The sequence below is a fragment of the Enoplosus armatus genome, chromosome 15 (assembly GCF_043641665.1).
Source record: "Enoplosus armatus isolate fEnoArm2 chromosome 15, fEnoArm2.hap1, whole genome shotgun sequence".
NCBI classification, from domain to species: Eukaryota; Metazoa; Chordata; class Actinopteri; order Centrarchiformes; family Enoplosidae; genus Enoplosus; species Enoplosus armatus.
Window position 1 is genome coordinate 13804060 of NC_092194.1, and position 126238 is coordinate 13930297.

Consider the following 126238-nt stretch of genomic DNA (forward strand, 5'->3'; position numbering starts at 1 on the left):
AATTAGCACACTCCAACCTGACAACGGAGCAGCTTTAAGCCTGGCTGAGCAAAGCAGTCAAGCAAGAGGAAGTGACTGACTGAAGGACTGAAGGACCAAGGAGGCCCTGCCGCTCCTGCTCTGAACCCATCACACACCCAACTGTGAGACACACTTATACACACACAGACATGTGCAAACACACACACACACACACACACACACACACACGCTGCACTAGCATACGCACAAGTTCTCTCTTTTCTGGACACACCCATCTTCACAAACATACAAAAATGGTTCACACATCTACTGTATATCTGAAGGTTGCATGTTTTCATTTGTGGTGAATTCATGATCTAACTTTCTGATATTTGTGTATAACATGAGAGCAAACTTTTTTTTTGTAGTATATTTTTCTAACAGAACGGTGGCGCTCAAGCATGTCTTATATCTCTCAGCCTGCCAGCAGTGGTTGGGTCAGGCCTGTGACCCCTGACCCCTCACTGTTAAATTAACTCTGCCCCCAGTTGGGTGTTGTGCCAAATGTCAGGAGCGGCCTCTAATCCTGTCTTGCTGTCTGGTTGGCCACTCAGCACCAGACTACCTTTCCTGTCCAGACCAATCTACCTACATACCAACCTCAGCTCAACTCCGCTGCAGGCTCTCCTGCACGGAGAAAAGGACCACCTAGTTACTCCACCTGAATACTTGTTCGTCCAACTGAGAGTTTTTTTTTTGTAATCGCACCCACAAAATGATGCAGCAGAAGAGTTTTAGTTTTGAGCTGAAACTTTTCACCGTCAAAATGGGTGAAAAGTGGAATTACTAAATCATGCCGGAGGGATGGAAAAGTGCTGAGGGGAGGTGAAACTAGACACTGTCAAGACAGCCCTGTATGTTTGTGTGTGTGTGTGTGTGTGTGTGTGTGTGTTTCACCTCTGTCTTTCCTGAGCCCTAGGGTCTTTACTGAGGTCTGGTCAAAGAGAAGGAGAGCCCCATGGCTATATCTGTCACAAAGAACAACAGGTCGACTTTAACTTCCCCTGAAAACTTTGCACAGTGCAACTGAGTTTGATAGTTAGGTGTAACCTAGATGAAGTTAGAAACCCAATGTGAAATAATTTAGAATTACAAAGAATATATTTCACTAGGAATACCATTGGGAGAATGCCATATATGTTGCTGTTGTGATGTACCTTTTGCCATATTGATTGTAGGCTTGAGAAGGAGATAATTTCCTCTGGACAGATCAATCCAAACCTGTTCCAGAGACCTATGCAACCTCTCCATACCACCGTCATGGAGCAGCGACATTGTCTGAAGGCACAGCTAATTTGATTTGAGTCAAATGTGGGGCTCAATCACTGCCTATTAGCTTAGATTTAATTAACCCAAATTGTGTTATTGTGTTTGATGACAAAGAGGTTTCTGTGCGGGAACCTCATTGTCAGATCATTGTTCTGTTGTCTCATTCAGCTCAGTCAAAGGTTGACAAAGAAAGACCAGCTGCCAATATGGACTATAGAGGGAAACAAAGGTCTTACATTATTGTTAATGGAGGGCGGGTGCTGGATACCTTGACAGAGAAACTGTGCATTGACCATAGGCACAAAATGAAGAGCATGGTTTTATTTTAGAGTTATCTTTCAAAGAAAATGAATCTGACACATAAGGCACGACATCAATATGGGAAACAAAACAAAAAATGTATTACCCAACTTCACTCCTACTAATGATGCTGTACTAAGGAGTAGGACTATATAAATATATAAATAATATAGAATTCAGGCAGTTTTAACTGATCTTGCCGGCTTGTCACAGAAGCATCCTGTATTTCAAGTCAAGTTTCTGTTGCAAGTCAAATTAATAGGGAAGAAAATCCTGACACGTAAGGAATGAAAAGTGCAAATCAATCACCTTCAAAAAAAAAGACATAAATACCATTAAATTCCATAAGATCTTATTTTACCTCACTCCACCCTAAATGCCTTTCTCTCATCTGGAGTGACACGATATTTTTTCCCTGTGACACGCGCTGTAATTGACAAAGCCTGTCTGCACTTTGCCAAAGTGTATTGAGCTGCTATCTGGTTGAAGAATACAAATTCATCCTGAATCAGAGGTGCTCAACAAAACTGCTGCCAATTATCTGAAGCCCTGCAAATGATAACTCTGTGGCCACTCAAGCATAAAACAAGGAGATGAAGATGAATCTCACTCTTCCCCATCATTTCATCCCATTTAATTGACAAGCTCTCACTCGCTGTTAAATTTAGAAGATTACAAATATGAGCTGAATCTCGAGCACCCAATCCACCCGCTCTAATGACATGCAGAACCGGTCGCAAATTAATCTACATATTTTAATAAGGTGCCAGTAGCAGGGAAGGTGTGTGCAGACATTTAACGGATTATCATCCGCCGTCCCCCGAGTTCAGAAATTGAATAAATATCTTTCATATAAATACATGGGAACCTCGGCTGATAGTGAGGAGCTTTTCTCTTTCCAACTTGCTCATATTCTCATCCCTCTTCCCCTCTTTTTCTCTCTTGCAGACGAACATGTGGACGAGGCTTTCAGAGGCTTTCACTTCACTTGTGGTCCATAGTCTTATACTTGGGCCGATTAACAGTCCAAGCACTTATTGAACAAAGAAGATGTAATTTCCCAGCCCTGCTAATACCAACAGCTCCTGGGTTTCTTACTTCCAATGTAATCTTTATGAGCACAGGAGTGAAATATGATGGCTTTTTCAAGAATTAAACCTGCTTTGGAGATGAAGAAGCCTTTGAGTATAAAAATGGCCATGTGTAAAACACTACTATAACTTGCAGTTTTAAAAGTTAATAGGCAAACTAAAAGCTTATTGAGGGTTGACTCATGCTGGTGTTGAGCAGAAGCAACAGCCTGATTAAGCTGAATGATCTCTTTCCTTTTTTTTTTTTCAACCAAACTTCCTTTTCAGTAAAGACTACAGTGTTACCTACCCTGTATGTAGCTCTTAGCCTCAAGTCCATTGGTTCCTGCTGAAGATAATGGATCACAAATATATACTTTCAGTTTAAAAAAAGGCTAATTAATTTCCCAGCTGGGCACTGTACTACAGTGGTCGTTTTTATAGTCATGAAGGAACATGTCACCCAACAGGCTCATTGACAGTATTAATAGTTTTTTGATAATAATGAAGTTTTATGATCCAGAGGAAAACGCTGGTTGGTTCCAGTATTTTCGTGGCACTTGTTGACAATAATAAAAATGTAGAATATCACCCTTAACATTTGCAGTTGACAATGCAGCTATGTTGACCTTTGTAGGTCACATGTATCCATATTGTCATGACATGTTTTCCTTGTGCTCAACTTTAATCCCCTGCTCTAAACAAACACAAAAACATGTACTCAAGAGCTGTAAAAACACCCACCCTGAACCTGCCGCTTAACCTGCTATTCACCTTCTTAAACATACCTATTTTCCTTGAGAAACAGTGAAAATTACAAGCTTCCTCATTCACTGCAAATAAACTGGTGATGGGAGTCTTTAAGTGGCAGTACAAAGAGTTATAAATTGTTTTATTTTTTTCACCTTTTCACAATACCGGGAGGAATATAGCCCCATTACACTCTTGAGGGTCACTTTTAGTGTGTGAAGGTAGTGCTTACACAGACTTTACAACGTGTATCATTATAGCTCGCCATATAAGGAAGCGGCTGGGATGAGAAAGGGAAAGAAAGGGGAGGTCACCAACGCTGTCAGTTTCAGAGGGAAAGGAGGACCAAAGATCACCACTCAATTATCACCACTTAACTGAAGTGAATCTTCCTTCTTATTCATGCCACCTGTTTGTGAAATCAGCTCTTTGAACCTTTAGCACATTATACAGTAGCCTAATACGTTTTCTGTCAGCTAATTCTTGCTTTAAAGTTCCCTTTTGTGGAGAGATTTTAAACCCAACTATCACACACAAATATCACTCCTAACCAAACACATATTTATCCTCAATCAGTGATAGACATATCTCAGTACCAAGACAAAACGGTGATAAACCACCACCTCGACAGTGATTTGTCATTTAGAAGTGATTCGTCTGGTGCTGTCCCATCTCCTGGCTGAGTAAGACATCACATGTCAGCGGTGATTGACAGTTCCCAGTTCTGTCAGTTAGCTGCGGGGGTGCTGCAGGGAAAGATAAGGACATCTATCTGTGTAGTCCCTAATGGCAGGCTGGGGTCACGTGAAGGTCCCCTCCAACCATGATGATATCTGTATCTAGTAGGCCTGGGTTTACTCCTTCCATAACACCTGTCCTCGGCTGACCTTTCAACCCTACCTGACCCCTACCACTTCTCTGGATCAATCTCTATGATCAGTTATTGTTAAATAGAGTGTGTGGTTAGAGTAAACATCCCAAAGTGAGGCTGAAGTGAAATTGCAGAACATGAGTTTTTAATTTAGAATGAGCAGTTGCCTATATAGCGTGATTAACATGCTTAATATTAACACCTTTTACCTTTTGGTAATATTTATCAAGTTCTTTGAGTATATTTACATTGGTTGTTCCTATCCTTGAAAAAGTTATGAAAGGAGCACTCCAAAGCTTTCCAAAGTTTGAAACAATAACCTTGGTGATGTTGCTAGGGACTAAAAGTCAGACTTCCTCGGCCTCTGCTGCTTCAATTTTGACCGTTCTTTTCTCTTTTGTGTCACTTAACTGAATGGAAGTGCCATACTAAATTGCTGGAGTGCCCCTTTAAATAGTGAGATTATCCTACTTAAGACTAGGCGATGTCTGTTGGACCAAACAGCAGCTTCTCTCAAAAGATGGTTGTCTGGTCTAACAAAATTACATATTGTGACAATATCACAGTTGAAGAAATAAAGACTTCTTAAGTTAAATAATTCTCTTTTTTAATCTTTTAAAATAACAATATGTAGCTGAGCAGCATGGAGACCCTGATGCACTGGACTGTACCAGACTGTACAATACCATAAGTGTGTTAGCAGATTTACGTGCCCTTTACTTTTATCTCCTCAAATCTCCTTATTTAGGTTTATACGAAAACAAATGGAGAATAAGGCATTGCAGGGGGTTGTAGAGGGGGAGGGGCAAGCCCTTCACCACTTAACCCTAATGTACCTGCTAAATCCCTCAACATATGTAGTCTGGACCTAAGATCTGTGTCAGAGTTTGTTTAAATGTGTTTAACTGAATAGCTCTTTTGTAATGTCATTAGCGCAGCATTACCATGTTGACTGTTACAGTAAAGAGGTTTGCGTGCACTGGTGTGAGCGGGCGGTACAGTACATGCTATGCAGATCCACGTGGAGTCATTTGAGGTCAGATGACTTAACCAAGGCATTAGAAGATGTATGGGGCTTACAGGAAAAACAGGACAAACATTTAAACAGGAACACATTTTAATTACAGTATAGGTTTCACTGTGCATCTGTCACCACAATATCAAGAAAATCCTCTCTGATGTGCTAATGGCGGTGGCGTGTGCATGTGTGTGTGGACATGTGTTGGCATGTTTAACTGTTGTTTGTCTTAATAGGAAGGCCCTTTGAGGTCAACCAGGGTACTTTCGTGAACTGACTTACCCTGTCTCTGTTCTTACGTATCACAGGTAATAAGAGTCACTAGACCACAGCCTCAATATGGGGTTATAGGATATTGTGTCATTTAAAGATGATGAATTTATGAAATAGAATTTAAGATTAAAACTTGTCGACCTGATTCTCATATTGATCCATAGCAAAAAGTATTAAAAATGGACTGAGAAGGATTGATACAGAAAGCTAAAAACAGCAGCTTCAAATCTATAAATGACCTTGCTGGAGAAAGAAAAGAAAGAGAAATGCAAATAGCAACGGGAAATGACAGAGTGGAACAACAGGACATTTAAAGGAGAAACGAGACAGAAAGAGTCGGGGAGGGGGTGTAAAGGGTAAGAGAGAAAGCCTTGCTTATTATCTCAATCATCGAGCGGAATAATAGGACAACAAAAAGCCTAAGTGTGCCCAAACCTACCAGCCTGCCAACCTGCCAGTCGGGCCTGATGTGGTTAAAAAGAGTTTGGCTAATCGACTAAGCGCTCGCCGTCCCCACCCCAGTGACCCAGAACAGCCATCTTCCTCTCCCCCGTGAGACCCCTACAGAGCAAACACTGCAGGGACATTAAACACTCATACACATTTTTAACCATTAACCTAAATGGCAAGGACTGTTCTTTTCTCCTTCCATAAGGTTTGAGCCATTGAATAAACTCAAATGATAATCCATCAATTTATTTCTACTTAGGTTGGTGAATAATGGCGCAATATCAGTCCTGGAAGGAGCATTGGGGAGTACAGATAAGTTTGTGAAAAATTGACATCATTTGTTTCAGTAGGGATCTGGATTTTCTTTTTAAACCTTTGCAAAAATAAAGAATCCTAAATATAGTCTGCCGGCTACTTCTGCACCCTTTTTGTCTATTATTTTCTTGCTGCCCGGTTTCACCCCCCTACTAAACACTTACACATGGCTGTGTGGCAGTAACATGGGCAATATGCCAGACCCATTGTTACTGCAAATACTCAAGGGCTAGTGTTTCCCCAGTGGAATATCATTTGAATTGTAGCTATATCTTAACCACCTGTAACATGTGAACTAAGTTTGATCCCTTGAACGTTTCCTGTCCCAGAAGAGAACATAAGGCTCTGTGGTGAAAGGAGGGTAAAATCCCCGTGTGTGGATTTCCTTTAATTACAATAACATTTGCAGTTAATTATGTACAAAGTATTTTAACAGCGCAGGTTGCCTGACCTTCTGTGTCATAAACTATTTAAGGATAAGCAACCAGCTAGAATAGTAAATAAAGACAACAAGAACACAATAAATTACAAAGAAATTTAAATAAATGTAAATATATACCAAACCACTGTTACTGCACCAAGTTGTTTAAATAAAATAAATTCCTTTTTTTGGTGTTTTTTGGTTCTACTGTACAATTGGAGGTAGTTATACATTGCTTGAGTATTTCCATTTTATAATACTTTATACATTTCAAGGAGGGAAATGCTGTACTTTTTACTTGACTACACTTATTTGTCTGCTATAATATCTAGCTACTTTACCCAGTAATGTTTTACAAACACAGATTCAACTACACAACAACATATATATACACACATATATACATGAAATTAGCTTCACTTCCACCAGCTACAACATTAAAACAACAGTAATAATAAAACACTTAAAGATTTTTTCATTGTGGTATCCCTGCGTCTTCTTAAAGAGACCCCGTTGAGTTTTTGACCACTAGTGGTGCTGTGGAGCAATGTTTTTACGAGTGAATCGAGTGAGCAGCGCCAAACACACTCCTGTGCCGGTTTCACACTATTCCACTGTTTTGACAGGCAGTAATGCGAAAAGAAGCATAACAAGCTAGCCTGCAAGCTACCAAACATTAATGTAAACAAATCAGAATTTAAAAAACACTTAATGAAAACATAACTTTTGTTTGTTTAACCAAAAGATCTGAATCCACCACTGGCTGCACGTCAGATTAAACAGCTAGCTCTCTCCAAGTGGCGCTAACTTAAAAGGTCTACCAGCAGCTAAGAAACAATGGCCCACTTTTATCAGATGCTCCTCTAATTCCCTATTGGCTTGACGGAGGTAGCAAGATGGTGTGCTGACTTCCTGTGTGTGGGTGTGTGAGAAAGTGTGCGCATACAAGTTTGTAATAGCGAGGTGATTGTTAATTTACATCCGTTCATTGCTATCTCCTGGTTTTAATTCCGCCATTAGAGCACTTAAGGCGCTGCTGGCAGAGGCCCCATTACTCTGTTACTGGGGGATGTTGGAATGAAACAGTGTTATTATATAAATACCATTGCACTTTTGACTCCAGGAAGCTACTTCCTGAGGTGTAACCCTTAGTCATTCAGGGACCTGATTTACAGTAACTAGCCAGGGGTGGACGTGCTTCTCTAACACTTTATTTCACCCCTCTGCGCTCCTTCCCTCCTCTCTCTCCTTCCCTTCCCACCCTTCACAGACACCCAGGTTTCTCATCTAATTTTAGGACTGAAAATCTCACTCTTTGACATGTCCTGGGGTTGATTTTCACCTCGACCACCGGCACAGCTGTCCATCCATGTGACGTCCAGAGGCGAGATGTTCTGCTTTATTAAAAAGTGTGAATATAGAAAAAAGGAGAGAGGGAAAGGGAGTGAGACACGCACACAGAAAAAGAAGTACAATGGCCGAGGCTGTTAACATACATCTGTCCAATTTGTACATGCAGAGATGCAGCCTTGCGCTAGCTGGGGCCGAGGTGTGTTTGTTTGAATTATAACTGGCCATCATGCATGTTGTGTAGTGTACAAATCCATAGAAGAAAGGGTGCTGTTGTGGATCCATTCATCTGACAAACTTCTCAGGCAATTTGAGGTAAAAGACAATAACAATTTACATGACAGAGAGAGAGAGGGGGGAAGAAATAAAGATGCAAACTCGCTGCCAATCAAACTTGCTTTTGTGTACACCACAGCAGATAAAAAAGAACCTGACTTTGGAATCAAAAGATTAAAACAAAAGCTCCCTTGTCGAGTGTCTGTAATAGCACCAACTCTCGGGCTACTGATTATATAGAAAACAACTGCAATTACATTTCTGAGCTCACAAGAGAGAGACGAAGAGGCAAAACCAGGCCCAGGAGAGATGATTAATAATTAAATTTTTATTCAGACGCGGCCAATGTAGTGACAGCCACACCGTCTCACCGGTTTCCTCATCAGCAAAGCATGGCCACCAGGAGAAAAAAAACAAAAATAAACTGGCTGTGTTTTTCTAGCACAGAATCTCAAAAAACACATAGGCGTCCCGCTCCTTTTCTTCTAGTCTCACAATTGATGAGAGAGCAACAGTGGCGGTTTAATTTAAACGTGAAAATCCCAGTTCTCTGAAAGAGAATGATGCTATTTCCCCCCTAGTGAGTCTTTGGAGAAATCCTCAGCTCCCCTGTGCCTCCGTAACTCCTAATTTATTTCAAGAGTGTGTGTGATTAGAAAAACCCTCCTAAATTACTGTATCGCACAAAACGGTGTAATTAAATTAATATTGGATGTAATAATTACTTTGTGGATTCTCATTTTTCATACACACAGCTGCTTTGTTGCCTGAACCATTAGCATTTGTCTGCTGCAATTAACAAAGGCTCTAATGAGATTTCTGCGTACTTATGTGTGTGTATGTGAGCGTGACTTTATGGCGCCATGTGTGAGTGTGTGTGTGTGTGTGCGTGCGTGAGTGCTTATGCATGCAGATTTGACTGTATGGTGCGGGTTAGCAGGCGCACACCTCACACTTACAAATATATAACAGCTCTACATTTCATGACACGTTAAAAGGGTTTTGTCACAGTAAGGTTTTTTACGAGTATCTTTGGACAGAGTAATTTAGCTTCAATGAGAACATGAACTTTAAGGAAAAGGTGGAAAAGTTCCCACTTCTTAATGACTAAAGGTTGAAGAATCTCTGTGGTGCCAAGAAAGGTACATTACTCTCAATCTCAACTGTAATGTATTCCACTACTAGTGAAAAATAGCTACATTTGTCTAATGCATGTCATGGAACTGACTTAATTCTGAATGATGATCCTGTCCACCAATTTCATTCACATTCTCGCACTTACCAAGGACATGAGTCATTTTCTTTCAACTTTGATAGTTAGAATTTTATATTCATGGCTACTTGTACAAAGAGTTTAACACTGATGTTTAGGCTTCAATAGGGAAATCCAATTCAAATACCAGAGTTTCTCGTTGGCAACAAATAAATTCCATTACATTAATAACGTGGCTAAATATGTCAGTTAGTCAATAACTGTCACATGCTGTTGGCAGGTTTGGGACCTGCTCAACCTCCTCCAGTGGTCTTTGAGATAACCCTGTCCATTTGTAATGGCAGTGTGTGTCACAGTTGTCTCTGTGTATTCTGACTGGCAGGTGAACCTTCTCTTTTCTTCAAACAGGACAACAGTCTCCTTCTCTCTCCCTCTCTCTGTCTGTCTGTCTCTCTCTCTCTTCTTCTGTCTACAACAGACACACTTCTGTGCCAGTACTGTCACTGCGGATGAAAATGTCCCCTAGTTATCTGCCTGTGTAATTGCTGTCTTGTTTGGTTAGGAGATTAGAGGGCTGAAACTCTTTGTGTGGTCTTGCAGATTGAACAAACACCGCACCAGTAGGAACCCCTGTCCAAAAACCACAAGACAGACTCTTGTGTGTGTGACGATAGCGAGCCAGATGGACTGGTGCAGGTGATAATTGTGGTGGTTGGTGTGTTGATGGGCCATGTTAGGATTTGACGATGTAGCCTCATTTGAAAACCATTCCGCTCCGACGTGCTATTATGTTTCCAGATATGATAGCTGAAGTTTTCCTGCAGAGCGAAGAGGAGTATTTGGACAGCTTTGCTCATGAATGCATACACATTACATCTAATGATTTTTTTTTAGCAACATGGAAGAAGTGATTGTATAGTTAAATTTGTCAAAACTCTTTTGAGCTCTCGCAGTGCCACATACTGTCGCTATTAACTGGTCCGTTCTCTTTAGTGCACTGTATACAACTGCTGCACCTCTCCAAGTGGTGGAGCCTGGCTTGGTCCTCTGTGTGCTGTCGCTACTCAGAAGTGACAGCCTTTATTTCAGCAGCCTGCACTTTTCCTCCCCGTCTCTGAGGGTGGTATCCCATCAACAGCACGGCCTCAGCATCAGCCCCGTACAATACTACACTCAGGTCCTCACGATTAAGGCAAATTTCCATCCCAAGCCCTCCCATCTCCTTTGGCCTGCATGCTTTTATTTCGCTCTTCTTGCTCCTTTTTTCACTTTTTCTTTCTGCTGTCCTCCCTCCTGTGAAAAGCGTTGAGGACGTCAGGCCCGTCTTGTCACGGTGGTTCCAATCAGCGGGGCAAAGCTCAGGGATCATGTTTGATACTGTCAGATGGCCTGGAAAATTAAAAACCCAATTAAAGTGGCAGTCCAGAGGTCAGCTCTTCTGCATATCAAAAGCTCTCCTCTGGCTATTCTACACAAATTATATCCGTTAACAGCTCACTTTGCTTAGGCTGCACCAGCACAGCACTTAGGGAGTAATAAGTGCTTTCCCTCTCTCTGTTCCATTTCAAATGTAAACCTCTGTGCCTGCCCAGCCAGAGGAAATAGAGACGAACAAATCATTACCAAATAATTTCTTTGTTGTTTCTTTCTTTGAGCAAGACACAAAGGTCTGTCATGGATGTGTTATTAATGTAGCGAGAGAAAGAGAAATACAACCAGGAGTTTATTTTTAGATATGTTGCCACCTAACTCTTTTTCTCCTCTTTCTCCTTTTGTCCACACATGACATGCTGCATCTCTGCTCAAATTTATCTTTCGCTTTTGAGAAATAGCCACCAGCCAAGCCCCCCATTTCTCTCTCACTTTCTCTATCTCTCTCTCTCTCGCGCTTTCTTTTGTGTTCCCTGTTTTACCCACGATTCATTAATTCCTGTACAGTGGTAGGGAAAGGACAGAGAGAAATGGCCAACCAAGCTTAATGGCATGCGTCTCGGGCCAGGCCATTAATATTCAGCTTAATGTTTCTGATAACAGGGCTGGGGGCCATGAGGAGCCGCTGGCCCAGACAGCCTTATTAAGCAGCTGAAGTGGAATGATGCTCGCTCACGTCGGGGATCAAATGCAAGAGTAAACACATATGCAGGCACACACATACACACACCCACTCAAAGTCAAGACAATTGTCTTCGGGACTTCAGACAGCATCAGGATCTTCCCACTAAATCGCTCCCACCATCCGCCCTCTCTTTATCTGTGTGTCAGTAGCAGCCTCAAAGGTTTGGTAAGTTGCAGTAGCTGTTTGTAAATGTATCACACCGCCATGTGACGATGTTCTGGCTCTTTGTCACAGGTTGGTCAGCTTATTAAATGTTCATGTTCATCAAATGAACATAGCCTTGATAGCCTTGACATTTCTCTTTTTTTTTTATCTCACATTTTCTTTTTTTTCTCCCCCCTCCCCCTTTTTCTTTTTGCAGCAAGCCACAAGTCCTCTGCGTTGGGTCTTTTAGCTCCATCTCATTTACATTTAATGACATGATAATACACATTAGCAGACTATTTCAAATAATTACAGCCTTTCAATCGCTTTTTACCCTCACCTCTCTCCTCCAAATGTTCCTCTACATCCTACATCCTACATGCTCTGTTCTTTTTTTCTCTCTAAATTTTCATATTTCTAATGGCAATAATAGAAAATGCTTTTCCTCAGAAACAATGTATAATAATATGTCACAGGGACAAGGGAAAAGAAAAGATTGAGCAATTTTCAAAACGGCACAGGGATGAATGGGACATTAAATTCTTTTCTCTGGTAGTGGTGGAGGGTATTTTTTGTTTTTTTCCTGTCATGTTGATGGAGACGTACGTTTAAGCTAACAGCAGCCGGGAAGGTGAAAGCTCTCCTGTCAGGTCAGCCATGGCCAATGCTGAATACGAGCTGCTGTAATTCTCCCTTAAGTTCAAGGAATCCATTCAGAAAACAGGCTGAGAATCCATTGTATTACGTTCTCTCATACTTTCCCTTGTTATGCGCGGAAAGTCCGACATGGCCATTTGAAAGATGTACCTGATAAGATGTTGAGTGCAAATGTGTAAAATAGATTTTATGAATAAAGAAATGAATCATAAATAAAGGAATTGGTATTGGAAAAATCTACACAAGATAAAATAAAAAAGAATAATTGTGGTGTATTACAACTTTGATCTTATTTGATAGTTTTAACCATCATTTCCATCAGTTATGATAACATTGAACCCCTCACAATGATTGCTAAGATCTGAGAACATGGCAACATGGCTTCACAACAAAGTCTGACGGGTGTAGAAACGAGTGGTCAGATGATCAGAGAAGCTTTAAACTCTTTATTTGGATGTAAAACTGAGTGAGCACTCAGACCACAGTAAGTCCAGAAAAGTTGAGCCAGGAAGTTGGTGTGCAAACTGTCATGGACGTTCACAACAGAGGATTTGTGGAATAATTTTAACCGTTTTCCTTTGTTTTCTCTTGCAAATAAGTTTGGCTAATCTCAAGGTTTGTTTAAAGTCACAGTCAGACTGCAGTTAGAGTGTCTTTAGCTTCTGTAATGTGATGTATTTAATGAAATGAAATATGTTGGCAGGGTATGGTTACGAGAAGGACTGTAGTCTGATACGGAGCTGTAGAGTGCTCATACCTCCCTCACCCATGTTGAGGATGAGGATGAGAGAGACATTAATAAATCACACCTCAACTACATTCTTTGGAAATGCGAATCATGTTTTTGCCGACTGAGATCCAAACACACTCCTCTGACCTATGATGTCACTCTGCTAGCTACTACGACCCACGAGCTAACGGTCAAGCTGGGTTTTATATGATGGGTGAGGTTAGCTAGCCGACCCCAAATCCCATTTTATTGGATACATTTCAAAGTTCAGTGAGCGAGTCATCAGTATAGGCCTGCTTTGCCATATACCAAGAGATTAACACAAGGACACGGGATTAGAACCTGGATAATGTATTATAAATTTCACTGTTTCACTGATTGTCTGACTAGAAGTAGGAATGATAACCAAAACTACAAAAATTCAACCCAAATTGAGTTGAATCTCTCACATTTTATCTTCATCCCCATCTCTTCTTCCCAAAATGTCCCATGTTTTCCAGGATAAAGGCTAAAATATCTTTCCATTAATGTTGAATGATGTTTTTCATCCTGGTGCCCATGAAACCACAATTTAGCCATGAGTATGAGGGCCTTATCAATTTTGGAAACACAATGAGAGAACAGTGTTGGCACTCAGTGGTCCCTCTGGTCCTCTAAAATGGCTTCAGATTCCTTTGCAGTTATGGTGCCCTGCAGAGTGATCATTGGACCTAATGACTCTGAAAAGTTGGCTGACCATACCGTTCCAGTCCACACCTTGTTTAACAGACATTGTTGGCTGAGCCTACACCCATTTGAATTTAGGCAAAGGTGTGAAAGATGACTTGTCATCAAGCCATATTACTTTTTCTATTGCTCCAGGTGTTTATGTGCCAATGCATGTAATATACTGGCTGATGGCTTTATATGCAGGTGGTTTCCGGCCTTGCCATTTGTGTATTTTTAGCATATACTGTCAGTTATCAATTTCTGAGGCTGCTGCTCGTCTCAGTCGAGTCATGTAGCAGATTTAGTGACTGATGCATCAGCAATTTAGGCATTGAGTCTTGTGTTGCTTTGAAAACTTGCTTATCAAAGTGATGGTTGTCAGACGTTCTCTAGAGTTGATGCATCAATAACTGACATTCAACTTAATATGGGCCACCTGTGAAGCTGCTTTTTGCGATTGAGACTCACAGTAAGTAATGGATCTTCTACCCTGCTCAGCAGTGTTTTTTAATTGTCTGGAGTGATTTATTTTCCTTTTAAACAGCACTGTTTGCGTGCACCAGCTCTATAAATGTTCATACTCCAGCTCCATGACCCACATATTACTGTCACCAAGTCTTTTTAAGCTTCATGTCTGCACATGAGGCACATAAGCATCTGATTCTTTAGATTCGAATGCATATCTGAACTGTCCACTGGACAATGACAGAGGATTTTCACGTATTGCTATTGCCCTGCCAACATGCTGCCTGCATGGCAAGCCATTCATAGACTTTATTTGTCTCATGTGTAATGTTTCCATTATTTTGTCCACTCCCTCATTTCAGAAGAGCGTGAAGCTCCTGTTGCAGATGTGAAACTATTCAATCAATGAAGGATTTCTAAAACATGAAAGCCAAACAAAGGGAAAAGGAGAACCTGAAACACTGTAATTCTCTGCTGTGTGCTGAAGTAGCTTAATGTGTACATTGTTTTATTAGCATATGACAAACACACAGAATGTTATCTTTGTATTAGCATGTGCTCATGTATGAATACATTTGCATGTATGTGCACGTGCATCCTCGTCTTAATGTGTCTTGGTCGGGGGAACAGGACTTGTAAATGAAATCAAGGTTTCTATAGTGTCTCAATTTTTTGCCATAATATTGTGTGAAAGAATTAGCCATGTGGAAGAGTAAGCAGAGCTCCCTCGTGGGTGCCTGTATGAATCTATTCCTCGCAGTTGCACTGCACTGGTCAAACAAATTAAATTACTACACCAGTATGTAAGTAATTTTATGTAAATGATGCTGTTAATGTTCTGCGTCGTGCTGTTGATGATGGGCTGGTGTGTTCCTCCTCTGGTGGCCCGGCAGTCACTGGCTGGAAATGAGCACGTACATTTGCCAAGAACAGTCGACAGTCTGCCCTAATTTTTTTCTCTCTCTGTCTGTACATTCAAAAGGATTTAACATATCTCAGTTGGCTTGAGGCTAGAACAGTAGTGGGACTTTTTTTTAAGAATAGTGGAGAGTGTGTTTAAGATGAACAGGCCTATTCCTGTCAGTACAAATCTACATTTAGGATTTTTTTTTTTGGCCAAGAGGAACACTTGTGCAGAGGCTTACAGCAGGACAGCGTCCATAATATTGTTGATGTCATTGGACAATAAATATTACATGTGATGCATTATAATGTAAAGCATTATCTTAATTTCACATGTTTCCAAGGCATTGTTTAGTACGACTTTCATGCCAGGAATGTCGCAATTACAAAACACATTTATGGACTTACAGACTCAGGTACACCGAAGCAACTTATCAACATATCAACCTCCATCTCCAAAAGTCTCCGCTGGCATCCTCCCTCCCTCACCATTCCTCCTCTGGCTGCTACAATTTATACAGCCACAGAGGAGTGCAGGATTTACGCTGGATTTTTGTTTCAGCCATCTATGGAATTAAGAAGTCTATCCTTGCATTTCATTAAATCCTGCCTAATGAGATGACTGTCTCTCCCCAAAGAGCAGATGATAAAGTACCCTATGCCATGGTGCATAAATTAGTATGGTGAGGTTAAATGCTGGAACTGACTCATGTTTCACAAGAGGACCCTATCCAGCAGTTAAATCAACTTGCATAAACACTGTCAACTGTGGGCTGAATTCGCCTGCCTGCTTAGAGCTTGCATACAAACTAAAGGATCATTTGTTGGATCATAATGAAATAAAAAGGCAAAAGAGTGGAGGTAAGTAATAAGGGACAACTTTGTGCGCTGCGCACAGATTCATATTTAGTGTCGTGATTTTAAGTTGTTGTGTATCGTAAGGAGTAGTAAACTGTATCAGCAATAGCAGCAATACCACATTGAATCAGAATTTGTTACAAATCTATTAATTGCATTTTCCATTGTTGTATCCATTCTGCTATTTCTGTGGCTGTGGGGTTTGAGAATACTCAATGAGTGCTGATAATCAGTTTGATATATATTTTAGCCAAAACTGTATTACTATAATGACGTGCCCCACATGGCTCCTGCACTTTGAAGGAGGCATTTCCAATGTATTAGTATAATTACCAGTGATGAGAAAACGAACCAAATTTCCTTTCATGAGTTCATCTGAGCTGTGGTTTCAACACACACACACACACACACACACACACACACACACACACACACACACACACACACACACACACACACACACACACACACACACACACACACACACAGAGAGAGAGAGAGTGAGGAAAAGAGAGAGAGAGACAGAGAAATCATCAAGAACTCAAGAGTGGGGTTCATGCCTGATTTGATCATCACTTCTAATTGGAAGATAATTTTCATAAAGCCTTTCAAATAGCTGACAGCTTCTGTCCTTCATTGCTGTCTATCTCTGCAACTCTTTCACCATATTTTTCCATGTTTTAAAAGATGCCCTCGGCAGAAGGGGGAGTGATTGGAGGGGATGCTGGGAGTTTGCTGATATTCCAGGTATTTTAAGCTTTTGGGTCCACATGGGTTTAATGGACTTATTCTCAAGCAGTTCTTGTCTCTCTAATTAGTGATCCCCCCTCGAGCCGTAACAAGGGCACTGACGAGAGAGGCTTTTTCCCAATGATAATGTGAATGGATACCTGCAGGGGGAGATTTCTGCACTGTTCCTCATCCTGTCAGCCACTCTGGGTAACACTGGGGCTTAATGAACCTGAAAACAAGACACTGTGTGCGGTGAGGGGAGTGTGTGTGAGTGTGTGTGTGCATAAATCCAGATGGGTACTGTGTAATACCTTAGAGCTGGTTGTGGTATATTTAAAAAAAAGTACAGTGCATCTGTGGTGAGAAATAGGCACTCTGTGTTATGATGACGAAGTCAATTATTTGCCTATGTGTTCAGGATTTCATGCAGTATGTCAGCTGTTAAGGTGAAACAGAAGTCAACACCTCGCCACAGTCACAGAGGCACAGTTTACCTAGTGTGAAAGTGCAGGAATCCAAATCAAACGGCATGCGTCTTTGCTGCTGGAGCACATGAGCTGCTGAACATGTAATGTGATATGTATGTCCTGCCTGCGAGATGGTTTGACTGATAAGTTGACACCGAGGAGATGCATATCTAGGATGCATGCAATGTCACAAATGTCACGTATGATCGATCGAACGCCGCACTGTCTGAGTGAGAGGTCATTGCTCTCCATATACAGCCGGCGGGGGAACGGGACAGATCGCCTGGTCAGCACATGGTCACATTTTGGACGCATCATTTTTCCCTCCCTCCCCTCCTGAGTGGGTAATGAGCTGAGTTGTTGTTGTTGGAGCACACGTCACTCCATGTGACATTAGACTCACTCAGTGCTGCCAGAACCTACCCTGTGCTTTATCTTGGACACTGGGCCCTTCCAGTGAGGGGCTACAACTACCTTCTCAAGCTGGCTGACATTGAATGATGTGTTTGTTTATTATGGCTGATAGGTGTCATGTTAGACATGCATTAAGTCCTTGCAAAGTGAGCCATGCAATTTTTTGTCCCCAGTAATAGTGCTGTGGACCAAAGCAGGGAATTACTTGCTTGAGGACGAAGAGATGGGGAAAGTCTATGACAGACTAAACAAAGTGGAAAAAAAGTACATGGAATAAAGGATGGAGAAATATGGACAGGTTGTGTGTGAGGGATGTAGAAAGACAAAGAGACAGAAAAACAGAGACAGAAAGAGGGAAAGACTGAGAGACAGAGATGGAGGAAGGGAGCCACAGATGTGGCGGGGCCTCGGGCGATACAAGTCATTATGTTGTAAACTGCTCCAGTGGTGATGTTGTGGGGAGAGCAGAGAGGTCACCAGCTCAGGGTGTGTCAAGCAATACATGCACGCATACACATAAGTAGTGGCACACACACAGAGGAAATTGAGAGAACATCTGGATATGTGCCACCTGCCTAGAGGAAGTCATCTAGTTTACACGCAGTACAGGAGGGGGTTTGTCCCTTCCTGGATGTGCAACCTTCATGCTAGCCTGCACCACTGGGAGAGGATGGAGGACGAAGTGGAGAGTGAAGAGCGTGCAAACCAAATGACACACTTTACAGGGATTAGGTGTTAAAGTAAACACGGATATCGTGAGTTAGGACAGGAAATGGGGAGAAATACACACCGCCGTCTCCCCTGCAGACCCCTATCATGTCACCACAGTTGCTTGTTTTACTCAGCTGCAAGGCCCTGGTCCGAGGTGCCGGATGGATGCTTACTGACGAGGGCTGTATCCATTGCCAACCAATTCACAGGCTTTAAATTGAGAAAATAAAGAGTTTTTTTACAATGGGAATATGATTTTGCTTTTGGGCTTTTTACTTCTTTATGCCTTCTTGTGCATAAAAGCAAGAATGAAAGGAGGTAAAAAAAGAGACAGGAGCCTCAAACTCAGCGCTAAGTATTGACCATCTGGCTCCAGCCCAAGCTAGCGTGCCACAAAACAATTGCATTCATTAGGTTAATTTATCATGGTGGTAAGCTCAATTTACTTTTGCTTGTGCGAGCGTGGCTCATTAAGATTCAGTCTGCCGTTTCCTCAGGCCGTCTTGTGATCATTCACACAGGGTTAACGCATTTTGGACCAGATAGGAAGCACTCCGGGGTTATCTGCCAGACCTAAACTGTTTAAATAAAGGCAGCAAAAGAAGAGGTGGAGAGAGGGATTACGGTGGCAAATGAGAGAATGAGAAAGGGAGGGGGGGTGTCAGCGGAGGAGTGATCTGAAGAAGAATGCCGTTGAAGAGAAGTGGGGAGAAAGAAAGGCTCAGCTCTCAGTTGACAGAATGGATGTTGCGGGGCCGTGGTGGAAGAGGAATGGAGAAAGAGCGAGGGAAGGGAGGCACGTGACTAAATGTATTCTGATAACTGAACAGCAGATGTCTCGCATGGAGCTCCTTTGTTGCCTGAACAGCAGGACCCTGCACTTCAGTGGGCTCACTTCACACCGCATTCATTTGCCTGCCAGCTGCCAATTTAGGGTAGAGAGAGTGAAAAAGAAGGAGAAAGAGAGAGAGAGACAGAGAAGGGAGGGAGGCTCACACCAGTCCGTCCCTCCCCTCCCTCAGCATGTCTTGCAGAGAGGCTGCCATTCCGCTCTCTCTTCCCCCGGTGGCCTGTACAATTAGTGATCTGCATAACCACCCACACCTCCACGCACTGCTCTCACAGAGCAGAGGGGGAGCTGCCTTTGTCTTTTGGCTGCTGTACAATGAGTCGCTTTAGACTTGGCTGGAAGCCAGGAACTGTGGCACAAAACTGCATGTTCTTGATGGATGACGAATACTCCCGGAGTCTTGTTTCCTCATGCAGCTGACTTGGCAGGTCAGAGATGAACTGCAGCCGCGGCCATCAACAGCCCTTTTGTTAAAACACCTCCTAAACTCTGGAAAGGGAAAAGTTTCTGAATTGTGAACTCTTATTATCCTCCCAGATACCTTCGCTCAATAGAAGCACACTCTCATTAAGCCCACAAAGCCTACAGTTCATTAACGCCTGGGTGAAAACAAATTCACACCCCTGTGCTAAGTGATGCGGGCCGAGGCGTGATGGCATCGAGGCTTCGGCGAGGCTGGCTGTGTGAGGCGAGACTCAGGTGACTACAACCACAACTTCACAGCTCACCTGAAGCTTGTGACCTCGCTGAGAACCAAATCACATCTCACTTCATTATGAGCAAGAGGAAAGGAAGTGTTAAGTTCCCATTTAGTCAGTATAATTGGTTATGAGCACACTTCTTACGTAATATTAGAAGTAAACTTGAGGCAAGAAGCTTTATTTTTCCCTAAACTCCTTCGTCATTCTCAGTAGCACCATGAACTTCTGCTCTGTTTGACTTTCACCATGTTATTATCTTAATTGTGAAGGCCATTCAGTGGCGTGGGTGCTGTGGAGGTTTGTAGGGATTGCTAACCCCATTATTAAGGCTTGTGTGGTGCATCGCATGGGAGATAATACACATATTGATCGGCAACCACCAGCTCCTCTAAACTGTGCTCACTTGTTACAGTACAAAAGGCAGCAAGAGCAGATCCCTCTCATCACCCTCCCCAATGTCAATTCACAGGACGAGCAATGGAACGAGCATTATCCCCACTTCCTGAGTTGGAGGGGGGGGATGATAAAAACTTTTTGATTAAGGGAAGGGAATGTTCTATTTCATTCTGATTCGGGAAGCAGGAGAAAGAGCGGAGGATTAATCTTAAGGCCGTCGTTTTACTGCCTATCCCCACTCCTGTCTCAGAGCTGAAGAAGCGCGAGTGAATAATGGGGTGTCCATCAGCCGTGGGCTCAAGCCCAGATTGGGATTTTCTCTGGGGATAATACAAAGCAGGGCGACAATTGATGATTCATAATGTACAGTTTTAGCCTGGCGATAGCGCCAGCTATTGTGGCGGTGTTGGCATTAGTATTACAGTATCTCCCGATGAGGTGTTCCCGCCTGACAGCAATCTTTCGAAGTGTTCTTCTGCTGAGGATGGGAGAATCATGAGTTTATAAATATGGATACAGAGAATCATACATTCTGTAATTCAGATATGTGACAAATTGCACTTTTAAGTCATCTGAAGAAACATCCTCAGTCATACATGCACAATATTTAAGAATCCTTTGAAAGGAAGGGAGGATCCAGCTATGGCAGGAACCAGCGAGGAATAATGGCGCCTTGTTGCGTTCACTTACTCGACCCCCCTCATTTTGTGCACTGCAGCTTTACACTGAACCGAGAACAATCCTGCTAACAAAGTTGTCTGGCTCTCCAGTCATGTGAGCAGCACCTGTCGTGTCAGAGAGTGGAGGCAGAGGCGGCGCTGGGGATCCATGGAAGGGACGCTATCCATCAGTGGTTCCATTTGATATTTAATTTAGACTTTTATGAGCCTTAGAGGATGGGCCATGTCATTTTTCTCTCCCAGGCTCTCTCTATAGGGATTGAGGATAAATTCCTTCCATCCGTGCAGCAGCCTAACATGGGCTCCCTGAGATTTATAACTGTATGTGATAGTGGTGATGCTGGTGGTGGCCGATGACTGGCCCACATGCAGGACGTAGCACATGGCTCTCTGTCCGGGTCATACCGGCTCTATACTTGTTCAAACTTGGATAAAAGTAAAAGACGCACTGACTCATTGCAGAGTTTAATAGTTGCCATAAAAGCTGACCATGGACATTATTACATTGACATTATATTAGTAAGAAAGAACTGTTATGATGATGTCATATCTGGCGTCTTTAAAAGAACAATATTCTTATTTAAAAGTCGCTGAACAAAATCAATTAATTTAGCATTAATCAATAGAGTGTGATATTATGCATACATGTTTTTTATTTCCGTGAGTTATAGATGGGGTAAAATAGGCGATAGTCTGAGAGGGTAATTTTAGGGAGCAGCAACGAGTTTTATAAACTAATCCTCTCCTAATGGTCTGTTTTAACGTAATTTATAGCTTCATTCATTACCCCTTTTGTATCAGTAATTATTTCTAAAATACCAAAGAGCCATCTTTTCTTTCCTGGTTCTTCTCCGGCTCTGATTTATCGCCACGGCTCTGGCCTGATGCTGTCTTCCCAAGGTGTGACATTTCAAAATATTTATAGCTCTGGCACATTAAAGGCCTTCCTTTGAAGGTGACCGACCGCTCTTCCACACCAGTGTAATTAATGGAATCTCAGCTTGTTCGCCTGGTGTTATTTATCCAGTGCATTCTGTCGAAACACTATGGAAAACAGCAAGGTGTTGGCTTTGCTACCTCAGCTCATAAACAGGCGTTTTATACCCACCAGTCCCAGGATACATTGCACTCTGGGCGATAGGGAGACCATTCCACATCAAAGCCCCAAAAGTTTAATATTTTATTGATTAGATCTAAACCTTCTGTCCAAAGTGGCAATTAAAATTCAATTAAACTGATTGAAAGCATCATATTAAATTTCATCTCTTTATGAGCTCCAAGATAATGCTGGAGGACAAGACTTGAATATAATCACATCCTTTTTAGATTATATTATCCTGTTCATTCACTATAAAAATGACACTTTTAGGTATACTTTCAATATTTCTTCTAACTATAACCTTCTAATGAACACATTTTATAGCCATTAAATCAACTATTGTTGGACATTGTTATAAAGAGAGATGGCTACTTTTTGTTCTGCACTCCACATTACAAGAAAATAGTTAGTTGTACCCATTTTTTTCACATAGGGAAATTAATTGTCAACCAGCCTGAAAAATATAAACAAACTGATTTACCATATTTATTAAAACCTCCATAATGCTTACTAACATTACACACAATGGTGATACAATATTTTAGTCTCCTAGTGTTGGATAACTAATAAGGCAGCCTAAAACTTTTGTTTTATTGAAATGCGCACATCAATATTTTAAATAATGTACTTTGTTTTCAGTCCATCTTTAGGGTAATTCACCAGTAATGTTTTTTTCATGCAGATAACTGCACAGCGAGGACAAAAGTGTGAAAAGTGAACTAGAAACAAGACAAAAAGTCTACAGCCATGCTAGCAGCTCTGTGAGGCTGCAATTAGGTGCAACGGTGCTTTGAACATCAGCATGCTAACATGTGCTGCTAACATGCTGATGTTTAGCTGGTATAATGTTTACCATGTTGAGCATCTTAGTGTAGCGTGCTAACATTTGCTAATCAGCTTAAAACACAAAGTAGGCTACAGCTGAGGCTGAAGGGAATTAGTTTTGCAGAACCAAAGTGGCCTATTGGACAAAATGAGATGTTGATGGTGGCACTAGACGAAAAGTCATAGGAACACCAAAGGGATTACAATTCATCCTGAAGGGAACATGAATGTGTGTACCACATTTCATGGCAATCCATCCAATAGTTATTGAGATATTTCACTAAACTCTAAAGATGTCAACCATATAATGGCGCTATAGGAAAATGCAAAGGATCATTAAAAACAGCAGATTTTATCCTCTGCGTAACATGAGTGTGTGTACAAAATTTCATAGCAATCCATCCAAGAGTGATTGTGATATTTCTGTCTGGATCAAAGTGTAAGTGGTAGACCAACACTGCCATCCCTAGAGTCAATCAATTCTAACAAAAACATTTACACTTTGTTGAAAATAGTGCCAGGACTCATGTCGTAACTCCACCATATCCTTTTCATTTTTTTCCTACGGGCTCATCAAAGGTCAAAGGTCAGCGCTAAGCCACAGCAATGCCATTGATCCAGCAGCATCCACCGCAGTAAGCAGGCTATTTAGATGTACACAGAAAGCAGTGTGGGAGAGTGAGAGAGGCTGTTATTACTGAGTGCCTCTCTGTGTCCCCAAGACTGTTTGCTCTGTGTGATTATTCTCTCCAGCTCCCCAAGCATCCCGGCTCCTGCCTCTGTGATAAAGATATTCATTTACCTGATATGAAAATCTTGTTCATGCCGATCCCAAATGACTCTAGATAGAAGAGGAAGAAAGCAGAGGAGGTGAGAGGCGGCGAAGGAGGATAGAGGAGGTGATGGGATGGGAAGTGCATGAGGGAAGGGAGAGCTGGTGGCTGGAAAATAATGACATGAAATATTAACACGATCTGGGCCCGTGTGATACCTAAAGTTTGCATGATAACGAAATAAAGCATTGTATCAAATGTGGGTCCAGGATTTTTAAGGATATGTGGAGAAACCATCGCCAAGACATACAAGTCAGTTGAAGAGCAGAATATAAAATTCCCATAGGTTTGAATGTGTAGTGATTCTGGGGAATGAATCAATGAATAGATGCTATGAATGACCATCTGTGTGTGTGTGTATGTGTGTGTGTGCACATGCTTATATTGTAAGTGTGAAAGTGTGTTTCTCTTTTCTGTGTTCTGTTGTGTGTGTGTTCTCAAGGAGTATCCCACAGTACACATCCTCCCCTTTCTGCTAATAATGATATTCATATAGTTTTAACTGCTTTCTGAATGAGGAGGCTTTGCATGCAGTGCTGGCAACCATCCACTAACTCTTCCACAGATATGAAGCAGAGAGAGACAGATATAATGTGTCCTCTCGAATGCATCCTCATGGTTAAAAGGGTAAAAATGAGATGCAATGGGTGCGATAGTCACTCCCCTTCATCACGTAGCCAGCCCATCTCCCCTTCCTTTATTTTGTTTGAGTATATGGCTCACTCATCTCAGGTTTTATTGTCTCTATCTCGGGGAGCGCTGCTTTCCCCTATAACACGGTCACCATGCGCGGCACATCAGGCAAGTTCTTGATTCTGTACTCAGTAATTTAAAGCCTTTATGGAATTGCAATTTCAGGGCTCAGTGCTTGTTTTTCTAAAATGTACTCAAGGAATTAGCTACTCCAGCCACAAATCAGTTGAATTTATGCACAGTTGTAATACACTTTATGGGCTCATGGTACATTGCTTCAAAAACAGCAGATGTGAAATTATGATAAATATAATGAGGGTTTTTTTTCCCCACCTCACTTGCCTTTTTCTGTCCCTCACCCCCCTTCCCTCACTCTCTCTCTCTCTCGACTGTGAGAGAGAGGGATGTGAAGCGTGTTTACTTACCCCATACAATACATTTAATGTCTTAGTAAGGGCCGCCAACAAAACCTGATTAATGTCCTCATCTCTTTTATTAAAGATAAGAGTGGCACTGCAGTCAGGAGATAGAGAGGGTGCCATAAATCTCAGGCAAAATGAGCAGTCAAATAATCACTCATCAGAAATGAAATCTACATACATTAACACTCGCAGACATTCTGCTGAGAATATAAACACAGGGCTGTGGGCAATGAAGCCAGCTCCATTTATTCACATATTCGCGGTTAGGGGGAGGTAAAGGTGTCTGGAGAGGGTAAGCTCTCAGCTGGTGATGATGTTTAAAGGAGTCCTGTCCTGCTTAGCTACAGTCCACCAGACTAACCATGTGTCCAAGGAAGCAGACGCACAATCATTAGGGCAATGGATGAGTTGGATGGCGGAGGCAATTAAGCATCACCCTGAATAGGACATAATGTTGATCCATCCCTACGATTAATCAAGGCATGCATTAGACAGTGATGGGCGACCCTGTGCCTTTGTGACAAAATGATTCTTCATCCCGTGTTTGGGGATTGGGATCCTGAGGTCCCTAATGCGCCTTAGAGGCGCCCCAATGAAACCCTGTCATTTATTCTGTTTCTGTCCCTGACAGCTATCAACCTGTCTTCTGCCAGCCAAGGAACATTATCTGAACTCCCAAGGCGGTTAGCGACAGGGACTAAGCTTATGAGTGGTGGTAGCAGACAGGCAGATATGTAAAGCAATGATAATACTACCTTTCTTTTGTACTGCCACACTCAGTGTCAACCCAGGTACATGTACACTCATTTGCCAGTTTATTAGCTACACCTAGCTAAAACTAATGCAGCCTAATACAAAAGTCTTGCAATAAATCCCACCTTCACAGTTGAAACTGTTTTAGAGAGGTGGTGATTCAACTGTGTGGTTATTTTGGAGATTGTTGAATTGTACTGCATCATACTGAGAGGTGTTTCTGTTGTTTAGCCTACCCTCATTGATATAAATGGGGTGGACAAAATAATACAAACCAGTACAATTCAACCGCACCTCAAAGCATCCAAAATGACCATACAGTTGAATCAACACCTCTCTTCAACAGCAAAGCCTGAACATTAAATCCTTCATGAAGGTTGGATTTATTAAAGGTCTGTTGTATCTGTTGCAGTACTTTTAGCTAGGTGTACCTAATAAACTGGCAACTGAGTGTATGTATGTATGTTCCAATATATACCATAGACACAACAAAAGACACATATATAGATGCATACTAGCACTTACGTATACATACAATACACATATGCAAGCAGTCATGCGTGCACACATGCATGAAACCACATATAAACACACTGTTATGCATACACCACAAATAGAGCCACATGTGCTTTTTCCATCCCAGTCACATCAGAGGCCTCCCTGTGACAGATGTCACATGTTGTGAATAAAAACTTGTGAAAAATTAAAAACAAATGCACAATGCACTATGACTGCTCTTTGTTTTGATGTCAATCATGTCTTAATAATCAAAATGATTTTTTTTTTTTTCCCTTTCACTCATTCCCCACTTCTGTGGCATCTGGCAGGGACAGGCTGACGAGGTGTCTTTACAGCGGAAATTACACGAAATGGATTTTCCATGCTTGATAAGAGTGTCAATCCACTTCATATAGAGTTGTGCAAAGTACTGCAGCTCCACTCACAATATTGACAGGGATGCGTAGCAACGTCAGTGGTCTCACTGTGATAATGACTTGCTTGCAAGCTGATACTGTACATGTGCTTCATAGACACGATTCCAAAGCACATTTATGGTTGTTAATCTTTCAGAATTAGTCACTCATGATCTAGAGATTGTGTCTTATTTGTTTTTATGTTTAACTTTATAGTTATCATTTTTCTGTGCATTCACCTTGTGACCTTTTAAAAAGATTAAACAGGTAGAGAATATGATCTTTCATCATTTACTGTGATTTAGGATTATATTACCCCCATTATTTCTAATCACAAGAGGATTTTACTCATAATTTAAATGTATAAGATGTCCAGTTGTTCTGCTCCACAGTTTTCTGCCTCTCTGTAGTCTCCCTCTGTCCATATGGTTACCTATTCACCTGTATTGCTGGATCATGAGAATGTCATTACCTCCATCATTGAGCCCAGGCATCTGAGAGCCTGTTAACCTGGAACAGGCCTGGCTGTGCAGCCCTGTGCTGATGGTACAATATGCTCCTTGTTATTCCAGGATCATTGACGCTAAAGCCCTGGCAATCAAGCCAGTTTTGTTGAAGCTCATTGGCTCAGTGGGGTCTCGTCTCATCTGCTTGGAATGAGGAAACGAGTGTTCGGGTTAGTTGGGTCGTTAGGTAGAAATTCTTTGATAATGGTGCATGTTACATTAGAGCCTTACAAACCAAGGATAAGTGTTTCAGAGTCTGTGTAATGTAATTTACAGAATGGTTATGGTAGATAAGAAATTCTCTTGAGGTGTGAAGTATGGAGATGAATAGTTCCTTATTAATCTGGACTCAGCACATGCTATACAGCCAAGACACACTAGTTACAATGTGAAGGGATTCATACATATCCAAGACACTTTTATTGCAGATGATATATGGCTAAATGTATCTTTGCAAACTGCAGACCCAACGCAGTTAGTTGAGGGGTGGGATTGTTAGTGCTATCATCTTACTTGTTTAAAACAATTGTCCAAACAACAGCAAATTTCATGTAGCATTAATAAGACATTCATAAAGGCCCATTAGTTGTGAGCAATCTCTCAGCATTAACAGGAGCCTGGTGAAACGTACACCCGTGATGAAATGGAAACAGCTGAACAGCTGAGGCCAGAGGTGACCTGCAGCCACCAGATTTCCCTCATATGAAACATTGTGTGGTGGGAGACTTTTTCATTGGTCCCCTGTGAGAGCAACATCACACATGAAACTTTGTCATGCAGATTGGTGCAACCAGAGTCACACTGTATATAATGCTATCGCAGTCTTGAATAGGAGTGAGTGATATAGATGGAATCCTATATCGTGGACTGCCGTGGTAATTGTATGTCATGATGGATATTGCCGAGAAATGTTCAGTTGAGAAATTGTTTATGAATAAAACAACCAGACAGGGATATCTGTTTTTAGCGAATCCAGCATATAAAACATATAAAAATACAATATTATCACAAAACAGTCCTGATCCTTGATTTACAGCATTGGAAAGTTTCCATCGTATCATCTGATGGTATATATCTTTATATCGACCACTCCAACTCTCAGATTACCGGAAACGTTGCGTGAACCTTATTTGCTTTAAATTCAAACAATTTTTTTGCAACAGCCAATCAAAATACCACTTCATGTCACATGATCACTTCCAGTTGGGCACAGGTTTATCTTATGGCCACCATTTTTTATTATTTCAGTTTTGTTTCTAAGAAATCTTGTTTTTCTCCTCAGTTTGTCACGGTGAAGGGCTCTAAATACTGCAATACCCATATACCCATGAGAAGGAGCCAGTCAGAGGTATGAATCAGAGTGGCAGCAAATTCAAAACACTTTGTTGTCAACAAAACACGGCACCATATTTGCTGAATTCATCTAAAATGGACAAGGAATCCACAAGTGAATTGATTTAAGTGCAGGCTGTAAAATCAACACAGTAATTTTAAGCTCTGTGATTGGATGTTTCTTGCTTGCAACCTTGGAAGTTGTAGTTAACTTCTCACCTTATGTATTTATATACACACTAGTTCTTTGCTAAGTACTTATCAAAGAACCAGATATTTTCTAGTACAGCTGTTAATCATTTGTACTGGTGTTTCAACCAGGAGACTATTGCATACTCCAACAGTCACCTATAATATAATAGATAATTTTTAAATGAAATTTATTAAATAAATACATTTTTATTAAACTCTAAACTAAACATTAACTGACAAATCATCTATTTTTGAAAAAAAACAAAAAAAACACCTTAGCCTGGTGTGTAGTTATGATTGCATTTGAGTGTTATGTGTTACAGTAAAAACGCACAAATTTTATGAAACAGTAGTAAAACAGTAGTTTTATCTTGTAACATTCTACACAGCAGCTTTTACGTGGTTCTGGCGTATCACAACTTTAAGGCATGTAAAGTAAGGATAAAATTTTACCATTATGATGGTATTCAGTGTTGAGTTGTGGTGAAACCTTCCATAAGATCCTCAGCAGCATCTCCAGTTTATCCCTCTCCCTGTGGGATGTCAGCCTCTCAGAGGAAGAGGGGGCATCTTTGAGGAGGTGGCGTCACACAGCTGCCATAGCCCAGCAAAGCTCCTCGAGGAAAGACATGTTGTCAGTGCGCATTAATCATCGGGCCCACCATCGGAAACAGATTCCCCTCATAAGCAATTTCACTCATTAGAGTTACGGTGCTGATTTGCTGATTGGAGTTACGCTGAGGCTACTTCACTGCGAGGGAAAGAGAGGAGAGCAGGAGTGAGAGGAGGAGAGGAGGGGAGGAGGGAGGGGGGGTGGGGGGAGAAGGTCTGACACATTTACAGTGATGTGAAAGCTGAGATGTTGATTAATGTGCATTGTTGCTGTCACATAAACTGAATAAATAAATATCAAACAAAAGCAGAGGGAGAGACTCATTTACAAACCAGGAAATGAAAGTTCCATGTAGTTAGGGAGTAAGACGGACTGGGATGACAGTCTGTAGACATGACTGTAAACACGAAATCACCACAGTGTAAGTCAAGGTCGTGTGCCCACATGCATGAAGCACCTGGCGTGGCCGTTTCAAGCATTCCTCAAATTGACTCAGTTCAGTTCTTGTGGCATAGACAAAACATTAAGAGAGCCCCACTTCCCCGCCAGCTCCTCTGAAGTCCACCACTGTGATAAGTGGCCTTCCTGGTTAGCGTGACATCTTGCAATCAGATTTTGAAAGCCCCTCGGGCTGTGATTGGTTTCAAAACAATCTCGCAGCTCGCAATTCAAGCAGGGCACAAAATAAATACTTTTTTTTGCTTTACAGAATTTAAAACCCATCTTGCATGCTTCAAGTGATGCATGGTGATAACCGAGTATTCCACAACAACCCATCTCTGTTTTGGTCATATTTAACATAGGCTGTTTATATTGATCTTCATATCCCATTCACAAACACCCTTGTTTACATAAATAAACAATATTGTGTTTGCTGCCATGGAAACAGAGTTTACACAGGCCACAAAATCACCATTTAATGGCGTAAGATGTTTACATGCCTGAGAATGCTGGCTAATAATGGCATATCTCAGCTGTCATACTCTGGTTTCTCATAACTGGGATGTGTGTTTATGCAGGCTATTGGGAGTGGAAGATGGTGTTTACAAGCTACAACTGTTAAACGTAACACTCGGGTATGCCAAGTAATTTCAGAATATTAATGTGAACTGCACTCCTGTGATAATCCTCTGGTAGTAATAGATATAGATTTGAAAAAAAAAACAAAGTTTGTTGATCATTATTTTATATTATACTTCAATTTATTTTTACACTTTCTGACATGAAATCTAAGCAGTTATGTTCCTGTAGTAGCAGAACTTTGTGAACAGACTGAATCCATTGTTTAACAGTGCCAACTTGGCACGGCGTGTTTTGGTTTGATCCTATCCATTACATCCTCTCCGTCGGGTCCTTGCGTGGGCCTCCTTACCCCCCCCCCGCTGAGCACCAGTCATTAGATCATTACTCCGTTGTAGGGAGCAGCAAACATCCGAGGCCGTCTGAACTTTTCCTATGGAGTGGAGCCAACAACCACATGACTTAATAAATGGTGACAAACATAAGCCAGCACTCACATCAGCAACATTACATGGTAGCAGAGACGTGGAGCAAGTTAAACTAAATGAATGGTCACTGCAGGTTTTGTGTCTTTATATGTATGTGTGTGTGCACACTCTCCTCATCTGTCATGCGAGCATCATTTCTGTACTTTGATCATTTTCAAATGATCCTTGGCATGTGATTCTTCTCTGACTATGTACAGACACACAGCGTGCGCTAATTAGGCGTTATTTTGTCAGGTGAACGATGGCTACCGATACACCCTTCCGTCATTTTCTTCAAGAGAAAATGCACTCGTGCAGGAATTCCTCTGTCTGCTTCCCTCAGCTCCTTTTTTCTCCCTGGTTTTGCAGATTTCTCCGTCCGCCCGGGCAGCCCGGGAGAAGTCGTTTTACAGTTCAATCAGGAATTCTAATAAACTGACCTGTGCTTTAATGACTAATTCATTGTCTCCTTTACTACCTTCATGGGTATAAAGCGGATTAATGACTTGAGCAAGGTTAAAAACAGTACCACTGTGCTTTTCCTTCATCTATTATCAATCATCCTTTAGATTCTTAGGAGAGCAACGGAAATTGAAGGAAAATTAGCAATCCTTTTGATGGATGATAGCATAGGTAGGAGTGTATGCGTAAGATATAAGTGTGGCTATAGCATTAAATGGAAATCGCCTGATAAGTAGCATCGCATGAGGGGCTTGCATTTTAAGACGTGCCACATATATGAAACAAACTATAATGCTGTATGACAGGAGCATTATAATGCTGTGAAGACAAAGCCACCACAGTTTCTGACAAGCCGAGTGAGGAAAAGAAGTCATATTTTTGATTATCCTCTCAACAGTGGACTCATAGATACCTGTTATCAAAAAGGCCCAGAGACATAATCTCATATATTGCACCGCACAGTTCTTTACAGCGTGTTTACAACAAAGAGCTTTTAGCAAAAACTCCAAGGAAAAAGGAAAAACTCTGCAGCAGTTAAGAGAATAGAGGTTAAGAATTTCACGAGAGTTGTTAAACTTCTTTGACAGTTTCTTTACTTGTCCTCACACTGTACTTCTTTCTTGTTGTTCAGAAATCCCATGGAAGAGGAGAGAAATAAAAACCAAAGGGGAGGCAAAGGGGAACGGCGAGGAAAAGGGAAGAGCGGGTATAAGGCTGCGTCTCTTTGTTTACCATTCCATATTCCCATCATACGTACGGACGCCTCCGCTGCATCTCTGGGCTCTTCCCATTCTTGGCCCAGTCATTTCTGACAATGTTAATGATTTAGTGGAGAGCCCTCCACAACGGATGATTTGTGACATGTAGGAAGGCTCGAAACGGGGGAGGACTAGGCAGGTTTCTGTGGGGAGTGTTTGGGATCCAGGGATGCCTTGAAGATAGTGATTCATTATATTTAAGACAAGTGTGACATCCTACTTCAAGGAAGCAGCACACATATGTATGGAGGGGGAGATTTTTCGGGTGGCCAAAGTGGGGAGGGGTAGGTAAGTACAAAGGAATGCCTCAGTGTTTTTTGAGATGACATAGGAATAGGAGGCAGGCATATGGAGACGGCAGCCTGGAAAATAATGGATAATGGAGGAATTTAGCCTCAGGCTATATGCCTGCTTTGCCTACTTCTGTATAACTAGTATATTTATAATTCAAATACATACCTTTAATAATTAACAACCAGTGAATATTAAAGGAGAATGCATGATATCTTTTCTACAGAAGGAGTCAGGTGAAAAATTGTATTACATTTCAAATTTGACAACAACACAGAACAAAGGACCGAAGAGCGAAAACAAAAAAAGTTGGCTGCCATTTTGGGACAATTTTTTATCTTGGGCTCGTGCAATGAACAAAAAGCCGTCTTGTATGAGTATGCCATTTATTTTTAATACATGATAGTGTCTTTGCACTAGAAAAAGAATATCCTAACGTTACAGGATTTTAACAGCTGGTTAAATATTTGTGTTGGTAAATTAAAAGACATTCAATCACTGGCTGCTTGTACAGTTATTGTTTCTTGGTTTCTGTCGGTGAATCATACCGAATGTCAGTCGAGGGCAACTCCCTGGAAACTTAAGTGTGCAGTCACACAAGCAAACATCTCACTGATTTTTCTGGAGTTTCTCATTCAGCATCAGATTGTTGTCTGGCAGTCACTGTGAACTTTTGCTCTGCTCCAGTCATCAGCATAAACAGCACCAGTACTGGTCCAGTGTTGACATCCTTCTGTCTGCAGTGTGACATACACATCACATTCATGTATGACATTCATGTGACTGAGTGATAACGATCAACTCTCATTACACACATCCTACTCTGCATAAAATGATGTAATTTCAGACACATTTAGGCTGCGGCAATTTGGAAATAAGAACTGTGCTAGCAAATGCATTGAAATTTGGTGTATTTATGCAGAGCTCCGAGTGTTCCTTTTAAAATAAAATATCCCAAAGGACAGTGTGTTTTGTAGTCTGTACACAAGTGGCACAGAAAAGCTCTCATAGACTGTGTCAACCAAAGTTATGCAAACACCAGAGTTCAACAAAAACCAACATATTTGCATATTCTGGATCTGAAATGTGTTCCGCTTTTGTGCAGGCCTCATTTCTATCTCTGCGCTTTGATGTCGCTCATACATATTGACGACCCGCCAAAGAAACCAACCACGTTAACTAAAGCATCAGCTCAATTTGTGCATCCCCTTTAAAAAAAAAAAAAATGGTGCATTAGTTTGTCCCATTTATATTTCCAGGGTTAATTAGCAAGTGAGAGATTGGACAATTAGTTCATCCATGCTAATTGATTATAATATTACAACTTGGTGATGATAGGATGAACATAGACTCCTCGTTCCATATTCCTCTAAGGGATTTGATAATATATACAATGCTTCTGTGTAATGAGGGTTTTAAAAAGACCAAATCAGCTGGGGAAATTGTTAATTCAATTCCACTCAGATGATACTGAGTTTTTCAGGGCACAAATGAATTGCATTGCAGGGATCCTACAGAGTGGCAGAGTCCTTTTTTTTTTTACATTTTTACTCACGTCAACAGATCACCGGTTCATTTCTGTCAATGGCACAACCGGATGTGAACTCTCAAAGACCTGATCGTATCTAGGTCATTTTTTTCCTCCTTCTGCTCGTAATTGAAAAGCTCGTTCTGTTTCATATCTGCAACTGTCAGAAATGCATGCTGCTTCGGAGGGAGAGATACGGCGAATATAGATGAAAACGGACATATATGCAACCAAATTAATTTGTTTTCCTCCGAGGCGAACGTGGCGTCTTTAAACATGCACAACAGTGTCTGTTATACCACAAGTATATAATTACACTTTCCTTCGCTATCTGCTGTTCCTCCCCTTATCTAACTTTACCGTCATATAGGGCCACTTCTGTCTTCAGTTGTCAAATGTCTGCAGTGTGAAGCTCAGGTATGGACCTCCAGCCACCTCTCGCTGGTGGCCCCACATGAGCTCCATCACACTGTGACAGTCTGTCACGAGGCACAGGCCGAGGAATGAGGAATGAGTGCTGTTGTGGTTCACCTGCAAAGTTACACAGGAAGTGCTCAAACTTCCACTTCAGATATAGAAAAATCAAAGGAAAGTAGCATTTTAGATTTTACAGTGGTCATGCCACTACTTTTGATATAAGGTTAGCAGAAAAAGAGACAAACGTATTTGTGCTCTGCTGTGATCAGTTTAACTCTGCCTCTTAGCTCAGATGTTAATTATGCATATTCTTACCCATTGCTCACGTTCTATGTGAGAATTATTGCTCTTTATTTCTTGAAAGTCATCATTATTGAGCACATCCTTATTTTTTTTCAGCCCCACAACGAGAACCATTTTGTGAAAAATGTCTCGTTTCACCTCGAAATGTTCCTCCTCGGGTGCAGCAAATAAAAAATAAGATTCATGTGTTAAATGCAGAAGTATTACACTTCTTTACTGTGCTTAATAATTAATAGCCCATCCCATCACCCTATGAATATTTACATGCAAAGTGTCCCTGGGAGCCTTCCATATGCCAGAGGGAGGGAAGTCTGTGTGTTTATAGCATTAAACACTCAAACATCGTCACCAGCCCTATTTCGCCTGCAACCATGAAAAACAGTCACTAAAGCATTGTGAGCATTTTATTTGTTGTTGCACAATGTAACCTATTCAACTTCCATTTAGACGTGGCAAGTCAAATTACAGGTACTCACTCCGTGCTCAACTAAAATCCCAGGACGCCGCTTGTCTAGTTCGAATGTGAAGCGAGCAGAAATGAGGTTTCGTCGGGGTTGTTTCCAGAGCAATGACATTGTTCATTGAGATCACCTTCCACTTAATGCGTCAAAGTGTCAAAGGTCTTGTTGTCAGCTCGGCTCGAAATCAAGGCGTCATGATGCAGCTGAAGAAATTACATAGTGTATTAGATTATGTTGTAAAAGCAGAATCCTGCAGTGCAGTGGGGGGAAAGCTGTGCACGCTGATTTTAAAAAGTCCGTTTGAGCCCGTACAACTTTCAGCAAGAGGAAAATAAAATACAAACTCTGCAAATTACAAATGATTACTGCGGTTATCTGAGCTCATTAAGCTGAGGACTTTGGACTTTTGCAATGCCAGACATTAATGCGCCATTCAATTCTAATCTGAGCGGCTAGCTTCTCTTTTATTCCTCCCTTTTGTATCTGATCCAAAAGTATACAATAAATGCTGTGACAGAAGATCGGAAAACGTTGCACGACCGCTCCGCTTTGTGACAGCTTTCAGAGCACATTCATGAATTTTCAACCTTTGACCTTTGAGAGAGACTCAGCAGGACGCACATCAGGAAGGTCCGGGAATAAAGCAACATCCCTCTTGTTAAAGTTGCACTGCGACCACTATAAAGGATGCCACAAGCTAATAATGGACAAGTAGGATATGTAGTACAAATAAATACGCTGTTGCTAGTGAACCTGGGCATGTTTGGCTCTGTTGCTTCCATTGGTGATATTTATCTAGGAAGGGAAGGCTGAGTGTTGTTGTTGCCTCTCTGCAGGTCCCCGAGCTCTCAGATCTCCTCTCTGTCTCCTGTGTGGATAAGTAGTGGCTGCTAAGGCAATGCTGGTCTTTGATATTTCACTCCTCATTTGAATCAGTGGTCGCTTTATTTGACAATGCCAGGTAATTACCTGGGTACCTTGCTTGATCATGTGAACTCCTGCAGAACCAGAGTTGAGGGAGGGAGTGAAGCAGGGAGGGTGGAGAGATGGGCTGTGGGTATCGGGTGAGGAGATGGAAATGGGAACACATAAACAGGAAGGAAAAAAGCAAAAAAAAAAAAAAGCAGGGGGACAAAAACAGAACACACACAAACACAAACAAACCATCTACATTTGTTTACCTGCATTGTTTTCTGCAAGTATTTCAAAACAAGTGGAATCATGAGTAAGGCACGTACTGTGTTGTGTTAAGCAAGGTGTGTGTGTGTGTGTGTGTGTGTGTGTGTGTGTGTGTGTGTGTGTGTGTGTGTGTGTGTGTGTGTTTTTAGTCGTTCAGCTGTGGTTTATCTACCGGGGCTGTCCCATGCTGTGAAGGAGGTCAGACACTGAGGGTCACTTGAGAGAGAAGATACACTAAGTGCAAGTTTATTATAACTCAAATGAATAGTTTTTGTCTCTTGGGTTCAGTCATTTGATTAGCTTATAGTCTCTGTGGTGTGTGTGTGTGTGTGAGAGAGAGAGAGAGAGAAATTATTCAGTGAAACCTTTTACTTATGAGCTCATGTGTATTTCACGTGTGCCGAAGCAGAAACACATTTTGAACATAAAAGAGAAGAGACAAGCCGAAAGACAGTTTAAGCAACATTTTAATGGCTTTACATTAAAGCACCAGGAAATCACATGAAGCACAAAATGTACAATACATTTGTTACAATATGTACATGGTTACATGATACAGGCTGAAAGATAAGTTAAAAAGATATAACTGTAAACTTACACTTACAAATAAGAAAAATGCTGATACTCAATGGGGTTAAACTGAGTATTTCAGATAGCTGGATATGGAACCATGTCAATGATGTTTATTGAATAGGAGAGCAGTGTTTACTCTGTTGTGTGACTAGAATATCAAAACCCGTCACTCCATGTGACTGCAGCTGCGTTCAGGCTGACTGACTGAGCTCTCCTTGGAGGAAACCAGCAGACAACTTAGGCTTGGCCCTGAAGTTTAACTGAAACACTGTGCCGGCATTTCTTTCAAGAAATATCCCTCTCCTGTATCCAAATATTTACCCCAAAAAAAAGAGCACTGAAAACATTTATAGAAGCCTCTTTTTTTTAAATCACAAAAATAAATACTTTTAGGTTAAATTTGCACAGAGTTAAGACTAAGCAGCTGCTTTAAGTGTCTCCTATAAAGGACATGCAATTCATTAAGGCTATTAATAAAGGACAAAGACAAAAGTCACACAAGAGAGGCTAAATATATCCCAACTTTTCAATCAGAAGTTTTCTCTTTTTCTCACCTTTTAATTAATTGTGTGAATAAAGCAGCTTCCTTGTGTGCTGATATAGTTTTTGCCTGATATCTCCGGCGTGAGTTGGGATCAGATATGCAGATCTACTTTCTTTTACAGCCTCGCTGGATGCCTCTGACGCTCCCGAGTTTCAACGCGCCGTGTGTTATTTGGGATGTGGACAAGTTGAGCAGTTTGCAGGCTCTCGGAGGCAGCGTGCTTTAACTCTGGCGCTATTTTATTCCCGTTCTAATCATATTGGGAACCGTGAAAACATCCGCACTTACATTCCCCCCGCTGCCGCACTGGACAAACAACACAAGAGTGGAATTTGTATTCATTTCAAAGTGGAGAGGGGAATTAAGACAATTTAATAAAGGCTTAAACCGCTGGGGTTGTCTCTGCAGCGCCTAAAGCCATATTTCCTCTGATCAGCGGAGGAGGGCGACTTTATTGGACATGTTTCTATTTCCAAATCCGCATAACAGGCAACGATGCATGTATTTCCTATAATGTAGATAAGGGAGAGAGGGTTTGATATGTAATAAAAGGTGGGTCTGTGCTGCCTGTTTAAGCCCCTTAAGCCTGATAAATGATGAGCGACAGAGGCACAGCAAGAGGGTCACCGCTATTAACTCCTCGGTTTCCCGGCCTCCACTTAAACTTCTCTCAATTACATCTGGTAATGTGGCTGGATACGGGCCTTATAGGCTTCGACCTGTTCAATCTAACCGGAATAAAAAAAAGAAAGAAATAATACTCAAATCTGCACAAGCGCCTATGAGAGTATATAGGCTGTTCCTAAAGCCACGTGTTAAGGGGAGAAACACAGGGATTATAGTCTGTGGCGTTACTAACACATGCACACCAGGTATTCTGGGACAAACACCCAATGCAAGCTCATTAAATCAGCATTTGGTGTCTCCGCAAAGGCGTTAACGACGGGCTCTAATCTCGGCGGTGACCTGCTCCAACTGTGTCACAGCCGAGCAGAGCTGCAGAGAGGCTGCAGCCCTGGCAGAGAGCTGCTGCTTCGACAAGGAACTATTTCTTTTTTTATGGGTTTTTTTACATGTTAGAAATATGCACTGATAGCCTTGAAATTCGTTTTGGGGGGGGATCCAATATACTTTCACATCTGAAAGAATTTAATCGACATAAAGAAGAATTTTAAAGAAGTTATTTTCCAACAATATTTTGTTATAATTTCTGTTTTCCAATTCACAATATGAATCAATTTAATGTTGTTTTAGGCTTCGCTTGAGTGACTCTTGGGCATTTTTTTATTTTAACATGCAATAACGCGTAGGCTATAAAAGCAGATAATAAAGTCGTCTAATTATATTAATATTAAAATAATCATATAAGCATCAGTGTGTTTTAGGCTGCGTATTAAATACTTGTTTATCTAACTGATGGGGATTTATATGAACGCCGACTTACGTTGAAAATGAATTGAAAAATCACATAAATTCCCAAATTCAAAAATCATTCTTGCACACGTAATGAAAGACAAACTACGACTAATAAAAGCCACATTTCTCGAGTCTGTGCGACACAAGTCACAATCTTGTAACAGCATCAGCTGTGAAGGGTGTAAACAGTTCAACCGATTTATGGTCAAAGCATTGCCAGCAAATAAATTGAATATTATAAGAAACAAATGCATTGGACGGTCGATTTAGACAAATAATGATCTGTATTTTATAATATTAATAATTTTAGATTTACGTTTCTGTGTTGTGAGAAATTAATAATTTGATTGCAATACATTCCTTTTTAATTTTAAAACACAATTTTGTTGACATTTGTGGAGAGATTTCGTGTAAAGTGAGTCAATCATTTTGTGGTTTATTTTGTGGGCCTTCTCTCATTTGTTGCAGAGCTCTCGACAGCTCGGCCTCCGCAGCGGCCGCCAGGTGTCGCTACATGGCCGCATATTTTCGACCAGTGAGTCTATGAAGGGGAAAGCCACAGTTACATTTTGTGTTGGCCTCCTCTCTCTCTCTCTCTCCTTCTCTCCCCCTCCTCCCTTTACTAACCCTCTGACACCAGACTCTGAGAATCGGTGGAGGGGAAAATGAGGCTTTGGAGCTGAAGAATTTACAGTTAGTCGCGAAACTTTTACAAGTATTTGAGTTGCTCACTCCACTTTCTGAAACCCTATAGTCACATTTCACTCCGGGGTCAAAAAGAGTTCAGATTCAGATGACTGAGGTAATGCTTTCTGCACGAGGAAAACACCGAGGAGCCAAATTATTATAAAGAAATCATAAATAAAATCCTCTAAAAATGATGTCCACAAATGAGGAAAATCAAATGCAGTTTGTGGAGATGATTAATAGAATTGAATCTGTTGTCTTCTTCACAGGTGGGAACTAGGAGACAACGTAAAACTGCATTACTTTTATTTAGTGCAAAAATTCAACTTAAGTTGAATTATGCATCAACAGCTGCATTTCTTTTACATGTGTAAATAAAAAGAAATGGACATGCTGCAAGGTTTTTACTTCCCGGGCCTCTCCACTAGTCAGTCTATGATCCAGTCTTATCTTGGCGCCTCTATACATTAGCTTAGCTGATTTACATAATCTCAAATACTGAAGAGGGCCAAAGAAGAACAAAGTTACAAACAAGATTAGGGCGATTTTATTTGTTCCTGCGGTTGAGCGCCAATTGTTTCTCCAGGAGTGTTTAAGGTCACTAAGAGGATTTGAAGCTCGTTTCATATCAGTGATCTTTTTGAGGGAATTAAATCAACAATGCATTTCTCTCCATATTTAGCAACAGGCTTGTGTGTGTGTGTGTGTGTGTGTGTGTGTGTGTGTGTGTGTGTGTGTGTGTGTGAGAGAGAGAGAAAGAGAGAGAGAGAGAGAACAACCGAGCCCTGCAGGGCAAGCGAGGGGGAGAGGGATTGTAAGTCCTGCAAAGAGTAAACAGAGGAGTGGAAGTTCAGTGCTGGTGCTCGGTCGCACGCAGGCGGTCCTGGTGCACCTTTAGGATGTGACATGCAGTGGATCTTTAGCCTGGTGATTGTCCCTGTAGTGTTTTCCTTGAAATGGATCCTCTCCCCCCCTAATGAATCCAAACGCAGCTGGCCATGTCCCACACGGACACCGAGAGCTTTAACCCTAAACTGACCTCAATTTGACACCACCAGATGAAATTTTACCGCCTGTTAATGCCATCCACTGATTTTTTTTTTTTCTTCATACGCGCGAGAGTTGTGCGTGCGCTTGAAGAGGGTCGCAACGTTAAAAGCCACTTGTAAGAAATATAAAACTACTTAAAAAAGTGTAATTGTCTGTGATAGGTGTCCTCCTGGAATCATCTGGCTTGTAAACGCGGGCAGGTTATAAGCAGGGGAGTTTAGGTTGGCACAGGTCTTGTTTATGAGGAAAATTAATTTTAATTACCTATTGAATGAATGATGATTAAAATAGAATTAGAAAATTAAACACCGACTTGTGTAATGTCGCATCAAAAGCTGTTATTAAGCGAAATTAACCTAATTCACAGCCTAAATGTTGTTAATGGGGATGTTCCGTGTTTATAGCTTCCATTAATTACTCAAATAAATAGTTCGCCAAAAGAAGAGTTTAAAATTTCACGTCGTTAGGAGTCGTTGCTGGAAGTTTTATAGGGAAGGATGTGTTTCTGTGGAGCCGTGCATTGGACACGCATAATTAGCCTCTGCTATTTTCACACGCTCTTCGGGTGTTTACATCCCTCTCCTCGGGGGCAAATCACATATTTCCACAATAAATGTGAAGAAATGCGGGAAAATGTGCAAGATCTGAAAGTCCGTCTGTTTTAAAAAGAATCGCTCCTGCGGTAGGGTTTTTAGGATACAGTGTGCGCTTTAACGGCAGATTAAACATGTACATGAGGATATATTCTGCATTTTCTTTTTTTTTTTTTTTTTATAGTCCAGCCTCAAAACTTTCCCTTCACTGCGCCGCGGAAGGACGCGCGTTCCCAACAAAGCGGTAGATACAGTATAAGGTTTATGCTACTTACCGTGGTTGTCCAAAGGAGGAGGATGGAGGAAAAAAAAAAGTCAAGCGTTAGTGCACAAATCAATGTGAACGATAGTATTTAGCTTATGAAAATATCAGTCTTCAATAGCAGAGTCTGCCGGGCTGGTTGTGTTTACAGAGTGTAGGAGAGACTTGGAGACGGTGAATGCCTTGGCTCTCTGCGCACCGCTCTGCAGCTCCTTCCCGGGGTATTGCACGTTGAAATGTCCACACAGCCGTTTGTCAAACCCTGCAGTCCTACACTTCCCACCCCCCTTTATGCCAACAAACATAACTGTTGTCACGGTTTCATTTATTAAATCTTTTCCCGTGGTTTTCTTCTTTAAAAACAAAACAACAACTGCCATTTCTGTAATCGACCCTGAGCAACTCTGCTTGCTATTTTGTTTGTTGGGAGAGTTTATTGACCCTCCAACGGTAGCCACAGCCCATCTCCCTGAGCGTGTGTCTACCTTAATCCTAACCTGTGAATAATTAATTTCCACCATCAAAAATGCCACGGAGCCATAAATGGAGCCTTTATGTGAGAACCTGTCAATACAGCCATGATGCCATATTAGCATTGATGGAGCTAAATATTAAAGGGGATAGATGGCCTGCTTCTGTTTTGTGCGTAAAAGTGCTCAGGCTCCAAAAAGGGCTTCACTGCAATCGATGGCCGGAGCGTTGCTCCTCCTCTAAACTTCAATCTCCTCACATGATTGATGATCTTGGGGAGCTTTGATAATTGACTACTCTGAGGTAAGGCACGGATTTCTATCAAGAGAGGGGATTGGACGAAAGAAACATACAAAATTACTTTCTCCACAAAAGCTTTTTTTTTCCCCTCTTGGAAAAGTTCATTCTGGGCTGAGAGGGGTGCTGAGTGTCTTTAATTTGCAAAAAAAAAAGAGAGCAGAGCAATAATTAGCTGTAAGATTAGGAGGTATTACTGAGATATTAGGCACACCGGCTTATGACCACAAAACAGATGACAAGTAAGCGTCATGCTCATACATTAAACTCAGCATTCACAAGATGTCCTGATCATTTTATAATCTTTTGTTTAACTCCCATCACTGACTGTGGGGACGGACAGCAATTAAATATTTATTGTTTATCTGCTCGCAAAAGTTTGCGTCATGCGTAACTTTGTATTAAAATGAACTTTTTCTGTTGCTCTAAATCATGATTCACGTAGTTTAATGCAGCCAGTGTTGTGTTTCATTGAACTCAGATGAGCCGCAGCTGAAGTGTCCGCGCTGGTAAACCTTCCTCATTCAGCCTCTTCTGCTTTTTCTTTAGGAGTCTTCTCTGCGGAAAAAAAAGGAACTGGGTGGGAGTTGGAGCTGTGTTGGTTTGGCTTTTACCCCCAGTGTGGAGTTGAAGCCGTCCCTGTGCCTCGCATATACTCTGCATATCACAAGATTTGGTCTCTCCTCTCTCTTTTCTGGAGCTGCTGTAGGACTGGCTATGGCCACCACTACTTCCGGGATCCGTCATTTCATTCGCCCACCGCTCAGCGCTGCGAACTGACTCTGTTTCTATAAGCAAGCTAGCAGCCAACCTGCCAACACTCGCTGACACTCACTCATCTCAGTTTCGCCAGATAGACGAAATACCTACGGGGGAAAGAAAGGAAAGATCCGAATCGCAATCTCTTAATTTCTACTGCTTTTTCCCTTCTTTTTTTTTTTTTTTTTTTACAGTGATAATAAAACAAGATAGCGATCTGGAGGCATTAAAGGAGACGCGGACTTGCGGGATGAAAACGGACTAAAAAGATTCGTCCTTCTCTTGAACATCATCACCAACCGTCATTCATTCATTACCTTGACAACCTCTGGCTTTGATTGACAGCTGGAGTGGCAAAAAGCCATGAGACACGACAGTTTAGTTACATGCAGGTTGTTGATGGGCCGATTGTAACCTACACTTTGGCGCATTTTTTTCTTTTTTTTCCGAGGAAAGAGGGAAAACAAGAAAAATTGCAAAACTCCCCGATGCTACGATTTCAACTGAACCACACTGGCGAATAGGAGAAGTCGCAAAGTTGGTTGAAAAAGGGATCTTGCCACTAAATCACTTTCTAACCGGGACTGGGATATTAAATATACGACAGATTCAGGAGTTTATTGGAGCGCAGCCTGATGGCGCAAAGGGTAGGTTTTAAATCTCCTACACTTACCTGTTCAAATCCATTGTATGGAGGCCCTCGTATCAATAACCTCTTGTCGGGTGGTGGCAAATTTACAAAGTATTCATATCAAAGCCGCTGTATTTGACATTCTTGCAGCGCCCTTACTCTTCAAGCAAAGTGACAGCCTCTGCCTGCACCGACAGCCTCCGCCACAGTCGTGGAGCAGTTTCACAGGAGACTCCAAACTAATTCGCTCTTTTCAGCCACCAAACTCTCTTTCGCGGAGCACCTAAGTTAAAATGTTTTTGGTAATGACCAACCGTTTAGCAGATATATAATATATGACACTTTTCTGCCCTGACTGCAGCGTCTTTTCACAGCAACAGCTTATTAGTTTCTCCGTATATTCCACATGAGACGGCATGCCTTTTTTGTCCTTTTCACGTTTGTTTTCAAAAGTAACCGGGCAGCCCGCTGACTTTTGCTCTGATTTTATTCCCAGTACGATGAGCTGGCCCATTACGGTGGGATGGACGGAGTCACGGCGTCGATGTACGGGGACCCGCATGCTCCCCGGCCGCTTCCCCAGGTCCACCACCTGAACCACGGACCGCCGCTGCACGCCAGCCAGCACTACGGAGCCCACGCTCCTCATCCAAACGTTATGCCCACCAGCATGGGCTCTGCTGTCAACGACGTTTTAAAGAGGGATAAAGATCAAATTTATGGGTAAGGTTTGCATGAACCAGATACGCGTACAATTCTATATGTTTTTTCCGCGAGTTTTCAGCTTTTCTATAAGTTTGCTTTCTCGGAGTTTCTCTCTCACCACTAAATTTAAATAGTGTTTTGTGCAAGATTGACCGCAGTCTGGGAGCTCTATTGTTGCTCAGGGGAGTTTAGTTGATGTGTAATTTTATACGCATTGTAGAAGGCATCGTCAAGCCTGCAGTAAGTAAGAGTAAGCCTCGAGCTTGAAATACAAGCTATAAAATAATATGGAAGCTCTCTGTGTATAGTCCAAGCTGGAAAGTCACAGACTGCATAGAAATATTATTAAAAAAAACTATTTCCAACATCATAACAATTCTTCCACTTTATAAAGTTTGCTTTAATATTACTGCCCATTATTATTTGTCTAATTTTAAAAATAGGCTGACTCATTTAAACGTCCTCGTTGCTGCCTGCAAAAAACTTCTCAAATGTTTTCAAGTGTTGTTTGCTGCAACACACACACACACACACGGAGCGCGTTACAACGCAGCGTGTGTCTTTATAATTATACTTTAATCAGGTTATCCTCAAGTAATGAAATAAAACGTATTTAGAGGCTCTCACTGAGGATTGCAGAACTTGGGAAAAAAATGTTTTCAGACGTTGCTCACTAACACACGTACACAGAAAGTGCTATAATCCACAGTGTATCATTATAATCTGGGATGTGGTGCAGAGTAAATCCTCTTCATCTCTTTTACTCACGCTTCCATATGCGGGATAGAGTTTACCTTCAGTTTTATTCAGACACACGTCTAAATGACACAAATTAAGAAACTGATGCCAGTTTTATGAAGTTAACGTTTGTTCCAGAAATATCGTTTTTTTCCCCCTGAAATTATAGTTTACTTTTTAAATATGATTTTGCTGACTGTTTGTCTGATTGGAAGTTAGACTTTACTTCTTCTTTTTTTTATTCACCTCTGTCTCACTTTTAAAACTGTAGCTCTAATAAGGAAGAGACAGTAAAAGTCCTCGGTGCCTCAGTACGTCTGTAGCCACTCTGCAAAATTATTCTTTCATTTTGAGTTTTTTTGCAGAGTGTATAATTTCTGTAAAATCCCAGTGACTGCTGTAGTGTGTGTCAGTCTTGTTTTTTTTTTGTAGAGTTTTGTTGACTTCTCAGCCGTTTTTACTTTGCACTGCAAGAAATGTCAGTCTCAACAAGTCGATTAATATCATATTGAGTCTGAAAATCCTCACATTACCCAAAAACAAGGAGTAAAATATCCCAGATGCGTATTTACGCATGCGTCCAACTCAGAACAGCTTCTAAAAACAAGGATCTTGAATCCAGATATATTGTTTTAGTTGTTGTCTGTCTTATTTCAGAATGCGGTCACTTGTTTTAAGAGAAGTGTACAAGTGAACAAGTAAAATGATCTCATCCAACTGTGTGATATTTTTCAGTTGCTATAAGGAAAGTAAGAACTTTAGAGCCAGGGAGCCGACAGATATGCAGGTTGATTGGACATTTTTTGCAGTGGGCATTGTGGAGCCGGTGTGCTGCTTGTACTCAGGCTGTGTTTCCCCTCTTGCAGTCACCCTTTATTCCCACTGCTCGCACTGGTTTTTGAGAAGTGCGAGTTGGCGACGTGTACTCCGAGGGAGCCCGGCGTAGCAGGCGGCGATGTCTGCTCCTCAGACTCCTTCAATGAGGACATTGCAGTCTTTGCCAAACAGGTCAATTTCGAAATATTCAAAAACAGTATTTTGGATGTTGTGGCTGCGTCATGGCACATAGTTTTCTGCCTGCTTCATATTATTTTTTTTATTGCAATAAAACTCTTGATGTGATTAAAGAATAGTCTGCGTTATATGCAGAATTTCAACTCAACAAAAGTTGTCTAATTTCTGAAGAGTTGTGTGTTATGAGGTTACATTTCAGGACAGAAATAAGACACACATTGCGCACATTACATGCCAAACTAACTTTGACATTTGGTGTGTTATTTTAGGTCCGAGCAGAAAAACCTTTATTTTCATCAAATCCAGAGTTGGACAATTTGGTAAGCGCACACTTTGACCTCGCTGTCTCTCAATAATTGCCGCCTCGCTGCGGTCACCCTCCTCTGCCTTGTTTTGGGATACTCTGGACTGTCCGCAGCCATCACACAGTAAATATGTGAACATATGATTTAAACTTCCGCACAGATGTCAGATCAGTTTTGAAGTGAAGCTGTGTGACCACATTTGCCGCTGTCATTGTTCAGTCTTCCCATCAAACTGACCCAGCTGACCGGTGTGTGGCGACCAATTAGATAGAAATGCAGCTTCCTTTTTAATGTTAAAAAATATATTTGCTGCTGCTGGCTGTAGTGCACTCCACAGTGTTGGTGACATGATAGTGTAAAAAATATTCATCCTGTAAATTTTGCGATGTGAATTGTGTCTGTTTTACTCTTTATTTTCAGATGATACAAGCCATACAAGTATTACGGTTTCACCTCTTGGAATTAGAAAAGGTAAATATCATAAATCTGTCTATTTTAGACTTATCTTACCTGTGGCAAACGCATGACGCCACCTGCACAAACAGCCTGTATTTTAATGTAACTGATATTATTCAAAGTGCAGTGCAGTTCTGTGGCTTTTAGCAGATGTTTAAAAATAATCCGGCATGCACTGGGAGAAAGTTTCAGGTGTTTCATTTTCATCAAATACGCTATTTTATTTAGCCAACTATTTATGTGACTATTGATAAAATATGTTGGAGCCCCTTTTGCTCACGTTGCACATTGTTATCGATCCGCAGATTCAGTTTCAGCTGCTCATTATCCCCCCCCCCAGCTTTACTGCATGCTGTTTATTTTTTGTCGTTGGACTTGTTGCTCCAGTCTCAGGAGAATAATAAGCACTGCAACAATTTCACTATTGTTTCCTCGCCGCCGATAATGCCCCCTTAATTGGAGTTATTCTTGGACTGGCTGAAGCGTTTCCCCCCCATCCTGAAAAAAGGTGTTTTCTTCCCTTTTCTAGGTGCACGAGCTCTGCGACAATTTTTGCCACCGGTACATCAGTTGTTTGAAAGGAAAAATGCCAATAGATCTAGTTATTGACGAACGGGATGGCAGCTCAAAATCAGATCACGAAGAGCTCTCGGGATCGTCGACCAACCTTGCAGATCACGTAAGTGACAGAGCCTTTATTATATTCACAAGTGATGTGCTGTTTCCGCTGCTGGCTGAGGACGCCCGAGCTTTTATATATGTTTTAAAGACACTGCATATGAAAGATCGGCTGTTTTTAAATAATTAGATTTGTTTGATGTTTCTCATAATGCCAACTTTTGTGCTACTTAGCCTCTGCTCAGTGTGTGACCCTGCTGTGCCGTCAGTAAATAGAGCATGCTCTGTTCTGCAAGGAAAATCTGCCGATCGATGTTCTGAGGTCAAAAGCTAGATGTGATACAATAGACTGAGTTATTGTTTTAGTCTTTTGATTAGGGGCAGTCATGTGTGCATAATGCGTCCGTGCTTGCTTGTGTGCTCGAGATTTGAGTGTGTGTGTGTGTGCATTAGAGGGTGCGCGTGCGCGTGTGTAAATCGCTGCCGTGCATTATGGAGAGTTGCACGCTGTATAAAAAAAAAAACGTGAGGCAATTATCTGTTACGCAGGGTTAACGTTAAAGCAGGGTATCAGCGGTAAGCTTTAGCTTTAGGCCAATATTTAAAAAGAAAAGGGCTTTATATTTGGGGCTGTGGGAGCTGGATATGGCCTGTGCGTAAAGCTGTGGATTTTGCTGCAGAGGTGGAGAAAGTGGTAGCCTATTGAAATAGATCTCAGAGCTGAAGGCTTACCATCAATGTCAAGTTCACAAGGCAGATGATGGTTCGTCTGGAGGCCTTCCATTGCTGTTGATGTTAATGTGTTTAATTGTTTCGTATTGATTGCCGTGTGGTTTGCTCTGCAGTGACTTTCTCCTCTGCTCCCCATTTTATGGCTGGAGGCTCCATAATGCTGAATTCAATTATATGCACCTGAAGTACAGTAGCTTTAAATTTGAGAATCGATACTCTGGTTTAAATCGTGCATTTTCGGTGTAATAAACACAGCCCCCCCCCCCCCCCCCCCCCGCGATATGGATTGAGCTGACAGTGTATTATCGAGTTGATATCTGTGAATTATTGCTTCTTGCATGCCTGTGATGAAGCTAATGTTTTGGTGGAGAAGAAAAAAGAGCGGCTATTGCAACAAAGTGACTAGTTAATATCTGTGCAGCACAAGGCCAAGCCTATTAGGAATTAAAGCAGATTTAAGTGTTATGCAAAGTCACTGCGCTGCATCTGTTGGGTCTGGCTAAAGGCCTAATAGCGGTGGATTCCTTCTGAACGCCCGGCGCGTTCACAGGGCCACGCAGCGCGCCGCACAAGGTGAATTAAAACATAATTAGACCGAAAATGCCGATGTTGGTTTGAGAAACGGTCAAAACGGCAATATTGTGGTCCTCCAACACAAGTGTAGAAATGAGGCATGCTGTTGTTTATATTGTAGAGATTAGATAAACTAGCCTGTTTAGTTTCATGGCAGATGGTTGATACTCAAGCCAATTTCCAATGGTGCCTCCAGTGCTCAGACACCAGCTTTGTCGTCAGTCCACTTGTGAGAAATATTTTGATAATTAGAAAATTAGATATGCCAATAAAGCAAATCAGGAGCAGCAATAAACAAAGAAGGTTGCATGACAAGCCATTCATCTTGGAGTCATTTGGACTGACCACCTCATTAGGTATTTAAGTTTTGAGGGATTTATTTCACTTTTGTGGCACCAGTGAACTTTTTATTACAGCTTGGCTGAATTTGACAAAAAGGAGGAGAGAGTCCCCCCCCCCCCCCGTTTGCGTTTAGAGCTCTGAGCTGAGAAGTGATTTTAATAATGGCTACTGCATGTTATGGAAATATACACACTCCAGCTTGTAGTTATTTTTTTTCATAAATAAATCTAAATGCCTTATTTTTGTACAGTGTGTGAGAGCATGTGTGCACCTGTGATGCTTTTAGTGGGTGTGATATTTGCAGAAAGTGAAACTATTGAGGTGAAAATGTGCAAGGTGCAGTCATGATCTACAGTAAAAGCCTTGTAGTAAATAGTTAACTTCTGCTGCAGTCATTTCCATGTCTTATTGAAAGGAGTCCAGCTTTTCATGCCTGAAATGTGCTTTGAATATTGGAAACAATGCACAAAAAATGCATTTGGCTGCAAAACTGTGCCGCTGGATGGAAAGCAATTTCTGTCCTACTTGATTTATTTATTTTATTTATTCATTTGTATTTGGCTCTATTTTATTATTCATTTCTGTCCTCGCTTCCCATTGAGGAGGGGAAGGCGGTTTGATAGTTAGATATGCTAATTTATTTAGTTAGAATCTCTCACGTCCATTTTTCTTTGCTTTGATATGCATTTTTAATATATAGCCCTGGGCTACATCTCATTTGGCGAAAGTTGGTTTTTCTGGAGATGATGAGGCTCTTCACAGTGAAGGAGGCGGCCCGTTGAGCTTGTTTTCATATGTGTGTATATGCATGTGTGTGTTTCCCTCCTCACCCCTCTTCGTACCTGACAGTGGAGCATAATAAGCACAGTTTTATTTACACTTGAATGCAGCATTGTCTTGGAGATGATTGGATTATGGTATAGTGAGAGCGGGATGAGTCCTTGCTGACACTGTTGATTTCCCTTATTCGCTTGCGGTGACTATCTCTAACCATGTAGCCCACCCAAGGCTTCCTAACTCATCGCCCCTCCTCAGATCAACCCCATCCCAATTAAAAGAAAGGAGAAAAAAAGATGTTGTATTACACATGAAGGGTGATGGGGAAAAAGAAAAAAACACACAGAGCGGTGTAGATTTGTAAACGGTTGATACAGTGTGTGTGTGTGCTTGTCAATGGTTTGCTCTCTTGTCTTTTAATTAATGAATGAAATTTCTGTCTCTTCTATGCTACATCCAATTAGGGAGGCAAATAGAATTAACAGTGTCTGAATATTATCTGTTCTAATGAATTAGCCTTTGTGTCTTCTCGTGCTATTGTGCCGCTTCTTCAGTCAAGCTTACATATTAGCAGAAGGCTTTTCATTTCCTCCATGCATATGCATTACACTTTTGAAACCGTCTTTGAATTTCTGCATAGTTTCAGATTTGTTATACAGAAAGTCTGTAGGATTTGCAGGTCCCGGGTGCTTTGTTTTGGAGAGCTTTCCTCAGGGAGTGATAGTAGTTCCCATAGAGGTTATGGCGTAGCTTATCTTGACTCTGCATGGCTGGAAAGGGGGGGAAAAAAAAGCTTTCTCTGTTTACATTTGATTCTCTGGTGCAGGCTCTGAGCACTGTACACCATTGGTCAGACATGGTGATGTCACAGGTCCAGTCAAGTCATGCAATAGTTCATCTTGTGCCCATGCAGTGATTTACTGTGTGTATCAGGGGAGATGGGTGCTCAGTAATGTCCTCTTTCTGTATGTCACTATGCATGGGGCAGCGTGCACACACACACACACACACACAGCCCTCTGCCTCCACTCTCTGCCTGTGGACAGCGAGCCCTCAGGCCGAGCCGGCCTGCTGAACCGTGGAATTTCTCAGTTTTGGAGGTGTTCTAATTCAACTAGCTTTGTTCTCCTCGGGGACCGAGTACGTTTGGACCCCCCCCCCCCGCCCTCATGAAAACAGTGCATCGTTGACTTGGACCGGTCTGTCTGTTCCACACAATTGTTTTGTGATGGGGGGATGTCTGGCCTAACATTTCCTATTTGATTAGTGCTCAGAGGCAGGGCCCTGTTGGCAGGCATATCTGATCATTGCTACCATGGCTGGCTATCGAGGCTAGGCTCACTTGTTGCATCTCCCCTTCCTTTAACTGCATGTATGCTGCGCAGTCATCATGAAATACAACATACAGTTAATGCTAGCACAGACATACACTCAGTTGCCACTTTATTAGTTACACCCGTACAATCTATTGCATTTCAATACAGCAGCTCTGCCATAAATTCTACATTTATAACATTTATAATGTTCAGTTTTTGCTGATATTGTCGGAAATGTGTATTTACATACTCATTTGAAAGCCCATATTTTAGGGTTATTTGTTACAAGGAATAACTGAAAGAATTATCTATAATGACTTTTCATGTTTTGATGTGTGGGAAACCCATGAATTACAATAGCAATCCCATTTTTTATTTAATCTCTTCTTTCTGAAGACATATTTGTTCGTGTAATCTGCCATTTACTACAATGAAAAAGGTTGTTTTTGCCTCAGAGAAAGTTTTGAAAGAATAAGTACAGTCAGTCAATCCCTTGTGTCTGCTAAAACACGCTGCTGTGAATTATTAGCTGCTAAATTAAGGACTCTTTATATTCTGGATAATTGAAGGTGTTGTAAATACTCAGTTGTTCAATAGAGATACACCTACACTTTTCTAGTGGCTGTATATAATTACGTGCTCAACCTAACAAAAAATGTGTGAGGAGTCTTTTCTCTGTTTACACCATGTGGCAAGATATGTCTTGAAATGTCAGCTCGCTTTATGATTTACGGTCCTGTATGTTTCTGGTGCGTCAGCGATTCTGTACATGTTCAGCACAGGATCCCTGAAGCTGTGGCTGTACAGCACACAAACACACACACACACACACAGCACACACACACACACACACACACGCACACACAGACACGCGCACACACAAGGCTAGTCGTTCTCAGCCTACCTCACGCTGCTACTACACCAACAGATTTCTTCCCTTTTCTCCAGGTTCCAGGGGAATTTGAGGGAAATTCAATGATGCCGCTAAATCAATTTTATTTGAAATTCCTTGGGATGTAGGCAGAGTGCAGTGAGGGAAGTGAGATTGTGCCAGGCAGGTGTTTGTAAATGAGAAACAGGGGACAGGAGCGGAGGAGACGGCAGCATTCTCCCACTCTCCTGTGGCCTGGCTCCACTACGAGCCTTCCTCCCCATATTGTCTCCTGCTTTTATATTAATTACAACTTGTATTATCAGCTGCCAGTTGCTAACCCCAGCAAATAGAAAAGGCTGCCCCCAGAGACCACGCTTCTTTTGTATCTTATTCTCAATCTAGTCCTATTGTGTTTGTGTGTGCGTTCCCGCCTGCACATGTATGTGTGTTTGCTTGCTGGCTTTCTCCTCCTCCTCCTGGTAACACTGCTCTTTAACACAATTAGTGAAGAGCATGGAGTGAACCATGTTTGACTCCTAATTATGCCCAGCTTTAGGGAATAGTCACATGGGCTAGAGGCTTTTTTTCTCTTTTGTTTCTTCTTCTGTGTTTTTTTTTTCGAGGACTTTTTTGTGTAGGTTGAAGAAGACTGTTTGGGTGACATGATTTTTTTTTTTACAACTTGTTTGAACTTCATCAGACCCACGAGGGTTGTGACAAAATGGTTGTGTGTGTTTGTGTTGCACGGTGCGGTGTCTGTTGATGCACCCTCCATAGCTCAGAGAGGCCCTCTAAATTATTCATAGGGAGGAAAGGCTGTTGCTTTTGTCGCCTTGTTGAGCTTGGAAAGTTAACGCTTTTGTTGTGGTATTTGTTGTCTTGTTTTGCAGACAGGGTTATGAATGAGAGGTGACTTACAGGTACCGAAAGAGGAGACTGTGCTTCATCAAAAATATCTATTGCATATTGACAAGGCCTAGTATTAATATCATTAGGTCATATAAAGTGCTGTGGGTTGCTTTTTGCTGTATAAGAAACAAACTAACAAAGCTTTATCTATATCATTGCATACATGCCCATTAAACCCACAGGGTAGCAAATCACAGCAAAATATAATTCCCTTTAACACCATTAGCTGAGGTGTCTTTGAATTTAATTTAGTGCCAGCACCATTAAAAATGACACATTACTCCGCAATGATAGCTAAATTAAGTCCTATCGATTTAGCTGTTGCATTAAAACCATGCTGTGGCCATAGCTGGCAAGTGTTAGAGAGAGAGAGAACAAGAGAGCGAGCCTGTGTGAGAGCAGCGAGCATAGTTTTTCAGGTCTGTCTCGCATCTTGCCGGCAGTGGGTGTCTCATTGTGAGGAAGCAGAACCCAGTCATTTTCTTCTCTTGGAACAACAACAGCCCGTTCGGAGAGCTCGGAGCCCAGCTCTGCCTAAATACATTATGCACCCTGGGAGTCTGGGATTTTTTACCCCTCTTTCTTCCTTCCCTCCTTGTTCCATGTGACAAAGACAAAATTAGACTGTTTCCAGAGGGTTGATGAGGCTTTTCCCACATTAGTGATTTTACTCAGTGTACGCTGTGTTGAGAATAACAGAAAATTACTGTAACAACAGACCTCGTTCCCATGAAGAACACCATGTGTTGATCCCAGTGAGTGAACACATCACAATTATCCATCCCTCTCAAAGCAGGGACACTTTTCCCTCCGCTCACTCTGGAGGGCTAAAACCCATGCATGGGCTATTGTTCACCCTGTCTTCTTACCCCTCTTCTGAGTAATTCTCCGAGCTCTTTATCTGATTGCCATCCGGTGAACAGCTGACGCTGAGAGGGCCTTGAGTGGAGCCGAGTGTCTGAAGGGCCTTGTGTGTTTCTGTCTGCTGTTTTCAGCTCCGAGCTGTTTGAGAAAACAGCCCTCCTTCCCCAAAAAACTTAGCAGATAAAAGGGCCTCGCTCACAGGCATAGCCGCAGCCTCGCCTCCGCAGCAGAACAAGCAGCAGCACATCAGGACTGCTCACCCAGGGGAGCTCGGCAGCCGCTTGTCTTATAGCCTCTGTTTCCCTACAAACCTCCACTAGTCTCCAGGCTCTATCCTGTCTGTCCTCCACCAGTACAGCTCACTCTGACTGGGGCACCAAAGCGGGCAGGCAGGCAGGCAGGCAGGCAGGCAGGCAGGCTCCTCTCTGGCGGGGAGCTGAGGGAAAAGAAGTTCATCAGGAACTCTACTGAAGTTAGACAAAATGGTAAAAACGGTCTCTTTCTTGGAATATTCTGTGGCGTGTACATTTTCCTTCTGCTTTAGTATGTATGTATATGTGTTTATGTGTGTTTGGGGGAGCAAAAAAAAACCCCATAGCGGGAACTGAGAAGTGGGTTGAGGTTTGTGGGAAGCCTTGGTGCAGGCCTGTGTTTGTTTGGCTTGGGCTCGGCTCAAGGGGCTGCTTCTCTCGGGGCCCCAGACAACGTTGGGCTTACGTCCGCCAACATTTTGTCATCGTGCTCAGGTGACAGGTCAAATTGGGAAAGACTAGCTAGGGATTTGTGAGCTATGAAGCTGTATCAACTCTGTGTGAGAGAGGCTGTTTGGAGTGTGTATTTGATTGAGCCTGTCTGTACGTGGGCGCGATTGTAGTAAATGACGTGATCAGTCTGTCCCTCTATTGCCTGAATGGCAGAGGAAATTCCACCTCCAGCCTGCCTTCATGTGGCACTGATAAAGCCTTTCCTGTACAGTAGAAAATCCTGTTTCCCTGTGTGCACTGACGGGGCAGTAGGGAATGACCAGGAAAGACAGGAGGAGAAGGAGAGAAAATGAGCTGTAGAGGGAGGGGAGGAAAAAAAGAAAGACGCCTTAAATGCTATGAATTTGTTTATGGACATTTCTTTGAAGTGAGCCAGCAGAAATTTAACACTTTTTTTCAGCATGTGTTTGTATATATAAAAGTGAGTGTGTGTGCATGTGTGTTTATACTTCTTGCTCTATTATGTCATTAGCATGTGTGCGTAAGTGTATTTCTGCAAGCCTCTGTGGGCGTGTGTGTATGTCGGTGTGGGCGTGGACACATTTTTGGCAGATTAGCTGGAGAATCACTGTCATATCTTATTTTCATTTCTGACAGTGGTAATGATTAATGGCGGCTGTGGTGTGTTTGGACTTTTTACCTCTATATTTCTCACTTGACACGGAAGTCTCAATTGGTTATGGTATAAACGAACTCCACTGGGCTCTGCCATATGTGTTTAGACAATTACTCACAAGTGCTCCACTTGCAACGTTCAAAATCAAACGCCACATTAACAGTGCTGCGATATGCTCTCATGCATTAATGAAACACTTTGATTACAGTGTTTTGACTTATTGCCAGCTGCTTTAGTGCATTAGTTTCTTTTTTATTCGTCTATGATTTTAGTGGTATCGTTGATTGTCTGCTAGCTGGGAAATAGGCAGCGGGGCTCTTCGCCTTGCCAGGAGAATGTAAGCAGGCCAAAGACCCTCACAGTGCCTGTAGACTCTTACAGATGTCACTCTCACTTTTCCAGCATACTCATATGGTCTCTCTCTCTCTTTCTGTGTCTCTCCCTCTCTACCTTCCCCTCCTCCCCTTCTCCCTCTCCCTGCTCTCTCTGCTCCTGGTTTGCGGTTTGGACGGGGAATGTGGATGGATGCACGGATGGATGGATGGATCCCACGCTCGCTTTCTCTCTTTTCAAACCTCAGAACCCAGCTTCCTGGAGAGACCATGATGACGCCACCTCCACACACTCAGCCGGCACACCGGGGCCCTCCAGCGGGGGACACGCTTCACAGAGCGGTGACAACAGCAGTGAACAAGGTGAGCCAGCTCAGAAATGGGCATTTGCACACACACACACACACACACATACACACACACACACACATATATGTGTATATATATATATATATATATATATATATATATATATATATATATATATATATGCATGCACTTGTGCACTCAAGCACTAACACATAAACACACAAAGATACAGGCACAGATCCATGCGGGACATATTAATCATCATTTATGGGTAGAGTTGCCAACACTTCACTTTAACCCTGTCTAATGTGAGATCTACAGTGAATAGATGCCACATCTCCCTAAACACATACGTCCCAGTCCTTCCTTTTGCACACTGGATTATCCCGCTTTTTGACTGGCGTCCATGTAAACACATAGTCACACCTAAAAATGAACACGCTTATCCACTCGCGCAAATACAAGCAAAACAGCCACTGTAATACACCAACCTAGTAAAGGGCTTTCCAAAATGTTGCTATTTAGAGAGCTGAACAAAAGCTGGTGATTAATAGCACATTTCTGCCAGTTCTTGTTTGCATTTAAACCATATTAACTTTGCTCGCACAACAGCCCCTAATTATGTCTCAGTGAGCCTTGTGTTATCTAGTATGTGACCTGCCAAACAGTAATAATGCATTTCAAAACAAATGTATTTGAATTTATTACAGACAGCGGGTGCAAGTCACAGCTATCTGCCTTGTATTTTTGTCACGGTCTCTATCAATTTTGACATATAAATTATCAAAAGCACATGCTATTAGTTGAATTTAGGGGTGAGGCCAAGCGTCAATACACTGTGAGGTTAAAATTGTTTATTAAATGCAACTGCTGCCTGGACTAAGAGAACAGATGATGAGCTGTTGGCCTTTCCTTTCATGTCTAACCCTTGTTTTGAATGTACCAAGATCTCCTTTCACTGGCGGCAGAGTGTGTGTGTTTTGTGAGTTTCTTTCTGTATCCGTGTGTGTGTGCCCTCTAGCAGTGTCCATGGTTTTGCATGAAATTTCATCACACCGTCTACACTACTCTCAAACACTCAGATACACACTTACAACAGCTTGCTCACAGAGTGAAGCCGCGTGTTGTGTCCGTTCAAGGCTATCGTTTTGCCAATAAGCGATCAAATGTATCGATGGGATGTGTGTCTGTGGTGGGGCTGTTTAAATCATCATCTCCTCTTCAGACAGAAGCTGCAGTTGCAGCCTCTGAACCATTACTGACCACAGACTGAGGGCCGCAGCAGACCTCTGTGGTTGGCTGTGTCAGGACTAGTTGGATCACAGGCTGTTGTCAGGCTAGTTGATGATAGCTAGGCCTTGGCTGAGCAACAGGATATGTCTGGTTGACAGTACAAGCATAAAGAAGGAATGGGACAGACAAGTCTCTTGCTCAAGGACACTCCAGCAGGGCTAATGCTCACTGACACTGGGCTTACTCTCATATAATCTGCAGGACATTCTCATTAAAGGATGGGCTTTTAGAGTGAACAAATGTCTCATTTTTAACAAAGACAAGTAAGTGCAGTAAATTTAGGCGTTGGATTTTCTGGTGTGAAAGTAATATTATTGGTTAAAAACACTGTATTATTGCAGGTCAGAAGACAGAGCATAGGGTGCAGAGTTTTTGCACTCATCTTTGCAATTGCAAGTAGCTTGGGAAATGAAGACTGCAGGAACAACAGAGGGAGGAGGAGGGATGAGAGAAAGAAATGCACTGGCTATTGATTATCTTACACACATAAGTACAAGTGACCTGTAATCCACAGAGCACTTATCGACTCCTCTCCCCACCGTATCCAGTAACAGCGGATCAATACGGGCCAAAGACAGTTACGGTACGGCACCGTGCACTGGGCCAAGATAGACCTGGACTAGATCAGGGCCAGAGCCTGACCTACACTGAAGAGGGCTAAATGCTAGATCCACCGGCTCAAAGCCTTTCATGGTAAAAATATAGAAATATAGAATAGTATAAGCATAGAACAGAGGCAAAGATTTAAAAGAAGGCCAAGGAAGAGCCATTGAGGTACAGAGGTGAAAGAGTAAAGAAGGTGAAAAAGTAAGCAGAGTGAGGAAAAAAGAGAGGGAGAGAGAGGGAGAGGGCAGCTGATTTAATGGTCTAATGAGGCCGTCCTCCAGCCAGTTGTTTTGTGTGAGGCATGCTCTGACCTTTCGCTTCGCTCGGGAGCCCCGCCGCCTCATTTTTCACATTCTTGCAATTACGTTAACGCTTGAAGCGCTCGCTGACTCCCGACTCTGGCCCTTCCATTCTGACAGAGCCTTCCCTCCCCAACCTCTCCACCTTTCCCTCCTCTCCTCTCTTCTCCTCCACTCCACTCCACTCCACGCATGAACTCGCCTCCTATCTCAATACATTTCCACATAAAATTTGTAGTCCACACTCTCAAGTCCACAGAGAAAATGCGAAATGTGTGCTTCACTTCAGTAATGGGGTCTTTAACAGCTTGGCCCCTGTTAAAAGGGGTGACGATGTGGATCAGTTGAGGAAGACAGAATAGATGGGCGAGAGAGGGAGGAAGGGTGCGTGAGACCCACAGTGCTTTTTGGCTTCAGCTGCCAAGAAAAACATCAACTTTCTTCCGCCATCTTCCATCTTGAAAGGTGTGCCTTGTATGTGTCCCTGTGGCTTGAAAAACATTTACCTCAAGAATTGATCCAGAAGCATCCCTGTGTTGAAAATGTGACTCCACTCCGCTCCTCCCGAAAATGGTGAAGCATTTCTGACCAAGTCCAACTGTTTTGAAGGTTAAAAAGTTTTTCCCTTTGCCTTTGGCTGAGTTAGGGGATGTACAGTAGAATAAAGTTCAGTATCACTCACATACCTTTTCTTCAAAAAGCACTGTATGTACGGTTCATACAGCACTCAAGACGGCTGCTGTGAGCAGAATTCACTTCCTCAATCTCCGGCTTGTGTCTCAACATTGAGCGGTGCTCTGAACCTGTGCCAAAAAACAATTTAACAAGTGCGCAAATATGTATTGCCCCTCTTGTGGAATAATTTATTGTCAAGCAGTAAACCAAGGTGAAGCATGCTCATAGCTGTCAGTAAAGATTGCCAGTTAAGGTTCTGACACATTTGAAAAAGGTTTCAGTACAATACTCAGATCTGTAACCTCTCCCCATGCTCTCCCCGGTTCTTAACAGACCTTTTTTTTCTCTTTTTCTCAGAATCTTCCTCCCAAAAAAGAAAATATGAATTATCACCCTCAGGGCAAATTCTGCACTCTCACTTACTGACTCTTAGAGAGTGACTCCCTATGTTCTGGCTAGATAAACAAATATCAGCGGATAACGGGAGACGGTTCAGAAGGTAACGCACAATAACTTCATTGGCTCTGCTTGCACATAATTTTGATTAACAGTCCTTTGGAACTCCTCCAAGCTTATCTAGAGACATCAGAGACATCAGTTGCAGGGAGTTAAACTTGATGAATCTGCGTGCCTTAAGATAGCACTCGTTTCCAAGCCGGTGTTCATAATATGTTAAACACCTAAGGTGTGATGGAGCAGCGTGATGAAATACTCTGCACATTTGCCCACACCAAACACAGTAGAATCAAATGCACTCAGTCATGAACTGTAAATCCCAAACACTGTATCAGCACGGTAGGTACCATTTTTCCCCTCTTGCTGTATATGTGTGTGTCTGAGTGTGTGCATGCCTCGGCTCCAGTCCACACTTGTAATTATTAGCTATGCATGAAGACCAAATCCACGTTGACATCTTGAGTGGTGAGCAAAGGGGCTTTCTGTACAATTCCCCGATTCCACGGTAGATGGAAAAGGCTCAACAGAAGAGAGGAGAAAGCATTTTGTACATTTTCTCAGCAATTGAACAATCCCCACGCTCTGCGGATAGACAGACTCCCCAGAGAGAATGAGAGAGGCAGAGATGGAGAGAAAGGGAGGAAGAGAGGGAGAGCTTGAGTGTTCGGCTCCAAGGGAGCATGCTGCGCTTGATGGTATTGTGGTACATTTGTGTGTGTGTGTGTATGCGTGGGGAGTGTGGTGAGCTCCCTTGGCCCTGGCCAGGGGCCCCACTCAGCAAGGTCTTTGTGGTTGAGCTCACTAGAGGGGGGTCATTCCTGGTGGGGACACGACTCCCTGTGTCCGCCCAGACACTCCCAGCATGAACAAGGCCTGTTGAATCTGGCATTTTCCGGACCTTTGGCTTTGCTTTTTTTTTTTACAGCTACACTTAGGGCTCAAGAGGACCCAAAAAGGACGGAGGAGAGAGAAAGAAAACAAAATGTAACCACAACAAAAAGAACAGCAGAGTCTATGCTAAACGCAAGATGGAAGCCTTGTTGCGTTTTAGTAGCCTATACTCCAGCTCTGGAGTGATCAGTGAGGTGTGTCTGTGTATATAAAATATACTGTGTGCATGTGTGTGTGTGTGGGCATGCATGTGCGTGTGTTAGCTGGTTCCCTCTAAGTGCCTGTTAGAGTTTAATTTAGTGTAGTAATTAAAGCTGAACACTGGCCCATAAACAACAGATAAACAATAAAGCAGACCCAAGCCCTGCTGTTTCATGGCTCTCACTCCCAGCTGTTGGAGCACTGATAATTTTTACACAGTGCCCCCACCTCACCACAACACAATGCTGAAGCAACAAGGGTGCGTATGTGTTGTAAATGTGTGCCTGGGTGTATTTTAGTGTGTGATGGCAGAGGCTGAACAAAAAAAAAAAAAGGCCAAAGAAACATAAATACACAGGATGTGTCCACTTCCCTTCTCAAAAGAAAACATGGAGAACCACAGTGAAGCAATCAGAAAGTGTAAGAGGAGTTGCCTGCCTCGGTAGCCACTTATCAAAACCAGCTCAATGGCAACAGCGATCACATAAACATTAAACCAAGTGGAGCTGTGATGTGCATTCAACCTATAACTTGCAGCATCTCGCTATCAGTGGCAGCAAGTAGAAGTGAACAGCACAGAAAACAATCCTGCTTAATGAGAATAACAATCCTACAGTGTTCCTCAAGAAGCTACTGTGTGCAACGTTAGCCTTGTCGCTACATGTCAGCCCCATGTTAGTCAGGTGTCTGTTGTGAAAACAGTGCAGTATGTCTCTCTGATGGTTTTGTTGGGAAGGGGCAGGGCCATTGTTGAAAGCTGAGAAGTGTTGCTGTGGAGGGGGAGAAAACACGGTATGGAGGGGATACTTTCATGATCCCATTAGCATAAGAGAGGCTAAATTATTCATGTGGAGTGCTTAATCTATGGGGAAAAGTATAGTTAATGCACATAGTTTTAAAATGGATCTCTCCCTGCCTCTGCTCTAACACCAGATTCTTGCTGGATTCAGCATTCGCGGGCATTTACGGGAACGGCTGTCACTCTCCCTCGCGCACACACACACACACACACACACACACACACACACACATAGACATAGTATGTGTGGGCATATGTGCACTCTTGCTTAAGCGCTGCTGCACTTCAAGTTGTTTCAAGGGGCTCTGCTCTCAGGCTCATCCCCTCTCTCCCTCTCTCCATAAGTCCCTTTCTCATCCTCTCTCTCCCTCTCTTTCCATTTGTTCCTCCATCTACCTCTCTTTCTCCCACCCCCCTCCCTCTCTTACCGTCTGCCTCACACTCCTCTCCTCACTCACCCCTCTCTGTCTCGCTCTCAGTACCGCAGACTACCTGGCCCTCATCCAAAATGTGATTAAAGAGAATGATCAGCTCCCTCAGCTCCCTCCTTCCTTCCTCCCTTCCGCTCTCTCTCTTCCTTTTTTTTATGTCTCTCTGTCTTTCTTCTGACCCTGTGTTGCGTTCTTGGAGTCTATACATCATGAGAAAAAAAAACACATGAAAACAAAAGCGAAGGAACTGTAAAAGGATGAGGACTGCCAGTAGAGTCAGCTCCACTTCCAGTAACATAGTCCACTACCCACAACATCACCACCACCACCACCACCACTCTATGTCCTTCCATCCACACTGCAGCTCAAGCTTTCTCCTCTTTCCCTCTCTTCCTCTTATCGTCTCCTTCTCTCCACTCCTCCCTCTCCCCTCTGCCTCAGCTCTGGCTGGGGCCTGGTCCCTCTGGTCCATAATCATGAACAGGCCCCCGGCGCGACCCGGCCCAACCCAGCCTGGCCTAGCTTGGCCAGGAACTGGGTCCTACACAGCAGGAAAGGCACATTAACTGGGTCAGCCTAATGTGCAAACTAATGTTTGGAGAACATAGGGAAAAAATTACCCAGATTATTCTGACAGCAGCTGAGGAGAATGTCTGTTTTGCGCCATTAAGGGAAAGCTTGGGGGAGACGTTTTTTTTTCTTTCTTTCTTTTCTTCTCTTTCTGTCTTTCTCTGAGAAATAGACGAAGACCAGCTTATCTGGGAGTGAGTCGAGCATAATTAAAACGCAGAAAGGAGAAGGTGTTGCAGGGAAGTAATCATGATTGAACTACAGTGAAAGGAGGGTGACTTTTTCTCTCTTTTATCCAGCTTGGGCCTAAAACAAAGACAGAGTGCAGTGCTATTGTATCAGTTCATTATACAGTGGGTTTACACACCCATGTTCCATTGCTGATTACTCCAGTGCATGTGGTGATGATGAGGAGTGCACAGGGGTCTGATGTAATATGGCTAAAAGGGATTTGAGCGGGTGCCCCAAAGGGCATTTCCACGTCCATTAATGCTGCCGCTGTTGTATTTTCACAAGGATGACAGTGCTTTGGTTCTTTAAAGGGAGAGTGTTTTCCCAGGAAATTTTCTGTCTTGTTTCAGCAGGCTAGCCTGAAGGGGGTCAGCCAAGAAGTCACCCCTTAAGAGGTGATAATCCAATTGCTCTAGTCCTCACCAGATTTGTTTTCCCCTTGTCTGGCAGTGTGTTTGTGTGTGTGTGTGTGTGTGTGTGTGTGTGTGTGTGTGTGTGTGTGTGTGTGTGTGTGTGTGTGTTTACAGAGAGTGTAAGCATGCATGTGTGAATGTAATAGACATAGAATGGGAGGCAGAGGCAACAAGATGCCACCGGTTTCTTCTGTGTCCAACCCCGGGCCCCATTCTAGATCAGAGAGAGGTTATGGAGGCCAAGTCTGTCAAAGGCACACCTGCAGGGAAACTCCAAAAACCCTGACTGCCAGCTTACACAGGCCCGTTTAAGGTGTGCTTATTTGGAGTTTAACCCTGACTTCAAATGTCCTTTCCCTCTCTCCCCCTTTGTGTTTGACCAATGGGCCTTGTGCTCTTTTACTTTCTTTCCTTTCTTCTGCCTCCCTTGGCTCTTTAATCTCTTCCACCACCCCCACCCTCCCAATTCTCCTCCCCCTAATATCCGAACCCCACATCACAGCAAAGGTCCCTCCCAAAAGACAGCAAGCGGCTGTAGAGTGGCTTAGCAAGGCCAGCTATAGCTTGTTCACTTGCTGTGTGGTTTTCTCTTGTGTAAACCGGGGTTTACACACTGAAGCATATTTGGAACTGAGCACAGCAGCTATACCCTACAGGTAGTGCTTTAACCATGCTGCCACCGTCCAAGAGAGTGGGAGGATGATAAAGGAAGTGTGTTACAATCCGAGTTCTTCCTCTCTGCTGCTGATTTTCACGCGCACATCTTTCACGTTTATGCAAAGCTTTTGAGGGCATTATGCAAGATAAGCTCATTTTCTAGTCTGATTCCCACTCTAGTACATGCTTTAATGACTCTTAAAGCCAAGGGCTGCTTTTTTAGGCATAATAGCAGTCCCGCGGTCTCTCAGTTTCCATGTAGCCAGAGTGCTTTTTCCACACCTGATCACTTTTGTTCACCCATTTTATGGCTATTGGGGAGCAGGCGGAGGTGAGCGATTTGACAGTGGTTAGTGCCATGAGCCCTAATGTTTATTGGAAGCAAGCGTCTAATAATTTTTGATTACCCCAGAGGAGGTATTAGCCATGTTAGTCAGCAAGGATAATTTCTTATTTACATGCCCCAAGCAGTGAACACTCTGAAGGAACACTGGGGCTAAATGCGCAACAAAACGAATCAAACATGCCAAACGAGATGCTCCATCCTGGCTGGCTGCAGGGCTGAAGCTGAGAAAACCTTCATTATGCATTTACCATAATTCATTTAGAGGGTTATCAATTTGCAGAATACAGAGAAGATGTTTGGAGGGGGAAGCAAGAACACCATATCAAACGAAGGAAGAGAAAAAGGAACAAGGGAAAGCGAGATGAAAAGGAGTAAGATATTCAAGGATAGCTCAGTGCCTGGATTTTTAAAATGTTGTTCCAATTACACACTTTTCCATGTTCTGAGGCAGAACTTGCATGTTAAATGCTGCAATCTCTTCTCTTTTACCAGTGTCACGCTCCGCCCCCTAAAAAAAGCAGAAGCTGATTTCCCTTTAATGAAAGCCATTTGGCCCTGGAATTCTCTTCTACACATTTTTTTTGTTGAGATTGAGGCTGCACAGAGATGTTCTAGTTCAAATATTGTCTTTCTGTTCATTTAGGGTTGCTCTTTGTTTGGCTTCTGCCCTGCTTACTCAAGGGTTTCTTGTATCTGTCTCTCAGTGTGGATTTCAGGACAGTTACTACATGTTTTCATTTTTCTCTCCTGGCAACACATACTGAAAGAAAAAAAAAAAAAAGACCTTTTAAAAGCATCTTTCCCTCTGCCACCAGGCAAGGATGACTAAGGCCCCATTAGAACAATTGGAGGAAACTTAGGGAGACGGGGAGTGTTTAGAAGAATGAAAGCAGCCAGAAAACACCACTATCTTGTGATAACCAGTGCTTTCTTTCATTATCTAAACACAAAAACCTCCACCTTGGAAAAATTGCACTCACTCTATAGCTCCATTCAAAAATAAAACAATGAAAACAGAGAGGTAGGAAAAAAGGGAGACAAAAAAAAAAGAAAAAACATTTAACATTTTCCAAAGTGAGGGGGAAAAGCTGCATTGTTCAGTACGAATGCTTACTCCCAGGGATGCAGTCCTTAGACAACTGAGTGTCTGCAGGAGACATCTGTGAAGCCTGACCTTGTGACCCCGGAAAGAATGCTCTTAAGGTGGGGGGAAAACTGCCTTTACCACTGCATCATGGCCTACAGGATAGCCCAGCAGACGCACAACCACTACAGAAAATAACAACACAACAGACCAACAGTCGATGAAAAAAAATGAGGACTTAGAGTGAGACAAGCAAAACAGAGAGGAAGGGATACTGTAAATGGAGAGAGAGAGGCAGATAAATAAAAAAAACACAGACGGACTTGATCTGAATTGTGCCTCACCAACCTGGCTGTCCCCCCCCCCCCCCCCCCCCCCCCATGAGATCATTTTCATCCTTTATGAGTCAAAAGGAAGCCCGGTTGAAAATGAAAGGTTACACAAGCCAGTGCCCAAGCCCTCAGAGTGAGAGAGGAGAAGATCCCCGCTGCAAGGGCCCTGCTGCTATTCAAAGCACCTGCCATTGTGTGGGCGCCCATCCAGGCCTATTGTTGTGCAGAAATTAGTCGTGCTCCCTTTGGCTCCCTTCTGCTCCAGAGGCATGCGGCAGACCCCCTTGTTGTTTCGGGTTCAGATACGTGGTTGGATAGATGCGTGGCCCTGGCTACCATCACCACTGGCTGTGGCCCTTTGCCCTCTCTCCCAAAGCACAGTATCATTCTATTTTTTCTCCTCCACTCTCTGTTGTTCACTTCTCAAGACCACTTTCAGGCCAACATTCCTATAGTTTTCTCTCTCTTTCTTTTGTACTCCTACTCTCCTTTCTCCTTTGGTGTATATGCTTATTGTTCTTTGGAGCACCCTCATTATACCCATGGTTATATTTTAAGGGCCTCTCTCTTTGATTTTGGTCTCGTGGGGAGTGAGTGGTGGGCTGGTGGGAGCTGTAGGGCTGGCCCGGCTCTCAGGGCTCCCCAGCCAGCGTCTCGTAGAGTGGGCTTGGGGGTATTGTTGGGCTGGGCACCGCTGCAGAAGCGCTGGTGCTACTGCTAGTGCAGGGGGTGGATGTGAGGGGAAAATTGAAAAGTCAATAACGAAGGCCGCACAAAAAAAAGAAAAAGAAAAGAGAGGGTGAAACAAAAGGAGACGGAGAGCTTCAAAAAGCTGAGAGCTATAGAACACTGCTAATTAATAGCATCAGAGGAAAACCTTTTTTTCTTCCTTGTGGAACTTTAATGCTGCATATTAACTTGCAAGGCGAGGCGATTAAGAGCTCACAGAGTCAGGTCCATCTCACTGCCAGACCAACCCACGGTAACCATGTTACATGAGGGCGGATTGGTAATGTCTCATTTAGAAAATGAAAAACAAACAATAATTGTGGAGTGGCCGGGAAAAAGAAACCACTGTATATTGTAATGCAACCCTACCTATTGAGTCATCAATCACTGTGTTGATTCAAGTCTGTGGTCATTTTTGAGGCTGTAGTTTGAGGTGTTAATGGAGTTGCATTTTTATTGGAAGCTGTTTCTAATATTCTCGCTCTTTCATATCTAAATGAGATTGATAAAATATTAGAAACACATCCGAATATATAATGCAGTCCAATACAACACCAGCACATAGTACAACCTCAGTGCACCATAGAACTGAATTAACCCACAAATAAAGTAAACTAGTAGTCGAAAACAGAACTTTTTAAGTAAGGAAGTATTCATTGCAAGGCTATTGTATTGCATTTTATTAGATGGTAGAGATGTTCCTTCTTTTTGGATCACTCAGTGTTGAATTACTGTACATTGTCAGTCAGCATTTGTATATTCACATACATTTGCTTCTCTGCATTTGTCAAATTGTGCCCTTATTCCAAAATAGCTTGCCGTGTTCTTACTCCCCCCTTTTCATGCAGCTAATCAGGTAGGTCCGGGAACGTGACGAAATACGGATTTTTGTGGGTCAGCTAGGCAGAGTGGCAGTAATTTGAACCAAGGCTTTGCAATTTGTATTTTTCACAGCGGTAATAGGCTCCTCTCTCACTGTTCCTGCAATAGCAATTTCCACTGCCAACAGCTGTCAAGCCCCTAAAATCAAAATTAGTGCCACGGAATTGGGCCTTAATGAAATGACCTGCTGGATTTACCTTAAGGAGCAGGGCGGACAGTCAATACTAGCCTCGTCAAAACTCTTTTTCTGCATTCTGCAGTCCCATTAACGAAAGGAAATAGTCTCGAGTAAATGTATTAAGCACTACTTCCACCTTCTAATTATATTTTTCCCTTCTCCCTTCATAATTCATTCACTCTTTCATTAGTTCTTAATATTGAAAAAGGCTTTTAACTGGCTCTTCTGGCCTCGTGGGGTCACCAGTTATTTGTCAGTATGGATTACAGGAATGTCAGAGGAGTCCATGTTGTATGGTGGGAATACATGTAGTATCCCACCACAGCTAGGGCCGTGGAAATACAATTTCTTATGTGTTATGAGCATTTCCATAGCATAAATACAACATTATTTCCATAATATCATACAGAATAATGTAATGAATCCAGAGCTGTGAGCTCCCTCCGCCTCTGCGTCCTATAGAAAGAGGTGAATCTGTGCCAGGGCCCAGTGGAGGACACTGGGCCCTGGTTATTGACTTGTAAAGGAGTCGGTAGGTGAGGGGTCTTGACAAGACATGAGCGGCTGACTCTCTTGTAAAGCTGTATCTGATTTCTCTGCTAGTTGGCTCCCCGGAGAGACCCGCTTTACCCTCTGTTGATCAGACTCTCACTCACAGCTGTATGGAAAAATGCAGCGATAAAACGAATGAAAGAGTAGTTTTGTGAAAGCAGACGCGCTTGTACTGTATGCCATGATTCCCTGTTAGGGTGAGAATGAGAGCGAGGGAGAAGGAAGCAAAGGAATCAGCTGCTAGGTGAAAGAGCTGTAGCCAAGAGTACATGTAGTATCTCAGGATGCTAGAAAAAAAAACCCTCTTCAAATTAATGTTTTGGTGAGTTGTGTAACATGGACTCGTCAATAAGGGCATCTGCGTTTATGAAGGTGTGATAGTGTCAAAATAACAGAGAACTGTATCAGCAGAAGGGCAGACAAAGCTAGTATCAACTAAGCTAGAGCCTCACTCCTCACAGATCTGACTAATTTATGAGAGTAAACTGCGCTGACGGAGAGAGAGATGCAGGTGGAGGGAGGAAGTTTTCATTGACTCTCCAGAGCAGGCCAAGCCAAAGCCCTGGAGGGATCTCTCTCAGTTTGAACTTTATCAGGGGCTACGCTTAATCAATACACTATCGGAAAAAGAATTAATTACTAAAGCAGAATAAAACAGCTGCATTTTAAACCAAGGATTCATCAATTCTGTAATCTCTTGGTTACAGCTCAGGTGTCAGGAGGTTCATTTCAGCTCCATGTAATGAGGAACTGTGGGAGTTTACCCCAACCCTCTTCCGTTCTCCTCCTCCACTTCTAAGTTTCTGACCCCCCCTTCCAACCAACACGCAGTTCCTATCCTACATCTCCTCGTCAAGATATTTTGCTTCCCCTCTTTTCCTTTTTCATCCCCTACCCTCTCAGCTGTTTGTCATCTACCTACAATGTTCTCTCTTTTTTTTTTTACACATTCCCTTAATAGACCAACTGTATTTCACTCTCTCAGCCCCCCATCCCGCTACTTTCCCTTCCCACCAAATTCCTGTCTTTGCGGGGTTGGGACGAAGGGGTATTAAACTTGAAAATCTCTGGTGCGAATGCTGACTGGAATGGGACATTCCCGCTGCTGCAGCCATCAAGCCGGACATTCCTCCGCTCAGGCTGGGACACCGCTGGTGTTGCAAAAGAGGGGGGCATAAGGGATGTGGGAGGCTGGTGTAGGGCGTGAAAAACAACCGGCCATGCTCAAATAGTACAAATAAATATATTTTTTGTGTATAAAATCAATGGAGTGTGACAATCAAAGGAGAAGATTGGTTGGAAGGAAATGAATGGCGTATGGTGAACACATTTAAATACTGGGGGACTGACAAGCATACATAGGAAGTATCCCTTGTGTCAAAATAACCTTGGCCGCGCTGTTGCCCCGACCACTGCCATCCACCCCTCACAGCCCTTGACCCCAGCCCAAAGCCTGTAAACGGACTGTCCTTGACTAACCATAATGGGGGATTTCAAGGCAGGTTGAGAAGGGGTTATGGGTGATGAATTGGGTTTTTAGTGAGCTCATTAGGAAGCCAAACAGAGTTTAGACTGGCGGAGCGGGGCAGCAGCGCAGTAATCAGTTCTGCTCGCTTTGTTCCCTGCCTCCAGGACATTTGTGTGAAAAAAAGAGAGAGCGAGGAGAAAAAAAAAACTTCATGGCATTTGGCTGATGAGAGGGCTGCTGAGCAGAGGCTACAATCTGATGGTTGACTTGTTGATTTATAAACCTTTTAATCCATTTACTCTACTACCCCCCCTCCCCATCCCCCCAGCTCTATGTAGAAATCCCCATCTCTGTGAAACTCTACTTTGATGCCACTGTCCATCAGGTGTGGCAAAGATGTCTGCAATAGAGCCAAGTCGTCCTCCTCTCCCAGTAAAAAAACAATGTTTGTTTGTTTGGTTTTAAATTGTAATTGAGGGTAGAGAATCACTGCTGGTGCTGTTATCATACATTGCCTCAAACAGTGTAAGCTGTTCTGAATCACGAAACCACACTCTGTTAAAACTGGAGAACTGCATACAGCTGCTCTTGCTGGTGGTTGAGGTAGAAGACTTTGATATACAATAGTTCCTAGCGGGGATTGTAAAGCCATTTCTTCACTAGCAGATGGATCCATATGATGCATTTGTGTGCTCTCCATCTCTTTGTTTTCTTTTGCTCTGTCTCGTCTCTTTATTCCCTGCTTTCGCTCCTTATCATTCTGAAGTAGAGCAACTGTGGAAGCAGCTTGTTTTACTAATGATTGTGCTTGTTTCATTTCAACATAGCCCTTTTTGCTTTTGGGAAATACCTATTCTTTAATATTTAATGCAGCTTCAAAACTCAGGATTTAGGTATGCTTCTCTGTAGGCACCCAGGCCTGTTATTCTATGGTAACAATTATAAATTATAGAAGGGGTAGCGTCAATAAATGCAATTTTACCCGCTAAGATCAAGAATAGCTCTATTGTCCCATATTTGGTAAGGGAAGAAAGAGGGACAAAGTCTGGGCAGACAGAAGCAAGGTTTGGACAGGTGCATTGGCAGGTTTGTAAATTTGTTTATTAAGAAACAAGGGGTGAACCGAGATTACCTGTGAGACCAATTAGCCCCATTCAATTTGGAATCTAAGGAAAAGCATCGGCAGTGTCGGAGTGCAGGGAGAGCAGGGTGGAGTTGTCAGGGAGGCAGAGAGTGTGAAATGTCTGGTGGAGACCCAAAGCCCTTCATTAGCCACTGATCCCTGTCTGCTGAGTGAGGAGCAGTCATGGGCATCACAGCTCCCTTTTAGTTCCCCCAAAAAGAGCGGGGTGAGGGGGTGGAGGGTAGCTCCCCCATCCCCTGCAATTTAGCCCTTTGCCATTCATGCAAATTGGGTCCTGACATCTGCAACAGCCTGTCTCCTTTCTTTTATACATCTTTATTCCATCTCTTTTCTTTGGGTCTTTTTTCCTCCTTAAATAAAGCCCCCTTTAGATGGCAGAGTCTTGTCTCAGCTGACATGCACCCTTTTATACATACTCCACATCTGTGCAAAAGTAACACTTTTCTGTGTGTTCACATATATATGTACGGAAATGGAAAGGAAAATTTTAGAGATATCAAGATCCCAGGAGGCATAAGCAGTCATTGAGCAACCCCAAAAGTCCTCATTTATGATGTAATAATAAAATTGTTGTTGCACGTAGAAGGTTAATTGTACCAATAGTTAGTTCATTCAAAAGCCTTGGATAATGTGTATACTTTGTGAACCCAGTGTTAAATTTTAGTTTCTTGGCAGATGATAATCTTGTGAAAAGATCAAGAGAGTTCTAGGCAGTGACTCTGGAGAAAAGGCAGTAACCAGGCAGCCTACCCCCCTTCCTCCCTCTCCCTTCTGGACGAACTACTCTGGCTCCAGGGGAGAAGCTGAAAGGGGAGGGTGGCTTTGCTCCAGCCCTTATTTTGGGTTAAAAGGTAAAATAGCCTAACTGGCTGTTAAAAACAAGTTTTACCTCCAACCCTCCACCCTCACCCCTCCCCTCTCTTTCTCTCTGCTTCCTCACGTCAACCTCGCCCTCTGTGGTAGGGATGTGCACTGTGGGGTCAACACTGTGAGAGGAGAGAGGCCTTGTATCGGTGGAGAGGCGATAGTTATCTCCAGCATTCCAGGGATGACAGAGAGATATCTGCCTGATGGCAGGGTTAGGGGGCTTAGAGAAGGGGCGGAGAAGGGAGGGAGGAGAGGAGGTACAGGAGTTGTTGAGCAACTACCCCCCCACACCTCCCTCCTTCCTTCCCTCCCTGCCTTTCTTACTGCCTGACTGCCTCGCTTCCCCACACGTAGAAAAAACCCCATCTAATTAGAAGCTCTTATTCCACTTCATTTAAGGGAACACTTAATGATGTGTTTTTGGGGGGAGACAACTACACATTACTTCTCATGCAAAAGGAACCACTCAGTCGTAGCACTCAGGATGCAGATACAGCTGTGTTTGAGATGGAGGTTTGTCCTCATTTCTCTGGGGTGTCATGGCTATTGGAGGGGAGAGGGAAGCGTGGTAGTCTTCTCTCCTTCACCTTTAGCCAGTGTCCTGGTGGTAAAAGGGGGTGGTAAAGAGAAGGCGGGTAGTGACATCTGAGTTTGGCAGGGAGACTTGCTGAAGGAGAGAGTTTGTTGTAATTGCTCTGACAGGTTTTAGGGCTGTTAATGACTCCGGCCTGAGCGCTACCAATTTGTCAGCATGCTTGCTGTTTACTAAGCTGTTGTTTTATGGTCCAGTGCAAGGGGCTGCTGCTTGTTTAAGCACAGATCAGGAAATAATCAGCGTAAAACACTGGCTGCAGTGGTGCAGCCACACTAAAACAGTTCTGTTTAGAGCCCTCATCTACTGTATGGATCTGAATGAGCGCAGTAAACCATATGGTGTGGTCACACACAGGCACACAAACACACTGATGGGTTCCTTACTGTTAGAAATTGGATGCTCAAGTGTGTGTTTTATCATTAAAGGGATTATGTTCTACTCGTTTGCACTCATCTGTGTTGTATGTTACGTGAGTGCGGAGCATATTGCTAGCATGCAGTTATAGCCAGAAGACCTGTAATCCCCAGTCGGCACAGGGCAACAGAGGGCCGGCCATTCCACTAGTGTGAATAGAGCCTCTACGTGTTTGTGTATGTGTGTATGTGAGAGAGACTGTGTGTGCGTCAAGAGCATGTGGTCCCAGAGCCGGCAAAGACCCCTTCGTAAATCCAGAGTAAATAAAAGGGGTAACCAGACGGACAAAAGAGGAGCCCCCACTGCTTCTCTCATTCGCTGCCATTTGGGGGACTGAATGTGCTAAACGCCGCTTATGTTGGCTGAAAAGTTGAGGAGAAAAAGAGCGAAAAGGGAGGCTCTAAATCCCCCTCTTCTTTTCTCTTCATTCTCTGCGGCCAAGCCTGCAGGGCTAGAGGTGGTGTAATAGGAGGGTGTTGGTGGGAGGGTTGGTGGGTCTGGTCACTATGGTGTGCTAAGGTAGAGAAGGCCAAAGGAGCTCCGGGTACAACAAACCTCTTAGCTTCTGTTCTCCGTCTACTCCTCTTTCCTTCTAACTTTCCTTCATGAGTTTCTCTCTTCTCCTCATTTGGGTGAGCTTGGGTGAACATGCCTGACTAGTTGGGGCTGACAGGGGGCTTGGGGGGTCTGTTGTAATTAGTCACTTTAACCACAGCTTCCATAAGCCACTGCCTCTACACTCTTGCTTCATTACCCTGAAACAAATGCCGGGGCCTCCCAGTGCAAAATCACTGCACAGCCTTTAGAATAATACACACACAACATCTAAAGCTTGTCTAGAGGCTTTTCAGTAGGTGTATTAATAGTATAGGGACCAATAAGTCTGGAGTGTTATTTGATAACTAGCCATGACTGGGTTTGAATGTTTTCCAACTATTGACAAGTCATTATTCATTCATGCATGGGTATGTCGGAATGGTAGAGCAGCAAAGGGAGGGCTTTCTTGGTCTACTGATAGAGCTGCAATATGTGTTACTCGCGGTCATGTCCATAATGCTTCCAGGGGCTGACTAGACCTTATTGGCTCCCTGAGGGACAGGGTGTCTTCTAGACATGAAGCATGATCTCTAGAGTCATTAGGACTCCCCTTAATTCCCCTTACACTCAGCAGAGACTGTAGGACACTTTGTGCTAAACTAAGTCTTTGTGCAAGAAATCCTGAAGCGACCCTGAATGTGCCAACATTAGATAAGCAGAGTTGCAGTGTGTTTGCAGTGTGTTTACAGTCCTTTCCCAACCCGTTAATGAGCTCAGCCCTGAGACCAATTTACTCACAGGGAGATATATCTGAATGCATTTTTAATAACCACCCACTGGTGATGAGAGAGGGAATGTATGTGAGCGTAATGTGCTCCTGGACTCGTGCTTGTTTGTTTGCTAGTGTGTTCATTCACTCTCTCACCCTCATTGCGTCTGGTCATTGTCTTCCATCTTGCCTGATTACACCGTCTCGCTTTCTGTGCATATGAAAATATCCACAAACTTTCATTGCAAGCATTTTAAGTCAAGATATGGGGGGTTGGGGGAGAAGGAGAGAGGAGGAAAGAGTGAGGGAAGACAGAAAGAGAGTGGGGGGGGGCTGTCTTTTTTCCCTCTCCAAGGGCGCTGCTTTTCCAAAAGTGCCTGGGGCTACACTCCAGCACCTCGGCTCCCTTAGGCCTTTCGGCTGCCTCCTAATAGCCAACCCCCATCTGTGTCACATGGCCAGATGATGGGACGCTTCCCCCTGCTCTGCCCTGCACTTTTTTTTCTCCTTTCCCCATTTTTTTCAGAGCGCACATCCACACAGGTTAGAATGGCAGAGTTGCCAGGGAACAGTCAGAAGCCATTAGCGTTTGGGACAATTTGCCCTGCAGCGTTCCTTCTCTTGCTCATAAGAAAGGAGTGGGGGTGGATGCAAAGCACCAGCTCTCCTTTAGATGTAATGAGGTTGTGCAAGTTGGGTCGTCTTTATTCTTTTTCTGCTCCTTCTTTTCTTCCTCCTGCTTCTTCTTGTTCCTCTTCTTTCTGTCTTTCTTTCTTAGCTTTCTTTCTTTTCACCTTCTGTCCACACTTGATTTTCCTTCATTCTCTGTTTATAATACAGATATTTCTATATTTACATATAAAGTCAAAAACAACTATTAATACTGTACACAAAATTCATGCTTGAATGCCACATGTCTGATCAGTGCACACATGACAGTATCCATGTACATGCGAGAGAAAGACAGAGGGAGAGAGGAGCTGAAAGCCTTGGAGTCTGGTTTCACCCTTGCGGGCTAGGGCAGGAGGCAGCGAGCATGCTGGGTAATGAAGTGACAGGTCAGTCTGTAAATACGCATGGGTCGCTCTGGCCCTGGCCAGGGGGGAGGCTATCGCATTGCAGTGAAAATGGAAACGTCAATAAAATTAATCTGCCAGCCTTTTGGCCACTGTGTGGTTCCATTGGATGAGCCTGACTGCTCACAGCAGGAGAGGGATTTGGAGACTAGCTCGAAAATCAACACAAAACCTAGCGGCACACAAACAAACAACCAAAGTGTGTATCAACATTATTCAGGAACGCTCAAAAGCAGAGAAACAAGGAGAGGGTGGTTAAAATTCACAGCTCACTAGTTGTGTTGTTATTGAAGTTTGGAAGCAAACTGAGGGAGTTAGACTTGACTTCCGTCTGGGTCGCATTTCTCAGGAAGCCCCTCACAGTCAGGGTAGGGCTATGGCCAGACCAAAGTTTATTGTTTTAGGCTTTCCTGAACAAGGATTCGTACTTAGCCTGGGATTTACGGCATTTGCCACTAATGAATGCCCGTTCTACAATTACAACACCCCTAGTCTCTGTCCCCGTTCCCATATGTCCTTCAGAAGGGCTGTTGCTTCTCTAACTTCACACAGGGAGCGCAAAGTCGGCACTTCTCTGTTTTCCTCTTTCGTGTGGCTCTGCACTAATGATGTGGAAGGAAAACACTGTGCAAAGAAAAGAAAGACAGAGAAAGAAGAAAAAAGAGAGGGAAAAGCAAGGGGGAGAAAAAAGAAAGTGGGGAAAGTAGTCAGAAGTGAGGGCCCCTGCTGTCCTTGTATTCTTCATTTATTTTGCATTTGATTACGCCACCAGTCGGATCCTTTTTCTTTCCCCCTTTTTAATGTTATTAGTTCAAATATTTATGCGAGATTAAGGCTTGTATAGGTGGCTGTGATTGATGCCTCCCCAAAAACAGGAGGACATGTGAGTCTGAATTTTGAGAACGTCAGGGTCCTTCTCGGCCTTAGTGGAGGAGTTTTTCAGATACATAATTTAGATGCCCTCAAGGAAGGCTTTCAAGGCATTTGTGCCCGGGGGCAAGAAAAAATAACTATGACTGTTAAAAGTAAATCATTTTTGCTAATGCACAATTAATGACAAGGAAGAGCAACAAGGAAAAGGCAAGGGACAAAGATGGAAACTTCGATTTAAAAGAGAAATCGTGCCTGCGTATGTGCATGTTTTCCTCTTGAAATCAAACACTGACGGACATTAATGCAGGCGAAGCCGCCGCTGGCCTGTCATGCTAATCTTGTGGCGGAATGGGGAGGGGTTGCTGCAAGAGAAGGGAGTGGGAGAGGAGGACTAAGAGAGTCTGGGTTTGGGTTGGGGTGGGGGAGGCAGACGAGTCCATTATGTGCATCGAAGTGCAACAATGAACCACCCCAAATCACATCCCTACTTCAATGCTCATGCGTCTCAACTGGATGCTGTGAATTATCAACGCCTTTGAGTTTTGTTTGTATGTTAGTGTGTGTCTGTGCACGCAACATGAACGTACGAATGTCTATGTGTTACTGTATATGACTGCATAACTCCTTCCTGTCCCCTTTGGCTCAAAAATGAAAAAAAAAAAATGCTCTACATTATGTCAAGCATGCAAATTTAATTGAATTAATGACATGAGTCCAAGCCTCTACTGTACATGAAGGCTCCTTGTCCTTTTTTTTTGTCATCTCGCTCCATTTTTTTCTTTCCTCCTCCTCCTACTGTAGAACAGGAATGAGGAACGCAGTGTTTCAGCGTCCAACCATAACATTAGAGTCATTAACCCTTATTCCCCCCTTCTGTGCTCTGGGGTATAGAACAACTCTGCTAGGCCTCTGTGTAAACCCCTCACTCTCTGTACAGGCCTTCTTCTAAGGCCATCTAAATCCCCCTACCTCCACATCTTCACTAAACAGCACCCACTTTGCTGCGGCGATTCTCTAGGCCTCGGTGCAGTGCTTTTGAATTCCTTCGTTGGTATCCGTGGTATTTGCCCATTTATCTATCTTTCATAAGCCTTAAACTCAGCTTTGACTGTCTGTACTTCTGTTTCAGCTTTGAGATTTTATTGTATTCTGACTCAGTGGTGTGGTCTGGGATGTTATTTAACCCTGGGTTTGGTTTCCGTCCAGGAGATGGCTTAGACAACAGCGTTGCATCGCCTGGCACAGGGGACGACGATGATCCAGACAAGGACAAGAAGAGGCAGAAAAAGCGTGGCATTTTCCCCAAAGTGGCCACTAACATCATGAGGGCGTGGCTGTTCCAGCATCTCACGGTAAGCACAGCCATTACTTTTTTTGGAGATACACATGTATGAAAACAACCCAGGTACACACACTCAGAAAAGCATGCTAAAGCACACACACACACACACACACACGCACACACACACACACACACCTGTCACATAGTTGTTACTGAGGGAGTGAGTGACGGCAGCACTGTGATGCTCACCTGTCAGCCACCTGTCAGAGGGACACAGTGACCAGGTCAATCTAATCAGTTTGGACTGTTTACTCTGCTCAGCACACTCTGAGTAAGAGGGAGGTGGCCTGACAATCCACGACATTTACTCCAATATGAGATGCACTGTTTGTTTGGCCTGAAGAAGAATGTTTTTCTGGGGCAGACTAAGAGAAGTGGTGGTCACTGGAGAATGATTGAGTGTAAAGGTGTGTAAAGATTTAGGTTGACTACACAGATTTTTGAAACATCCATACCTGATCACTTGAAGTCAAACATACTTTTACTTTTACAATAACTAATGTGTCGGTGCATAGATGGCTATACAAATATGAACATAGGCCTACAGCTACGTCATGTCTGACATTGGAGATATTCTAGTTTATGTTTGAGGTTGAGATGGTACATGGCAATATACTGAATTTCTCCTCCATAGCTGAGAGGAAATTGTTTGTTTGCCCAACAGTTCAGTCAGACAACTCATTCCCTTCACTAAGCACAGTGATGCTACATGGCTTGAATTAAACATTCAAATGCCACAGTAATTCAAACACACTTGGTAAAGCAATGAAATACTCTTTTGATTAGCTGCTTTCTGTATCAGTCTGCTTCTGTCCGTTTGTGTCAAGTAAGGGGATGGACCACATGTCCCCCCACCCTCGCTAATGTCAGGACATTATCAGAACATCAGGCTGTATTGATTTTGCAAGCCAGGTCAGATTTCAGGAGGAGGTGGCCACGCCAGGACACATAAGCTGCTCTCTGAGCACGTGGCTCCCTGTCCCAGAGATGGAGGGACAATGAAGGGGGAAGGGAGGAGTAAAAGAAGAGAGAGAGAGAAAGTAGAAAAGACTTAGTTTAGAGCTTCAGCCTTATGGATCAACCACACATTTAAGAGGGTCGGGTGCCCCCTGTGCACTCTGCACCCCCCCCCCCCCCCCACACTTCCAGTGCCCACTCCCTGCCCAAAGCCCCTGCACCCTGATTACCTAACCAAAAGCCCAAGTAATGTGTGGCCAGCAAATACGGCCTAATTGAAAGGGCTGTAAATCCATTACATATTGGTCAGGGATAATCAGGAGTGCTTTAATCACTTTTATCTATTCAGGAGCAGTGAAGCTGCAACAGCAAAGCCCTGAGCCTCGCAGGCCTTAGCGGCTCCACCACGCCAGTCTGCATGCTTATTATTCTCATCATTATCAAAATGACTTCACAGCTGTTCACAGCTCCATCGCTCCCTGACTGGAGACCTCTCACCAAACCGCACAGACCAGGCTTCATTCAGAGGCTTAGGGCGGGAGGGAGGCAAAGCTTCTTTTTTATTATTTGAGAGAAATTCTTTTTCTATTTTTTTTGCCTATTCCTTAAGTTTGGAGAATAATCCCTTGTTTGTGCATGAAGGGGACAAACAGAGAAGGCTAAATTAATTTACTGTATGTTCATATACACATGCACAAAACACACATTTTGTGAGTTTAGACTAAAAAGTTCCTCATGATTTGGCTTCTTTCCTGGTGAAAGCCTCACACAGCTTCAGCACACAGCTTCAGCACTCCCTTCAGCGAAAGGTGCAGAGAGAAAGACAGAATGATGCACACGAAGCTTCTGGAGGAGTCGCCAACTATTTCCTTTAGAATTGTTTTAAAATTGAATTGAAGGAGTGGAAAAAGAAAGGAGAGTGGAAAAGCCCAATGTTGGGCACAGGCGCATATCTCAGAGAGCTGGTTAATTCAGACAGAGCAGAGCTTTCAAGGCCCTCTTTTTCCTCCTTTATCACATCCACTGCTTGTAGATGTTCTCTCCAATCTTTATTTGTTTCTTTTGTGTAAAGCCCTGGCCAGTCTTGTACAAATAATAATCCCTCCCTTTTAACCTGCCTTCATTTCTCTACTGAGGAAGAGGACTAATTGAATTATCCCCCTTCTCTTCTCACCATCCAAATCTCCCACCCATAAACTCTCTCACTCGCACTCTCTCACTCACACACACACACACACACACACACACACATTCACACCCATTAGCCATTCTCCTTTCTTTTAATTTGTTAAGCAAATGTATTTGCTATTGCTGGATGCATTTGTGCAAGGGTGAATTCTTGGGGACTTTGGCCCCTGAATGGCCTATAGCGGCATTCTGCCATTCATGCATTCATTAACTGAGGGGTGAGGAGTGAAAGGAGCGGCCTCGTATTTTCTCAAACTGCAGGGCCAGCATGGAGCTCCTCTTCCATGAGCCACAGGGGTCTCTCTACATATGTTCTCAACATCCAGCCATTGTCACATCTTCTGAAAAGCTCAAAAGGACTGGACCCCCCTTCACACGCAGAAAAACAACACAGGCCAATAGTAACAACTGTTGGCTTTTGGATTCAGTATAACAAAATTGCCCTCTACCTCCCCCCTCCCACCCTCCCTTGCTTTACTCTGACCTCACAGTCTCTTGGGAGAAATCGCAAACTGATTTTCTTCATGACAGTCGCTTATAGAAAGTAACCTCATTTCAACTCATCAACTCATATTTACCATCAATCCTACGATCCCGACATTCCAGCTGAGTGGAAAATACAATTTTGGCACCAGAAACATCTCACAAAATATGCAAAGATTCCACAATTACTCTATGGAGAAGCTGAGATAACCCTGACCTCTTTTATGTTGAGCCCCTATACACATGCAGCAACCTGAGCTGGCAACCTTAAATGCCCCATATGTAATTGGCAAACGGCTGGACAGATCAGCTGGTGTTAGCTGGCAGAAGAGGGTCAGACTGTCTCTCCACTCCCTCCTTCTATCCTCCCTCCCACTCTTTCTCTCGCTCTCTCTCTGTCTCTCTCTCTCTCTCTCTCTAATACCCCCCCCCCCCCCCCCCCATGAGTTCCTGGATGTCTTCCAGCCACATTAGGAGAAGGAAAATCCCAGACTGTTGGTATAAGCTTTTCAATACTACAGGGAGATTATGTTATCAGAAAGGTAAACTTCACTGTTAGGGGTAAAATGTTCTATTGCACTTCAAAAGCTACAACATCCAGGAGAGGAAGAGGGAGTGAGGATAGGTAGATAGAGGGAATGTAAGATAGAAGAAGAGAAGTGGAAAGAGAGGGTGGCAGATCAAGTGATGGGAGTTTTTTTCTTATTGTTGCACAAGGTGATGCCCCCTTGTTTGGCAAAAGCAAACTCTAAAATCTACAATTAGCCCCTTGGCGCTCCTGGTCTTCCTTCCCTCTCACCCCCTGCTAGCCCTCACTCACCCCTGTAAAGACAAGGGTCAGCCTCGCAATGAAAACAGGAAGCACTCAAATCCAAAGATACCACTCTGGTCTCTGGCCTTGTCTTTTGACTAGTGTAAACCTTCAAACACCTATGAAAATAAATAGGGGACCTCAGGAGCAAACCAGGCCAGTGGAGAGTTTGCACACGGGTGTATGTGTTAGCTCGAAGGACGTAGGGAGGGAGGGAGAGAGGGAGAGTGGTCAGTCAGATGAGTAAGTAGGTAGCCCTCTCAAGCATCAAGCGTCTCAGGTTTTGTGCCTGGGCCACCCTTTGGCCTGGGTGTTTGGGGAAATTCTGTTAAGCTGCTAAGCCAGGTGTATTGGTCCCCTGGGCTCCTTGAAAGGGAAGCGATATATCCCTTGGTCATTTGGAAAGACCTTGGACTGTGTGCAGTAGAACTGTGTGTTCAGATGAGAAGTGTTTAAGTATGATTAGATGGTATTTATATATAGTTATATATAGTTATTTGTACAATACATGATTGTTTTTTATCCTCCTAAGTTTAACACCAGTGTGAATAGTAGAAAAGATGCCCTGTTAATACAGGCGTTAACCAGAGTGAGGACACATCACACTTTGTGAGGAGATGAGTGCATTGTGCTGTAAACATCATTAGACACTAGTGACGGTGGCTACCACCACCACCACCACCACCACCCCCGCACTCCCAATCCAAGCCCAACATAGCATTAGTCTCCATGACAACAGGGTGTCATCGTCAGGTCGAGCCCTCCTGGCTGCTCTCTCGACCGCCCTTTATAGACGCACATAAAAGAGCCAGCTAGGGTCATTCACGAGACATGGGCGCAGGCAAATCCAAACCCTGGCAACGGATGTTTGTCCCATGCGATAAACAAGTGTACAAGTCCATCCCTGAAAAAGAGAGGGCATGTTGTTTGAGTAGACTAAACAGTCAGCCTTGTAGTATCCCCAGTTTTGTTTAAGCTCCTCTAGTCCTTCTAATCCTTGTGTTATTCCAGTACAAGCAGCATTTAACTAGTGGATACACACATCTGCAAACAGTTTGAAATACCTACGTTGTTTCTCCTTTTACATTAAACTGCTGAAAGCTGTTTATTCCATATTTACTGGCTCCCACTTTATCTTTCCAGTATACATTGTACAACGTGTTTGTTTTATTATAAAACTCATGCTTAGTTAGTTAGTTCACTTACTTGTCATCTAGTGCAATTACATTGTTGATGTTTTTTTATTATTGATTTTTCATGTTTGTAAACAGCATTGTATAATGAACTTTTTAAAGCCAGAAATATTATAAAGAAGCAGATTTAGGCAATATGTCAGTGATGTACATTGAAAATCTGTTTGCTTTTCACCTCCTTAGGTTGTGTGAGTTTGGATGAAGAGAGGGTGGAGACAAAGGCGAAGGAGGGGGGGGGGGGGGGCTTAGGGGTAAGAGCAAGGCTGAGGAGGGGGTAAAGAGGGGGCTCCTAAGGGTCACAGAGGTGGAAGCCTGGAGGAGGCCCACACACTAATCTGTCATGTGCTCGTTTGCCTCGGAGCCCAAAAGTCAGCTCTCCAGTCACCCGTAGCAACCCAGGCGACAGTTTGGTTCACTGCCACTGCCCAAATGTGGGACTATCAGTGGGAGACACAGGAAAAAAGAGTCATCACATTACTTTTGTGACAACACCCATTGCTTTGTGTGTTTACAAAACAGACGTTAGTGACAATATGACAGGATAGTTTGGCGGTGTTTAGCTCAGGAGTCATTGAAAGTCATTGATAATGACTGTGGAGGAGATCGTTGTTGGGGGGGGTGGGGGGATGGAGGTTTAGTGCGTAGCTATTGTCTAGTCACTGTGTTCTAACGTTGGCTGCTCAGCGACCCTGGAAAACAGAGACACAAGCCACCTCAGTCTGCCATCTGTTCTTCCCCAGCCGGGCCACCACAGAGGGGCTACCTCAGCCTGGACAGACACTCAAAACGCAGACACTCCGACACTACAGCGAAAAGATACTCAAGAAAATATTTATTTCACACTAGAATCTCACCTCTCTAGTCAGAACTCATCAACAAATTACCCCCACATGTCAACAAGATGCTTTTTTTTATAGAAGGGGAGAGCAGAAAACAGAAGGAAAGTTTAGAAGGGGGATCCGGTGACTTCCCATTTTCACAGGCTGTATAATTATATGACAGGCCGCATCAACTTTGCCATCTCACTGCAGAGCAGCTTTGCTGTAATTTCCCAGTGTTAGTGTGTCACAGCTTTGTTTACAGTGCGCTTTGGCATAGTTGGTAGCCGTTCCGGAGGTTTAGTGCTGCATTAGAATGTAATAAGCCCTAATTCGTTTCATGCTCCGACATCAGACCTTTACACTTTGCCCCCTAATCCAGATCTGTCATAGTTCCACTTCAAAGCCAACTAACCCCACGTGGAATCCACTGACATATAAAGCACAGCACATTAACCTTGCATACACTATGTGGCGTGTGAGCAGACATATTTGCTTTTTTTTAATTTACATTTCATTCCCATAGGCTTGCTTATCCTCAAGATGAGCATTTTGTTATTCTGCGTTATGCTTCCTGAATAATCCCAATACTTCTCCTCCCTCTACCCCATGTTTCCTCCCTTTTCCCTCCCTCCCTGTTAATTTTCATTCCTGCTGTTTGCATCTTAATGCAGGTTGTTTAATGAAGTAGCAGAAATGAGTGCTTTCGCTAAGGGACTGTTTACGACACGTTCCCACTGCATGGAGGTGATTAAGCTGTGTGAAACTCCAGTGTTTGCCAAAGGAAAAAAAAAGAGCCACCCGCAACATATCCTCCAGTAAGACAACAGCAAGGGGAAAAACAAAGGAGGAGAGTGTTTCCCTGAAATGTGATGCAACGTGCATTTCTTTAAATGGGGTTTTTACAACAGGGATGTCCTCATGGAAGACCAGGAGCACAGCAGGAGATTGACCGGCCCCTGCAGAGGTGACTGCACATGCCCTGACCGCAGCAGAATACAAACAGAGCTGTGCCTGTGCAGGGTAGTCAGATTTATAAGCTCACAGCTCTGAACAGTAAGAGACTCTTACAAGGCTCTATGCTCCGCTGAGAATAGGCCACAGCCCGGGAATGTTTCCCTGCATTCAGCACAGCAGCGCAATCCACTGCTGCTGTAGTCATAACACTGATCCGTTGACTGGGACCTGGCTGAGCTGACTCTATAAGAAATAGGGCTGAATGACGTCATGTGTAATAAGGGACCCTGCAAGGCAGTCTGTGATAGCATACATGCCCCCGGTGGAAAACCAGGGTTATTAAGATGGTGGTAGCTGATTTTGTGCCGTTTTCCCTTTTCTACACTTTTGGGGTTATCTTACTCATAACAAAATGTATAAGAGGATTTTGGTTTCACATCTTAGAGCTAGTTTCCTTAAATTACCCCTTACCCTTCCAGGGGTACCGCCCTGCAGGCTAGCCTCATCCCCCCACGGTTGATTGCGGGGTTGTGGCAAGAGCCGCTAGAACGGTGGCTGCTGCATGCTGGGGACCACGGAGGCCAATGAGATTCTGCTGCAGGCCTCCAAGCTGCCCCAGCAGTGCTTTGATATTCATCTCACACCAAGAGAAGAAAATGCAAAAGGGAAAAGGAGCAGCACAAGCGTGGAAATGGCAAATCAGGCTAAAGAAGGGAGGGAGGCAAGGAAAAGGTTGAGGGATGGAGGCACAGTAGAGTAGAAGAGTAGAAATCAAAAACAGACCTTGTGTTTCACTGTTTGGTTTGTCATGGGACCCTGGCTGCACCAAATCCCACTTCTGCCATTTTGTGTGATTTTTCTCCCCTCCTTGCCTACTCCTCTCAAATGCATGCTTTTGTTTTGCCCAGCGCTCAGTCCAGGGGCAGGCAGTGGGATTCCTGCACAGTGGGGTCCTTATAACTGGGAGCCATGTCTCTTGTTCTCACCCCCCCAACCCCCCCTTACTTCCTCACCTTTTCATTTTTTCCCCATTGATATCCTCTCTTTTTCCCTCTCTGAACATATGGACTGGTTTTTAAGATAGAGCCCAGTCCACATCAAAGACTGAGGCTGAACAGGTCAATTTGTTGCTCCTTTCCCCAACTTATCCCCCCTCCACCAGCCTCAGTGGACCATCCCTGCACTGCAGCCATTTACCCAGAATGCTCCATTGCTCAAGCAGCTCTGCCTAGCATATATATTGAGCCATGTGTTAGTGTCTGTTCTCCACATAGAGCAGACCTCGTTCACTTCAGACCTCTGAATTTCTCTGTAGCCACATCCTCCTAAGATCATGTAAGGCTATACTAATGCACATGTGTGATAGATAGCAACCCCTGTATCAAAAAATAGCTGTACCACACGCTGATAAGAAAAAGCAGATGGATAGAGGAGAAGGGAACAAAAGAAAAAATAGATATATATAAATCCAAATCTAAGAAGAGCAGGCCTTGGCTCCAGATGTGAATCTCTCTGAATATTGATCATGGGGAAAGATCCCCAGGGCTGCAGCGACTGACACACAAAGAACCTCTCTAAAGCCCATAAACCAGCTTGTACAATTATTTAGATAAAGGGGGCGACAACAGCAATGTATGCCTCCCAATCCAGAACCTCCTCCTTGGCTCTTATCCTCCTACTACTACTCCTGCTCCTCCTTTTCCTCTTTCTCATCCAGTATGAAGATGAAGAAATTAAAAAGGGGGGCAAATGTGTAATTAGCCACACATTTCTGAATCCTCCTTAATGTTCATTACTGAAACCAGGGGCAATTACAAGTTCAAAGGGGTTTAGGGCACCAGCAGCCCGCATAATCAGTCGCAAATTAAGCACAGCTCATTTGTCACAGCACAGCACGCACACTTGTATGTGCACACAGAAACACACATGCATGCATACTGTCAGAGTTGAGTCATAGACAAGCTGACAGGCATCAATTTTCATGCAGGCACAAATCTCAGCTACCCCAAGGCACTGGGTTAGGTCGCCCAATCCTCTTATGCTCTGATGCTTTGTTTTCACCAGACAACAGCAAACACCACTGACACCTTCACCGTAGCTTGCTCTACATTATACTGTATCCTACTTGCATTCATCCTCTTATAGGTGTCCTGTTTGCTCTTACAATCCCCCACCACCACCTGTCCTGTCCTGTCCTTTTTTTTTTTTTTTTTAACCTCTAGCTTCCTCTGTGTCTGTCTCCTCCCACCTGGCTGTGTCTCTGCAACACGTGACAGTGTGTGTTTCATGTCTGTCCCCGGAGGTGTATCTCGGTTACCTCTGGGGCCGGGTCACAATGGCTAATCCTGTCTTCAGGTGGCTGTTTAGCACACTGAGAAGAGAGCTCGCAGAACCGGAGGTGAGCTCCTGTTACAGGACTCCCTGACCAGGGGTCACCTCCGACGCTGTCAGAATACACACAGAAACATGCACACATGTCCTGGCAGATAGGCAAGAATCGCACATGCATGCACACACAGTTTTCACACACAAACGCTGTCATTCAAACACATTGAGCCTGCTTATCTATCCCAGGTGGCTCAGCCTTCATCTCTCTCCACCCTTGTTCTTCTTTATCTGTCTACTGTACTACTCCTCTTCTAGTCTTTCTCTGTCTTCTCTCGTTCCCAGATCAGTCAGACTCTTGTTCACATTAGGATTCCCTGATATGATCTCCATGAAGACTTGCTCTAGTGGCCATGCGTTGCCGGTCCTGCCCGGCACCCTCATTGTTTAAGCTGCTCTCACATGGGGAATACAGTCAGGTCTCCAGTGAATCGAATGGAGCCCTATCATGTGTGGCTCAGCGTAGTGGGAGAGAGAACTCATTTTTCACTGGGGGAACGACATCCATCTCAGCAGCCAAACGCTGGCTGTTTCATTAAGTAGCCCATCCAGGCAGACAGATGTGTTCACCACACAGCCATGTTTGCCTATGCAAGAGCGTGTATTAACCCACAATCCTTTGGGGGAGATTAATAGGCTACTAGCCCCTTTCCATTGATTATCTCCATGCCATTTTCCCCTCATTTCCTTGGCTAGATATTAAAAACTAATGAAGCCTATTGAAAACGGGAACCGCGAGGCTCTTCACGGATCATTTTAGGTTATTTGGACTCAAACAGAGAGGGATCTCTTTAAGGCACAGTTTGAGTCGAATTAAGAAAATAAATGTGGAGAGCAGTGTTGAAGAAACAGGAGGAAAAAAGAAGAGAGTAGAGAGTGTGACTGTAAAAAGATGTGTGCTTAAGAAAAGACAACTCTACTCTGACACATGGAGCGGAGACACGGCAGATGTTAGCAATTCCAGAGCATAGCAAAGCATTCCTAGTGTTGGAACCTCGTCCTAATTGCCATAATGGAGGTGGTAAGCGCTGACAGTAATGGAGTCGTGGGGATCCATCCCCAGCAACCTGAATTAGGGGCCACTTGGCAGATCCACTTCAAGATGGCCTTTGTTTTTTTCTCAAGATGCTCTTGTTTTCCCTGTTCTGCAAACTTTTTTAATCTTGCTTTTTTTTAATTCTGTAGCGTCAGCAACTTTCTCTCCCCTGCCATGCGGTCAGAAGTAAGGGGCTCAGGGGTGGTGGTTGGCATAGAAGGTGGTGCGTGAGATAGATGAGTCTGAGAGACCTGGGCGGAGAGCGAGCAAAGAGTTAAAAGCGTCCATGTGATGGGCTCACCTCTGCACCAGGCCTGGTGAAAGGCGGCAGGGTGCTGTCGGGGAAAATGACTTCCTGAGACATTACCATCAATCACCAGACAGGTCAGGCCCCCCAATCCCGCCATCAGGATGGAGGAGAGGAGAGGGGGATGGGGAAGGAGGATTAGACTAGAGGGGACGAAAACAGAGAGGAAAACTGAGTTAAGGCTTGTTGGGGAACAGACTATTAACAATCTCTTTTTCTCGCTGTCTGACTGTTTTATGTCTTTCTCTCCCTTTGCCTATCTGTCTCTCCTCGTCTTTCTCTCTTTCTATTTTCCGGTCTTCCATAAAACGGCTACCCAGGCATTCAGGAACGGCCCCTGCTGGTCAGAGTCCTCTCCTCGGCTCAATTGCATCATTAATTATTCCACAGGCAGTGGGCTAGAAGCAAATCTAAAGAGAGGAAGAGAAATAGAGAGGGAGCAAGAGTTAGATGGGGAGATGGGGGACAGCTGTCTAACACCCCCAGTTGGTCTTGCTTTCACTCTCTTTCTCTCTCTGTCTCTTTCTCTTTCTGTAAATGAAGGATGGGAGAGGGGAGGGGCTTGGGTTACCTCAGTGAGCGGTTGTGTTACATTCCTGAGAAGGGAAGGGGTGGGGGGGTGGTTCAACGAGTTGTTGAAAAGAACACAGGCGCTTGTCAACAGCCTCCGAGCTGGGGAGCCATCATGCCTTGCTTTAGGCCTGCAGGTCAATGACCCTCTGTTGCACCCAGATAGAGAGAGGTAGAGGGAAACGGAGAGAGAGAACCACCAAAAGCTACAACAACTAACCGTACGATACGTGTCACTGCTTGTCTGTGGCAGAGGTCAGTCAAAAGCCTCAAAAATCTCTAAATCCCTCTCTTTCTCTCTTCACCCATAAAACACTGTACGTGAGCAGTGGCTGAGGGACTGTGGATTAGTTTTCTCCAAAGCACTAGTAGAGTAGAAGGAAGAGGAGAGAGACAGAGAAAAGGCAAGCGCTGGCAGTCATGGCAAAATGGCCCATTAGATTTAAGGAGTAAAAGTTCATCAGCTTTATTAATGGGAAGGTATATAAATGAAGTATGAATTACCTGACTTTTATGGAGTGGCGAGAGTGAAACTGGAGTGTCTTATGATATAATGTTTTAGTGAGCTGTTCTGAGCGCTCTGATGAGCAGGCTGCAGCAGAGAGGATGAGAGAGAGAGAGAGAGAGAGAGAGAGAGAGACTGAAGTGTGCTGGGGTCCCCTGAGTCCAGTGGCTGGAAGGTTGCCTGATTGTTGCTAACATGCGTAGCTGATCGGGTTAGCTTGGAGACAGGGACGTTCGTAGCTTCCAGGCTTATTCTTTGCGTGTCATTAGCTAGCACAGTAAAAAATTGCCGGCACGAAAAAAAAAAGGTCAGCCACATTTCTGATTTTGTCACTCGTCTACACATGTGCATGCAATCACAAGTATGCAGCTACAGTCGAACATGCCTGCAGTTGCACATGCACAAGTTTATAAACAAGCATGCATGCATGCAGTCTTATAGTATATGCAAGTATACATGCAAGCACAGGGACACACACACCAGTGCACAGACAGACAGACGCACACACACACACAAACACACATGCTCCCCACCATCCTGTAATAAGCGGTAAGCTGAGCTAGCTGATGGTCATCCTCCCATGGGGCTGCTGGGTGGCTGCCAACTTCCTGCCTGCTTTGTCAGTGGATAAAGCCCCTAACAAACGAGAGGGCTGTAGCTAGGCAGGCCAGCCAGGTCAAAGGTCACCTCGGCCCCCGGGCAGGATTGAGCCTAAGAGCACTACAAGGAGAGAGAGGGAGAGGATGGAAGAATGCACTTAAAGATTGGCTGCCATTAACCAGGCCTAAAAGCTATATCCCTGCCTTACCACTCCTTCTTTTCTCTTCTCTTCTCTTCTCTTCTCTTCTCTTCTTTTTTGGCGGCACTTCACAAAGGCATTTTAACTCCCGTCACATGTCGACTCTGCTTTGAGGAACATTAAGAAAGTGAAAGATCCTGAGGGCATTTGTCAGTCCACACAGCCCCATGCAGCCAGCCGCCCCTGGGTGTTGAGCAATGACAGGAGATATCTCCTTGACTCATACACCCCTAGATGAAAGCAGAGCTCAGAAGCCGTGCATTTCTGAAAGGCAAAAACGGTATTCAGCAAAAGAGAACAGACACAACAGGTAGGGACGGGGTGGTGACTGATCAGGGCTTGGCTGGCTTTGTTCCATGGAAGTACTTGTGATCTCAGATGAATGCACCTATGGTTACCATCAGCTATGCTCCTCTGTCTCACTGACAGGGACATGATCTGAAGTGTCTGTCTGTCATGGGCCTAAGAGCTTCTCTCACTGGCAGGGGATAGAGGAAAAGGGAGACAGTGGAGGAGAGGAGAGAAAATCTTTCTTTCCACCCCAGCTGTCCATTCAGAGGGAGAGAAAATTTGACATGGTTGACTTGAACACATTTAGCATCATTAGCAAACAGGAAGTGTCCCCTGCAGCTGTTTTTTGGCGGGGGAGGGAGAGTTCCTGCCTGCACTGTAATGGACAAATGTTACCCACCATGTTTGCCTTTGATTTCTGACCTGAAAACAAAAATTGACATTACAAATGTCCTATGATATCTTCCAAATTGGCTTGACATTCCATAGCGGGCCCCGGGGGTTCCTTGTTTGTCCTCTGTAAGTGGTTGTGCTCTTGTTGTTGTGTCCTGGGGCTCGCTATTAAAATGTACTGGCCTTTCTCTCGAGAATGTGAAGTCTTAAAGAGGCAGAGGGAGAGACTAGAAAGAGAGAGGGAGAGAGAGAGAGATAAAAGAGGTCCTGCTTGTGTATTTGAATACTTATACTCATTAAGTTAATGCACAATGAAAGGGAGAACCGTCAAGTGGAAACTCTCAGAAGCTTCTATTTGAGGAGCGAACACACCCGCTTTTCTCTGCCCTAGTCGGTCCATCTCTCCACAAATTAATCTGTTTCTGTTTCAATTGAAGATCAGCCCCACTTTACTTTGACTTAGGAAGTTAAACAAAGTCTAAAGAACACAATAGAGAAAGAGGATAAACTTAAAGAGACCCTGTATGTTAATATTAAGTCCTTTTCCCAACAGACTCTATCAACAGGCTCTAGGTTGTAAGTGCTTTACTGTTTTGTCATTGGTCCCCTGTGCTTTCCCAGCATTTCTTTTGAGTGGCCTGTGAGCCTCAGTTTGCCTGAATAGTGTCTAATAACCTAGATCCATTAAATGCAGAGCATTTATAATGTTAACAAAGGACATTATACATATATTAATGAAGCCTTACTAAAAGAAGGCCAATTCATTTTGGAATCACAGACGCAGAAATCCTTTTTCCCCTCATTGGAAATAACAGGAACTGTAAAAGTTCTATGCTAGAGGTTTTCTTAGGACAGGTCTCTCAGTTAGTTAATTTAGAAAATCATTGCTTTTCTTTTTACAATGTGTACATATGTCATTAAACCAGTGCCAATGTTTATTCAGAGGCTTAGTTTGTTCACTATGCTTAAGCTATAGCATGTGCTCCCAGTGACTTTATGACTGGCATGAGGTTGTCCAATGTAGGCAAAGTGTCTGCTTATAGGCCCTAAAAGTCCCTCGCAAAGGCAAGAGACCAGCTACTTCACAGTCCCAACAAGCAACATCATAGGGGATAAAAGAACATTTTTAGAGAATTATTAAAGAACAAAAATCTTGACTTGAAAACTTAACCTTATTGAAATTTAATGGGAACAAAACCCTTTGTTGGAGGACGATCCTTTAGCTCAGCTGCAGTCATTGCAACAAGATGTTTTAAAGATTTCTTGAGAGCAAGTAGTGAGCGTGGCTGTGTGTTGACATCAGGCGAGCTGGAGAGCAGAGCAGAACAGAGCTGGGTGCCCCTGAGCAGGCAGTTACCACAACAAAGCCGACAGACTGGTCTGAAAACCCAGGCCAAATTCCTGCCCTCTAGGACCTGGCTTAAAGCTTGAGCGGAAACTTTGAAAGAGGGGGACGAGATGAGATGAGAGGAGAGGAGAAGAGAAGAGGTGGAGTGAAGAGGATACGAGACGAGGCCAGGCGGGTTAGTGTGTAGCAAGAAAGGGATAGCTGCTGGGGCCTAAGGAGTATGGCAGGAGAAGGAGAGATCGACGGAAATGAGAGAGAGAGGGAGAGACTGAGAGGAGACCAGGCCCCCACTGTAAGGATGGAGGGATCGTATTCCTCCTCTTGAAAGCGGAGGGGCAGCCGTGTGGTGGAAAAAGAAGCCATGAACTCGATCTGACGATTAAATAGGCACATCTCTATGGCTGCAGGCCACAAATGAGACCGGGTCCACAACACAGCACACACACACACACACACACACACACAGTTTGTGGATATAACTGTTGGCAAACTCCAATAGATCTATGGGTTGAGTTCAGTTGATCCTCGTTTGGGAGTGTTTAGCGGATTTCTGAGTACATAATGAACACTGTTTTCCAGTTTTATTTTCTTTATTGGATAAAAGTGATACCTTATTATCATTATGCATGATAGCATTTGGAAAAACATCTCTCTCTTTTCTTTGGTCGATCCGCTAAGTCTGGAGGTGCATTGGGATTGTGTGGGAGTGATTGCTATTTAGCCTCATGGAGCTTGGTACAATCAGATGCCTATATCTCGCATATCCTCCAGGGCTCGTTACCTCACCCTCTCCCTCCATTCATTCCTCGCTCCTTCCGACTCCCCTCACCCACTTTACTGTTACTGTAGCTTGGCAGGCAAGCGGGGCAGTTATGCCGTAGAGCTTCTCTACAACCTTGCACCATCTCCAGTGAACATAAATTAATGGTGTAGAGCAAACAGGCTGCTGGCTGGGGTCCAGAAGCTGGTTTCAGGAGCCCAGCCAGCGATTGTTGTGGCGGGCCATGGCAGCAACAGCAGTAGTAGTACTGATGCACTGCCAACCAACCAGCCAGCCAGCCAGTCAGAGAGGCAGACAGACAGACTGGGGGCCCTTTTGCTCTATAATAGATGCCGTGGGCCTCGCCAGTCCGTCTTGTATTTGCAATCATCACCGTTTTACTGTCAGAGAGCAGTCCGCTGAGAGCCCTTATACTTATTGTGGAAGCTCTGGAGTCTGGAGCGAGAGAGACAGAAGTGTAGTGGTATGTTCTGAATGCAGATCGTGTGAGGTGTAGATATGGATGTACTTTCATTTGCTGTTATCAGAGGCTGGCATGCAGTGCGTGCAGTTTGTAGGTTGGCATCATGTGAGTTCTGTTTATAAGTGGGCTTGTGTCTGTGTGTGTGTGTGTGTGTGTGTGTGTGTGTGTGTGTGTGTGTATGTGTGCAATCAAAAGAGAGAGAGAGAGAGAGGAGCAGGGTTGAATCATTGAGTCATGTGGCATTCTTGCCTGTTTTCAGACTGTTGTCAGGAAGCAGTGTAGTTCCCAGTAAAATAAAACAAACACCCAAAAAAACCTCTGCTCGCTCCCACCTACACCCGCCCAAAAACACACAAAGAGAGGGAGTGAGAAAGAGAGAGGGATGGAGAGAAAGAGAGAGTCAGATAAAAATTGAGCATAGAGATAAAAATGGAGATGATATGAGGATAGTGATGAAAAGAGAACACCATTTTATATATAATAGTTCATGATTGATCAAATTGATCTTTGAAATCACAAAACCGCTTCACTTGTAATTTTAACAAATCCTAACTGTAATTTGATATAAATAATTATTTGCAGTTTATACTGATAAATTAGAAAAATCGATTCTTTCTTCGTAGAAATATGATGTTCTTCTTTCTGTAATTGTCAATTGTCAATCTATTTGATGTTTACAGACAGAAGTAATTAACTGTATCCTTCAATTCAAACCACAAAGTCTGTCAGGAAACTGCAGCTAAACAGCCACATATTCCTCTGTGCATAGTAAACACTCGTGATGGATTCAAAAACTCCATCTAGATTTATTTGTCATATCTGTTTTGATCTCCCAGTAATGCCGATATGCATTCAATCTCATTGTCATTTGTCAAAGAAGCCAATTGTAACGTTATTAACAACGGCAACTTGATATTTAAAATGTGCCAATCTTACCCCAACTCAACACAGAATCCATATTAAAATGTCATTCCTATATTTGATTGCGTTTATTTCTGACAGTGAATATTATTATCGTTCTCCAGTCACTTTGATTAAAAACAAATAAGATTCCAATCAATGCGAGGGAGGCATATATGAAAGGAATACTGGGATACAATATTGCTGTAAAACTACACACAAACTCACAATAAAGCCCATCAAATGCTCCCAACACATAAAAGCAAAGTTATTATATAGAATTATGTCTGTTTAGCAATTTACACTTTTTATTAAATCCAAACACTTTTATAGAATGAAAAATATATATGCAGATTATCTAATAACCCTATCCAAGTGACAAATAGCTGGAACTAAATCACACCAATCATCATCAGCGAATCCTTTGTGTTGCCATGGCACTGGGGTAAACAGCCAATCGCCTGTGATTTCCTGGGAGTCATTAGCATGGAATAGGTTTGCAAGCCACTGCAACCTTGTGACCCGGCTCTATAACTCATGTCACACACTGATGATGTCATTCATCAATGGAGTCCACAGGCTTCTCAGGCAAGGGGCTGCAGGTTGGGTGAGAGGAGGGGAAGGGGGCCGAGCGGGAGAAGCGGTGGGGGTTGAATAGAACGGCCGGGATAATGATCGGGCTGTGGGATTTGACGACGGCAGCAAATAGGTGTCAGGAGAGTATGAATCTGATATATAGCAAGCTGGATGTTGAAGGAGTAGATGGGAGTCGGTGTGGGCGAAAGGTGTGGTGTGGTGTGAAGTGAGAGTGGTCCAGCAGTTGATGTGGTTATTGTATATGGTGAAATGCCAAGCTGGGCTCAGGGGGGGTTTAAGGACCGTACACAGCGGATGATGGAGCTACCTCAGCTTGTAATGTTCAGCAACCACAGGGGCCATTACATCCAGCACTATCAGAGAGCACAGAGCACATCACACCCTGTAATTTAGCCAGCAGTCGGTTCAACACACACACACACACACACACACACACACACACACACACACAGCTCGATTCTCAATGACTGGCAGAACGTGATCCACCTGCGTATGCGCCTGTGTTTGTGTTTATGTGTTTGTGTTGATGTTTGGCGGCTGCTTTTTCAGGTCAGGTTGTAGCAATTGGACAGCATGTGTGCATCGGGATAGTGCACGCTTGTGCCATTAACAGGCTTGAGCATAATTAACAGAGCTGCTTCGATCGGAGACGAGCGCTGCCCGGACAACAAATTGAAGCTGCTCATTTCTGTCTTATTTATAGACTAGGCTGTTTTACATTTTGCGGTCAATCCTGTTTTAAGGATATTGGCCTTGGTGTTTGTAACTGAACATATTGAGCGGATCCAAAGCTGGTGGGGAGATTATCAATACCATCTTTGATCTTGCTCTGTGTTTGTGTTTCATCCATTAGATAACCATGTCATACTGTCTCCTGAGGGAAGAGAAGGACATCTCAAGGAAGAAACACATTAGAACAGATTTAGCACTCTGACTTTATGTGTTTTGTTTGATATTTATTCACCAATTCACCTCACGTTTACTCTTTTCATATCAGATTTTTTTTCTGCTCATTGGGTGATTTACTAACATATATTTTTTTACTGAGGCAATTAACATTAAGAGGTTACTCAGAGGTCTTAATAGCCGTTCTCCAATTTCACGGCTGCTGCAGCCTTGTAACCACTAGGCCCACCATGCCGGCTTACTTCTGATGTCCGTGTGTGTGTGTGTGTCGCCTTTGCCACCACACACCATTTTCTGTAGCTGAGATTTCAGAGCGCCATGCATTAAGGAAAGCTGCCACAGCGTAAAGTGTGGGTGGCCTGCAGTCGCAGCCATAAAAAGTATGTGTGTGTCGGGGAGGGGGGTCAGCAAGAAAGGCGAGAAAGAGAGTGTGTTGAGGAGAGATGAAGACAGGATGAGGAAAGATTGTACACAGGCGTACTGTGTGTATGTTTGTAAATTTGCTTCTCTGTGTGTGTGCTTGGCAGTGCATATGTGCAAGTGCATGCAAGTCTTGGGGTTGCAGGGGGAGCGATCTAGTCTGACACAGGGAGGCAAGGAGCGGGGAAATGAGTGCTGGGAGGGGTATGAGCTGAACAAAATAGGATTTTTTTTAGTGCCGTGTCTATGTGGTCAGAGTAAATCTCCTTACTCAGGGGTTTTGTGTGCGAGGGGGGCTTTAACGTCCCCACTCTCCTTGATGAGACATCTTTCTTGTTTGTTCAAACCATTCATTACGTGGTGGCTGCTGGACGAGCTATGCCGCTGGCCGGCGTATTTATCACCGAGCTAAAGCGCGCTCCGGCTGACAGTAGGCGATTGATGACCGGGTCTGGGCCTGAGAGGCTGGGGAAGCCTTAATACAATGTAGATGACCCACTCCCATTTCCAATTTAGGTTGCTCCTCTCCCCACACCTCCGTACCACATCATCTTCAGTTACGTCTCAATTTGTGTATGTGTCTGCGCAACGTGTATATGTTTGTGTAGTGTGCGTACACAAAAAAGAGTGGGAGGGAGTGTGTGTACCGTTATTTTTGCGAGGGTGTTTTGATTATGACCGAGGTCATAGCTAATGTGAAAACACCAAGGAAGCCAGTGAGTGTAAGGGGGAGGGAAAGAGAGGCTGTACTCTTATTGCATGTTGTTATCCAGAGCAGACACACACACACACACACACACACACACACACACACACACACACAAACACAGACATAGGGATGTAGATATCTGTTCTTTGGATATTGTGCACACTGTGCATTCTCTTGAGCGTGTTTACACACACACATACATATGTGCACACACACACATACATATGTGCACACGCACACATACATATGTGCGCACACACACACACATACACACACACAGTAACCAATAGAAATTGCTCTGTCTTCCCTAGCCAAGGAAATGTCAGCACCTGGCAATCAAAAAATGTATTTCTATGCAAGCATTATCATCTTTCCTTTGTTAATGATTTTAGCATATTAAAAGGAACTGCGTACACAAGTACAAATCAGATTAATCCCTCTCTGCAGCCGGGACTCATTATTTGTCCAATCTCAGCCTTGTTTGTTATTAATTGAGCACATTCCTCAAACCATTTTTTCATCTCGCCTTTAATTAAAATAGACTACATTTAGACAGGCAGTGCTACCTGAAAGGAGAAAACCTCCTCTCTGCTGATATGGAACCTCACTTACATCAATTATTTCAGCAGTAAATGAGAAAATAGTTCTTGAGCAACTGTTATCATTTCATGTTAAAATTGAATTCAATTCATGCAAGCCCGGCTGACATTACCGGCTTTATGAAATTTGCTTTCTCAATGAGTGTGGAGGAGGCAAGGAGCTGAAAGGGTATAAGTCGTGAGGCTAAAGGTGTTTTCCTTGAAGGGGAAGAATGTGTCTTAATGGAGCTTGAAACAACCCAAACATAGAGGAGGATTTAAGTGTCACTTTTTAAAAGATTTTTCGTGTGTTGTGAGTTGCAGGTGTCATATCTAAGAATATTTGTTTGTGTGTTTGAGTGCATTTCTGTTTGCACATGCGTGTGAACGTGTAACTCCCGAGTGCACGCATGCTCTCTGTCTACAGTGGCTGAATGAAACGCATAGTGTCTCATTTGTTTCGTTTGCGTGCGCCCCGACTCCTAATCTGGCCCTTAAAGACATCTGTCACCAGCGATCACTGTTGTTTTGTCATGCTTCATAGCAGGCCCAGGGGGAGCAAGGCAGCCCAAGGTCTGCCATTTATATCAGCCCGTGTTCTCTAGATTGGACCTGACACAAATAGTATCATTGCAGCCCTGGTCGCAGAATTACATTTTCAGGTAAAAATCTTGGCGAGGCTGTGGAGGAGATTTCACAGCATTCTGTTCTTTTAGCATTAGCCTGTATTCAGCTGCTCTCTATGAAAGAGCCACCACCAGGATACATGTCAGACATTCAAGGAAAGATAAATGTATTCACCGCAAATCTGCACCCACTCATTCTGTTGCTTGGTATTATAAAAGGATTCTCAGACACCAGTATCAGCCTGCTTGAAAGTCTTGTTTGTCAGTCTCTGTGTGTGTGTTTGTGTGGTTTTTTTTCTGTGTGTGATGCATATGTTTGGTGCGCACACTATATGTTGTGTGGGCGTGGTGGGGATAGGGAAGGGGGTTATCACAGTTGACAGTTTTGACAAACTTGTTCGGCCAGCTCTGACAGGTTTAACACTGAGTTGGGTGCGTGTGCGTGTGTGTGTGTGTGTGTGTGTGTGTGTGTGTGTGTGTGTGTGTGTGTGCGTGCGTGCGTGCGTGCGTGCGTGCGTGCGTGCGTGCGTGCGTGCGTGCGTGTGTGTTGATGTGTGGGTGGACACGTCTATGCTCTGAATGTCTATACTGTGCAAGGGAGGGGCAGGGTAGGTTGGAGGTCACAAAAAGGTGCAATCTCGGGTTACACAATACGACAAACACAGGAACATATTGAATACATACAGTAATAAGCAACAGCCAGGAACTTGTCTCGGAGCGCCGGTTCCCTTCCAGCGCTTGTCTTTATGAGTGCTTACATGGGTGAATATTTATGTTAATCTGTATGTCAAAGAGGCTCATGTGTGTGTTTCTCTCTCTGTTTGCTCCCGCAGCACCCATACCCTTCTGAAGAGCAGAAGAAGCAGCTAGCCCAAGACACAGGCCTCACCATCTTACAAGTAAACAACTGGTGAGTCAAGATTTCCGCTCGCCCTATCTCCACCACCAGCATCGCTCTGCCTTTCATTTTCAAAAGCCTTCGCCTCCCTCTCCCCACCAAGTGTGAAAACCGTTTATGTACAGCACTCCCCGTCGCATGTAGACACACATAGAGGTGCACGCGTAGACATACACACTGACAACCTTTGTAACATTATTATATGTAAGCTACCAGGATGTTCCGGTGTTATCGGCAAAGTGTTCTGTAGCTAAGTCAGTGGTCTTTGTGGTTTGATGCACATGTATTCATTGGGATATATTTAAGGGAGAAACGCAGAGATCATAAGCTACCCCTACAACCCCAACACCCACCCCACCCCTTCATCCAAAACCATACCTAGAACCGCCACTGGTGCCCCCACAAAAGGCAAAACTGCCTTCCACCCCCTCCCCGTTTTGCACAAGCTATATGGTGGATTAAGGTTTTGGTGGCCTGGCCAGCAGGGCCTTTGTAGATGGCTTAGCACATAACTGGGGGTGGTGGATTAAATAAAATGATCACAGAAGCAAAGAAATGATACAGGAATTACTTATCAAAATACTAGCCCAGGTTTTATCTGCGGCTTAATTTTGTTCAGTACATTCTCAGGGTGATGTTCAGATTAATTGAACTGACAGCTTCCTTTCAAATTTCCGGCAAGGTATTTGCACGGATTTCAGGTCTTACACAAACTTAATTATATGGAACCCCATTTTATCATTCTAATTCCATGTAGCGGAGGTTCTATTTACAAATGACAAGTCTGTGCCTTTTATTCACAGCTTTCCTTAATATATTTATCAAAGCGGGTTCATTTACAAAGTGCTCTATCTGTTGGGTACAGGCAGGCCGACATTAACGAAGCTTTTAGGTTTATCAGACTCGCAGCCTGACAAGCCACCCGAGGGTCAATTGATTTTTTGGTTCTGTGATACATTTTTTTCTCATTTTTCCTGGATCACAATGAGAAACATGCCTGGAGAATTAGCCTGGTTTGTTGGCCTTATCTATCAGCCCCCTCCCTCGTCCTCCCCCCCTCCGTCCTGACGTACTCTCTCTCTCTCTCTCTCTCTCTCTCTCTCACCCTTTTCTTTATTCCCTTCTAGCCAAGGGAAGTCAAGCTACTTAAATTGGCCACAGGAACCGCTGTTATCAGACTTTAATGCACCCTACAGTGTGGATAGCATTTCAATTACACCAGTAACCAAAGATTAGCCCCCGCTTGCCTGTTTCATGCCTCGTGCCACCGTTTCGGGACGCCACGCACCTTACCTACAGGAGCAGAAAATTGAGTTGCCTTGCCTGTGTCATGGTGATTAATGCAGAAATAGTCTGCAAACCTGTGAAGGAAGAGAGAGAGAAATAGACATAGACAGAGATAGATATAGGAAGAGTCCCTGCCTTCTCAGAGGCCATGAAATCCAAGCCTGGCGCTGAAATGCCTCAGATCCATTTATAAAGAGGTCTGAAAGAATCCCGTGCTGGGTAACATCCTCATGAACCTTGTTTTCGCACACACACACATACACGCACATGCACACACACATGGGTAGTCATGGAGCTGTGTATTAATGTTACACCAGCCATGTTAACAAAAACACACTAGGAATCAATTTTCACAAATAAAGTCATTAGAGAGGCTTGAACTCTGCTGGTCTATCTCTGGTACATTCTGGGTGTTGTCAACTCGCCCGGCGGATGCTGCCACGTTATTGGCTATTTTATGGTGAGGGAAAGATAAGAAAGAGAGAGGATGTTTTCGTTCCCCCTCGTAGTGCTTAACCAGGCAGGACAGTGAGTTACAGTTAAATATCGCTTTGTTTGGGTTGTGCCTTTGCTCTTTCTCTTTGGCTGTTGAGACGGTCCACCCAGGATATGACAGAACTCTGCCATATGAAATTCCTGTTTAAAAAAAAAAAAGCTCTTCAAATTCCTGGCTGGCCCCTTGCATTGTTCTGTAGTTCCCTTTGATGCACGGCCGCTGCCGTGTTACTGGCCAAAGAGAGGGAGAGGGAGATAGAGACAGAGGGAGGGAGAGACAGAAGCAGAGGATGAGTGGGGGGGAAAGGGAGGGGATGGCCGCCGTCTTCAGTTTCCACAGCTCTCCCTCGGGGAAAGGATGTGCTGAATCAGGGCTTTGTCCGCCGGCACAATCGCAGCCCAGCGAGGGCACAAGGGTGCTCTGTGTGATAGTCAATAGACAGTGCATCTCGCTCTCTCCCCACTTACCCCATCAAACCTCCCCGAACCATACCCTCCAACTGACACCTCCCTTCACATTTACCTGCAGCTCACCTGTACACACAGAAAACAAAACCCATGGTAGACCACTTCCAGCTGGTTGGAAACCTTTTGTCTCTGTACCACAGGAGACTCTCCACCCAGGTCTATATCTAGTCCATATCATTAGTTGGCAGTCTCACCTGTTTGTAGCCCACACCCCATTAGCTGTGTGATGTTAATAAGGAACAAAGGAAAAGGTTAAAGTCCACAATCTCACTGTGTTGGTGTTGAGCAGATGAGGAGGAGGACTTGATTATCCAGTTAATAGTATCCCCTGTGTGCATAAGTGTGTGTGTGTGCACGTTATGCACATTATTACTAATAGGACACCATGCTCTCTCTGTACGTACAGAGATGTCATGTGTGTACAGTGTGTCAGGACACCATTAGTTGACCAGTAGGCAGTGTGTTTGCTCTGCTTACATTTGAGACAACTGGCGTCATGCTAACAGAATCGGGGAGTGGTCTGACATATAATTGCATTTGTTTAAGATTGCGGGAAAAGGTGAGGGCCATGTCACACATGGCATTCTGGGAGAATGAAGTAGGTGAAACGGCAGACTCGGGTGTCTATTCACCGGAGAAGCATTAACAGTTTACAGTATCTAGCGGCATATTTGCCTGCCTCAGCAGCTCCTGGTGTCCTGCTATCAGTCTGGGCTAAATGGGGCCTGACCGAATCCTTTCATGTCTCAGCGTCAGACCCAGCACGATTTGCCCTCACTCACTGCCATAAACACACACACCAACTATCCTGCCGTTATTTACCACTGCGGCAATGCACACACACACACACACACACATAACACGCAGGATTATTACATGGGCCTGAGAGATGACTCCGATGACAGATGACTGAGAGAAACTGCATCTAAAAAAAGGAAGGAAATCGTCCCCTCATTATTCCCTCATCTCACAGGCAGCCAGTTGGTCATTTCCATGACATAGAGAGAGAGAGAGAGAGAGAGAGAGAGCCAGGCAGAAAGCGAATATGTCACTTCTTGGCATCTATGATGACTGACTGCTGTGCCACTGGAGCACTAATAACAATAAAGAGGGCACTAAGCCACACTCTATTTTTACTTCTCTGCCTCCTCTCTACAGCCCAGGGGGGAATACATGCATAGACACATAGACACACACACACACACACACACACACACACACACACACACACACACACAGGGGAGAGGCTCTAATTAGCGGCAGAAAGGAATACAATGAGTGAGTTATTAAGACACAGGGGCGGATCGCAGCCAACCTTTGCCCCCTGTCAGAGCACAGGTCACGTGATAAGGGAAGGATATCCACCAGACGACGGCGCCAAGCGGCCTGTGCCCACTGAGGAGATGAAATAGGCTCAATCTCTCTGGCCATTCAGGGCAGGGCATGGTGCACTGATTGTTTTTTTTTTTTCTTCACAAGGAGGTCAAGCTCCACCTTTAGCAACAGTCATCATATCACTCAATATACATTTACTGTGTGTTTATAGTAAGATTTTGTTGTTTAATTTAATTGGTTTGAGTCTGAGCAGTAGAATAAGCTCATATGACTAGACCACCAAAACTGCAGTATATGCAACCAATGGCATGGACATGTGTCCAGGAACTGGCTGTGTAAGACAGGTGTGCAGCGGGAGTAAATAAGATAAGAGCTAAAAACAGAGATGGAAAGGATACTACAGTTAAAAAAGACTAACTGTAGTCATTACACTCATTTGCCTTTGCCACTTTTTCCTATCTATGTACAATCCAGATTCTCCTCCTCTTCTCCTACTTCTCTGTAGCTCTCTTCACAGCATGTTCCCCATTCCCACTCTGATCCTCGTTTTCTCCTCTCTCTTTCCCTTCTGCGGATCCCTCCAGACCTCTCAAGAGTTTAATCCACCCAACAGAGGCACATAGAAGCTGTACTGCAGGTTCACATGCAAAATGTTATTAACGGTCAAGCACATTTATTTGTAGTATCTGAGAACAAGAAAGAGAAAAACCAAAGCCAAATTTGTTCCTCCACTTAGCAAGGCATTTTCCACCTCCCTTCCTCGGTCCAATGAGACACTTAGAAACACTGGCTTTTATGATTTTTTATGATTTTTTATGATCCTCTGGTTTGGCGGGCGAGCCCATTATGAAATGCAAAATAATAACTAATATTTTCCAAATGTAACATAAAGCTATGAAACTGGCCCAGCCGCCTCTGTTTTTTTCCACATTCTTTATAAGTATTTAAGTCTTTAAATCTCACACAGAGGCTTTTGAGGTCCTTTTTCCCCTCTCCTTACTCTTCTCTATATCACTGCCTTTTCCTTTCTTTTCTCTCTCTTCATTTCTGCCTCATTGGTGGGCTAGTTGACTGAAGTTGCTGGTTATCTGTCTAACTTTGACCCAGATGGAAATGTCAGGCCTTTTTTTGGCTGCAACCAGGGACTCCCGGCCGTGGCCATCTTATGCCCCTGGCTTTCTAAATATACAGCTGGAGTGTGGAGAGGTTGCGGCTGTGTGTGTGTGTGTGTGTGTGTGTGTGTGTGTGTGTGTGTGTGTATGTTTGTGTATCTCTCTGGTGTCTGTGTGTGCGAGCATGAGTGTATATGTGAGTCTGACTGAGAGAGAGACTATCGGGGCGCTGCCAACACAGGCATCATGATCCCTCTCATTTAGGGACCGCTAATTGGCAGTTAATTAGCAGAATTGACTCTGTTGTCAGATCCCAAGTGCCAGCCCCCCTACCAACACCCCCTACCCGCTAAGTTCATTTGATCTGGCTGCTTTCTTGATGCTGTAATAATAATCCCATTTTATCTGTTTTGGAGGGAGAAACACATTTGGAGAAACATATTTTCATTATTGGCAGAGTAAAATAGAACAGACTCCCTGTTGTAGTAGGTTTCATTTTGTTTTTCGTTTTTATTCAGCTGTTGTTACGGATCCAAATATCTGTTCGCGCTGCAATCTAGACACATGCTGTACTCACAGGATAAGCCATGGGAGTCTTGAATAGCTGACGCTAATGTGCCACTGTGTTTATGTGTGCACTCACAGTATATGTGCTGCGTGTGAGTACATGAGCACATGCTGCTGTCGAAACGCTCAGTGTGATTAACAAGGCCCACTCTCAATTTATCAGGCACTGGGGGCACATTGGGTCATAGCATGGCATGGACACCCACCATGGCCACGGAGCAGCCCAGTGCCCACCTCTGTGTGAGGCTAGAGTTATGAAAAACAGGTGGTGCTTTAACAAAATTGGCAGTGTTGGGCGATCATGCACAAAAATGAATGCTTTTTTACTTGTTTTCCCATTACAAGCTCAAGACTCTCCAAGGCTGTGGAATTCTCCCAGCAAAGACGGCATGCAAGGAGAGCGAAGCCAGACGAGGCAAGATAGAGAGGCAAAGAGCTGAAAGAGGCATTACAGAGAAAGCATTAGAGAGAGATGGAGAGAGATGGGAGGAGGGAGGTCTTTGTACTTCTCTTCTCCTTTTGGCTCTTTTATTCCTCAACGGCTTGGTTTTATTGGTGGGTCGTTTAATAACAAGGGCTCCACGTTTGAAATGAAGTCGAGCTGCGTTTGCGTGGGCGAGCCTCCTTTTTTTATTTTAAGATGGTAATTTCTGTACTAGGGGTGAGAACTGGAGAAAGAGAGAGAGAGAGCAGAAAGAGAGAGTGACTTTGAGAGAGAGCAAGAGGGTGAGAGTGTGGGAGAGGCAGAATTCAAGGAGAATACAAGGGAGGAAAGTAGGTTAATTTATTTCATTTGCAGGAGGAGAAAGAACTTAAAAAGAAAAAAAAAGGTTGGTGATAGTGAGAAAGAAAGTATAGGATGCTGTTTTCATGAACAAGCAGCTTAATGCACACGGGCAGCCACAGTAAGCCTGCCAGAATCTCCCTGTGCCTGAGGCCATCTGTGAGCAGAATAGCAATTTTATTACTTTGTCATTAAACCAATTTCACAGCAGTATTGTTTGTTAATGAGCAGCCGCAAACGAGCGAAGATGTCACGTACTAGAATAGCAGCGAGATTTGTGACCCTAGTACTCCTCTGTCTCATTCTGCCAACCTGTACCTCATTCTTATTCTTCTGCTCTTTCTGCCATCGTCTCCTTCCTTAACATCCTTACTGTCATCCTTACTCTCTCCCTGCCATCCTCCCATCTTGCTCATCCCTCCCCTCCTCCCCCTGTTATAGAGGTCCCCGGCTCATAAAAGGGGAAACTGCTGAAAGATAAAATGCAAAGTCTATACAGTCAAGTCTCTGTTTATGAGCTTCCATTTGCCTTTAAAGCTCATTGGGACGAATGGTTTCTCCATGGGCTTTCAGGGCGTGCAGCTGGAAAGCCTGGGATGTTGGCCTGTTATTTAGCTCTAAAACCTAACATGGGTGCCAATGGCATGTGCCAACAGAGGGACTAGGCGTCTGAATAGGTGCATAAGTCCTTTGGATTGTATGCTAGATGATGTCATGCATTTTTTTGTGATTTTTCAAAGTTGTTTAGACTACCAGGCTTGATCGCTGCTTTTTTAAAGTGGATTCGATTTGTGTTGTCTTGCATTTAAAGAAAAATCTAACTTCAAGTCAGTCTGGTAGTTGTTTGGAATGGTGTGTTTTCAGAAAGAAAGCCATGTGCTTCAGCTATGGTGCTATGTGTCTTTATGGCTAGTCACTCTGTTTATGTTTTTACTCTGGAGGTCAGTTGGCAGAGATTCTTGGTCTTTTTGTGGCTTATGACCGAGAGAGAGAGAGAGACAGAGAGAGAGAGGCAGCGAGACAGAGAGACAGAGAGAGAGAGAGAGAGAGATTTAAACTGAGGCCCCAGAGGATCAGACAACCTGACAGAGTAGATTTGGAATAATTAGTTTTATCTGCTGAGGGAGATAGCCAGAGGAGCTGTGTGTTAGCCACAGGGTGCTGCTTTGTGTATCTTGGTGGTGGTGTGTTTCAGGCGGCTGAACGTTGTGTATGTGTTTGGATGGTGTATGGTGTGTGTATGTATGGAAGGAGGGGTGAGGGTGTGGGGGACTAAAACGGATAAAGGTGACCAGGTGTAACAGAATGGCCTTGAGGGTGTGTGTGTGTGTGTGTGTGTGTGTGTGTTGGAGCCAGAGAGGACAGGAGCTCCTTCTTTGGCTGAGCTCTTTAAACTCTGTGAACCTCTACAAGGTATTTTCTCTCTGTCCAGGCATGCTCGTTCTCTCACTCTTTCTCTTTCTCTCTTTACCTTCTTCTTTCACACCTTGCATTCTCTCTATCCCTGGGTTTGGATATACAGTAACAGCATGTAAATAAGCACGCTCTTCTAACCTTGCTTTGTTTGTGTGGTGTCACATTCAAAATAACCTCCTTTGACCTCCCTCCCCCTCCTTTAAGACACAATGAAAGTGAGTGTTGGATATGAGAGGGAGAGAGGGTTGTAATCACATCCCTAACAATGCTCCCATGTATTATTCTTACCTGTTGTGAGTGTGTGTTTGTGTGTGTTTTCTGAAGCTGTGATTCATGGCCCGGTGCCCTCTGTGGCTCTGAGGTGCAGGCCAATAAGCCCATCATGGAAGACCCTATAAATCAATATAGCCCTTTGTTTGTTTAAGTCATGCTCTGCCCCAGTTCAGGCCTGTTATGGATGAGATATCAGTGGCGTCGGTGCCAAGCAGAAAAGGGGAGGGAAAAGGCAAGAGGGTGGGGGGGGGAGTCACAGGGCTTCTCCACAAAAACAATCCAATCTTAATTGGAAAGTGGCCCAAAATCTTTATGATATCAAACCTGGTAATTTGCAATTTGGTAGAGGTGAGGAATAAACAGTGCAGCTTGTCTCTTCTCTCCATGCACACACCAACACACACATGTGCACATGTACTTTGATGAAGTTATTAGGGGTAGCTGGAGGAATTAGCCACCATTAGCCAACACTATTACATGCATAACAAGATGCAGAGATACAGAGGAAGAGCTGGAGAAAGGCAGGGGAAGAACAATGAGGAGTATATTACCCTAATCTAGGGTTTCTCACTTCCCAGCCTTATGAATATTTATTCCTCCCATTACCGACGATGATGTTTCAATTGGGAGACTCTGTGAGCATGTGCGTTGAGGAGGGAAGGCAGTGGGAATGTCTTTTCCCTAGTGGGGGTGGAGGGCGTCTGCCTGTAGCCCCCCCAAGACATATCTGCGTTTATCATATTCTTGATATATTGTATGGTAGACTTTCTTCAGCTTTCTCACAAGCATGAGGTGAAGAAATAGCAAGTCCCCAAAATGATATATCCGCCATTTGATAAAAAGTTGCACTTTTTTTCTGAAATAATAGCAGATAGAAATGTAAAACTCACCTCTGGTCAGGGATGTTTTAATCTTAACCTACAAAATAAAACATTTTTGAGAATGGGGTCATCTGTATTTTGGGTTTATTAATAGACCCTTCAGGGAGAATCATGACAGTTCACAGACTTAAATTCAAGGACCTCACTCTGCAGTGTAGGCTGAATTGAATGTGGCTTTTGTGAGACACAGAGATTGTTGCCTTGTTTCTGGCTGTCACATATGAAGGAGGCCAGTCAAAGCTGTACACAGTCAGTGGTAGAGCTGATCTGAGAGGCAGAGGGCTCGCTTCAGGCCACCAGGCACATCAGAGTCCCTGTGGTCCGCTCCACAGTGTCAGCGCTGCCTCTGCCAGCAGTCCCCTCCACAAACAACAGCTATTTATATCACCAGCCTGCTGCTGGGCTTTTTAGCCCTAAACTCTTGCTGCTGACCGTGCCTGCACATGTGTGTTTGTGTGCCTGTGTTTCACGGGTTATGTATGTCAAAGCAATTATGTGCAATTGAAACTCCGATTAATTATTCAATAGGGAAGTCAGAGGCAAGCTGACATCATTTGACCGATGACTATCGTGGTCACTAATATGTGCGAGACGCAAACACGCTTACTCAAGACACATCATGGAAACGTGCTTGGTGGAAACACTCACTCACACACGCCAGAGACACAATGATGAGAAGATGATGACATCCCAGTGGGAGGGGGAATCCCTTTCCAAACTCTCACACACACACACACACACACACACACACACACACACACACACACACACACACACACACACTGAGTCCTGTACTCCCCAGTAGTCTGGCTCTGAAAGACTCAGAGTGCAATGGCACCTAAACCCAGGCTTTAGAGAATCTCGACAGTCTATCCACTAGGTTTAGGTGTCACTTTTTAATTGCTCAAACTGTGGTGCATTTTTACTGCCCTAAATTCATGGTTAATAGTACAGCAGTGTGAGGAGAAAGTGCTGTGTGTCAAGAGGAGAGAGAGCATGTGCATATATGTTTGGGGGTGGGGTGGTAAAATGGGGGCACCTTCCCTGCGCACCCTCCTATTGGCTAAGCTTTCTGACTTCTGCTAATGTATTTGAGATTCAGAAGCATAAATTAATGTCTGCAAGTGTGTGTGTGTGTGTACATGTACAGCACATGCATGCTCACAAGTGTACCCAAGCATGTGTGTGTGTTGCATAAGGACGTAACTGTTGAAGCCCCTCTTGGCAGGCCCCCTCTTCTTCTCTTTGAGCTGAACCCATTATAGTCTTATAAAGGAGGGAGAAGAAGAGACGTTTGATATGAAGCAAAGGAAATAGATTGGCCTTATTTCCTTCTTGGCTGCTGCAACGCCGACACTTGTGTTGCCTAGACGATGCAGGCAATTGACACTCAATTTTGTTTGAAATATCACGCCTCTATCATGTCATTATCAGCTTCCCCTGGTAATCCACAAAGCCGCCCTGTTTGATATCTGACAATAAGGGGGAGTCACAGAGTCGCGGAATCTCTCACTCGATTACCAGGCAGAGAGGGAAAAAAGGATTGAGAATGAAAGGGAGCAGAAGACGATAGAGCAAGAGACAAAGAGAGGGTGAAAGAAATAGAGATGGAAAGATAGTGCAGGAGGGAGACAGAGAGGCTAAAAAAGTCACACATTTGAATGATAGCAGTGAGAAGTGGATGGAAACACAGATTATACCTGCCCTCCCCGCAGAGACATACAAAGGAGCCCAACAGGCCGGGCATTGTGGGAGAAAGAGAAATCTGGGCAATAGGGGTGGCACTCTTCACAACTGAGAAAATGGGGCGATCTTGTAAGCACACCCACTCATCTCAGGAGGGCTGATGGGTAGGCCGGCATCTCCTCTGTCTGAGTATCTGTGTGTGCGCCAGCCTGCCAGCATGTCTTCTGTTCTATTTCTTGCTGGCCCTGCATGAAAGCAGGAAGCCCTCACCCACCCAAAAGGTGAGAGGCTGGCTTATGAGGAATGAGCGTTACCTTCCAGCGCTGGTGACCCCTGTCATGCGCTATGTACTGGAACCTTTGACGGGGGCTAATATTGACATATGTTGGGTGCTTTCAGATGCTCTTCAAACAACGGAAAACACAGCTGTTGGTCCCTCAGCTCCTGGGCAGGCAGACAATGCCTTTTGTGCACCTATGCACGTTAATAAGGTGTCGTCTTGAGGGAGGGAGTGCAAGAGTAAGAGAAGAGGGGTCTTGCGAAAAAGGGAGATGCGGATCAACTCTTTCCTTAATCCCCCTGTCTGGTGGTGATATTCAAAAATAACAGTGTTAGTAAAAACATTCCAGGGCGGAGGTGCCAGCCTCTGAGGAAAGGGAGGTTAATGACGGGAAATATTAGGGGACTGTCTGGGTGAAAGAAAGAGAAAGAAGAGATGATTCCACCCTCCCTCCTAACATCAGAAAACTGGTAGAGCTAGGGCAGGTTAGCCATGCTGGGTTGCTACAATAAGGTCTCTTTCATACAGGTGTGTTGACGCCTGGGGCAGGCTTGGCCTCGGTCCATTCCATTCACCCTGGCTGATTTGAACAATAACTATCATATCTCTTAAAAGAGATGGGAGGGTGAAGCGTCAAGAAGGAGATGCCTGAGAGCTGTGTCGGGGCCAAGAAAAACCCCCGCTGCCGTTGTCAGAGCTTGTTGATGTTGTAGTGAGGAAAAAACGGGCAAGTTTTTTTTTAATCCCCCCTCCCGCCCTCCATAACCCCCACATTTTTTCTCCTCTCCTTTCTCTCCCTCCACTTCTGCACTGGATTCAGTGTTTTTGTGCCGTAGGACAGAGTGTGGTGAGGAGACGGAGGAACAAAGTGCTGCTGTGTGGAGCAGCAGCTGCTGCTTGCCGGATCAAAGGGGCAACAAGCGTGGTCTTCCTGGCCCAACGCTGCTCTGGAGGTGTTTGACGGACAGTCAGCAGCTGGGGCCGCACAGCCCGCCATGTAGGGGTCAGGCTGCTGGACTGCAAGGCCCAGGGGTGACATGCCCTCACTGGACAGGGGGAAGAGGGGAGAAGGTGTTAGATGGGAGGGTAAATAGAGGGAGAGATGTCTATGTTTGTTTCCTTTGTTGTTTGTCTTGTTGTAGTTTAGAGAGTTACTTCTGGGATTCTTACTGTATATTTCTATCATTCAAATTGTGTCAGACTGTTTGATATTTAGGCTTTCATGAAGAGCCAATGAGTTCTTACTTATTCATCATAATGCATAGGCAGTATTTCAAGCCTTATTTTTAGGGTAAAACCATCACTAGAATAGCATTGCACTCCACACTGCAGTATTCCACCTCTTTGGTGCTGACAGAAAATCAGAGCGAGAGAAGAGAGACAGACAGAGAGCGAGCATGCCGCAGTGCTATTGATTTATTTTAATTAGCTGCTCGTTAAATCGTGTCAGTTTGCAACACAAATATATAATTCTTTGTCTGATTTTCCACTCAAGTCTTAATGACTCGTACTCCACGGGTTTCAGAGAGGAATGACTTCTGCAGCTAGACTGACAGAGCCGTGCAAATGCTACTCATATAGGGCTGAGGAGGAGGAGGAGGGGGGTGGGGGGGTGCCACAAAAGGGCAATGAGTGGAGTAATAAAAAGGGAAAGAAAAACAGGTCAGTGAAAGTCCATGGAGGAGAGGTGAAGCAGTCCCCCTTTGAGAGGCAGACAAAAGAGTGTGGAGGGGGGTATGGAGGAGGCACTGTGGATGAGAGAACGAGGGAGAGAGGAAGAGAGAGACAGAGGTAAAACTATGTAAACACAGTGGCTGCCCTAAACGTGGGCCCTCTCTCTGACGTTCCTAAAAAACGAGCCTGCCTCGCTCCGCTTCACATCTGCACTAAATCAAACACGGGGGTGAGGTAATGTTCGCCCGGGCTTATGTCTCTTGACTCCTGTTTTAACTTAAAGAAGGGAAGAAGGGATAGAAAAAGGGAAACTCTGTCTCTGATAGGATGAGCTTGAGGAAGCTTCCTCGTTCCTACCCTATCTCTTTGTCCTTTATCTCCATCCTGGAGGAGGGGAGCCTGTGAAAAGCTCCTTTGTGATAGTTTATGATAAATCCACAGATACTATAGGTTCAGTCTGGTGGCAAGCTATGTATAAACTGTTACAGGGGGCCTGTTAGGACCATGTGAGCTGATTCAATCAGTGTTGTTGACACTACAGTAGATCAGTGTTGGAGGTTCAGTAGCCCCAGACTGCCCCACTGTCTGACCGGACCATAATTAGCGTTTGCTTATACTAAACACACCCTCCTCATGGGGTTAATTTGCATGTACTTCCTGGTCAAAGGACACTGAGTGTTTTACTCCTTTCTTTTTGAAGGGGGGAGAGGATCAAACTAAAGCCTTCCTCCTTTGATTCCAGTGAGTTGTGACTCAATCGCTGGAGGTTTGGAATCTTTATTTCTGTCTGAAGCAGCAGAAGTATGGAAGCAATGAGCTTTAATAGGAACCAGAGGACAGTCATGTTTGCAAGCAGTGATCAGGGATTGAGTTCAGCACGTTCTTGTTCAGATTGTGTTGCATCTAATCTTCCTCCAAAGACAGACAGGGGCCCAGGAATCTGACTGACAAACAGAAACTTGCCCCCCCCATCCGTGGCATATGAGCTCTCAAAATGGGCATCTGCAGGTCAGCCATGAAGGCAATAAACTGTCAACGATTTCTGTGTCACAACTCAAAGCGGCCTCCTCCCTTTGCATATTCTACAGGGCTACATTTGGAGCCGTCCAGCACTCATTTCTTTGGAGAAGACATGTTTAGTATTTCTCTGTCTCACTCTTGCTCTGGCTCCGTGTCTTTCTTTCATCACAAACTCGTCAAACGAGTGACCCTACTCCTGATTGGCTGCGTTCCCTCCGATCTCCACAGCAATTGGCCAGCCAAGCAGCGAGGCTCTTTCTCTGTCCCTCTCTCGTCTCCCTCCCTCTCACTCTCTTTCTCTCTCTGTTGGCTGTGCTCCAGGGTAGGGTGGTTTGGCATGACGATTTCTCAGGGAAGGAATGCTGACAACAGGAGCGAGTTACCAGGTGTGGCTGCAAGTCAGTTAACCAGAAACAAGGCCTTTCTGACAGATTGAGATGAGGAAGCAAGAAAAAAAAACATCCACTGAGTCAGACAGACTGGTTTGCTGTGATTTAATCTCCAAACTCCAAGTAACCTTCCATAGTATTTGTCAACGTATAAGGTGGTTTGGTTTGTTGTATTTAAGGGAAGTCATGAAGTTGAAGGTCTCTACTTCATAAAATAGACGCACATGGTGTGTTTTAGGATTATGTAAGTTCCCCAAGTCTCTTCTTCTGTCTCTGACCACCCCTTACCCTCGACCCCCCCCCCCCCCCCCCCCACACACACACACACTGGGTATAGCATAACATTGTATGCTAGCCAGGGTATTTAACACCTAAGCAGACACTCTCTGAAGCCTGCCCCCCCCCCCCCGTGTATGAGAAGATATTAGTAACCAGGGATGCCGTGTTGATCCAGCCTAGCGGAGACCCTGTGTCAAGTTGACTCCTGCTGCCCTGGCTCCATCATTCATATCCGTCTGCTATTTTCCTCTGCGACCTGCACAGCCACAACACCCAGAGCACTAGTAAACTTAGCGCTCTGTATCGTTATGGAGCAGGGCTCTGTCTTCCTGTGGAGATGCATATTGTATCTGCACATACGCATGTGTTTGTACACACGTGTCGCTCATGCCATTTCAGGGTATGTCAGCGGGAAGTGCTACTGTAGGCCAATTGGCAGTGGTGTGTGAAGAATGCGCGGACATGCACATACACACATATTGACTGACAAGTGTATACATATTCACATGCACACTCCAAAGCATTCTTAGCACTGCAAGAGCAGTTTTTGATATGCAACTTGAAAATGTGTTTAAGGCTTATTGGCTAGAGGAAACCAGTTGCCCACATTAAACAGCAGTGGACCGCTGCCCCCACCAGCCCGCTTTCTCCTGGGGTAATGTACACATTCTGAGCTGTATCCCGAGGAATGACCTCCACACAACCCCCTAACCTTGCCTTTAATTATTTGTTTGAAGACAGCATGGAGTTCCCATGCTGAGAGGTACTCTGTGTACTGTGTGTGCATGTGTGTGTGTTGGTGTTTCTGTGCTCTAACATTGAGCAGAGGCAGGCCATAATAAGCTAGACCACCAGATGTAGATAATAAAACATGGGCTTTGGGTTGGAGGTTTTTTAGCTAGTGTCCCCTGTGAGCCTCCTGTGTTCTGGTTAGCCTACAGACACACTGGCCGTGGTTGTGGTCATGTCTATGGTGTCGATGTGTGGATTTACAGCGCGCATGTATGTTTTAGCGAGTGGTTGGGAATTCTGAGTCCCTGTGGTCAACCTCTGTGTCTCTCTCAGGGCTTTGGGTCCTCAGATCCATCCATCTATCCGTCCATCCCAGTTGACTGGCCTTCATCTCTGGAGGATTCCTGGTGGTGTTGTTCTAAGCACACACCATTAGCAGCTCACGGGTCGAGGGAAAACAGTGTTATCAGGCCTGGCTCTGATAATCTCAATTGGCTTTACTCTGACTGATAAAAGGTGCTCTAAGGCCACGAGAGGGGCCCTTGGTCACCCCCCACTCCCTCCAAAGCAGCGCATCGCCTCCCGGTTACTGTGGCAACTTGTTTAGCATACAAAAACAGAGCCTTTGTGTGTGTGTGTGTGTTGTGGTGAGTGTGTGATATGGTCATGGTTGGCCAATAGGGAATGTTGACAAGAAGCAGGTCCATCTCAGAAGCAGCTTGCAGGGAAAATACTTGAATATCCATATGTTTGTGTACACGGCAACAAGCTGCTTTCATACTCAAAAATTACCATTTCAATGAGAACAAACACCCTGATAGCTAAATATTTTCCTGTATGCTTTATGTCATACATTTCCTGTAAGAAGCCAGAAAACACAAGAGGAAGAACACTGTTTTTAAAGGAACATTTAGAAAAAGAATACATCTGAGAACGGCACTTTGATCATACAGCATACTCCTCTGCAGTCACTGGAAACCGTATGGGCAAATTTAGCACCTGGGAAGAACATTCCTAATATTATGTGTTTATGGTTATGTCCCAGAATAGGTAAGAACGCACATGGTTGTGATTTTGAGCCCCTTGGTGTATCTAGAAAGGGAGAAAGCAGGACATACATTTTGGCAGGCCTTGAGCTTAAAGAGGGAGTGTGATACCAGGAATGTCTTTCTGTTTACTTGCTCAGCTGGTTTTGATGCTGGAAGCGTCTCTCTCTCTTAAGCACTGCAGGCATTTTTGACAGCGTAGCTATCTAAGAATGCTTTGTCCCCTTTGTTCTATCAAAAAAAACTTTCAAAGTTAATAAAACTTAATCCTCATTCCTCCCGTAAATCACAAATCATGCATTACAATCATATAACTTCCAATCCAGCTCTCTCCTTCGCGCACCCCGCCTCCCTTCCTACCCGTTCACTCTCTCTTATTCTCATATGGATGTGTTTCATCTTTTTCTCTCGGGGGCCCGCAGCACCCCTGCGTACCTGCACTCTGGATGCCCCCTGGCAAATGAGCACCGCGTCTCTCTTTTCCCAACCGTGCATTTTGTACGTTTAACCATGTCACTTTGAGCCGGGCAGATTACAGGCGTTTAAGTTCATTGGAGAAGGTAAGGGCAGGTATCAGGGCTTCATGGGGGATTAGGAGCCCAAATTGGTTCCAGCTCTCCCTTCCTTCTAATGACCAGTTCTTTAGCCATACTGATGGTGCCGTGGCCCATACGTTAGAAGAGGGCGGTGGGGCCTTTTTTTTTTCTTCTCTCCTCTGCTTTTTTGGAACCAGCAAAGGACTCCATGCTGGACAGCTCCACTGTGATTTGAAACCCCTCTTTAATATCAACCACATGGTGGTACCTGTAGTGCTAAATCCACGCTACGTTTTTAGTATCTGAAAGTGAATGAGAGAAAGACAGAGAGAGGAGAGAAAGGTGGAGAGAAGAAGGAGAGAAAGGTGGAGAGCTTGCTCAGCCTGAGTGGCCAGCATGCCTTTGACACAGCCCAAGGCCCCCCATTCCAAGTTAAAAAGGTTGCCCCTGGCTGGCAGTCACCTCCAGATGACCTCCGGCTCCACACTGGAAAAGCCACAGGAGCAAGGCCGGCTGGGGAGGCTTTGTGGAGCTGCACTTATTCGCTGCTGTGGTGGTGATAAAACTTCAGACAGCCTAATTGATGGGCTCGCTGACATAACAATACCTTGTGAAAGCACGGAGTGGCCCATGCCTGGTCCTCATTTCTAGACAGCTGGAAGGGGAGCAGAACCCCCTACAATGCAGCCAGAGTGGGGGTCCCACAGAGGGGAAGGGTGGAGGTGGGGGTGCAATGGTGGGGAGTAATGAAAGGAACCATTTGTGTCATGCACTTTGCTAACTTAAAGCTTACTTTGAAATCACTTTGGGTGACAACACTCCAGAAACAACATTGTTTTGGAGAAGGAGCTGTGGACACGATACTGTACACTACGTATATAAGTTTGTGTTTGTGTAACTGGCTGCAGGAGCGACTGAAAGACAGAGGGAGAGAGGGATGTGCCACGATGAGGGTTCTTCTGTGCCCAAGCTGCACTTAATACTTGAGGAATGTCTCCCTGGTGCCCATAGCAACCAAACGTAATCAAAAGCTTTATTAAAAGAGGGGGGAATAGATCATAAGGAACTTTAAAAGTATCCCTCACTGGGTTCCCAAGTCAGCACACAATTGCCCTTTTGTTTGTTGCTGTTTTGTTGCGAGCGCCTCTCTCAAGGACTCGGTGGCTAATGTTGCCATTAAGTCATGCAAAACTGTTTTGTCTTTGTGGTGGCTTGTGATGAATCTTTCTATGTGTGAATGCAGGGTGATTTAACGTTTGTTTTTCTCCCCTCTGTTTTTCTTTTTTCTTCTCTCTGCCAGGTTCATTAACGCCAGGAGAAGAATAGTACAGCCCATGATTGACCAGTCAAATCGAGCAGGTAAAAAAAAAAAAGCCCAGCCGATGTACAGCAGAGTACTGCTTCTCTCTCATTCTTTACCCAGCATGAAGATACCCTTCCCAAATCTTTTACTGGCTTGCACAGCATGCCTGGAGCCCAGACTTTTTTTAAAGGAGCACCCTACATCTACCCCCCCCCCCCAAAGAAAAAACCCTTCTACTCCCTCCTCTTACTCTTCCTCCCTTCATCCCCTTTTCCATTTTCTCCATGAGATGTGTTCACCAGTGGTGCGGGCCGTTTGCTGATTGACTCTAATTGGAGATTTCCCAGTCTAAGTGGAGAGAGAGGTATATTAGCACTCTCTCTGTGAATTACTAATTGGACACAAGAGGAGTGCCAGAAACGCTAGCAGCATTTTATGAGTTATCTACTTTTTTTTAGGCTGTTTTGTTTTTATTTTTTTTCCAGTTCAGGGTTTGGGGGGGTTCCCTTCCATGCTTTTTCTGCTGCGTTTTTTATTTTATTCCCCCAAGAATAACTGTTCTGAATTTTGATCATAAGCAGTCATTCAGCAAATTTCAAATACCAAGACTGCTACGTAGCTACTTAGTCAAATGTTCAGTTTAACAGTACCAATTAATGTATTTTCAGTCATGAAAACTGCCTTTAGGAGGGAGAATGAGTTTTATATGGTGCCTTGATTAAATTAAATCTGATGTTTTGATTTAACGCCAATCCAAGGAGGGATTTCCATTTCTTTAAAACAGATTATAGAAAGCTTCAGATTGTTAATTGATAGAACATTTATTTTCCATATTTATTGTGGTCAGATTACAGAAAAGCTCAAACTGAGTAGTCAACATGCCACTGTGTGATCCTGTGGAATGATACAGTCACCCTAAGCTTCATTGACTATGGTATTACCAAAAAGAAGCAAAGTAATTTGTCTCGTTGAGGGAAAAGCTGTTTTTGTTGATTAGCGAGCTCCCCGTCTTAAAAAAAACGGGTCTCTATACAACCGAGGTGGAGGTTGTTCAAATGAACACGAGCCATGAATAAAATGGGACGCACTTAAACAAATGTGGGTGACTCTTTCTACAATTACTGCGGTCTTGTGTGGAATATTTGTCAGCATGCAACCCATGTGTGCCAGTCAACAATCTCTACAAAAACAGCATGACTAACAGCTCCCCTAATCTTTACGAATTAGAGGGTTAGATTATCCAAGATAATACTGTTAAAGTCCTAGAATACACTGTTTTCTACAGAGCATTAGTTCATCAGGGCTAATATTAAAACAAGATACAACTTGCTGTTGTAAAGAGTAAATTGCTGCTGTCTCTCCTGTATCATAACAGATAATCAGGTAAATCATTCATAATATTGAATGATTTGGCAGTTTTGGGATTATCTACATGTTTAGGATTATATGTTATGTTTAAAATGATGTGAGTATGACTACTGATTTGAATACTGACTGGGTGAATTCTTTTCATCCTGTCAAACTGCATGCCTTCTCCTCTTGGTTTAGAGAACAATGTATCTCCTGTGAGTGTGGTTTTGAATGACACTGGCTGTGTGTGTGTCTGTGTGTGCGTGCGCGTGCTTGCATGCATGAGGACCTACTGTATGCGTGTTTGCATGCCACGCGTCAGTCAGTGCGGTCCACAAACATGAGCACAATGTCTTACAGTATGTTTGGGCTGAAGCTGGGACAATTGCTGATTGTCTGGTGTGTTTTCTCTTCTTCTTCCCCCTCCCTTTTTCATGTCCACGTTTTGACTACAATCAGGTTTTCTTCTTGATCCTTCAGTGAGCCAAGGAGCAGCGTACAGTCCAGAGGGCCAGCCAATGGGCAGCTTCGTGCTGGATGGTCAGCAGCACATGGGGATCCGACCAGCTGGTAAGTCCTCCTTCGTCCCTCTTCCCTCCCATCATGCCTGCTTCACCAGACACCAGTTTCACCCTCAGTTATCGCAGAGCTGATCAACACCGATCCTCTTGTCTGTAGCATGAGATTTAGTGACCTCAGCACGGAGCAGGTCCCCAAGTCAGCCACGTAAACCTAATACTAACAAGTGTTACACAACCACAATAACACTCCTCTTTAAAAGTCCCCTCACCGTTCCCCAGACTGTCTTCTGCTTGTCTTGCTTGTTTTTATTCTCTCTAATCTAACACATCTGGGGAAATCCTTCACAAATGATCATAACAGAGGGATTCGTGGGGATGCAATGCAAAATAAAAACACTTCATCTTTTACTTCCCCCTCCCTCATCATTTTCCATCTAATGCTGACCAACCTCATCCTCTCTATCAGTGGGTCTCCTGTGACCTCTCTGTGGTTCAAACTCCTGCTGACCCTTTTCTGGCGTTTATCTCTTCTTTCTAGGGCCTATGAGTGGAATGGGGATGAATATGGGCATGGATGGGCAATGGCACTACATGTAACCTCCATCTTGTAAAGCAAAACGCAAAGAAAAAGGGGGAAGTAAGTACTGGGCTTTTTTCCTTGTTATTTTACACTTTGGGGCTGTGGGTTTTATTCTTTTCACCCACAATTCCCTTTCACTTCACCCGCACCACCCCTTCTTACCCTGGCTGTAACTTTACAGCAATCTCCAACCCCCTACTCCCCAAGCATCAACAACTGTGAGCTAGCATGCATGGGTGTTTTAGCAAGATGCTTTAAGGGGTGGGGGTAAGGGGGGGGGGGGGTGAATTAAAGACTTGGGAAAAAGGGGGGAACTGTCCTGGGACAGTGAGGACCCGACTTGTGGCGCCAGACAACAGGAACAACAACAGAAGAAGGAGGGAAAGAAACAACCTGGCATGGCATGCACAAATTTATTTATCACAACAGCGCCATCGCTCTCCCCATCCCGGACAGCCAATGCAAATGTTGGACATTTAGGGAAAAAATAACATCTCCTGGGGAAGGGGCTGACGGGGAGAAATTAAGCAGGCTCCAGTGAAGCGATAAAGAAGGAGAAGTGAAACTGTCCTCCGAGTGACATAAATCTGTCTGGGGAAGGATTGATGCCCAAATTATCTTATATGCAAAGACGGGAACACCGCAGTACATTACGGTCTCTGAGCGAGATATACGGGCCGTGGGTGACATGGCCGATCCTTCACTGGGGGTTTGGTTTGAGCTGTGTAAAGGGAGGAATGAGAGTGCGTGTGTGTGTGTGTGTGTGTGTTGGGGGGGGTGCTGTGTGTTTTGATTATTTTTTACTGGAGGGAGATGATTTAAGGGGGGGGGCGGGGGCCAGTGACTAGTCTGACCTGAGACTCACAGACAAGAGCAGCGAGACATTGAGATAAATTTATAAGGTTGTAGACACAAGCATGACTGCATCTAAAAGAAGGGGGATCTCTCTCACACATACAGATACAGTCTCTCTGTGTGTAGTTGTTTTTCTGGCTATCTCACACACACACACACACACACACACACATACACACACACAGTCCCTACACAGCTAAATGGCGGCAGTCTGATTAAGCTGGCCATTCCACCTCCCGCTAGTGCCACAGTGCTGACATTTGAAAAATCAAGACATATCACATCCCAAAGGCGGCAGGGCAGAAGAGATTTTATTTTAACACCTAAACTCCCTTACCCAATGAGGCACAATATAATAACACTTACCTTGATTAAAAGAACCCTTTATATGTAAATGGAGACTGGATTTTCAAAAGGGTCACAGCGGCAATTCTGCCGACAAAGATCATTTCACCCCTCTAGTCCAGGCTTCCTCTCGCTCTCTCTCCTCCTCTGTGTCTCTTGCTCGTTCTCTCATCCCCTCCTGTCTTTGCTAATGGCAGCAAAAAAAAAAAAATCAGGAAGCAATGTTCCCTAAAACAGCCACACAGAGACAACATTTGCTCAGGTTGGCTAATTCTTAATATAGGGCTATATAATTTTGAGACTATTTAATTACGTAACATACTTTATGCTTCATGACCAATTACATTAATAGCTTAATACAGAGGAATATTATCCTCTCTTGATTTGATTACACAGCCACACAATATGGTATATTTGGTACTTAATTATGACCAGCCATTGAGCAGGACCGCTGTGCCATAACAGAAGTACAGCACAGCCAGCGAGGGAGGCAGGCATTCAGAGATGGGGAGAGAGAGAGGGGCCCAGTCTGTCCCCAGTTATTGTCTTCAGATGGTTTTACCACTCTTGTTAATAAAGGAGGGGGGGGGTCTCAGATCTACTTAACGGAATGACTGCAGCTTACAAGACTGGAGATTACCAGCTTACAGTGTCAAAAACGTCTGCTAGGCCTTTTAACAGGAGCTACTCCAGGTTATACAGAGGTGAGGGCACCCATCATACCCCCAACACCCTGAATGATTTATTTATTTTATGACCCCAGTAGTGAGGTTTTAAGAGACCTGCTCTGACAAACATGTGCATTTCAAATGAACTGACATGGAAAGGGGAGTATTAGAAAATGGTACAGCTTTCAACCAATGAGGCTGGTCATTAATCTTGGCCTTTGCTGTCCCTTTTTTTCCTCTCTCCTTTCTGTCCTCCTCCTCTTCTTCCCCTCACCGGGGCCCTCCAGTGTAATTTCTTAATTGCAGTGTACTAAGGTGGAGGAATGCGGAGAGTGAGCATGCCTAGTGACCTTGCAGCGACCTCTCCCCTCCTATTACAGCTTCTAATCCCCCAGGGGTTCACATTACAAAGCAGGTCGGCCCAGACCCAATCCCAGACCCAGGCCCCCTGGCTCCAGCGAGACCCCCTGCTCTCACTTGTCTCTCCCCAAGGTCCAGGCCTCTAGACCAGCCATGTTCCCATACTCCAGTCCCTGGCTCCAGGAACCCCCCCCCCCCCCCCCCCCCCCCCACCACCACCACATCTTACTTTTTTTTTTGTCCTCCTTTCTGATTACAACAAACAGCCGTGTGAAAAGCCAAACAGTGGCACTGCTGAGCCAGCTCTGTGTCCTGGGTCCTGTCACAGTGTGAGAGATGCCAGCATGCTGGGGTCTCCACACATATGAAGTGGAGTCCATCTTAAGGGACATCAATACACCCCACCTGCTCTTCCTTTCTTTTCTCTTTTTACTTCCTTTTATCTTTGCTCCTCTGTCTCGCTGATGTTTCCTGCTCTTTTTTTCTACCTCCACAACCCAGACTCCATCCATTTAAGAGCAGTACTTTGTTTTGCGTAAAAATGCTTTCATTCAGGGGGTGGGTATGAAGCCTGTAACGCTCGCTGTCTTGGTGATACAGCTAACTGAGTCCTAAATTATTTAATAACTTCTTTAAGGGATTCTAAATCAAATATGTTCGCAGAGGCACGTCCCCATGAGAGATTGCCTGCTCTGTTTGTCACTAAAGTCGGCTGGGGAATTGACTGTTCCACTTGTAAAAGTATTAGCACTTCTCCACATCAATACGGCTGGTTGGTTTTCCTCACATCCTCCAGGACTACAGTGTCTGTGGATGACCGAGGATCATTTTCCCAACCTGAGACCTGACCACAACGCTATTGGGCATTGTAAACCACTCACCATGGCCTGAAATAGCCCAGTGCAATAATGTCTGTCTTTACTTGTCGAAGCTGAAAAAGTGCCGTAGTCACAGTCGTAAAATCCGCTAAGCTCTCTGTTGTTGAAGTTGTTTTCAAATTGAATTATGAGTTGCTAATGGGGAAGGAGCATGTCAAAGCTGCTGTGATAAAAATAGTTTTATTGACTGTAAATTAATTTCTCTGTTTCTGTCCTTCCTTCAGGTCTGCCAGGCATGCCAGGGGAGTACGTACCTCAGAGCGGTCCTATGGGCATGAGCATGGCCCCGCATACTTACACCAACCCTCATCAGATGACCTCTCACCCCTCCCAGCTCCGACACGGACCCCCTCTCCACGCGTACCTGCCCGACCACCCCCACCACGCCCACCACCCTCACCACCACCATCCCCACCACGCCATGCTGATGCATGGAGGACCCTCGTCGCACCCAGGAATGGCCATGTCTGCACAGAGACCCCCTTTGCTCACTCCCATTGACCCCAGTACTGGAGGACAAGGCCTGGACATCCATGCCCAATAGTATAAGGGAACTTTGCTACCACGACAACAGCAGCTACTACAAGAAAACAGTTTAGAAAAAAAAGAAAGCAGCAGCCCACAATAAATCCTATTTTGAGACTATTTTTAAGAATAAAAAGCGAACCCTTTTGACCAGAATTTGACACTAAAGAAACAGAATTCCAGATGAGCTGTGATAACTCTTTTTCTTTTTTTTTTTTTTTTTTTTTTAGACTTGTCAATTTTGTTACTTTCATCCAAACGGAGGACCAAGCTGACAAGAACACTTTGTAAAGTCTTGGGCTTTTGGTAAAGATCAACGGAGGATGTTTTGACGTATACACGTGTGCAAAGAACGGACAGATGCACGCACTCGAAAAACACACACTTTTTCGCACACTCACGCTCACACACCATCATAAACATGTTCAGTACACTTTCATGTGACGCGCTCAAACGCTTCTAAAATAAAATCACTCTGGAAGATTTAAAAAAAAAAAAAAAAGAAACAACAGAAAGACTCCAAGAGTTATAACTACTGTAGTATAAAAAGTATAGATAAATAAGTTAAAACTTGTGCATTTTTCGTTGATCACATGGTTTATGTTTCCTGAGCTAGTTTTAGAATTAAAGGTTAACCTTTTCTCTCTCACACTGTGTGTGCTCCTTCCTGGAGGAGAAACTGTCTCGCAGCACAGCACTATAAAAGAAAAAAAAACAATAAGAAGATGGAACATCTCAAAAAGGCTCCAAACCATAGAGGGCAATCAGGTCCTGTCCCCCATAAGAACAGGGCATGATGGGAAAAGGCTGCTAAATGACACCGGATCTCTCCAGAAGATTCAGTTTGAACATTTGTCATGCCCCTCTTTTTTTTTTGGTTCATGAATGAATGTTGCCCTGTAGGTTTTAAAGGAAAAAAAAGTTCTTTGTTTGAATTGCCCAAGCACTGGATTGTGTTGGTTTTATACATTTTTATTTTAATATTATTTTATTTTTTTGTACCCTGGACTCTCGTTGGTAAGAGCCTATTGAAGGAAGCTTAATAGTGGAAAAGCAACATCCTACGGCGCTTCTTCATCTGCGGATCAACATTCTTGCCATAAGGACAATACCGACACACGCGTTGATACCGCGGCACTGGAGAAGCATTTGATGGTTGATGCACCAAAAAACCTATAACTAAAAAAAAAAAAAAGAAAAGGAAAAAAAAAAACTTAAATTATGAACTCAATGCTTTTTGGGGGGGAAAAAAGCTGAGAGAATATTGTAACAAACTTCGTACAGAGTTCAGTCTATTAATTGTTTCATGTTAGATATTCTATGTGTTTACCTCAATTGAAAAAGAATGTTTTTGCTAGTTTCAGATCTGCTGTGGCATTGATATTGTATGTCCATGAATTCCTTCCTTTTTCAGCACGTGTTCCTCACTAGATGATAAGATGCCGTCTCCCTTAAGCTTTGTCAAAAATACATTAAATACTTGTATGAGGACTGTGACGTAATGTTTAAAAGGTGTTCAGTCACAAATGCTGTAATAAATATTTCATTTTTGATTTTTGTTAGATTTTTGTGTGATTAACTGTGTTATAAACAGAGTCTTTATCCACATATACATTTTAATAGTAATAAGATTAATTGGTTTATTGGTGTTGGAGAAATCATGTTTTTGGTATGTTGTTGGCCGTCAACAAGGTCATAATTTGAATTCAGTCACTTTTCCATTTGCAACATCTTGTTTTTTAACCAGACTGCCCATCTGGTTATTGAATGCGCTCTTAAAATGACAATAACAAATTATGGTTGAAATATTATCTTGCCATGGCAATTTATTTAGTCTCACAAATATGTCTTCTGAAATTATAAATGACTGTCAAATGCAAATGAAGGGTGCAGATTACACAGCAAATTCACCACCAGCCCATCTTAGTTTTAGACCAGAAGATAAACTGTCAGCAGTCATGTGGTGTTAAATAAAAAAGTTTAACGGTGGCCTCCAGTTCTTAAACATAAGGGACAAAAGTGGCAGAATAAATAAAAATAAATTACATTTTCTGAACAACATTTATTTTATACTTACTTTTCTTGAAAATATCCCATTTTGCTATTTACAGAAATAAATACACGTTAATAAAATGTAGATGAAATAATATTTTAGATATGTCTGCCGATGTAAAAAGGTGGGTCAACCTTAATTTGAAATAAAAAGTTAATGTAGTTTAGATGGATTCACCCTTCACTCTTTCTCTGGCGTTCAAACAATAGAACAAGGATGTGTCCCCAGTGTAATTGCTCCTGTAGAGAGAGCACCATGGCCGGCCCTCTCTCTCTCTCTCTCTCTCTCTCTGTGTGCTCTGCTCATTTCTGCCGTTTTGCAGCGCCGCCTGTCGGCCTGATGCGGCACCGCCGTGCAGGAGCACACATGGGCTTTGATAGGCTATCTCCTCTCTCTTCTCTGTCTCTCTGCCTGTTTGCCCGCGGCCATCCGGCTCATAGCCTTAAACCAGAAACGACAACATCACTTCGGCGGAAATATTTTCTGTCCTCCACATGGAAGTTTAAACATCTGCTGTGTCGGATTCAAGGCCTTAAATATTGTTTTCCTTCAGCTTTTTTAAATTTCTGTTACGAACACTGCTTATCACTGATTCAGTCCTGTGTGTGAATCAACAAATATAATACGTGGCTCAGACTATGATAATAATAACTAATTATAATAATAATATAGCCTAATGCATATATATTTTATTATTTGCACTAAAACAAACTGGCTGAGATTTTCGTTTATAAATTCAGCTGTTTATTTTTATTATTCCCACGTGGCCTTCTGAGAGTTTTTTGTTGTTGTTTTCCAACAATTGGTTTAAAAACAAATTTAACGTTGGCCTAAATATGACCTTTATTTATTAATTCTATGTATTAATTTGCAATTAATGTAAACTATCGTAAATTATTATTAATTCTTAAAATTTGTGCAAACACAGAATTGTTTATTCAGCAGCTCTAGAGGCCTATTAATGTGTTTATTTCAGTGTTGGCTTTTGTATGTTCCTGATAAAAAAAACAAACAAACAAAAAAAGTGATGAAAAGCCCAATGACACTTCTTTATGATTGAAATCTCTCTCACTGCACACTAAATATTTCCAGTACGACTTCCCGCATGGAAAGCCCCGTTTTCAATCTTCAAACTAATATCAACTGTCTATTTTATGTTTATTCAAATGTTTCATCATGCAGCATTATTTCCCTTTAGGTTATGTTAGCATTTGGTTTGAAGGTTTCGCAGGTTGTTTCTTATTGAAATTCCGGACATAAAAACCTGCACAGTTCATCTTTGTTCAACACTTTCTCTCCATGCGGAGGGACGTTAGGCCTTAACCAGGTAGAAAAACAAACGTAGACATTCATCGGTGTTACACCAGAGTCTAGTTAATGATGCATCTTCTTCTCTCAACTATTCGAAAGCTAAAAGTCTTTTTTGTGTGTGTTGTTTTTCTTGTGCTCTATTATTCTGTGGATAAAACGGAAGGAAGAAGCCCTCCGTTTTGTGCGGAGATTATCAGATGAAAAAGAGAGAAAACGTGAGGATTACTGTGGATGGAGAGGATTTTAATATTAATAGTTTTTTTTTCTTTTTCGCTTTCCCCTCCCCCCTCCTCCTCCCCCTCCTCCTCCCCCTCCCTCCTCCCCGATGAGACAGAAGGTAGATTGCCTCTGCTGCTTTCCTTTTGCCGATTCGGTGTGACAGGGATGATGGATGATCCAGCCGAGCTAAACAACTCCTCCCCTTCATCTCCTCCCTGTCAAAGCCAGTCCGGGCTGCTGCTGCAGGAATAAAATAAGGAATATATTCCCTCTGCACTGCTGCACAATGCAGCCCGGTCCTCTGGAAGACACTCACTTCGCACCGTGCAACAATATTAAAAGTCCACACACAGTTTCCTCCCCGCCAGAAACACTATATATGCGCGTGTGTGCGCGCGCTGCAGAGGCAACATGTTAATAATGGTTATGTTATTGGCTCTTTTCTCTCTCTGCAGAGCATCTGGTAAAGTGGGGTGTATGATCTGAGAGAGAGGGGACCGCAAATGTGTATTTTTAGACACACAAGTGCATCTGCCGGCAGCGAGGGTAGAAACACATTTTAAAAAATGTTTCTGCTTTGTTTTTCTTTCAAGTTGCTGATTTTGGATAGTGGTCATAAAAATGGACGCGCACGCGGGGGCTGAGTGTCCTTCGCTTTGCAGCTGGCTCTCCCCAAAATGGCTTGCTCTGGGGGACAGTTTTTTAGGTTTTGTGTATGTAGGCCTGTGTGTGTGTGTGTGTGTGTGTGTGTGTGTGTGTGTGTGTGTGTGTGTGTGTGTGTGTGTGTGTTGCCCTCCTTTTTTTTAACATTTCAGCAGTTTTCTCTCCTCTTGCCATAAGGTGTTTCTATGACTACGTTATGTAGGCCTGTGTGAGCGGGTCAGAGGCGGGGGTCCCTGGGAGAAAAGGACCGCATTTGGCTGATCATTTATCAATGTCAACCGCATAATGATTCTCCCTGCAGTCCCCCTATTGATGAGGATAATTACATTAGCTCAGAGTGACTGATCAATAAAGCCCAGGGAAAATGGTTTATTATAGCACCACCGAAAAGGCTTTCTTTAAGAGGGGACTGGCTTCTTCTTCTTCTTTTTTTTTTGGTTTTGTTGTTTTTAAATAAAAGGCAGGGCTGATCTGCACAATCCAAACTCCGGAGAGATAATCGAGTGAGAAGCAGAACTTCATCTGGACGCTGGATTTTCACTCTGAATGTTGTTGGATTTTGATTATATTTTCTTATTTATTTTCCTCTCTTATGTTGTTTATTGCTTGAAGTGTTTATCATTTTTATTTTTTCTTCATGGGGTGGAATCCAAAAACACACCATTTACATCCGTCTTTATCACAAGAGGAAAGAGTTCAGCATGTAAAGTCAAACAGACTGTGCATGAAGCCACGTACAAACTGGAAGTCACACGAGACCTAAAGCCAGTTAAGGTGTGATTTCACTCACAAATATTCTTTTTTTCCCCTCTAATTTATTTTCTCTGCATCTTGGTGGCAAAAACCGGCGTTGAAATGGCAGCAACACCTGATGCAGCGTCCACACATCGAGCCGGCCTCGAAGAGAAAGCCTTAAAATGAAGAGTAAACAAAAAACAGCCTCGTTTTGTTGGTCAGACAGCAGAAATAAACAAAAACAGCCCCCAAAAAGACG

General features: G+C 43.7%; 1 protein-coding gene across 10 annotated transcripts; it reads left to right on the top strand.

Moving 5' to 3' along the window:
* Positions 1-43089: 43089 nt before the first annotated feature.
* meis2a (Meis homeobox 2a) lies at positions 43090-121263 on the top strand. 10 transcript variants are annotated; one of them, XM_070921072.1, is made up of 13 exons: positions 43090-43496; positions 43977-44203; positions 45790-45931; positions 46207-46257; positions 46663-46713; positions 47228-47377; position 50729; positions 55671-55778; positions 76299-76444; positions 97289-97365; positions 114914-114972; positions 116747-116836; positions 117326-117384. In XM_070921072.1, exons 1-13 carry the CDS (start codon positions 43485-43487, stop codon positions 117382-117384), a joined length of 1173 nt encoding a protein of 390 aa, XP_070777173.1. In that variant the 5' UTR covers positions 43090-43484. The 10 variants fall into 10 exon arrangements, with proteins under 10 accessions (XP_070777173.1, XP_070777175.1, XP_070777174.1 ...); XM_070921074.1 differs by lacking the exon at position 50729 and having other exon boundaries at positions 43977-44063; positions 44106-44203; positions 46663-46730; ... (2 more) ...; positions 116747-116840; positions 117336-117384; XM_070921073.1 differs by lacking the exon at position 50729 and having other exon boundaries at positions 43977-44063; positions 44106-44203; positions 55664-55778; positions 116747-116840; positions 117336-117384.
* Positions 121264-126238: the final 4975 nt, after the last annotated feature.

Bases quoted from the DNA above. Each gene is read 5' to 3' on its own strand.
- meis2a (XM_070921065.1), top strand. The intron at 45,932-46,206 runs GTCAATTTCGAA...GTGTTATTTTAG, and splicing joins TTGCAGTCTTTGCCAAACAG to GTCCGAGCAGAAAAACCTTT. The intron at 76,445-97,288 runs GTAAGCACAGCC...TTGCTCCCGCAG, and splicing joins GGCTGTTCCAGCATCTCACG to CACCCATACCCTTCTGAAGA.